Below are 144,179 nucleotides of genomic sequence, written 5' to 3' on the forward strand. Positions count from 1 at the left end.
TATAAAGTGCCCCAATATCTTTTTTTCTATACATATACCTGCACATAGACCTATATTCACGCCTCTTTTAACTCTTGAAGTGTTTGGTTGATGGGTTTGTTATTAACTAGATGGAATTTAATTTCAGAATTGGCATATGAATTGTTTTAGGGATAGAAATTCGTGTGCGTGTCTTAAATTCTTGAATTTTTAAGTTTTAGCCCTTTTGTAAGATCCTTTTTGTAGTGTCATTGTCTGAGAAGTGAAAGGTGTGGAGTTTGTGTCTGAAACATTGGTCATTTCGACTATACAAGTTTTGGATTTTCCTTTCTCAAGATTCTATTTTTGTCTGAAGGTCAGGCAGCTATTGAACTAGTATTTGGGGCTTTTAGCATCTGAACCTTTTTCTTTTCTTCTAATAAATCAATTTAAATGTTTAGAGCAAACAGAAATGGTGTTATATCCTTGGGTTTTGTCAAGTTTATATCATTTCATGTAAACAAGATTAATTCAGTGTTTTTTTTTTTTTTTGGGTACAAATAGTCATAGTATCTTATATTGTGTATTTTTTTTAATCCACAGCAGGGAACTCCTACATCCCTGAGCATGTCAAGACTCCGGTGTATCCTGCGAGGGTTGGATTTGAGGACATATCTGCTCTTGTTTGTGTTTGTCCCATTATTCATTGTTGGCATATATGTACATGGGCAGAAGGTCACTTATTTCCTAAGGCCACTATGGGAATCACCTCCAAAGCCATTTCATGAGATCCCTCACTATTATAATGAGAATGTATCGATGGAGACCCAATGCAAACTTCATGGGTGGGGAATTCGTGAATCACCAAGACGAGTCTTTGATGCAGTTCTGTTCAGTAATGAGCTTGACATCCTTACAATTCGGTGGAATGAATTGTATCCATATGTGACACAGTTTGTTCTTCTTGAATCAAACTCAACATTCACAGGTGTGCCTAAACCATTGATTTTTGCAAGGAACCGTGATCGGTTCAAGTTTGCTGATCCTCGGCTGACTTATGGGAGGGTTGGAGGAAGATTCAAGAAAGGCGAAAATCCATTTATTGAAGAGGCATATCAGAGACTAGCACTTGACCAGCTTTTGAAAATTGCAGGCATAGAAGATGATGACTTGTTGATAATGTCTGATGTTGATGAGATTCCAAGTGCCCATACAATTAATCTCTTGAGGTGGTGTGATAACATCCCGCCTATTCTTCACCTTCAGCTTAGAGACTACTTGTATTCATATGAGTTTTATATTGATAACAAAAGCTGGAGAGCTTCGGTCCACAGGTACCAGTCTGGCAAGACTAGATATGCACATTATCGACAAACTGATGACCTCTTTTCAGATGCGGGGTGGCATTGTAGCTTTTGCTTCCGCCGTATCAGTGAGTTCGTTTTTAAGATGAAGGCTTACAGCCATAATGATCGGGTCAAGTTTTCTCATTACCTGAACCCCGATAGGATTCAGGATATTATATGCAAAGGGGCTGACCTCTTTGACATGATGCCTGAGGAGTACACATTTAAGGAGATCATTGGGAAGTTGGGACCTATTCCTCATTCTTATTCAGCAGTACATCTTCCAGCATATTTGTTGAACAATGCTGAGAAGTACAAATATCTGTTGCCTGGTAACTGCAAAAGAGAAAGTGGCTGAGTCTTGAAATAGAGGTTCTTTTGTATAGATTGGAGATGCAGATTCTGCATTGCACTGAACAGGGCTCAATTGGATGATTAATGGTTTTGGTGAAGCAGCAATACAAGTATACCTTATATCTAATGAAGTTAGGTCACTCCCTAGAGAGATTTTTGGAGGAACTTGTCAGGGCCTTGGAATTTGACAGAAAACTCTCTATATCCTCCTTTTGGTGAGTTGGTGTTTCTTCCGGTATGGAGGCATGCCAATTTTCTGAGTAGGGAGCTCACTGTGAGAGAATAGTCTATGGCTGTGACTAGTTTATGTATCGTTTCTTGCCGGTGTAGCATGATCCCATATTGCATAAATGTATAATGACATTTTCCAGCTTTTCTGTGCTGGAAATTTGGCTTTCTTAAACTAATTTATTCATATAATCTTATCACAACTTGGGTTGTCTATCATTTTGAATTGTACCATCTGATTGCTTTTGGATCTTCAATTGATCATATTGCTGTCCATATGGTTGCTGATCATTAAGTTATAGTGTATAGTTTGTCTTCTTCTCTTTCTCTCTATACCTTTCAATATATTTTGCATTGAAGTGAACCTCCACAATGGAAATTAGATGGCTTTTCGTCTCTGAGGCAGAGTGTTTATGCCTAGCACTTGTTATTGCTAAAACTTAGACACCAGAATTAGGTTGTATATATTCTAACAGTGTAATTTTCAGATTGTCAACATTTTTCAGGGTTCAGAATCATTTTTTTTTTTTCTCTGGGAAGCTGGCATGATGAGGTAGTTCCTTCTATTGTGAAATGAGTGGACCATTTGAACTGACCTTGGAATCTAATCTGTGAATTTTGGCCACGCACCACTAATCTGACTCTGTTTACTTTTAAATTCACTGAATGAGATGTGAGTTTTAGTTTTAGCTTTGCCTACAGCTATTGATGGGGATTTATTGTTTGTGTGTGGTTCTCTTAAATTTTGGGTCTTTGCTTGGTTGACTTGTCTGTTTACCTTTTCAAGCATTGTAATTGGAGGGGAGTTCATAAATTGATGGCTCTTTTAGTGATTGTATCCCAAGGTGCGCTTTGAAATTTATTGTAAAGATCCATCAAAGTGACCCACTTTGTTCACAAAGACTAAGAGATAAGGAATGGCCATATTAGATTCTCCACTAATAAGTGTGTGATTTTCAAATTTTGGATTATTGTCTGGTTTAAAATTTTCTTTTTTTGCATATGTGTTTTAATTTGCTTGTGTTGATCCATTAAGTTCTTGTTCTCTCATTGCCTTCAAAAAAAAAATCCAAAAAAAGCTGATACCACATGCTGTTTCTTAGAAATTACATTTGGTCTTGTTTGGTTTTGGGTTTTGTCTGATACTGCTGTTGAATAAGTCAATTTTGCTGTATCTGATGTTGCTTCTTGGAACTTTCTTGGCTTTCCATCAAGCGATGAGTCAAGATTTCATGTTCCCTCTTCTTCCATATTAGGATTAATATTGATCTTCTGCTTTGCCATTACATTTTCACAGATCTTATATATTCTGTGAACTAATATTGTGCATGACTATATGAAAGGGCTGAGAATGAATTTTTGAGCAGCAACAATAGGATGAAACGGATTAGGATTCTCTATAGATCTTAGTTAATTCAATCGTGAAGTTTCTAAAATCGTAGAAACCAAAATTGTGACAGTTTGGTAATTAGCCTCTCAAAAAGAAAAGGAAAATTTTTTTTTTTCAGGGAGTAAGGCTATGAGTGAATTGCCTCTTCCAAATCCCACAAAAGTTAAGAGTGTTATGCATTTGATAAGATGAAATGGTGATTGTGAACTTTTATTTAAATGGTGATGACATGGTAAAACCTAATTTATTCGGTTTAAAATGGATGAAAAGTATTTTAGGAATTCCATGATAAAAGTATTTTTAAAATTATAAAATATTATACCATGAAACTTGTAACTCAATTGACACTTATTTGTGTTTTCAATCGAGCTGTCCACGATTCAAGTTCCCCATTTTATCGAATTATAAAATATATATCCTACTATGGATAAAACATCGACCAATTGCTCTAGCATTTAGTGTTTCAAGGTTTGGTGAAGTAGGGCAGTAGAAGCATTCAAGAAATAATGGCCTAGACTTTGGCAACCAATCAAATTATAGTCTAATAATATCTTGTTGGCCTGTAGCTTAATTGTTGAGTTGGACATGGACGAATGGCTTCTATTGAGCATTGACTCCTAAGTTTTATAAGTCGTTTTGTAATTGATCAATTAATAATTCAATTCTAGTCTTAGTCATAAAAGAAAGAACACAGACAATTAACAGGAAACTTTGCCTATTGTATTTGTAACATCCTTAGTGGCCATTGTGAAGAATAATTTTCATTGCATTAAGACTAAGAGTTGCCCCATTTTCATTATTTTATCTCACAAAGTCGCTCTACATTAATGAAATTGGAGAGCTGGTTTCCACGGCAAGGTTGCCATTTGGTCCTACTACTTCCAAATTCAACACACCAAAGTTGACGACTTGACGTGACCCAAAAAAGTGTAAAATATCTTAATTTTATTTATTTATTTAATAATTTAATAATTGAAGAGAAAAATTTAAATCTTAAACGTTTTTCTTGAAAAAGCTCTATAATACCTATGAGAGCAATTAATTTTATTAATTACTAAATTTGAGATACGTGATCATTCTCAACTAACCTCAATTCCCCTTTTCTTCTTCAAACCATTTAAATTTTAAAAATTAAAAAGCTGATTACATACTATTCAATTTATTTTATATCTGAGTATATATTTTCTAAAGGATTAATATCTTCTTCTTCTTCTTCTTCTTTTTTGATAAGAAGGATTAATATCTTCTAATTAGTCAATTAAGTACGCAATTAGGTTATATTTTTTTACTCGAAAGTCGAAACAGCCATCCAATGCAGACAACACCAATTGGCACGTTAAACCCAGAATTCCATTACTAAAACAACCAGGTCCCTTCTCTCTCTCATGGACAACAACGTACACCAAGTCAAGCCAACTTTTGCTTTGTAGCTTCGTAGAAATTCATGGGTCCAGCATTTAAACTGCAATGGTAGGAAAAACACTTGGAATTTTTGGTAGTCCATTTCCAATCAGTTGCTACCTATCATTATTTTTGGTATCCAAGAACATGTTCCACTGTATGCTATTTATGTTAAATAAGACCAAAACAAAAGAGTATTTTGAGAGGTGGTAATAAAGTTCGTATAAACAATTATATATATATATAATCTTCTAATCTATGTGTTTCTTAACCGGCAATTAACATGCAAGGAGGGAGGGAAAAAAAAGGCATCAATTGTCAATTCACTATACTAATTTTTTTTGGTCTGAATATTCAGTCTATTGATTAAAAAAAAAAAAACAGATGTACAGCTTTATTCTTTTGAGAAAGGGAAATGTATAGACATAAATAGATTTGTAACAAATAGTAGTTGGACCTTATCAAGATCAATAGAGTTTTCCACCATAGGTAGTGGCCAAGTTATCATAACAACAAAATTATAAGATTGTTTGAGCCCTAATTTAGTCAAAATATTCGAACATTAATTAGTTGCACCATAAAATGTTTTCGAAAATATATTGATTTATTGACATAAATAAACCCTTCCCCAGAAGTGAACCCCCTTTTGTTCCAACCTTCCAACAACTTTATTAAAAAAAAAAAAAAAAAAACTTTGAATTATGTATTGGGCAAATAATCAAACCTACAATTCTTTAATCGATCACATGGTAGTTGAACTCATGTATTTTCTTCCCAAGAATTATCAATTATGCTATTTCGTTATACATTTCTCTTGCACCAAAATTTAGTAGGACAAATGGGATGAGATATTAAATTAAGCCAACCCATTTTAATTTTAAACACACCCACATGAAGTTCCAAGCCCGGATAGCACGTCAATCCAAATTCAGCCTAAAAGCCAATCATGCTTTCCTACAATATGCTTTTTAAACAAACCCATATCTTACTCTTTCCCAGGAGCATGAATATTGATTAATTTGATTTATATATTTATTTATTATTTATTAGAGTTTCAACTTGTGGCGTCCGCTTTTTATGATTGTGTTATTTATTCAACTATCGAAAACTTTACCAGTTGAACCCACACCTCACCTAGTTACCTAGTTAATAAGTAGTATTTCTTATATACAAGTTACTACAAGGCTCTTCTCAAAAAAAAAAAAAAAAAAAGAAGAAGAAGTTACTACAAGGAAACTTCAAAGGAAGAATCAAATGGTAGTAGATTCATGCAAATTGAATATATATTAAAAAAAGAGAGGGAAAGAAATCATAGACTGGGCATGGTATCAACCCATGAAGGCATGCCCTACTACTTTCATTGATAATAACATGTACACTTATTTATTTATTTGACTTTTCCTAAATTGATGAGCAATACTTCATGTGAATTTTTCCTTCCAGGCAGACTATATTTTTATATTGGTTTATAACACACAACCTTAGACTTGTCGATTATACAAGAAGTTTTTGCAGGTAGGTGATAACTGATAATGGAATTAATAACGTTTTTTCATTCACTACCTGTGGGACTTAATAGTACTTATAACATAGTATAAAACCTAAAGGAGTATAAAACCTAAAGCAAAAAAAACACTTCAACTGGGGAGTGGGGACGGTACAAACCCACCAGGTCTTTTTTTGTGAAATGTTGACCACAAATGATAATTGATAAGATCATCATCAGTTCTAATTTCTATATTATTTTATTGGAGTATGAGTATCCTTGCCATAATGCCATTTGTATAATTTTGTACAATATAGCACGGAAAGTTGACTAATTAATTTTTTTTGATAGAGACTAATTAAAATTAAAACAATGTAATTGTACCGTTTCCTTTTTTAGAAGTTGAAAAGGTGATTTTTTTTAAATATATTAATCAGCAGTAGTATGTTTGTGTGATGTATTGATTAATTAAAAAAAAAAAAAAATTACGTATGTTACGTGGTAAAAACATCTAGTACAAAACCAATTTTTTACAAAAAAAAAAAAAAAAAAAAAAAAAAAAAAATACTTTGATGATTAAAAAAAGTATGATAAATGATGAATTTCTTTTAATTTCTTGAAGTTTTAGTAATAGAGTTTTAATGAATAATTGTTTTTAAATTTCTTGAAACCTGGGTAATAGAATTTCAAATTATCTTCATAATTTGAAGGTATTTATAGAATTATAGTGATTCACACAATATAAATATCTTGTGTAAGATTGAATTTTTATTATCTTAATCTTGTAGTATGCTTGTGTAATAAATGGGTTAATTAAAAATGATACGAAAAAAAAAAGATTTTATCAATATCATTAAAACTAAACTTGATTAGCATGTTGAGAATCTATATATAGCTGACTCAAAAATTTTAAGAGTAGGGTTTGTTTATTATCATTGTAATATTATTGAACAATAAAACAACTAGAACAAAAGGGGAAAATTTCAACTAACATGGTGGAAGAATATCATATAAGATCAATTTTTTTATAAAAAAAAAAACTAAAATCATTGTATATTTTTAAAATATATCTATAATAAATAAATAATCTCTTTTATATTTTTATAAATTTTTGGTAATATATAATTTAACTTAAAATAAATTATTTTAATAATTTAAATATACTAATAATGAGCTATATAATATAAACACGTCATACAACATGTAACCTTATATTTAATCACATAGCATTAATATGGAATGTGTAAGGACTAGAAGTATGGCCCAAGCCCACTTAAAACAGTGTGACTTAGTACAATAAGCTCAATACAATAGATTTGTAAGAGAATGGGTTCTATGAGCCAACCACAACACAGAGCAATTTTAGACTTGAGAATAACTGGCCTAACACAATTAATATGAACATAAGAGACACAAATTTAGCATAAAGTCTTCCTTGGGCAGGTCCAAAGATGGGTTGTTCATTAAAAGTCAATGATAATCCTTTTACAATGAGTTTCAGTTTTCTCTCGCTCACTTTTTTTTGTGTGTTAAATGTGCATCCACCTTTTTAGAGGATTTCCTTGCCTTATATAGCTCCTCCCATTGCATCTCAACCCTTCATTTGTACCTTTCAGGAGGAATGGTTTGGATGCTTGTCCCATCAAGACCCTTCTGGAGGTGGTAAAGAGATTTGTGAGCTGTTAAGTCACTGTTCAGGTGTCTTTTCCTTGTAAATGTGGCCAGCTCAGTTGGTGTAGAGTATTGAATGTGGAGGTAATGGCCACCTCCCCAAATATTTCCTTTTTCCGTTGCTTGCATGACTTTGGTGTCTTCCGTATTGCTTCACTTTTTGGTGTAGGAAGCCAAATAAGGTTCTCCCGAGGTGCATTTGCTCCTCGGGCTCCTCGGATGACGGGCCATTTAGTCTTTTTTCCTTAGACCCCTTACCCTAAGTTTTAGCCCGGTTTCGCGTGGTCTTGACACTTTCTCTCCTCGGTCCTAGCCCACGTGTCACACTTGGGTTAACACATGTGTGGGCCTTTGATTATCCTCGGGTCAAGGCCTATGGGCCTTAGAGTGTTCTTGGATCATTTGCTCCCACAAAATATAAGGTCCAAATTTTAATATAATTTTAAACCATATAAAAACTATTAATGCTACATAGCAAAAGCATATAGTATAAAACCAGATTTTTATAAAAATAAAAAATTGTGGTTTATGATTAAAAAGTTTAAGATAAATGATAAAAAATTTTAATATCTTAAAATATTTTGGCCGTAGAGTTTTATGTATTGATATTTTCAAATGTCTTGAAACTCCCACAATAGAATTTTCCCTATACAATTGTTTTCATAATTTTAATGAATTTATAGTGAACCACATGGTACCAGGCTAGTGTCATATAACATGTGTAGGGGTAAAGTCCCTAGATCAAAAAAGGGTCCTGGACCCCATATGGAATTCGACCACGTCCGAGGAGAAGGTGTGGGCGCCAAAAGGCTCCTAGCCAAATTCTTATGAGCCCAAACTTGTTTAAAAGGCGGTTTGAGGAGAGATGTCTCCTCGGACGTACCAAGTATGGCTCAAATATTCACCCTACCAACAATAAAGAATCACTCCAACGAGAATTAGTGGCAGGGATGAGTCTCACATGCCTGTGAGAGGGAAGAGAGTATAGGATGTCAAGGGAAAGACTACAGCTGCCACATTAAATGCATGACAGCTACTTTTCTGGCCGCATTTATGTGGAGAGGACTGGCGAACAATGTTACCTTGGCTACTACAACTCACAGAAAGATGGGGGAGATGTCTGATGGGACGAGCACTCAATTGAAGGTCCAGATGATCAACAAGTGTAAGGTTCTGATGATTTCAAGGGGCCTATATAAGAGAGGGGACTCCCTATGAATAGGGGGACCGGAAAAAAGAAGAACTTAGAACAGAAGAATGAGAGAAAGACCACAGCCTTTGATCAGGAATAGAGGTGCACTCCATACATATCCTCGGACTGAATATCCAATGGACATGAAGGAGATTTTCTTATGTTCAATTGCTGCATGGCCCAAAGTTAACTAACACTCACTTTGTTAGGGCCTAGTTCTGTAACCCGCTCTCTACAAATTCATTGTCTTGGGCTCCTTGGGCCAGAACCCCATACCTATTGGGTCTGGGCCCCAAAATGCGACCCTACAACATGTAACATGTATATAAATTTAGAAGTAGGGCATGTAAGACCTTAACTTTGATTATATTACTTTAGTATTATGCTTGTGTAATAGATAGCTTAATTAAAATCATATGAGATTAAAGAAAATATTTTATTAATCTCATAAAAATTGAAAAATAAAATAAAGGGGAAGATATTAAGTTACTTGGTGGAAGAATATCATGTAATATTATATTTTGTATAAAAAAAATCTAAAAGTTATTTTAGATTATTAGAATAATTTAAAAATAAAACTATGGTCGGTTGTTAAAATAATGCAAAATAAACAATGAATTTTTTAATTTAATTTAATCTAAAATAAATTATTCTAATAATTTTAATATATTTAACAAAAATACGTCATATAACACTTATATTGAGTTGCATAGCATGATCATGAAATGCATGTAAACCCCACTCTTAATATATTACATGGGAATGTTTTGCCAAAAAAATATATATAATTAATTTTTATTTGAAAAATAGTAAAGTAAATCATAGAATTTGTACAAGAAAGACCAAAGACAATGTAATTATAATTTATTTAAAGAAGAACAAATGTTATTCAAAATGAATGTGTTTAGTGTTGTTTCTTCTAACCTAATAGAACTTTTTACTAGGGTGTGTATGGGTTGGGTTGGAGGATTTTTTAAACCTAACCCAATAATGTCAGGTTAAGATATTTCCAATCCAACCCAATTCATGTGGGTTAGATTGGGTTGAGTTAGGTTAGTAGGTTGTACTTACATGTTTTATGACATGTAAATAATTAGAATTTTGTTAACTATTTAATTTATTTTTTCAAGAAATCATTACAATTCGTAGAATATGTCTAAATTATAATATTGCAAATTTCCAAGTTCCTCAAAATTAATTTATGAAAAACCAAAATAAATTAAACTAAAAAAATTTAATAAAACAAACTTATATATGTGATGTGTTGGCTCAAATAGGTTAAAAAAAAAAAAAAAAATCAACCCAAAATTATAAGGCTCAAAATTAAATTCTAATCCAACCCAATTCACCAATTCACAAAACCCAATCCTAGATGTCGAGTTGGGATTGAGTTGGGTCAATTTGGTCATATTAGCGGGTTGGATGCATACTTGGGTAAGTTTTAATGGAATCCAATTATTATGAAATAGATTAACCTTCTTTATACCTCTTTTTTTTTTTGGGGGCTCAAAACCTTCTTTATACCTTTATATATAAATATAATATTTAGTGCTTTTGTTTTAAGGATTTTTGTTAACAGATGCTCTAATTTTTTTGACAATTTTTTCTTTCTTTCTATTTTTCCATAAAAATGGTATTATAATTTTTTTTAAATGGTTTGCTAATAAATAGTTTATTGACACCCAATAACCAAACTCATTAATATTAGCCAAAGATAAATAGTAGTAAGGAAAAAAAAAAGTATTTATTTGAGGGACCCACGAAAACTCAATTATGCAATGATAACAGCTAGTATGCTTGGTTGACTTGGCGTATCATCTACTGTCCACTTTGAGAATTGACCCGTTTGATTTGGGCAAGTCAAGTCGGTTGTTCGAATAAAATCAGAGATTAGTCGACATTAGTACAATCTAACCCGGCAAGTATTCTTTCTTCCAATCCCCAAGTTCCACCATTCCAACGTTGTGGCTTTGTGTATGTGGTTGTGGACCATTTCTTAAATCTCAATGAAGATGACAATGACGCACAATCTATGTATGTATCGTGTACCATTATTGTTTCATAATCTTTAACATCTTCTGTGTGAGACTCACATGTTATGAAAGACGAGAAATATATTAATACTTGATAATTTTAGATAATTAATTTGTCATGTACGATGGGGGCTTATAGTATTCGAAACGAGTTTAAAGTAAACATGATTTGATCCCTTAGACGTTGATGTTGGAGATAGATTTATCCCGTACAACAAATCAAATTGCCAAGCACAAAGCCTAATTAGCCTTTAGATGTTGATGTAGGAGAAAGACTTGTTACATATAATAAATCAATTGTGACATAATGATATGATACTCCATGTTCTGCAAGAAACTTATAAGGTACGTTTAGTACTGTAAACATTAAATTGATTCGTACTTATACAATTAAAATAGGAATTGGGAGGTTCACTTTATTCTTTTTAATATATAGATGGAGTTCAAGATAGTTATACTTGTAGAGAGGATAACGACTAAAGACTAAGCAAGAAAGAATAGTCCACGGAAGAGAGGGACAAAAATTTATCCCTTATATTGATTGGTTATCACGGAAAAAATGGGGGAAAATAGTTTATATTAATAGTTTATTTTTAATTAAAAAATTAAAAATTAAAACATTCTTTAATTAAATTGCAAAATTATTCATAATATTGTATGTATTTTTCCTATTTTCTTATAATTTCTTTAAAGTAAACCAATATATTTTTTTAATTAAAGAAAAAGATTAAATACATTATTATGAATTTTAAAGATATATACTCATTTATATTATTTAAAATTTGTTATTGAAATAAAGTAATAAAGTTCATTTTGCCTTAAAACGTAGAGAATCAATTTTTTTTTTTTTTTTTTTTGAGGACAAGCTAATAGGTAGTCCCTCTCCATGGGCCCAAACCCATCTCTTCCATTTCAGAGTGGGTCTTCTCCTTGTCCAGGAAATATGGGTTGGCCCAAAATCTATTTTGAAATCTCTATTTGGTCTTTGCATTTGTTTTGCCTTTAATGTGAGGGAGGGACTGTCTTTATCTAGGGGTTGAAGGGCCTTTAAGTGGGAGTTGTATATGGTTGGGGTTAGGTTGGATATTAAGTATTTTTTACGGCCATACTTCTCTGTCATATAACACTTATTGTAGGGTCACGTTTTTCAGGCCCGGCTCAAGATGCTTGGGACCTTAGACCTGTGAGCCCGATACAATAAATTTGTAGAGAGTGGACCAAAGAGCTAGACTTTTGGTTTATGAACAACAATAATCGAGGCATTCTTCATGGATCGAGTCTACCAGAGAGGATTGCTCCTCGGCACGGTCCAGGGAACTTTTTTCGATGCTTCTGGTGGGATGGGGGGTCTCAGCCCCACCCCCTCTGTCCCTCTCTCTTCCCTTTTTATAGTAGTTTCCTTCTTCTTGAATAGGATCCCTGGGGTAGGTGCTTGTCCCATCAGCCCTTCCTTCCAGTTGTTGAGAGTGGTTATAAGGACAGAGAAGTATGACCGTGTCAGGCACAAGGCACTGAATGTAATAATGACAGCCTTTCCCTTAGACACTTCCGTTTTCTCCGTTGTCCTTTTCTGCTTTAGTGCTTTTCTTGCTCTGTGGAATGATATGGAGTGTTATTACCAATGGCAGGTTGCCTCTCTCATCCTCGGCTATATCCATGCTGAGGAGGATTTTCCCTATGGCTGAGGAGGGATTTTTTCTTGGGCTGGACCCCTGGCTCAGTGTAGACATCGATGTGGGCCTATTGGTCTTTTACCCCCCCACACTTATATTGAGTTGCATAGCATGATCATGAAATGCATGTAAACCCCACTCTTAATATATTACATGGGAATGTTTTGCCAAAAAAAAAAAAATATATATATATATATATATAATTAATTTTTATTTGGAAAATAGTAAAGCAAATCATAGAATTTGTACAAGAAAGACCAAAGACAATGTAATTATAATTTATTTAAAGAAGAACATATGTTATTCAAAATGAATTTGTTTAGTGTTGTTTCTTCTAACCTAATAGAATTTTTACTAGGATGTGTATGGGTTGGGTTGGGTTAGTTGGAGGATTTTTTAAACCTAACCCAATAATTTCAGGTTGAGATATTTCCAATCCAACCCAATTCATGTGGGTTAGATTGGGTTGAGTTAGGTCAGTAGGTTGTACTTACATGTTTTATGACATGTAAATAATTAGAATTTTGTTAACTATTTAATTTATTTTTTCAATAAATCATTACAATTCGTATAATATGTCTAAATTATAATATTGCAAATTTCCAAGTTCCTCAAAATTAATTTTTGAAAAACCAAAATAAATTAAACTAAAAAAATTTAATAAAACAGACTTATATATGTGATGTGTTGGCTCAAATAGGTTTTTAAAAAAAAAAAAAAAAAATCAACCCAAAATTATGAGGCTCAAAATTAAATTCTAATCCAACCCAATTCACCAATTCACAAAACCCAATCCTAGATGTCGAGTTGGGATTGAGTTGGGTCAATTTGGTCATATTAGCGGGTTGGATGCATACTTGGGTAAGTTTTAATGGAATCCAATTATTATGAAATAGATTAACCTTCTTTATACCTCTTTTTTTTTTTGGGGGCTCAAAACCTTCTTTATACCTTTATATATAAATATAATATTTAGTGCTTTTGTTTTAAGGATTTTTGTTAACAGATGCTCTAATTTTTTTGACAATTTTTTCTTTCTTTCTATTTTTCCATAAAAATGGTATTATAATTTTTTTTAAATGGTTTGCTAATAAATAGTTTATTGACACCCAATAACCAAACTCATTAATATTAGCCAAAGATAAATAGTAGTAAGGAAAAAAAAAAGTATTTATTTGAGGGACCCACGAAAACTCAATTATGCAATGATAACAGCTAGTATGCTTGGTTGACTTGGTGTATCATCTACTGTCCACTTTGAGAATTGACCCGTTTGATTTGGGCAAGTCAAGTCGGTCGTTCGAATAAAATCAGATATTAGTCGACATTAGTATAATCTAACCCGGCAAGTATTCTTTCTTCCAATCCCCAAGTTCCACCATTCCAACGTTGTGGCTTTGTGTATGTGGTTGTGGACCATTTCTTAAATCTCAATGAAGATGACAATGACACACAATCTATGTATATATCGTGTACCATTATCGTTTCATAATCTTTAACATCTTCTGTGTAAGACTCACATGCTATGAAAGACAATAAATATATTAATACTTGATAATTTTAAATAATTAATTTGTCATGTACGATGGGAGCTTATAGTATTCAAAACGAGTTTGAAAGCTTATAGTATTCGAAACGAGTTTGAAAGTAAACATGATTTGATCCCTTAGATGTTGATGTTGGAGATAGATTTATCCCATACAACAAATCAAATTGCCAAGCACAAAGCTTAATTAGCCTTTAGATGTTGATGTAGGAGAAAGACTTGTTACATATAATAAATCAATTGTGACATAATGATATGATACTCCATATTCTACAAGAAACTTATAAAGTACGTTTAGTACTGTAAACATTAAATTGATTCGTACTTATACAATTAAAATAGGAATTGGGAGGTTCACTTTATTCTTTTTAATATATAGATGGAGTTCAAGATAGTTATACTTGTAGAGAGGATAAAGACTAAAGACTAAGCAAGAAAGAATAGTCCACGGAAGAGAGGGACAAAAATTTATCCCTTATATTGATTGGTTATCACGGAAAAAATGGGGGAAAATAGTTTATATTAATAGTTTATTTTTAATTAAAAAATTAAAAATTAAAACATTCTTTAATTAAATTGCAAAATTATTCATAATATTGTATGTATTTTTCCTATTTTCTCATAATTTCTTTAAAGTAAACCAATATATTTTTTTTAATTAAATAAAAAGATTAAATACATTATTATGAATTTTAAAGATATATATACTCATTTATATTATTTAAAATTTGTTATTGAAATAAAGTAATAAAGTTCATTTTGCTTTAAAACGTAGAGAAGCATTTTTTTTTTTTTTTTTTTTTTTGAGGACAAGCTAATAGGTAGTCCCTTTCCATGGGCCCAAACCCATCTCTTCCATTTCAGAGTGGGTCTTCTCCTTGTCCAGGAAATATGGGTTGGGCCCAAAATCTATTTTGAAATCTCTATTTGGTCTTTGCATTTGTTTTGCCTTTAATGTGAGGGAGGGACTGTCTTTATCTAGGGGTTGAGGGGCCTTTAAGTGGGAGTTGTATATGGTTGGGATTAGGTTGGATATTAAGTATTTTTTTCATCTAAACCCATCTCTTTTAGATTGAGAAATCCCCAGTCCAACCAATTTCATAGTAGTTCTAAAAACCAACCAAACCCAACCCAACTCATAAGGGTCAAGTTGGATTAGATTTAAGTCATCAAGTTGGGATAATTTTGTTAGGTATAATTTAAAAGAGGTTTTATTCAATTATGTAAGCCCATTAATTATTCAATAAATAATTGTCATTTACACAGTTGAGCATAACATTCCAAGTTCATCCAAATTGAGTCTCAAAATACCAAAATAAATTAAATTAACAAAGTTAAGGGTAAGTCTTAAAATTCAAATAAATAAATAAAATACATAATTTTAAAAATGTAGCTGTGTTAGGTTGGTTGTGGGTTGAAACTTTTGCCAACTTGAACTGACCCATCCTAAGCTTAAAAAAGGAGCCCAACCCAATTTGTGAACCAACGAATAATCAACTTGAGACTTTAGGTTGGATTACGTATGGTCATTGGTGAACACACCCCTTTCCCCTCACCCTGCCAAAAAAGAAGCCATCAATGCTTGATTGGAATAGTTTTGGAAGTTTTTGCTGAGATATAGTTGCAGATAGACTCCTAATCATTACTTCCTAGATAAGAGTATGTTAAAACTATGTAGTTTCCAATTAAATTCCAACACCTAATTGCCTTAATTAATAAAATACAAACAGTGTTATCTTTTTGAAGGACAATTAAATTCGATGCATCTATGGATTTGAATTTAATTGGGAATCTTAACTTATTACTCCTAAGTTATTGTGCCTAAGACCCATAAGAATATTTCTTATTATCTTGGTAAATTTTGTCTAGGACTATAAATAAACTGAACTATCAATGCTCAATTCGAGCTTAACTTGGGGGGAAAAATATATTTGTTCTTTTATTCAACAAATGACCCAAACTCAAGGCTAAATTTGGATTTGAGTACTAAACAAAGTGAGGTTAAACATAATTATGTGTTTATAATATTTGCTCATAAGAATAAGACTATATTTATATACAATATTATATGTACCTATAAAAATAAAAATAAAAAACTTATATAGACTTAGTAAGTGTTTGGTTTGCGCATCTCTCCTCTTGAGTCTGCGTTTTTTTTTTTTTTTTTGTTTAAACTAGCGCCCATTGCACTGTTCATGGGACATGAACATTGCATTTAGGCTAATGAACAATAATCGTAGTATGAACAATAACTTTTTTTATTGTTTTCAGCAAAATAAGCGGTATCTAAACAGACACCGCTTATTTTGTTGAAAACTGAAAACTTATTGTTGAAAATACTATAGAAAAATATTTTTTTTATTGCTGCAAATTACTATTCACGCGTTTTTATCACTTGGCTGGTCCATGAACAGTGCCACGAACCAGTAAAAAAAAAATGCAATCTACACAAACGCAGCCGCAGACGCTACACAAATGCACCCTTAAGATTAGATTGTGTAACTTAGTAAACAAGTTCATAAAATATCAAATTATCATTTATTACTTATTCATAATACAAATAGTCAATTTCGTAGTAAAAATTGTGTATAATTTCTTAACAATGTAAAGTTGGTGAATGTGATTTTTATAAATTTATAAACGAAATTTATTCTATCTAATTAACTCAAATAATATAATTTCAACTCTAATTTAGCTATGTGTTATTAGCATAGATTTGTAAAGTAAAAAAAAAATTAAATTAATCAAGTAGCTTGTAAAAAAAAGTTTGAGCTTGTTTGACAAAAAAAAAAAGAAAAAAGAAAAAAGAACCAAATATTAACATGTAATCTAATCTAGTTTAGTTACAAGCTTTTCAAAATAAAATTAGATGAACAGTCCAAAACTTTTAATACTCAGTTCAATTAGACTCAACTCGTTTCCACTACTCTCCCTAATAACAACAGTGAAGTGAGTTTCATTCTGACATTGAATCAATGTACAGCAAACAAGTAAACAATGCGCATGTCATCTAGCAAAATCCTAGAAAACTACAGTTACTCTTGCTCTTGAGCTTCCAAATCCTTAGATTTCAGGGGGTTAAGGTAGTTTGTCCTTGGGGAAATGAATTATGGAAGAGCGTGGGAGTGGTTTTACCTGCTGCTTCTCATAGTAAGGGTCCGTTTGAATACATCTGAAAACTGAAAACTGAAAAACACTGTAGCGAAATAATTTTTAAATATGTAAATAGTACCGCGGGACCCATTTGTAATAAAAAAAATTGCTAAAAAGTGAAATTTGTGGATCCGTAAACAGTACACGATGTGCACTGATTGGTCAAAAAAAGTTTGAAAAGTCAAAGTTTGCAGCTACTGTTCATTGAACAGTGCATGAACAGTAGCCGCAATTTGAAAAACGTGTGAAAAAAAAAAAAACAAACAAACAAAACGCAAACGCAAACGCAATCAACCCAATCCAAACGTAGCTTTAAGGCTGGGTTTGGATTCAGCTTTTGCGTTTTACGTTTGCGTTTTCAGCAGTTTTTTTTTTTTTTTGAGCCGGTTTTGTTGACCTTTTCACGGTGAACAGTACATCCGTACACTGTTCACGGACTCATAAATTCCACTTTTCAGCAATTTTTTCATTAAAAATAAATCCCACGGCACTATTCACACGTTTAAAAATTATTTTGCTATAGTGTTTTCAGTTTTTAATTTTCAGTTTCAGCAAAATAAATTCTATCCAAACAAACTCTAAATGTTAAGTAAAATACATCAATTATTTTCATTTCCCTGGGATGTTTAAGAAGAAAATTTTACGAGGGTCCAGCTAGCATGCAGTGCATTTGCTCATGAACACACCAAGTATGCATCTTGCAGCCAATGTGCAAAGTCATGGATGCAAGCCAAATCCATGTTACAAACAATAACTCTAGAGCCACAACTATTTTTTCTTTTACAAAATGCTGCACTTTAGTATTGATTTCTTTAACAAAGAACAAAGTACAAAACACACCAAAAGAATAAAAATTCACAGCACCATCATATTATCTGGGTTCTTTTTATCATCAAAACAATCTCCGAGGGACAGTGCTCAGCAATGAGAGATTTAATCACTATCCCAAGCCTCATCCAATTCTTTTTGCGTCCTCGACTTTTTATTATCAACCCCATAATCCTTAGCCTTCATCGGATGATGATCTTCCTCATCACCACTGCTCCTGTAATCATGTCTTCCAGCTGTTGATGCACTTGAGTTGCCCTCAGCATCCGACTCCCACATTGCATTTTCCAAATCACTAAACATTTCTTCTGATCCAGAATCTTCCTCAGCCATATTTCCACTGAACTTAACTTCAGCTTTTGTCTCAAAATATGAATCATTATTGGATCTGCCAATCCTATTATGCTTCCGCTGCGCAACTCTTGATCCCTTGAATCTAACGTGAGTTTCATCTGAATCATCAGCGTCACTCTCCTGTTGATTCACCCCATTCTTCTCATCTCCCTTAACGTGATATAAATTGTCTTCCTCATCACTGCTGCTTCTGTAATTATAAGTTGCTGCTCTTGATGCTTCTGAGTTGGGTTCTTCCTCCGCATCTGATTGCCACATTGCATTTTCAGTATCACTCGACGTGTTTACTGAATCAGAATCTTCCTCAGTAGCCTGTCTTCTAAAATTAGCTATAGGATTTCTCTTAGAATTGTCATTATTTTTTGCCCTGAGAATCTTATCCTCCTTCCACCTGTTTGCTCTAGAAGGCTTGAACTTTTTATGAACTTCATCAGAATCATCAGCATCACTCTCAAGATCACTAGCAGTCCTCACATCATTAGAATCCCATTCATCATCACCACCGGAAATATCATTGTCTTCACCATCTCTATCATTAGTCCTCTGCTTGTCACGTGCATCTCTCCACCCCCTTGCCTGTTTGACCTCATAATCATCATCATAAGAGTTGCGATCCCTACGTGTTTCAGATCCCCTGAACCTCCCTTCAAAGTCTGCTCTGTTCCAATACCTAATTTTGCTAAGCTCTTCTTTCTCTGCTTCTTCTTCAGCAACCCATTCTTCATCTGCTGCATCCTCTATCTCAGCTATGAATCTGTCTAACTCCTCCTGGTCACTGTCATCAGGGGGTTCTGACTCTTCAAAGTTTTTAATAGGTTCCATTACTTGCTGTTTATCTTCCCGGAAGACATAAGGACTTCCTTCCTGCCTGTCAATTGCATTGAAGAATGTAGAAGCAACTCTCTGAATGCTGGCCATGGCAACTGGATCCTCAGGATTTACCCCCATTCGCCGGAGCTGCTGTTCTAACTTCTTTATGTTTAGCTTCTGAGATTCAAGAGCTTGTTCAAATCTTGCCTTGAATAATGCCTGCATTTAAAGACAAGCAAGTTATTTTGCAGAACAAACTCTTTTTTTTTTACCAACAATAGTAGTACAAAAGATGCCATCCCATCCTAATTCAATGTATGATTGGCACTGATGCACTTTACCCAGTAAATTTTTGGCTGGAGGTCATATGCATTACAAAGAGTGAGCTTTTCACAATGTAGAACATGAAAAGCGTCACTCAGTTGGTTTCTTTATTTGTATTCTTCTACTGAATTGGGAGCTTAAGGCAGGTTCATCAAACCAAGGCTGCGGTTGGGGCCTTGGTGAAAATGATAATAGTTTTTTAGGGCTTAGTTGTTATTTACATTTTCAAAGTCTCAAAAGGTACATGTTTCAGGTACCTCAAATGCTACCCCTCATGCAAACTGAAAAGCAGTGCAAACAGACATTTGCCCTGTAGGCTACCTGGTTTTGCCCCAAAATTACAAATAAGGGCATTCTACTTTATTCTACTAGACTCATGCCCAAAAATGAAGGGGGAAAAGATAAGCATAATATGATTTGAAATTAAAAAGATTACAGAATAGAACATGAATACGGTACCCACCTTCCTCTTTGTAAGGGTGTTGATAGGTATCAAAATTTTGGGTTGGCGATAGTTTCTGCCACGAAACATGATGATTGTTTTCACATTATGAATATTTACGACAATACCACCACTCAGTCTTGCAATCATGGTTGCCATTTCTTTTATTTTTTCTTTGGGGAAGTTGTCACAGCAAACTTGCACAGTTTCATGAAACTTCCAGTGGAGATGCATATTTTGGACAACTCCACCAAAAACTCCACGAACACCAACAGGTACATAATTTTTATTTCTGAAGCCAATTTTTTTAAATGCCTGAAGCTGTTCAGGAGTCAATAGCTCAGGGTCATGACGAGGGGGTGGCAACTCTGGCAGCTCGTATTTCTTGAGCTTCTGAAGGAGCAATGCCACTTTTTTCTTGGCCTGCATTAGTTAGATAGTGGAGGATTGTCAATCTGATGATTACAATAAGCCAATAAGATGTTATAAGCTGAGAAAATAGGGAAAAAATGATTAAAAACTGCAATGATATTACCCTAAAATCGGAAGGTGGCACAGGACAAAACCAAAACTAACGCAACACTGAAATTAAAGAACAAAAAAATTAAATAACCTTGGACTCAGCACCAAGAAAAGAAAGCAAAACCTAGGAATCAGCACCAAACCATTGAGAAGTGAGAATTTCATTAAAATTGAATGAATTATGAATTTGCATCCATTGGAGTACAATAGTGTGCTTATGTATGCATATGACTTAACCCTAGTTTAATTGACTTAAGAAAGCCAAATTATTGAATTACAAAAATATCCTTGACTCTAGGAAATTAACTAAAATACTATATAACCAAATTAACTAATAAGACCTAAAATAAAATCCAATTGACCAATAAAAATACAATTGATTTTCAAAAATTAAATAAAATTGTCTTCATGCTTTCTGCATCATTCTCCCCTGATTGGAAGCATCTTAACCTGTGACTTTTAAAATGTTTAAGTATAAGCACTCTTGCATTTGATACTTGCTTCAACTTTTAGATACCTTCAATTGTACTTAGAACAAGAAATTTTCTGTTCCAGCATATCATTAAATTTGTTTGAGATGAAAAAACTAAGGGGTGAAATAGCATTGCAAAGGTTACAGCCGTATCTTGATCCTCATAAAACACCAATATATCAAACCTTTTCAATTCATCAAGCTTTGTCATTTCATGCACCATAAGGGCATGATTTTCAAAAATTAAATAAAACTAAATTGAAATAAAAATGTCTTTGCACTTCCTGCATCAGAAGCCATTCTCCCAAAATGACATTTTCATAGTAATTATAGACAAGCTAAACAGTTGACAACACCTTAATGGCAATGACAAGTCACAACAGTTGATCTACAAGTCCCAAGCATTTGTATCCTTTATTACATATATGCTAATAAAAAATTCCTGTCAATACCAACAGATAACTCCCCAGTATCTCATACGACATTGATTGATAAAAGGGCAATCCAATACACCAAGTAAAACAATTAAGAGAAATCTAAAAGCCAGTTGTTGCAATCAAAATTTAGAGAAAGAAAAAAAAAAAAAGGATAGACATTGTTACAATTCCATATCTCATCATTGATCATAAGGGCTAGATAACATACTCTTTTGAGGTTGTAAACAAGCCTTTCCTCCTCAGTCATTAGCTTCTTCTTTAATTTTTGTGCTCGCCGCTTCTCCCTTAGGGTTTTACCTGACTCTCTTTGCATCCGCTTCTCCACCTTGCTTCGCATGCTCCTCCCTTTCGAAGTTGACATAGACCGGAACCACCCCTTGAAGGGATCCAATGATGCATGTGAAGAAAATAAAAGACTATCTTCACTTGGAATACTAGGCTGAGTCACATTGCTTGAGATGGTATGTGGCAAAACATCTCTTAAAAACACAAGATTTCTGAATATAAAGTACAATTTATATCAGAATAAATCTTATGCAAAAACCAGAAGTATCAAATTAGACTTGCTCATAAATTGAACAATAAACTCTTGAGTTCAAATTCTTCATTCACCCACCAACTGAGCCTAATCATCTCATTTAAAACCAGATCATAAAAAATAATAAAAACCCAAGAAACCAAACAGAGTGAAACTAGACTCTCTTTGCTTTCTGTAACAATGTAGGAAAGAAAAGGGGATTGAACAATTGGTTTTTACATTTTTCATTATCCGAGGCATGAGAAAACCAAAACATATAAGCAAGAAAGCAGAGCTGTCCAAAATTAAACCACATTAAAGCAGTACCCTATAGATGAATGAAAGAGAAAAAAATTAAAAAAATTAAACAAATGATTAAAGAGAAATTAAATTACATCTCATTATCATTCTATTTGGTTAGTGGGAGCTCTAGAGAGCCAAAAAAAAAAAAAAAAGACATAACATTTTTGCTACTTCGAATCAGATTGAAGCAAATGGATGAAAACCCAGAAAAATAAGGAGGAAAATAATCTAAATTTGAACCCAAAACAGCAAAAATCCTCACTATATAGCTTAGCCTAGAACACCCCATTTGGCACGGTGGAGGTGAAAACCATAAAATCCACTTATCCTTTTCATTTCTCATTTATTTTCCTTCATTTTTTCTCATCAAACAAACGGAGAGTAATTGAGAGAGAGAGAGAGAGAGAGAGAGAGAGAGAGAGGCAGAGAGAGCATACTTGGAGGGATTGGATTGGAGAAGAGAGAAGAGGGTCTTGAAGGAATGCCTCTGAAGATTCCTCGCAGCAAACATTGGCGTCAATCAATCTATCTATCTCATCCACCTTGTTTTCTTTTGCTTGCCTTCATTCCATTGTTTCTTCTCTCCAAAGTTCAAACACAAAGAAAAATGGCAATGGGGTTTTTCACTGTTCAGGGTTTTAGGTTTGGGTTTTGGGGCAATTTGTGGTTTTCAACAATATGGGTTTCTTAAAAAATTATTTACCAATCTACTCCTGCGCTCAAAATTATTTGCACAAACAGTCTTATCTATCTGGTTAGTATTTATTTGGTTAAATTCCAATTAATATAGCCTGAGGTTTGAGCTAATACCAACCAAATTCAAGCTTTTTAAAACTAACTAATTTGGTTTCTAAAGCCAATTTAGTCACTAAAAGGCTAAAACATTTGAGAAAAAATAATTAATCGTTTAGGGACTAAGTTTGGCTTTAAGGACCAAATTAGCTAGTTTTGAAAAGTCCTAAACCTGGTTGACATTAACCCAAATCTCGGGGTATATTAGTGGAATTTACCCTATTTATTTTGTGGAGAGAAGGGGAGAGAAGGGGAAATAAGGGACATTAATTCGTTTGAGTCTAACTTATTTAACTGAAACTGAAAACTTTTTGCTGAAAATACTATAAATAAAGCTAAAAGGTAACTAAAATAGTACGTTGGAACCTATGAATAGTATCAAAAAATGCAATAGGTCTCCCCATGAATAGTAACAAAAATAAGCTAAATAATAAAAAAAATATTAGCCACAACAAAATTTTATCAAGATAGAGTTTGGAAAACATTTTTTTGTCCACCATATAAAGTAAGTTGCTCAAGTGTGAATATATTAACCATTGAGTCTGTAGTAGGATGAATTCTTTAGGATAAAAAAAAAAAAAAAAGGATATGCAATTTTATACTCGGCATTCAATTTAGGGTTATAGACATACTCGGCATTCAATTTTATGATTGAAATTTGCAAGTCACTTTTGCATTTCTAATTCTTCCATAGAAAATAAATAAATATATTTAGATGAAATGCATGGCTTGTAGAGCTTGTATGATATGATCCAAAATGATATGCAATTTGAACATAATCACTAGTGTTACTTTGAGTATTATCAAACATATTTTTCCTTCTAAAATATAATGTCTTGTTATGAGCTGTGTTTAACAACGAAACATGAGAGTCTATCACTTGGCCTTATTATAGGGTCTTTTAGTATCACAGGCATGTGTATGTCCTGAGATTTGAATAAAATGATCACACAGTTCTTTGTAGTAAAAAAAATGCAAACAAATGGATATTAGTTAACAATTTAATCTACAATCTTCATATGAAATAAAATTTTAATTTTTTGAATCATACATATAGGGAAGCAATTTTTTGTGCAACTACAAAACACCTTCAAAACTTACTACAAAATCATATATCCATATCTATATATGTTTAGTACTTGGATTATGAAACTATAATAACTCTTAAACTACATTGGAAACTAACTAAACCAAATACACAATATAATACAATAACATCAGAAAAAACTAAATAGAAGAGCAAAACGCAAAATATTTCAGATTGAACTTTCAAACTCAAAATAAACCGTATAATGCAACTCTAATAGAGCAATAAATTTATACTAATTAACTGAAAATCAACAATTTTTTTAAACAGTTCATTTTGTGTATTGCAAACTCATTTATTATTTCAACAATTTCTATTATACCTATATCTAAAGTTAGTCCAATAGGTCCAAAAATTGCTCAATACATTTTGATATTATGCTTTCTATATCTATTAAGTTTGGATATTACATTTTCATTTGGCGAGGATTTTCGACAGCTAAAAGGTTGTATTTGGAACAACTTCATATTAGTATCCAACTCATCAAAAAATTGATACTTCTTAATGTCATAAATCCTCAAATTTCTTATACCCATATAAGGAAAAAAAAAATCCTCAACTGATCTTCAAATTGAAATTATATCATATCAAAACACTAAAATTGCATGACCAAAAAAAAACACTAAAATACTAATATCAATTAAGGGGAAAAAGTAATATAAAGAAAAATAATATCACAAATTATTAAATTAAACAATTAAAAATAAAAACATTACTTTTTGTCATCTTGGACCGAAAAGGTCCGAAGTGGACTGGAATGGACCAAAGTGGACCAAAATAGGCCGAATGGACCAAATGGATCAAATTAGAACGAATGACTAAAGTGGACCGAATTGGAGCAAATAGACCGAAATAGACTGAAGTGATTTGAATTGGACCGAAATGGACTAAAGTGAACCAAAGTGGACCCAATGGTCCGGAATGGACCGAATTGGATCCAAGTAGACTAAAATGGACCGAAGTGAACCAAAATAGACCGAATTGAACCTAATTTGAAAGCACATATCAGTACAAATCCTAGATATTAATTTAGTTACAGGCAAATTTACTTGTGTGCATACTATTTTCTTTGTTTGGGAAGTGAGAGAAATTTATTGATTTATTATAAAAAGGATTGGAAAAAAAAAAAGCGTAAAGATTTTTTTTTTTTTTTTTTACTTTCCTTTTTTAAGAATATGGTATGCAATTTTTCATATTTTTTTAGTAGTCTTATTAGGGGGGAAAATCATCCAAAATGAATATATAAAGTCAATCAGTTAATATATTTAATATTATCAAAAAATTGGAGGAACAAATCAATAAAAAAATTGTGACATGACTAATGATGTGGCTCAACAAGAGTGTAGCAATATTAAATATTAACTTTTAGATATTATATATAGATATAGATGAGACAAACGTGAATGTAGTTCCCATTAAGTAGAATGAGTCGGTAAGAAAAACTTCCGTGTTAGCTCCACCCTCTTACCAAATGGATCAAAAGTATTCAAGCCTCTTGAGCAGTTGAGTTAATTACCAAGAAAAATCTTCAGTAATGACTTTAAAACATTGGCTAAATACCAATACAAACTCTTTGAGCACTTGAGTTCATTACCAAGATAAATCTTCAGTAATGGCTTCAAAACATTGGCTAGACACCTGACACTACACTTAACTACTAACATCACACCTCTATAGTAAGACCACCATTCTGTTTTTCTCGCTTTATCTCTGCGACAATGTTCTGATAACTTTTGATTGATAACCTATGGATCTTAATATTTGTTTCATGGCATCGGTTACTATTTTCTATTTTAGATTCTTGGATTGATCATTTGATCAACTATAGCAAATTGAAGCAGAGACACCACTCCCCAACGTAACATATTGCCTTCCCTAGCCTCTAGTTCTCTCATGAGTGTTTGGCTATGTGTTTTGAGGACTCTTGAATGGTGGAAAGCTTCTACTAACATGAGAATGAAGTAGAATAAACAAGATGGCCACTAAATAATACAATTATATTTTTCTTTATAACAACAGAAAATCAAGAAAAGAGCATGCAACAGACAACAAAGCCAATTCTTATAAATGCAATAAGCTTTCTTACAATACACTAACAAATGTCAATGTTTCAAATGTTTCTATTTGGTTGCTGCTTCCATGCTTTCCACGTGTGTATCCAATGAGATGCTTTAACTACCACAGAAGCAACAAATATCTAAATGACAAGCCGCTTAATATTTCAAACCTAAGAGCACCAACAGCATTTAAATACAGGATTCACCAGATCCAGGCACCTACATGGTGCATTGATACTAAGACAAAGAAGCCGAGATTGAGCGAGAACACGAAAAGTCATTGCCATTTCAGCTTGACCATGGTATCAGCTCCAGGTCCAGATCTCTGGTACTAGACAGCCGAAAGGTTTGGCCAACTCCATGGTCTTGTGTATCTTAAAGCCTTGCAGAGTTAACAAAAAACCCTTGCCCCAGCAGAGATGGGCAAACTCCGATGTCCCTAAAACAACGAAATCAAGTCATTGCCGTTGAAGAAAATGCTGGAAAGAGAAGAGGGTAGCAACATCCGGACTTTGGATGGAACAAAATTGGGAATTCAATTTAATTCCCGGGTTAGCTACATAATGTCATCTCATAACCGGTCCAACCAGCTGAGAACACTATCTTGAGAACCAAACTGCAAATCCTATAAGCATAAATGACAAAGATCAGCAATATGTTAGAAAGCTTCTCATTTGCGTTCTCAAGCTGGAAATCATATGGAAATCAGTTGCATAAAAGTAGAGAAAGAAGAGAAGAAAGTGAAACTTACAGCAAGCAGGAAATCAGGTGGAGTATCCAGATATATGTTCTCAAGGTCAGGAATTCCAGAAGATGCACTATTGTTCAAGGTCATCTCATTTGTGTTGCTAGAAGAGCCAGTATAAGAGATGTGATTCAGTCCTGAATTATTTAGAGGAGCATAATTATCAAAAATCTCCCTGCAGAGTAATGAATCATTCATGCAGTTTAAATCAGAGTTCTCAACAGCCTGAGATTCCCCTGCCAGCCATGCAGGGTAGTCCATGTTGTCCTCAGCCTTAATATCTGGTGGAGGGGCATGAGATGCTTCTGAGACAAATTCTACTTCCTAATCCACAAACATTGATTTCCGTTAAGATGAGGCATCTTAGAAATTAATATATATATATATATATATATTCTACTGGTTTTTCATAATATGGTCATTTTATGTTCCCTCAACCACCTTCTTTGGACTATACAAGTTTAAAATTGAGAAACCACTCAAAAATTAATTTCGTTAACAGTTACCACATCTTGCTTTTCTTTTCTCTTATTTCTACAAAATGTTCTTTTCCTTATATCCCCTTGCTCATAACTTAAATACCACCAATAGTTCACCCCGGGTGTATATTGACTGCTTCACGCAAAAATATATTAAAGAAATTGCCACATACCTGGAGAGATGACAGGTCATTATTTTCACCAACATCATCACTCTGAACAGATATTCCTGGACGTGGTGGATTAGGAGGATTTGCTTTTGGGGTCCTTGGACTAGTTCTCAGCGTCATAATGTCAGAATCCTCAACCACCAGATTGCCATCGTTATTTTCAGTCTGCTTCTGCTGTTGATAAAAAATTTTTGAAACCACAAATTCACCTTCCTTCTCATTTTCTTCAGTTCCTAGATGATATTGATGCATCACCCAATTGGACTTATCAGGCTTGGAGCCCTTCTTTGAACTTTTATACAGTACCATTATCTTCTTACAGCCTTTCTGCAATCCATTTTCCATCAAAGGTTTTGTCTTACCTGTCTTGTGCCAGCGGACAGGCCCCTCAGTCGAACTATGTTCACTTTGAATCTTGCGGCGTTTCCGTTGACCAGAAGCATATGCATTAGTGGTTCTGTGAAAGAAATGGACACTGCTTCCATCTTTCTTAGCACCTGGAAATTTAGAAGGGGAAAAAAAAAACAGCAATTTAGATCAAAGTTTGATTGACTCAGCTCTACGAGGTTGCATTAGTTGGTCCAATTTTGGTCAAATTACATACACATTTACATATAGATTGCGAACGTATGAGAATAGGGGCACAATGATTCCAAAATCAGTTCAAATTGAGCAACCACATTATGATTACATTTGACCATTCAACACAGAATAATAAAAGAAAAAAAGGAATTGAGGAAGTGATTTATGTAGGAACTAAATAAAAAAAATTAGAACGAACTCAATGATTGAATAACCATATTTTATTATTTGAGCCCAGTAATTCAGCAACCACATCAAATTATTTGAAATAGAGAAAAATTTTAGCAAGATCAAGTTTTCTATTGGCTGCTAATTTCAATTTCACACACCCCAGTTATGATGGGGTGCTTTCTTTCTATCTTTTTCCCTCTTTTTTGGGGAGGAAACCAAGGCATGTGCTACGATTCAAAAACTGCTCAGCCAGGTTTCACTTTTGTACATTTCTTTTCTTTCTTCTCCCTTTTACAAACTCTTGGATTGCCCTTTCTCCTTTTAAAAACAGAAGCATCAAAATCAGCAGCCTTCCAGATTTTAAAAAATAAATAAATTTCAGATAGTAATCTGATCCCTTTTTTTTGTGCTAACACATATTAATCTGATTTGGTCCTCAATTTATATTGCAGATTCTGTAGTCCATACACTACCATGGATACCAATGATAGTATGGAATTGCAGATTCTTTATATATTCCCTCACCTGGAAGGTCTTCCGGATGGCTGTAGCAAATTCCTTTGTCCCCCTCAAGTGTTGGGATGAACTCATCAATAAACAAGTGTGGATTTGAGTTTCCAACACCACATTTTGCTGCTAAATGTTCTAAGAGCTCTGCATCGGAAGGCTCAAACTTCACACCAACAGGCAGGCCAGGCCATTCAGGAGAAACCTTCACAGGAGAAGCAGCGATGTTAGCAACAAAAGTCTACAACTAGTCAAGGTCAAGGATATCCATGTCAAACGATTTTGCAAAAATGGTTTTACAAGCTTTCCTTGATAAAGATGGTGAATACCTTCTACTCATAAGAAAAAGAAAAAAGTAATAGCATGACATGCATTTAGTTATAGGTGCAAAGAGAATAGATAAAAATTAAATAATGTTGAGGTATCTTATAGTCAATTTGCTAGGCATATTTAGTGTACAAGTTAACAGCAAGGAATGGTATAAAAGCTGAGTAAATGTTCAAGTTCCAACTTACATCACTATTGTCTATACGACAATGGCAATTTGGGCATTCACGATTTGCCCCACAGTCTTTGATTTGATGAGCAGCAGAACACGTAACATTTCTCACTTTCCTTGCCAATGCCCTGCTATTGATTAGCCAAGCCCTGCAAGAATGATTTACTATAAGCTTATAATTCCAGTAATAAGACACCCTATATCTATAAGCAGAAATATGCTATAAGTCCAACGTTTAAAAAGGTTTGCAAAGAACAAGACTACAAGAACCAGAAGGAAAAAAAAAAGAGTTTGCATGAAGGAAAAAGCAAGAGTCAACCATTAGGGTAGAACATCATTGCTGAAATACATAAAGTATCAGCAAATCATATGATATGACTCAACACTGAGGTCCAAGACATCATGTATGGTACGATTATATTTGATAAACATGTGTATGGGACAATGTTGCAAGGAATGCTAAGAGTAAGTTTGTATAGCTACCCACTTAAAATCAATTTGGGCAAATCTAGTGGTGGCAAAGCCCCTTTAAGACTTTGACAATGATCAAGCAAACACAAAACCCAAAATTGTAGTATACATATTTTGCAGTCAAAAACATTGGGCCAACCTAGTAGAGCAAAAAGATAATAAAGTCAGAGTATGGCAAAAATGAAAGAGAGAAAGGCACTCAAGATGAGACACGCAACAAATTGAACATTAATAGATTGAAACACATTCAAGTAGTTTTTCTAAGCCTGTTGCTTCCTAAAGATTTGTAATTGAAACTATATTAACTTATTAAGAGACTAGACTAGATATCTGAGTAATTTATAAATATCCTAACTTGCAGATCACTACTTATTAAGATAATAATGTATACAGAAGGGAATGACCTGCCCAATCAATAAGTTCAAACGATAGAAGATTCACTACCATCTACAACTGACTCCAATCTGTACAATGAAGTCTTACAAAGTCTCATTTTATTAATCTTTCAAAGATATAATATTATATATGAAACTCATTAAGGATTTATTTACCACAGATGGATATCTAAAAGGAAGCTAAAAAAATATGTGCATTTTCAATTTCCTCCAACAAAAGATAATATTTTTAAGCTTGATTTTCTTTTCCTTGAGAAGATTTATGATTGAAATACTTCTTCAAATAGACAAGCATAAGGAATACAGTATAATTAAAGAATGGGATATCAGTACTCTGTACCCTATCAACTGGCTGTTATGTGCCATATAAACTAACTCCAATCTTCACTTTTTCCCCCCTTTTGAATGATATTGATTAATTTTTAATTTAACAATTATTCCAACAAGAAGTGATCATCATCGAGAACACTCCTCACATTGCTGCATTGTGGAGTAGGAAGAAAGTTTAGGTTTCAGCACCAAACCAAACCCAGCTACAGGGGTATGGAACAAAGTTGATATGACCTGAAATGGGTGTCTCAAAAATACATCCAAATATCTGTTTCCTCATCAAAATATTGAATAAAAGAAAGGGACTTTAATATTTGCTTCCAATAGAAAGACACGAACTTTTTTCTTATCACACCCTTCAACATCAGCTTTTAACCAAATAAGGTAGCTACCAATAAAGTATAAAATCTAGCAAGAGAATTTTCCTCTGACAAATGGGTTTCCAAAACTAGTGACAAGTTAGGTTACCTATAAATTTCATAACCCAATCCAGTAGTACAAAAAAAGAAGAAGCATTTTTTAACTATAAAATCAACTAATATATAATACCCAATTAATCAAAGGAACATCCAAATAAATCCCAGAAACTTAAACAAACAAACAAATAAAAGAGGAAGAAAAAGAACAGAAAATTTGATTAGTATTCTGGGCATCATAGACTCCTAATACCATAACAAAAATGTAAAAACGAGACACCCAAAAGAAAAAGATAAAAACTTTATCTATATATTTACTTGTTGATAATCTTAGGCTTACCTTGCCATGTTCTTAAGAGCTAGATAGACGATGCTGAAGCTAAACACAAACTATACAGAGAGAGAGAGAGAGAGAGAGAGAGCTCAGTTAGTGTGTGTTAAGCTTTGCCTTTTGTACACTGGACTAAGTTAAGTGAACTGTGAGAGAGAGAGTTATATAAAGAGAGAGAGAGAGAGAGTATGTGTGAGAGCGGGAAAACACAGCTTTGGTATCGTTATGAGAGGCTTGTAAACCGAGGCTAAGGTTTGGAATAGAAATGCTTTCGTTGGACTGGGTCAATGGCCAATGGGGGTTTTGGAGTTTGGTTTGAGTGTGGCCCACCGTTGACTAAACCTGGGTCCAAGGCAGTTGGTTCGGACACGAAGCTCGAAGGGTGTCGGGAAGCTTGGAACTTCGAAATCCGAGAAAAAGTGTCATTATAGTGAATTTTTGTGGGGACTCAGTGCTTAGCTTCCTTGCTCCCCAAGCCTATACATAGAAACGTTTCGAACACTTTTCCGGATTTCCCCTTCTGCCCCTGCGTCTTCTACAAAATGACTCAGGTCTATGTTTGATTTGACTTCCTCCCAACCTTTTGCTTTCTTGGTTGGCCTTTGAACCTCAGCAAAATAGAATCTTACTGTAAATTACGCGGTTCCACGACTTGCACATTTCTCAAATTGTGGTTGAGTAATTTCAGTAACATATAAAAAGCCATCATTATCCATGTATCAGATTTTGATCTACAGGTTATTACTTTCATATAGACTCGTTATTTTGTTTCCGCCACTCATAATCTACCGTGTTGACAGTTATGGTAAAAGCTGTAGTTTTTTATGTCATTTTAGAATTTTTGTTTGTGGTTAGATTACGTTCCTTACATATGGGACCACTATTAGACTTTTTGTATTGTGTGTAACAGTGACTCTTTGAAAATTTAGAAAAACTGTGTCACGGGTTTAGTTTGGATCCAGTGTCCTGTGCATTAGACCCAATAAGATATTGTCATGTGTCCATAAATTGTCACATGGCAGCATCCCATCGGATCCAAAGCATTAGACACACTAAATTTAAAGCCCGGTTTGGATAACACGTTCACGTTTGTAAGGTTTGTGCGTTTTCAATTTTTTTTTTTTTTTTTTTAATAGACCAGCGCCCGGTGCATTGTTCATGCCTATGAACAGTGCAACAAGACATATGAACAGTAAAAAAAGAGTGAACAGTAATTTTTCACACATTTAAAATTATTTTGTTACAGTGTTTTCAACAAAATAAGCTGTATCCAAACGAATCCTAAGTCTCTTCTAGCTAACTTTTGGGACAATTCTATTTGGTAGAGAAAAAATTAATAAAAAATAATGAGTTCACACAATTGGTGACAATTCTATTATGTAAAAAAAAAAAAAAAAAAAAAAAAGTAAAGTGGTGAGTTCACACAATCAATTACTTCAACAAATTGTGTCAATGGTATGGTTCTTGAAGGGCCAAAATGGCCAACTGGCCCTAAAATCGTAAGTATATAGTTAGTAAGTTCCGTTTACAAACATTTTAACTTACTAGCATCTCGAGTCTTAAAGACTCGATTTTGGCGGCCAAAATCGAGTCTTTGAGACTCGGTTTGTAGTTTGGATCAGCTTTGATGTGGCAATTTTTCCACATGGGTGTCCACCTGGAAATCGAGTCTCTAAGACTCGATTTCAAACCCAAAATTTTTTTAAAAAATTCTAAGTCTGTACGTGTCGAAATACCCAAAACAAATTTAAGAAATTTCACTACGCAGATCAGAGGGAGAGAAAGAGAAACACACAGCTACTCAGATCAGATCAGAGGGAGAGAAACAGAGAACCTCACCGCTAAACCTCACCAGCGCGGCCTGGGGCTTGCGCCGGCCAGCGTCGCTTGCGGCCAGGGGCTCGCACGAGCCTCAGGCCGTGCGCGACCCAGGGTCGCGCGAGCCCCAGGCCACGTGCAACCCAGGGTCGCGCGAGCCCCTGGCAGCGCTCGAGGCCCAGGTCGCGCGAGCCCCTGGCAGCGCTCGAGGCCCAGGCCGGCGCGAGCCCCTGGCAACGATCGAGCCCCTGGCCGCGCGCAACATTGGCCGACGCGAGCCCTAAGCCGCCTGGGTCTCGCGCAAGCCTGGGTCGCTAGTCAGTTTCTAGTCATGCCACGCGCGCCTGGGTCTCCGATCTCGATCTTCTCTCTCTTTCTGTTTCTGGTTTTCTTTTCTTTTTTTCTCTGGGCTTTTCCTTTGATGCTCTGGTGTTTGGTTTGAGTGCTATTAATAAGGGTTAGAAATCGGGTCTTAGAGACTCGATTTCCATGTGAATGCCAAGTGGCAACTCTGCCACATCAGAGCTGATCCAAACTACAAACCGAGTCTTAAAGACGCGATTTTGAAGGCCAAAATCGATTCTTTGAGACTCGAGATGCTAGTAAGTTATAATGTTTGTAAACGGAACCTACTAACTATATACTTACGATTTTAGGGCCAGTTGGCCATTTTGGCCTTCTAGAAGACTTTGGTGGATTTTATAAAATATAATTTTATCATCCATTTGGTTAGAGCATTAGTACTGGGGATTGTAAACCCCCCAAAATGGTATTTTATTCCATCGATCAACAAAAATTGAGTATTATCTGAAGTGGTAGTTGTAAAATATTTTTTAATTCTGTCACAGTACCATCTTATAAATAAGATGGTATTGTAGCAAGATGGTATATTTTTAAAATAATATTTTATTGGGCTTTAGGTTTTACTTGGGTATTGAGTCATATTATTTTATTATGTAGATATATTATTTTAATGTGTTGTATGGTAAAATAAAAGTTGGAATGTTGGTTGTATTGTAAAATGATATGATATAATAGATAAAGTAGTTTTTGAGATGATAAAATGAAATATTTGTTGAGGTTCAAAATATCACAATATTGTACCAAAACCCAAAAACAATAAAAAAATATTGAAATCCAAGAGCTACTTGGGCTTTTAATGAAAAGGCAAGACCTAAATCCATTAAAAGTCAATAGGAAGGGGCCTAATCCCTTGAATGGGCAAACATTGGACCTTACGAAACAAAGAAAGAAGAAGTTCAGCCTAGCCCTTAAGGGAGGAAATCGCGAAGGGAACCCAAAGAGAAAACTGAACTAGGATACCTGGGGATTTTCAGAAGCCTGGAATCCTTGGAATATGCAATAAGGCCAGGTTAGGATTGAGACAACTCAAGGAAGCATGCCTAGGAGCACAAAGAACGAGAGCAAATGTGTCCCATAAGAACGAGAGCAAATGTGTCCCATTAGCCACCCAATGATGCAGAAAAGGGGCAGAAGGCTTGGGGGACAAGCAATTCATAAATAAGGGTCCGGTACCTCAGGGAACCTAGAAAGATGGACCATGAAGGAAGGTGGTTGGGGATTTTTCAGTCTGATGGAAGGGAATCCGCTCATTTAGTAAAAATGACAAAAAGGAAAGTAGTCAAAAGGTAAGTCTAAAAAGGTGGTGTCTAGAAGTTTTGGAAAAGAAAGATCAAAGGTCAGCCCTTTAGGACCCCCTAGAACAGGAAAGTCAGTTGGGGGCTTTTGAAGAAGGAACCTCAAAAGAAGGAAATAGTGAGAAAATAAGGAAGGGGCCAGTCATCAATGTTGTTGACACAACATTGGTTCTGGTACCTAGGGTAGCAAATGGAGGGAATCAATGGTACACTAGAAACCCTAGGATGACACCTTAAAAGGAAGGGCAACCAACAGTGAAAAGCATTTAGCAACAGTGAATCAGAGGAAAAGATCCTTGAGAAAAGTCTATTAGAATTCAAAAAGAGAAAAGAGAGGGAAAACACCGTCCGGGATCCTGAAACAGCCACTAAAGAATACACTTGAATTTAAAGGGATTCAAACTTCGTAAGTCTTAGAGGCCTGAGGAGTCATCTAAGTTTGCAATTTTTGAACTTATTTGGACCTTGTAACATATCCTAGTGAGTGTGATGTATTAAAAACTTAAGAAAATAATGAAACATTCCATCCTAAGGATCCCTAACGTTTATTTCATTTTTTCTCTTATATCACTTCTTTACTGTTCCTTGTTGTACAATACGTATATGTTTTCTGTGTGTTAGTATGTACGTGTTGTAGGATCCGCGATTTGTGCACAACTTAGTTTGAAATCAACCCAACTTAGCTGCGGTGAACCAAGCCCAGTCCCTTAAACATAAAGCATTGGGCCCAGGATCCTTACTTTCTACTTGGGCTTGTGTGCTGTTTTCCAAAAAAAAAGAACCCACACAATATTTTTTTAGAAACTAGATGCTAATAATGATATATATAAATGAAATTACTTTTATCCATTTATTTATTTATTATGTAAAAGTTTGATGGTAATTGAAAAAAAATGATAGTGTTGAAAAGTTTTATGTTCTCTTTTTAGCAAAAAATCATTCCTAGAAAACCTTGATTGTAATCTAAATTAGTATTCCATTTATTATATTTTTATAGCGATGATAAGAGCATCCACAGCATATGTGCCAAATGCCAAATATTTGGCACATTTGGCACAACAAACATCAAAAAACCCCCTTTATGAGATGTTCCAAATCTCATAATTTTTGCCACATGTGAACAATACCGTTCCATTTTGGAATGATACGGACAAGAATGCTAAAAAAAATAGTTTTTTATTCATTTCTCTCTCATCATTTTTGACTTTCTCTCTTCTCTCTTTTTCTTGGTGTTTGGTGGGAGGAGTTAATATATTGTTTTAATATGTAGTAAATATTATTTTAATGTATATAATTGAATGATAAAACATCTGATAAATAAGATATTGTAAAATGATGTGGTAAAATAATAAAGTAGGCTTTTGGTGTGTCAAAATGACATTTTTTTATAGAACATCTGCTGTGGATGCTCTAATAGTATAATACAAGACTGTAGATTCAATTATTTTACATAATATATAAGAGGAGATTGGTTAAGGTGGAAAGAATACTTCAACAACAGTAAGTTTTGTTGAAAATTTAAAACTTTTAAAGTATTTTTCTAGTGAAATATTTTCTTAAGTAATTAAAAAAAATTAATATTATGTATTTATTTTTACTCCAGTAAGGTAAAAACTAAAAACTAAGTTTAAAAAGTTGTCACAAACTCATAGTGAGTGTTTGGATTCGGCGTCTGCGTTTTCCTCTTTTGCATTTTCCTTTTTTTTTTTTTTTTGCACTCGTAATGGGAGACAAAGGCTACTGTTCATGTACCGTGCATGAATAGTAGCCGAAAATTTTGACTTTTCAGCCATTTTCAGCACATCAGTGGGTCCCACGGGACCCACAAATTTCACTTTTTAGCAATTTTTTCATTAAAAATGGGTCCCATGACACTATTCACTTATTTAAAAATTATTTCGTTACAGTATTTTCAGTTTTAGTTTTCAGTTTCAACAAAAATAAGCTCAATCCAAACAGATCCATAATTGTGTTTCTTGATTTCTTATAACGGCTATATATTTGGATGTTCCAAATGAAAGAAAAGAACTAATATTAATCGATAATTTTAGAGTCATCAACAAGTCGTTGTAGTATAGTGGTAAGTATTCCCGCCTGTCACGCGGGTGACCCGGGTTCGATCCCCGGCAACGGCGATATTTGTTTTCGTTTTTTGTATCCGGACCGGGTCATTTTGGCCCAAACCCATTTCTTGTCTAACAAAACTAGTCCAGCCCATTAATTAAAAAAGGTTCTTCTGCCAAAGTACAAGAATGAAGAACCCAACCCCCCTCGATTTTAAAACACACACATAAAAAAAGGTAGCTCAGGCATGTGTCAGTACTCAGTTGGAGGATGTTAATTTATGTCATTGCTGCTAAGAACTATGTTCTACATTTTTAGATATTAATGGTTTCTGGTGCTTCAATTAAAAGTTGAATATCTTAGATAAGATCAAACCTACATTATTAACTTCTTTCTAGATGAAAGAACTGTTTTCCTTTTTCCTTTTCACATCAAACCTACCTTCTCATATGTCATAGTCACCTTCTTTACCTTTTGTTTTTGTTTTCTTTTTTCTTTTTTTTTTTTAACACAAAACTAAGTTGAAGCTTAAATTACTCATTTACGTCGACTAATACAACACAAACAATGTATTATTTTTAAAGACAACTAAATTTGTTTAAAAAAAAAGGACAATTAAATTCGATTCAATCATATATTTGAATTTAATAAGAAAACTTAGGATTTATTTGGATACTGCTTATTTTGTTAAAAACTGAAAACACTGTAGCAAAATAATTTTTAGATGTGTAAATAGTGCAGTGAAATCCATTTTTAATGAAAAAGTTATTGAAAAAAGAGGTTTGTAGGTTTCGTGAACACTGCACAGGACCCACTGGTGTGACACATTCCTGTGAAATATTTGTTGGTCAAAGAGGTAGTGAGTGAACACTGCACAGGACCCACTGACAGTATTGTATCTCACGTGAAACACAGGTCCCAATAAAAAAATAAAGGAAAACGCAAACACAGCATGGAGAAACGCAATCCAAACGCATATTTAAGGTACATTCTTTGTCTCTCTCTCTCTAGAAGTTTGATTTTAACTTATGACTGTTTTGCAATGCCTCTCTCTCTCTCTCTCTCACAGAGGTCAGCATTATTGACCATTAATTTTATATCAAGTTCTAAATCAATCAAGAATTAACAAGAACACGTTTTGGGAGTGTATGGTCATATTACTAAATCTGATACAATTCATTAGCACTAGAATGTTAACAGTCGTTACATAATCTGGAAGATTTCTTGCATACATGTAATAGGAGTGAAGGCCTTTGGACGGACCTTATTTTACAATGAAACAAGTCAAACAACATCTCAGCAACCCCAACTCCAGAACTCAGTGAAGGCTTCTTGACCATAACATCAGCTCCAACATAATTTCCTATGTCAACTTACTAAACTAACTAAGTTTGAGCAAATTTACTATTTTTTTTTTTTGAAGTAAGATGTAGTATTTTTGCAATATCTGAGACTTTAGTTTATTGAACTTGACTAATAATTATTATATGGGATCAGTAGCAATGTCTAAAGCAACTGAAAAAACCTACAGAGTTGTCTTCTATGTTGGATGTTGGGGTTTCCCCTGAGTCATGTCTTGCAGCCATTAAGGAACTTGTACCAGGAGATTCTGGCGGAAACACAGTATTCTCTGAAGCATATATCCGAGGAGGGATAATGGGCTCTGGTGGTGAAATAGTAGACAGATAATGCAAGAGCATCTGTATAATTTGGCTGAAGTTTGGTCGAGTGTTTGGGTCCTCTCTCCAACATGAAGTCACAATCAAACCCAAATCCTCAGGGAGGTTTTCAGCATTGGGCCTCACATTCTGAAACAATAAATATTTGGATGATGTTAAAAGCTCCAAGAAATAAATGAGATTTAATCTAGCAATGGGACAATGTGAATCCTTGTGGCACACATTGCAAAATAAATTACCTGATGGCCTAATCATTGAGATTCATACAAAAACAAATAAGGATGTTAGACCCCTTTCTAGAATAAATTATGCTTATTGTACATTCCATTCCATTCAATGTCAAAGTTTGAAACTAATGGATAGATATAAATTAGGACTACAAGAGCAATTTTAGAAAATCTTTGGTTGCAGGTTTTTCACAATGTTCTACTTTCAGCAATTTAGCCATGCAATCATTTATTATTTTTTCTGCTGAGTCACCACACAGCAGCTGCTGAATCTTTCTAAACCTACATGTGATCTTCACCAAGATGGTCTGGCTGCATTGTTCAAGTGCACTATCCTAAGAAAAATTTCAAGTCCATCTGATTGAATTTGAGAATTTTCCCTGGTAGTTTTTTAATGAGGTGTGTAACATGTTGCCTATCAAACCTAACAAAACTGCTGGGGAGGGGTGTCAGCTAGTTCTCCTAAATTACTCAAAGTTTCCTGCACTATAGATTAAGTTGAAAAAGAAATGCTCCCAAATCTAGCATATTTTTTGTTACCTTTGACATCTTATAGTCCTAGAAGAGATCATATGAGACTGTAAACGCCATTAAAGTTGCTATTTTAAAGTCCTACCCTAAGATCACACACATGCAAGAAATCATCCCATCTTAGATATATCATAAGACAAGATCAAAATATATAGCTACCTTAAAAGCAGCTGCATATGCTGCCTGTAGATTTGACATGCCTTCAAAAGGCAATTTATTGTGGATGAGCTCCCACAGCACAATTGCAAAGCTGTAGGCATCCACCTTGTGATTGTAATGCTTCTTTTCCCCATGCCTCAGCGTGACTGTGCTGTAAAGCTATCTCCAAATAGGGAAAGAACCATTAGTAAATACAAAACACCAATTGCCTGAACAATATAAACCTAAAACCTTCAAGCAATTGAGTACCTCTGGAGCCATCCAACGATATGTTCCTGTTTCAGCCGTCATCATCTCTGTTAATGACTCTTCTCTAGCTAAACCAAAATCTGCAAGTTTAACTGTTTTATGGTCTGCGGTCAAGATCAAATTCTCTGTCAAAAGAAAAGGAAACAAAGTCATCAAACTTTTGCTCAAACCTAGGTTCCTCAAGAAGTGGCTACACCTGATTTATGTGGATATCACTTTGGAGATAGTGATCAAAATTACTTCAGCTAAGATGTTAGCTAGAATCTAAAATATAAGATATTCATCTTTTGAAACCATCTCATGTTCACCTTGTCTATAATGAGCAAAAGTTAAACTAGGAATGGCCAAACACTATTTGCTCATTTGTTATGATTATCAGATTTTGACATAAAACAAAAACAATAAGTCAAGAAACTACTATAAATTGAATTTGACAGAAGCAATGTGATCCTAAATCAACAGGTAGACAGTAGATCTTCTCTTAAGACAGCACGCCAGAGAAGCTAAGAGATGCAGTACAGGGACAGCCAAGGAAACATAAATCTGGGACAAACCAAAGCAATGCCATCAATGATGCTAAATCTAGTTCTACCACACAATGGAAAGCCTCCCATCAGATTTCAAAATCCAAATTAAATTCTGCGGCTACCTTCTGATGCTAATTGTAGGTATGCATTTTCATATGTCATTGGACATGCTCACAATTAAAGTCAACCTATTTCTTCATGTACTCCCATGTCTGTAGCAGAACAGTTAATGCCACATGGATCTCCAAGAATAACATTGGCTTAACTACTTTAGAATTTTAGTGCAAACTTATACTAATTTGAAACCTACAGACATCAAAAGCATATTTGCGTTACTGTTTTGAAAGCTGGACCTCATGATGAGTACCGCTAAAATACTATCTTAAGCTTTCTTGTTTTCTGTGTTTTTTCTTCTTCTTCACCCCCCCCCCCCTTTCCCCCTTTTTACAGCCACTCAAGTTGATTAGTCGACACCCACAAGTCAAGTTGTTTACTAAAATGTCAACGACCAGTCACCATACAGGATTTCATAATCATGATTGACAAGTATCCCAGGACTAAATACTCTTCTTCATATGTCAGTTACTTGCAAGAACAAAATTCAATTGCAATTATCAACCAACTGAAAAATGGAGATACAAATGGTATATGCAAGTAACACATTCACCATGTTATGCAACACCGTTGTGAATCCTTCTAATAGAAGTTAGAATTGAACTACAAATGACTTAGTACAGACATGACACGCTTCCAGCTAATAAAATATTCTGTTCTTTTCTTTTGTGAGTTAACAACAACTGTACAAACAACAGAAACTCCAACCAAAACAGCAAAATAACCGTACCAGGTTTCAGATCCCGGTGAATGATCCCATGGGAGTGTAAGCATTCCATAGCGCGAGCAATATCAAGTGCAAACCCGACTGCCACATGCATATCCAAGCAGCTTGGCCGCAAATTCAACAAGTATCTACGCAACGTCCCACCCATTAGAAGTTCAGTTACTATCACCATAACAGGTTCCTTGCAAGCACCAATAAACTGGTAATACACAAGTAGACACAGTCGTGTCAGATATTGATTAAATGCTCAATTCAATGGTTTCTTCTAATCACTAACAATTCACTGACTATCCTTAAATTTCAGATCCTGATATAGATAGAATCATATGCTTAAAAAATTGAAATATCATTTCCTATATATGCTTATCAAACAACCTTCACTAGATTCTTGTGTTGGACTCTGGATAACATTGCAACCTCTCTGGCAAACCGCGCTTCTCTCTTGGCAATTTCTTCTGGGGTCTCTCCCCTATGAACAACTTTAATAGCAACAGTTTGATTTTTATATCTGAAAAAAACAGAAATTCCAGCAAATTGAAGATTAAGACAACTGCACCATAACAATATACCACTGATTAAATTATCTAAAACAGTAAGCCAATAACTAAAGCCTCAGAAATATGAGATACAAGAATTCAGGCCCCAAAAAGGAAAAGAGAACCCAGGTTAACTTACTGCCCCTTGTAAACTTTGGCATGTGCACCCTCTCCAATCTCTGGCCCAACAAGAAGTTTCTTAGGATCAACCAGCCACTTTGCATCCAAACTGAACTCTCCCTCTGAATAAATCCCATTACCAGATCCCATTTTCTTCTTCTTCTTCTTATTCTTCTAAAACTCTCTCTCTCTCTCTCTCTAAAATAGGAACAGAACTAGCATAAACTGACTAACCAAAGTAGACCCTTTTGTGCATCACACAATTAAAGTACACCGAATAAAAGAGATGCTATAATAAAAACATAAAAAGAGAGAAGTAGAGCTTAGTACAAAAGGACATGCTTGGTTCTGCACCAATGGCAGGTCACTCAGCACAGACCCGTCCCCAAGATCACGCTTGCAGATCCAAAAGAATTCAACATGTACTTTTGCTTGGGAGACAAAGAATAAAGCCCCACATGTTCTTCTATGGCACCCACCCACCCAACTAAAACTATTATTAAGGATTTTAAAACTGAACTAATAAAACCAAATAAACTCAAAGAACCCCAACAAGCTCTGTCTCTCAGAAACAGAGTAGATGAAGAAAAAAAAGTTGCTCTTAATGGCAGAGTAGTAGACAAAGAAAAGCCTTTAATGGAGGATTGGAGCTAAGCTAAGAACGAATCGCAAACGAAAACAAAAACAAAGGACCCAGATAGAAAATTTGGGCTGCACTTGAAATGGTGGTTGTGGGGTAGGATTTGTGATTGATATTATTATATTCTCCGCGTATTGTATTGTTGAATTTAACTCTGTTTCTTGATCTATAATGATAAAGCCGCGGAAGGAGTTCTGTCCGTGTCAGAAACAGTGGACTTTTAATTTTAGTAAAAGATTATATAAATATAAACAAACATATATGGGAGAGAGATTTTTTTTTTCAAGGGGGAAATACGAGAGAGATTGTGTGTGTAAAAGGAAATATAGATGACACCATATATATATATATATATATATATTATTTATGAGATGTGTTAATGAGTGTCCTTAGAGTACTGGTTAAGAATTTAATTAAAAAAAGTTTTGACATCACTTTTATGGAAAATGAAAAAAAGCTATCAAAACATTAATTGATTTTTTTTCTTTTCCTATAAAAAATTTCTTTAATTGGATTCTTAACTAGTGCCCTAAAAACACTTATTAACATTTTCCTATATTTATATATATATATATGGTAACATCATATATCATCTTTTTTTTACCCAAAAAATAAAATATATCATCTATATTATATATTATATTATTATATAATAAAAGTTGGAGCTTATAAATCACGATTTTAACAAGTATATATCATAAAAAAATAAAAAAGTTAGCTCAATCAGAAAAATATTTTGTCATAAAACCTAAACCATAAACCAAGTGTCTTAACCTAATAATAAAAGTAATTATTCTAAAATAGACGTTTCTACTATTTTATTTTATTTTATGTATTAATAGTTGGAGGTGGAAGTTTTGAACTTTTGATATTTTTGTTGAAAATATCATAATATGCAAATCAGTTGAGTTACAAAATTCTTGTTATCTTCTAGATTCGTATGACTTAAAGAAACTTCTAAAAAAGACTTCTTATAAAACCTTTTATATGTGTGTGTATATATATATATATATATATATATATAAAATGCATTCCGGTCATTTATTGTCGAAACATTTTTTAATTAAAAAATATTCGTTGATTTATACTAAACATAATCCTAATCAATACTTATTGAATTAGTTTTGGGATTGTATAATATATGTACGGTGTTTATAATAATTTACAATAAAATTTAAATTCTAATGCATAACAATCAATTTTAAATTATTTATAATTTCTTCATTTTTATCCAATTCATTTCAATGCTTCTTACAAATAAGTTTTTAATTTAGTTTTAATTTCATAAAGGGTGCATTTACATCACTTTTTTTTTAACGAGAATAACAGACGTGCTTATGTTTTGGCGAAGCTGGAGAAGAGATCACTAAGACCGTCTAAAGATATAATGGCAATGTCCATTTTTTTGTGATACCTACTTTTGTTAATGATTAAAAGGGACGTAGTTACTTTTAAAATCTAGAAAATTATTAATTACTCTTGTATTATCATAAATGTGTACTCTCTTATTTCACATAAATAGTGAGTTTCACCATGAATTTAATTAGTGGGACTCACCATTCATGTAAGAGAAAGAAGTACATATTTATAGTACTTCGAGAGTACAAAATAATTTTCCCTAAAAGCTGCCTTTATTATAATGTAAATGGTCTGTCAACTCTATCATATACAAATAAATGAATTGCTAGTTTATCCAAAATAAATAAATAAGAATTGAAAACAGCAAATTAAAGTTCAGCTACCACATTTTCCTCAAAAAAAGTTCAGCTACCACATTAATACAGATTCTATCATAATAATGATCGATGAGGTCTAGATTTAGAAATAACTACATATCCGTTGAAAGGATTTCAAAGAATTCAAAATAAATAACTACATATCCGTTGAAACTTTTATTTATTTAAAAGGATTATTTATTTATTTATTTATTTATAATTCAGCTGTGATAATAAATGGAAAATGGGATTTAAAAAAGAAGAAGAAAGGAATATATGAATATCAGTTTTCTTTGTAAAAAAGATTAAGTAATAATATCACTGAACGACAAGGGTGTAGACTCTAGACTGATAAGAAATTTTTATTGTTTCCATTAGTTAAAATTATTGTTGCATTATACTAACTAGACTAGTAGTTACTCTTCTTAAAAAAAAAGAAAACTAGTAGTTATAAATTACTAGAGTACTAGCCTAAACAAGAAATTGAAATAAAAATAAAAATACCAGAGTATATCATGTACTATTTTAATACCAATTACAAAGCTATTATTGCACTCCCATTAGTTATACTCCTAAATAAGAAAGAAAAAATAAAAAGGTTGTATTAGAGTATATTATTATTTATGTCGCTAATTAATAGTGTGTTTGGATGGAGGGAACTATAAGAGATAGGATGGGAAGTGTTTAATTAATTTTGTTTGAATTTTTTTTAAAGGGAGGGTGATTGGTGAAGGAGGTTGGGCTGGTGTTTTACTCCTCCAATTTTTTTTATAATTCAATAGTTACAACAATTTAGATGTTATGAGTGTGTTATGCATTTATGTCAATAACTAAGATATTATTGCAGCTTTATATTCATTTAGGTTACTCAAGCTAAATTGGTAAAATTTCTGATGGTTGAATAAGAGATCTAAGATTCAATCTTTGTCTACACCAAAAACCGATTGGTATCTTAATTTGATGATAAAGAAGACAAACATCACAAGTAGACGCCATAGATTGAAACTATATATATATATATATATATAATTAGTATTTTCTTTTTAATAATTTGATAGTTACAATAATGAGGGAATGAAGATTTGAATCTTGATTTTTTTTTAACAAAGAAACACGTGTTATTTCCAAAAGGAACTCTTACTCTTACTCTTTGTTGGGATAATGGCCATCCTTACTCTTTTTTATTCCCAAAAAAAAAAGGGGAGGTTACAGGGGAGGTAACAAGGGTAAAAATGATCTAATTAGATTATTGTAAAGCAAGAGAGCCAAAGAGCACTAATCAATTGCATGTGGACATGGATTTTGGGCATGAAAACAAGCACTACTCAACACATTTGCAAGTATAATTGGGATTAGTTCATTTTCTTTTGTTTATTTTGCTTAAATAATAAATTTGATATAATTACAATTAATTTAAAAAAAAATTGTATTCCATCATACCTTAAAATTTTGCCAAATGAAAATGATTATTAGATCATGTGTTACTTAGAAAATGATTATATAGTGCATCAATTAGAGATTTAGAAATACTGTAAGAAACATGGATTATTCCTTTCAGGCATTTGGTAAGGGAGAATGGCTCAATGATCTAACTTTATACCCTTGATTCTTTTGAAAGCAAAAGATACTATTTTGTTTTTTGATTGGAAAAGCAAAAGATACTAGAATTTTGGAGTATTCATATGTCAAATCTCAATAATGCAGTTTTTAGCATTTTAGTCTTTAATCCTTTGATGAAATTGTTAAAGGCATATAATGTTGGATTAAGACAGATGAATGTGGCTACCAAAAGAACTAATCTGAGTTCACACGAGTGATGGGATATATGGTTGAATACATTGAAACTTGAAGGTAAAAAGAGTCTTTCCTCACAAGCCGAATTCTTCTGGTTTTTATAGCCTTTCAACTCAAGAAAATGGTGTAAGAAACTCTTTTAAGCAATGGCCCATGTAATAATCCATTAATAGATTATGCCAAAGAACGTTCTTCATTGCTCTGTTTGTATTTATCAAAGTGCCTTTCAATTCCATTCTAAAAGAAAAAGTAGGTTCACTTTTGAAAATGGCAATCGAATACTTACGGCTGCCATTTTTACTATTGGGTGCTCACTAGCTGAGGCAATTATACCCTTTTCTCTTTTTCATAAATCATTTCCTTTTATTTTATTTTATTTGTTCCTTTGGTGCTGAGTATAAGCCATAGATCTTATTTGTTGCTAGAAGTTTATTTGCTGTCAAAGTATTTGCAGTCAAAATAAGCCATATATTCAGTTAGCTCAATTGATAAAAATTTTTATAATCAAATAAGAAATTTAGGGTTCGAAATCTTTGACTACATGAAAAATAAATTAATATCTTAACTTAATGATTAAAGTAATCATAATAATGAACATCGCAGATTGAAAATTTACCTCATATATAAAAAAGTATATGTCAATTCAAGGCCAAGCTAGGTTCTAGAAGACCATTTTTTTGACCTTATAATCTTTTGAGGTGGTAACTAATATAAGAGCATTCATAGTAGTGGAGCTAAATTTTTAGCAATTTAGCTCTACTAAAAGTTATTTTATCTATTTTACCTACACACATGCCGTAATAGTGGATCTATTTTAGCTTTCAACATAATAAAATAATATATTCATCACAATAAAATAATAATATTTCTACTACAATAAAATAATAATATTTCTACTACAATAAAATAATATATCACCACCACCACCACAGTACAAACATCCTCCACCACCCCCACACAGCACAAACATCCTCCACCACCACCACCGGCCACCAATCCACAGCAGGAAAGAAAAAAAAAAAAAAAAAAACACCAACCCAAATCGAACCCACAAATCCACAACCACCACTGGCCACCAGTCCACAGCAGGAAAAAAAAAAAAAAAAAAACCCAAATCTCCAATTTTTTTTTCCCTTAGCCACGACCACAACCATAGCCACCACCACCACCAACAGTCCATAGCAAAAAAAAAAAAAAACCACGACGAGCAAGCATCGATCATGTCGGCGAGCTGGGTCGGCAGAAGTGGTGGATCGACGGCTTCGGAGTTGAGAGAGTGAGAGATCGGAGTGACAGAGCGGCGGCTTGGCTGATCGGAGTTGAGAGAGTGAGAGATCGGAGTGAGAGTGAGAGGCCGGCCGGAGTGAGGGAGTGAGAGGCCGGCCGGAGTGCGAGAGTGAGAGACCGGAGTGAGGGAGTGAGACCGAAGAGGGACTGAGAGACCGGATTAAGGGAGAGTGATGTTCAGACTTCAGAGAGAGAGAGAGAGAGAGAGAGAGAGAGAGAGAGAATGTGAGAGAGAGGGAGAGGCATTATTTTAATCATTCGGGTGATTAAAATAATAATATTTTTTTTTTGCTCCTTATGAACAGTGCACATCTATTTTTAGATGTGCACTGTAGCAGTGGAGCTAAATTTTTTAGATTTAGCTCCATTGCTGCAACAAGGTTTTTGTGTTTGTGGAGCTAAATTTTAGCATTATAGCATTATAGCTACACTGCTGCAAATGCTCTAAGCAATCACTTTTACATAGAATGGTGCTAATTTAATTTATCCCAATAGATTGAAAAAAATGTGGATTCTAGTTAGCTCAACTAGTAAAATCTCTCATAATTGTACAAGAGATTTGTGGTTCAATTTTTACCTACACCAAAAACTTATTAGTGTCTTAGTCTGATCATCAAGATCGGACGCTATAAGTTGAAACTCTTTCTTAATAATAAAAAAAAAAAAAAAACTAATTGGAAAAAGAGATTAAATAACAAATTACATTATATAATTTTGACATATTTTCAATCTAATAATTTGAATTATATTTTTGTTCATTTCAATTATTTAATTTTAAAACGGTTTCAAATTAGTTACCTTGTATAATAGTAATACATCTAATCTTGTTGTTAATTTTAGTATTTTTTTTTTCACTTTTCAAAACAATATCATTTTGATGAACTTAACGGTACGGATTGAATGGAAATAGACATTCTACAACCTACCTTGCAAATTAATCAAGATAGGAGTTAGGAAGTAATTTATATAATTAAAAAAGAAATTATTGAATTAAGTAATGCCATTATACCTAAAGATTGGTAAATCATCACAATGGTGGATAATCTCAAGTTTGACTAATTAGCAACACCGACAGACAGGTTGAAATTAACTTTGAGTGTGTGTGTACTGTCAATTAGATAATTACTGTGGGACATGACGGTGCCATGTACTTGTGTAGCAACTCAATAATTGTGAGGTTTTCTATTTTTCTCATTTTATTAGGCTGAATCTGATGTGTCTAGATTTTGGTGGCTCGAGGGATTTGAATAAATCCACATTCCACTGCATTAGCTCTATTATATTTAGATAAAAAAAAATGGTAGATTAAAAAAAAAAAAAGAGTGACCGGGTATTAATTATTATATTTGTTTTGTTAGAAAGGGGAAAAAAAAAATTGTTTGTTTTCTTGTGGGTTTGGTAGACTATTTGGAATTGGACATTTTTCGTGAAGGTAGTCGGTGGGGTTGGCCTCCCTATTTGACTTTAATGCTAAGTTCCTAACAGCCATGATCATTATGTTTGTTAAGTATTGTTGATTTGAAGGTCAGAAGTCTACTTATTATAAGGATTACTTGGTATTATGATAATCTATTCTTATTATCAAGTTAAGATATCAATTAATTTTTAGTTTAAACGAAGTTTAAATTTCAAATTTTTTATTTGATTACAAGAGACTTTAACAATTAAACTATTTAGAGCCTGTAAATTCATTTTTTTTTAACTTATATATTTTTAAATGTATAATTTTTTTTTTTTTTTGAAGAGTTCATTTTTAAATGATTGAGAAAATTAAACCACCAAATAGGCATTTAGTCTTAGACTTTCTTATTATATGCAGTTTGCTATGACATAAACATTGACTTGTCCCTGAGTCAATGAATTCAAGCATTTGTGCCTTCCATTGGTTCTTGTATTAGAAAGGGGAGCTACATTGAGACTTCTAAATATAGCCTACTGGCTCTTGTTTATTTATGTCTTATTTTTATGTTTCCCCTACCCAATTTCGAGAAAAAATATTGTTGGATATTTATTACACAATATAATAGTGGCTGTGGATGCGTGTTACCGACATAGGGTCGTGACCTATAATGGTTGAGGTTTTGATATGACTTATGAGATAGGTAATGAGTTTGAAGTTTGATCTTTTATAGTCTTTTATTAGGGACAACGACTCTGCCTATACCTATATATTATATGATAGAGCACCTGTTGCCTCTCATTCCCCGTCTAAGCTTTTCAACCATTAATAAAGTGTGTTTGTAAAAACATAGTTTTGTTATAGCTTTTTATAATTATACAAAAAATAGAAAGTTATTAATTTGTCTTGGTGTGGTGTAACAAAAGTTTATCTTTGAAAATTTGTTTTCACTATTTGCCATTGATTTTTTTTTGGTTGAAATTATGTTAAAAAAAAAAAAAAACTTTCATTAGAAATAATACCCACATTTTTTCTTTCTTTAAGAATTCCACCTAACAGATGAATCTTCAATCCATACGTACTCATCATCAAAATATTAAACCAAAAGAAACTATTATTATTATTAGTATTATTAAATGGGAAAAAGAAGCTAGTTTATCAACTATCTTATTCCTATTCCTTATCAATCCATATCAGTTTATTTGTAATCCTTTTCCATGGAAGCTGAATTTGAGGAATTGTCTTATTTATTCAAGTACTTTCTAGGACCTAATTTTCTTCCATGACTTGTTGCTTTCGTAAATTACCTATTTGACACGCCATTGACTAGGGCGCATATTCCTCCAAAAATCCACAGTAGCTATTATTTTATAACATGCGCGAGTTGGGTTAAAATAAATCAATAGTCATTGGTGTGAAAATGACATTTACAATTTGATACTTTTACTTACAAAAATGGTGGTAGTTACGTGTGTGCGATCCCTATTCCCTAAGGTCAAAAAAAGTGTTCCCACAACAAACAAATCTGGGCACCTGTTTAGGTGTGTTTTCAAAAACACTACTGCCTGAAACGTTTATGAGAGAGGAAGAAGCAAAAAAACTTGTTAGCATCCGCACCTGGCATTGTAAATGCCATATGTAAGAGCATTCATATTCGTGAATGCTATTCTATTCTATTCTATTTTACCATTCCAAAAAGTCACTTTTATCAATTATACAATACTCCCAACATCCCAACTTTTATTTTCCTATTCTACTCATTAAAATAATATTTTTACACAATAAAATAATATATCTCACAATTACCATCATTTACAATACAAAACCACCATCACCACAAGCCCACCATTGAACTACACACACCTGACACCACCAGCAGCAGCAGCAACCCATAATCTACCGTCAACACCACCAAAAAATAATAAAACCCAGACCATCAACACTAGCCTCTCCAACCATCAACACCACAAGAAAAAAAAAAAAAAAGCAACCCACAGTCAACCCCATTAAAAAAAAATCACTATCGGAGCTCTGATTCAAACCTTTGTCAAACCCATTCAAACCCATCGGAGCCACCACCAGCAAACCCATTCAAAAAAAATGTTTGAGCCCAGTAAGACCCATTCATTGGAGCCATCACTAGCAAATCCAGCCTGCTGATCCACGCCGAACCCAAACCCACAACCACATTGATCCATGTTGCTGCCATCAACCAGAGAGAGAGAACGCAAGCCACATCACCGCCGTCAACCAGGCCGATCTGCAATGGGAGTGGTGGCTCGTCGTGGTGTGGCGGCTATGGGTTTGGGTTTGAAAAGAGAAGGAAGAGAGCAGAGCTACAGGGAAATAATGCGAGAGAGAGAGAGAGAGAGAGAGAGAACTAATTTGGAATAGTTTAATAAAAGTTAGAAGAGAGAGGGAATTAAATAATAATATTTACGTTTAGAATTGTGCTGTAGCACAATTCCAAAATTTTTTGTAATACTTGGTATATAGCATTCTGGATGTTGGAGGTTTTTGAGGGAAAAATGCTAAATACCCTTTACATATGGCATTTACAATGCTAGGTGTGGATGCTCTAAAGGGTATTTAGCATTTTTCCCTTAAAAACCTTCAACATCTAGAATGCTATATATCAAATATTGCAAAATTTTTTGGAATTGTGCCATGTAGAATTGCACTCCAGCACAATTCTAAACATAAATATTATTATTTAATTTCCTCTCTCTCCTACTTTTTATTAAACTATTCCGAATTAGTTCTCTCTCTCTCTTGTTATTACTCTGTAGCTTTGCTTTCTTCCTTTTCTCTTCAGACCCAAAACCTATAGCCACCACAACATGGCAAGCCACCACTTTCGTTGCAGATTGGCCTGGTTAACGGCGGCAATGTGACTTGTGTTCTCTCTTTCTTGTTGACGACGACAATCGGTGCGATTATGGGTTTGGGTTCGACATGGATCAACAGGCTGGATTTGCTGGTGATGGCTTCGATGAATGGGTTTGTTGGGTTTTGAATGGGTTTTGTTGGGTTTAAACATATTTTTTGAATGTGTTTGCTGGTGATGGCTCCGATGGATTTGACAAAGGTTTGAATCGGAGCTCTAATGACTCCATGAGTGATTTTTTTTTAATAGGTTTGACTGTGGGTTGCTGTTTTTTTTTTTTTTTGGGTGTTGACAATAGATTATGGGTTGCTAGTGGTGGTGGTGTCAAGTGTGTGTAGTGTAGTGGTGGGCTTGTGGTGATGGTGGTTTTGTATTGTAAATGATGGTGATTGTGGGATATATTATTTTATTGTATAGAAATATTATTTTAATAAGTAAAATAGGAAAATAAAAGTTGGGATGTTGGACGTATTGTAAAATAGTATTGTATAATTAATAAAGTGGCATTTTGAGATGATGAAATGGGATAGAGTAGCATTCACGGATGTGAATGCTATTGAGAGGGGAAAAGTGCTTTATTGCACCAAAGTTTCATAAATGATAAAAACTACAAAAATGTATCTGACCTGAATAAAAATTTCATCTATAAACTTTGTTAAACTTGGCAACTGAGCTAATATATTACACTTGGGCACCCTCATTTATATCCAGGATGGTGATAAAAGGGAAAAAATGAAAAATTCCCTTGGCGTCAGCGGCGCTTGTACAAACAAGGTTTTAGCTCAGGCCATTCAATTTCCTTCATCTCTGATTTTTGCTTATCCTACAACAAAATAAGATAAATAAAACACTGCTCCTTGTTTGTATGTATGTTATTCAAGCCACAAAAGGCCATGTATGTACCTTTTTCTTGAAGTATAACAAAACAAACATCTTATTTGAGTAGTCCTGCAAATATACTTATCTGTTAGGACAAAGAATTGGTTTTTATCAGTCAGAAAAACATATGGGAGGAGAACATGAATAGACCTTTAACACAGAGGAATAGCCTAGGTCACAGACAGCTTTTGAGAACTTTTTTGGGTCTGCTCCTCCAGTATTTGGATCAAACCTGCTTTTTACTTCAGCTATCAAAAGCCAACCACTGTAAAGAGCCAGCACAAGTGAGATAACTAACTGAAAAAACGAATTACCTAATGTGAAAGTGTTTGACAAAATGGGGTGCAAACCATGGCTTAAGGACTCTGTGTGCTTCCTTAAGGTAATTTTGGTAGTTAGTTCCCATAAGCGAAAGGCAGAAAACAGCAACATCAATGACTGAAGAATCGAGGGGTGTCTGCCAATTAGCACAAATATTTCATTCAAAAGTGAGGGACTCTTTAAAATTGTTTATAAACATTCTGAAAACCTTTCAGTTCTAAATAATCCTCTTGAATTGAACCCTACTTCAAATGAAAGCACATACCTTGGACATGTCACAAGCAATTACTGAGGGATCATTTGAGACAAGATCAAAGGAGAATACTTTATTCTTCACATTTTTAGCAAGGCGTCCATCCCCTGATACAATGTAACAAAAGAACATATTAGCAAGCACTAGATACTTTGATTACACTCTAAATGTTCAGTAAATTATCATAGCAACAGTTAGCATTAGAAAAAGAGTTCAATAACTCTCACCACAGCCAAAATCAGCTACAACCAAAGAAGGGTTGTGATTCTTTAGCCATTTCATGATTATATTAACCGGTTGTTCAGGCCAGTGAGACATTTGCTCCTGGTACCCTGTATGATACTGCCAGGTGAGTAAAACATAAGTTTAGATACATCTTCACAAGATAAAAGAATAAGTCATCCAAATGGTCTTTTACTCAGAATTTTTTTATGCTCAAGTATTTTGTGGAACAAACAAGACAATAAAAAGGTAATATACAGGCTTTGTGAGAGATTTACAGATAAAGGATTAGAATGCATGTGTGATATTCTATGACCTTAGCCCTACAAGGAAAGCGAATGGTCTTATACCAGCCATTGACCTCAAGACTTTGGGAACCCTTTCACCATTATAGGCAAGCAAATTATTACACACTTAACATTTTGTTCTGCATCCAGATAGAAACTAAATTTCGAAGACCGAATCCAGATTCAATTTCAATACTCATTATCTTAGAGTCATAGCTTCATCCAGATAGAATTTAAATTTCCAAGACCGAATATAGATTCAATTTGGATACTCATTATCTTAGAGTCATAGTTTCATCTAGATAGAATTTAAATTCCAAGACCAAATCCAGATTCAATTTCAATGCTCATTATCTTAGAAGTCATAGCTTCTTTATCCAGATAAATTCCAAGACCAAATCTAGATTCAGTTTTGATGCTCATTATCTTAGACTCATAGGTTACACATTTGAGCTACAGCCTACATCTCTAATTGTTTAAGTAGAAACCATAATCTCCAATATGTATAATGCATTCACAAACCATACCCAAATTATAAAAGAGCAGTGCCTAAAGTCCAAGGAACAATTGTATTGTATCATATGACATTGAGAAAAATGCACGTGATGCTTAAAAGGGTCTGCAAATCAATTACTTTCCAATCCATAACATGAATCATATAAGCACAAAGACTACACTTTTGGACACAATTTGCAAACCAATAGTCTTAATTCTTTGCAAACATATCACCCATCAAAATCAATAATTCATTGAATGAAAAAAAGATTTCGTTATTTGTTGGGTACAAAACTTACCATATCAAATAATGCAGGGTCATCTTTGAAATAGTCAAGTGCCTCTTTCCCACTGAGAAAAACACATACCACAAAATGAATATATATGAAAAAAAATCAAATGGGCTTTCAACAAAAATTGAAGTTAGTGAGTGTTAACACATACCCAAAAAAAATATACATGAAAAAATCAAATGGGCTTCAACAAAAATTGAAATTTGTGAGTACTAACAAAATAAAAAAATAAAAAATTACCAGCAAGTGTAAAGCTTTTCGTTTATCATCCTGAAATGCCCTCCTGATAATCTCGCTCTCATCTTCAAAATTCCAAAAAAAAAAAAAAAAAAAAACCAAAACAATTAAAACAAAAAACATAAAAATTTGAGAAGTACTTTCAATTGAAAAAAAAAGGAAAAGAGAAGAAAGATTCATACTTTGTCAAGAAAGGTGGAGGATTTTGTGGGGTGGGCAAGACCAGAAGAAGATTGGTTGGGGTCATGGGTTACTTTATTTTTTTGATGTGAAGGGTTGTTGTTGTTCTGAGATTTGCGAGGTTTGTTCCTCTTCCGCTTTTTGCTCTGCGTTCTCTCCTCCTCCATTGCTTCGCAAGCTCAGTGACAGAGATGGACCCACGATTTCAAGCTTGGAGGGGCTGAAATATAAGAAATTATATTAATTATTTGTCTTTTTTATCTTTGTTACTCACCCACGCCCCAAACACACCCTTACTTAGCCACTACCGACATTATGAATTTTTTCGAGCGTTCTAAACTCACACTACCATACCTGATAATATCAAAAACACATTAAAACCATCCATATTTCAAAAGACAAAATTAACCAGCAAATGCAATACCCAAACTTGTTAAATCCTAAATGGACCTAATCCAAAAGCTGAGCAAACGACAATACAAAATCGATAAAACGAACTACTAAAACACTTTTCCTAACTATAGGACAGGGCCGGCCCTTCCCTTAGGCGAGTTAGGCAATTGCCTAAGGCCCCCAAGTGGAAGGGGGCCCCGAAATTTTAGAAAAGAACCAACCGGGTAGTAGAGGAAAAAAAAAAAAATATATATATATATATATTTAGTTTCAAATGAATTACAAAAATAATCTGGCACATCCTTTTAACCAAAAAAATACAAAAATTTTGGTAAATCCTATTAAACATTGGTTCTAAACAAAATCATTGACCAAAAATCAACCAGATAAACTACAAATCCGATCTAAGAGATTAACCACAAAACAATCACAAATCAAAACAAATAAATCCACTCAAAACCCTAAAAATTTTACCTTTCTCTCTAGTCTCTGCTCTCCGCCTCTCTCTAGTCTCCAGTCTCCACTGTTCAGTCTCCAGCTGAACCGCCTCAGCCTCTCTCTGATTCTCTGCTCTCCGCCTCTCTCAAGTCTCAACTGCTCACCTCACCGTATCAGGTTCTGAGGTTCAGGAATCAGGTATAAAATTATAAATATTTGGGCCATTTTATTTGTTAAGAACTTAAGATAACTTTGTTTGTTTGGGCCCTCCCTGGCTGGTTTTGTAACTTTGTTTATCACTTATCAGTTTATCATTATGGCTGCCTGGACCCTCCCTGGACTGGGCGTTAAGTTTGGGCCTTCAAGGTTTTTTTTTTTTTTTTTTTTTTTTTTTTTTTAAAAATTTTTGTTATTTTTATATTATTATTATTTTTTAAAGTCTGCATTTTTTTTTTAGTTATAGATAGGATTTGTTTACCTCTCAAAAAAAAAAAAAAAAAAGATAGGATTTTTTTTTTGTTTGTTTGTTTGTTTTTTTTTTTTTTTTTTTTTATTATTTTTTTTTTAGTGGTGGGCCTTATTAAAAAGTCTTGTGTCAGTGTTATGGCTGTGCTTAAATTTTTGTTATGCTTGTGCTTAATTTTTTTTTTTCAATTTATATAGGTTGAGATTGCTAAAAACTTGTTATTATTCAGTGAAACTACAACAATACTTTTTATATAAATCAAGTTCTATTTCTCATTTGCTCTACACTTGAAAGTTATTTTTTTTTTTTATTTTAGTCTTTATAAATATATTGTTTGATTAGAAATGTTTACTAGAAAATATATATTTGGATATGAAAAACTTAAAAAAAGAATAAAAATTAATTGAGTCTCAAAAAGGATCAATGGATAAATTTGTTATTAATAATAAACAAAATATAACACAAAATTTAGATGAAAATATCACAAATGAGCAAGAAATTCACCAAAATAATTTAGAAGAAGATGATGTTCAATTTTGCAATACAACAAATCTTGATAATGAACTTCAAAATAATTTAGAAGAAAATGAAAATAATTATGAAAAATATAATATAAAAATATTAAATAAACATTAATTTAATTAACATATAAGTATAAAAAAATGCTCAATTTTTAGTTCTCACCTTAGGACCCAAAATGTCTAGGGCCACCCCTATTTCCCTCTCATCCTCTCTCTGCCTCAACCCACGTCACACCGTGCTCCATGGCTGATCACCAAGCTCTCCTTCTAAACCTCCATGGCCGGAGCTTTTTAAGCTCATCACCTCTAATCATGCATCACTACTGAAACCCAGCCAAAATCAAATCATGACCACCACCACGGCCAAAACCCAGCCAAAATCAAATTGCAACAAAAACCCAGAAGCCTACCAAATCACAAATCAAATCACACCCACCGAAATCAAAACACAAAATCCACAAAACAACCAAAATCACAAAATGAAAACACTGAAAGTGAACCTACTATTAAAAAAACATATATTGGTTTTGTTATTATATTTTAGAAGAAAATTCATCTTATTGAACTAATTTTAAATCCAAATTAATCAAACAAATAAATAAATAAACAAAAATCACACACCATAATCTGGTGAAGTCTCCTGAGCCACAATTTCACCTAAATGGATCGTCTGAGTTGAGAAGAAGAGATTTTCATAGTTTTTGGCTCGACAGCACAATCTTCGATTTCCTTTCTTGACGTGGCTTTCGCTCGTTCCTCTCTTGTCAGCCTAGGCGACGTGTAAAGAGAAATAAAAGGAAGAAGAACAAAGCACCGCATAAAAAAGAAGAAAAGAAAAATAGTGAGAGAAGAAAGACGAACTGAGATCAAGTGCATTGTCGCAGGTATTTTTTTATATATTTTTTACTCTTTTTTTAAAAAAACTTTTTAACTCTTAATGGTTGAGATTGAAAGTTGTTTTTTCAACTTTTAATCTTAGCCATTAATTATAATTGCATCAGGGTGTTGCACCTGAATCTGAAAAAGATAAAAAAATCTACAAATATATATACACATACACATACACATACACAAGCATGCATAAACACATACACATACACATAAACATACATAAATATAAGCACGCATAAACACATACACATACACATACATAAGCACACATACACACACATACATAAACATACACATACACATATATATACACATACAAATACACATAAACATATACACACATACACATAAATATACATATACATAAACATAAACACACATACACAAAAACACGTATAAACTCAAAGCACCGCATAAAAAAGAAGAAAAGAAAAATAGTGAGAGAACAAAGACGAACTGAGATTAGGTGCACTGTCACAGGTATTTTTTTATACATTTTTTACTTTTTTTTAAAAAAAACTTTTTAACTCTTCTTTAATATATTTTATTTAATGGTTGAGATTGAAAGTTGTTTTTTCAACTTTTAATCTTAGCCATTAATTATAATTGCATCAGGGTATTGCAGCTGAATCTGAAAAAGATAAAAAAATCTACAAATACATATACACATACACATACATATACATAAGTACGCATAAACACATACACATACACATAAACATACATAAATATAAGTACGCATAAACACATACACATACACATACATAAGCACACATACACACACATACATAAACATACACATACACATATATATACACATACAAATACACATAAACATATATACACATACACATAAATATACATATACATAAACATAAACACACATACACAAAAACACGTATAAACTCAAATAAACGTAAACATACACACATATAAACTTATATATAAATATAAACACACATAAAGGCTCAATTTAGCACACTAAAATAACTAACGAAATTGTTTGAGGATTGGTGTTAATTTGCAATTTTTTCTAGTCTATATGAAGGTTTTATTTTTTTCAGTCTGTATGTGTGTTTATGTCTATGTATGTTTATGTTTATGTGTGTGTGCTTATGTGTATGTGTGTTTATATTTGTTTGTTTTTGTTTATGTTTGTTTATGCGTGTTTATGTGTATGTGTGTTTATGTTTGTTTGTTTTTGTGTATGTTTGTTTGTGTTTGTGTTTGTGTTCATATATGTTTATGTAAATATGTGTTTATGTTTATATTTATGTTTATAAATATAAATATATATAAACATAAACACATACATAAACATACACACATACATACACACTCATACACATACACATACATAAACATACACACATATATAAACATACATAAATATAAATGAATATAAACATAAACACACATACACATAAACATAAACATAAACATACACATAAACATACACATACACATACACACTCATACACATACATATACATAAATACACATACACATACACATATATTTCTAATTCTCGCCTTAGGCCCCCAAAATGTCTAGGGCCGCCCCTGCTATAGGATTTTGTTTTCCTGAATCATTACCCTCTGTTTGTGCATGTTGCTAATCCTATTGTTGCAGTCAAACAAATAAACATTATTTTTTACAGCCCCTACTCTCTCTGCATATAATATAACTTTACTCACACACAGCAAATATAATTTTCAGTCTCTGAAAGACAGACTCACAAACACAAACACAATCACAGATCAGTTATTCATATATTCAACTCACAATCATCCTCAACCAAAAAAAAAAAAAAAACACCCACCCACCACAATAACATATGCGCACAAACTATATGGTGTGGAGAAAGAGCATCAGAGAATATATGTATAATATCAGTATTAGGTTTTAAAAGAGATAATAATAAATACTTGAAATTTCAGGTTGGAAAGGCCGGCGGCGTGGTCGGTGGCTCAGTGGCCGGTGGTTGTGGTGGTGGTTGATGCTTGATTATCCGTCCCTGCTCAGTGAGGGGCTGGCCTAGGGCTCATTTCTAATAGAAAACGAGAAAGGGGTGTCGTGTGTGTGTGTGTGTGTGTGTTTTTATTCAAATATACAATACAACAAATTTAGTTTTATTATGACCAACATACAATTTTTTTAGAGAGATAGTTTGAAATTTATATAAACATAAACACACATACACATAAATATAAACATAAACATACACATACACATACACATACACATACACATACACACTCATACACATACACATACATATACATAAATACACATACACATACACATATATTTCTAATTCTCGCCTTAGGCCCCCAAAATGTCTAGGGCCGCCCCTGCTATAGGATTTTGTTTTCCTGAATCATTACCCTCTGTTTGTGCATGTACAGCAAATATAATTTTCAGTCTCTGAAGACAGACTCACAAACACAAACACAATCACAGATCAGTTATTCATATATTCAACTCACAATCATCCTCAACCAAAAAAAAAAAAAAAACACCCACCCACCACAATAACATATGCGCACAAACTATATGGTGTGGAGAAAGAGCATCAGAGAATATATGTATAATATCAGTATTAGGTTTTAAAAGAGATAATAATAAATACTTGAAATTTCAGGTTGGAGAGGCCGGCGGCGTGGTCGGTGGCTCAGTGGCCGGTGGTTGTGGTGGTGGTTGATGCTTGATTGTCCGTCCCTACTCAGTGAGGGGCTGGCCTAGGGCTCCTTTCTAATAGAAAACGAGAAAGGGGTGTCGTGTGTGTGTGTGTGTGTGTGTTTTTATTCAAATATACAATACAACAAATTTAGTTTTATTATGACCAACATACAATTTTTTTAGAGAGATAGTTTGAAATTTATATAAACATAAACACACATACACATAAACATAAACATAAACATACACATAAACATACACATACACATACACATACACATACACACTCATACACATACATATACATAAATACACATACACATACACATATATTTCTAATTCTCGCCTTAGGCCCCCAAAATGTCTAGGGCCGCCCTTGCTATAGGATTTTGTTTTCCTGAATCATTACCCTCTGTTTGTGCATGTTGCTAATCCTATTGTTGCAGTCAAACAAATAAACATTATTTTTTACAGCCCCTACTCTCTCTGCATATAATATAACTTTACTCACACACAGCAAATATAATTTTCAGTCTCTGAAAGACAGACTCACAAACACAAACACAATCACAGATCAGTTATTCATATATTCAACTCACAATCATCCTCAACCAAAAAAAAAAAAAAAACACCCACCCACCACAATAACATATGCGCACAAACTATATGGTGTGGAGAAAGAGCATCAGAGAATATATGTATAATATCAGTATTAGGTTTTAAAAGAGATAATAATAAATACTTGAAATTTCAGGTTGGAGAGGCCGGCGGCGTGGTCGGTGGCTCAGTGGCCGGTGGTTGTGGTGGTGGTTGATGCTTGATTGTCCGTCCCTGCTCAGTGAGGGGCTGGCCTAGGGCTCCTTTCTAATAGAAAACGAGAAAGGGGTGTCGTGTGTGTGTGTGTGTGTTTTTATTCAAATATACAATACAACAAATTTAGTTTTATTATGACCAACATACAATTTTTTTAGAGAGATAGTTTGAAATTTATATTTTCAGCTTTTATTGTCCTAATTCTTTTTATCAATTTTAGTTATTAGCGTAAGTTTTTGAATGAGAATTACGATAGAAATTGTAATCTTTATTACTAAGAATAAAATATGTTGTAATGTAATAACTAAACCTATTTATTAATTTGGTTGTGAGTTATAACATTAGAATGGAACTTAACATTTATTTTAGGAAATATTTTACTTATACAATTATATTTCTTTAAAAATTGTTATTTTTAAATTTAAGAGAGATATGTGTTATTTTTATGATTTTTTATTTTCATAATTGTTAGATGTATATGAAAAGTTTGTTTATTTGGAAATATATTAAGTTTTGACATTATTACACTTACTAAGGAATAACTAATACAATATTTTAAAGAGGAATAACATTTTGAAGAATAGCTATTCATAAGGAATGATTATTTCTTATAATAAAAATATAACCAAGCTAAAGAATAACTAAACCATAAGAATAATTATTACATTACAGCATCTATTACATTCTACCAAACATGGCCTTAAGGTTTCTCAAAAAAAAAAAAAAAAAAAAATTTAATTATTAAGGGTTCGCTTAGATACCGCTTACACCCTGTTTGTTTCAGCATTAACATTTTCTAGAAAATGATTCATTTTTCAGAGAGTATTTTCTGGAAAATTATCTTATTTTCCTGTGTTTGGTAACAATCTTGAAAATGAGTTTGAGAATGTTTTCTAGTGTTTGGTATTCACAGTTTTTATAACATTTCTTGTATAATTTAAAATATGTATAATATGTGTATTGTGTAAACCCACCTAATGTAATCAATATAAATAAATGTTAATAATAAAAACCAAGAATGAATTTGATTTTCAAACTAAAATTTTTACAACAGATACAATCAAAATTAGCTATCCAATTTTCATATCTTAAATACTCATCTTGCTTATGTATATAAACAGTAACGTTCATAATATATATAAAAACCATACTTCTCATAATTCAAAATAACCATTATAACCTTAAGTTTCATTTTAAATAGTTCAAAATGCCACATAGGCCAAATAGTTTTACTGGCAAACTATTTCAATACAAATAGTTTGATATATATACCAAAAATTGTTATATATAGAATCGTTGACCGATTTGTGAGGAGAAAAAAAAATACAAAACTTATTGAAGAACGGTGTTGAAGGGCCAGAGAATTTATGATTCCAGCCCACTTTATATTAGGGCCCAAGGCCCGCGGGGAGGAGAGACGTTGCCGAGAATGCGCAACGAAAGTCTAAATGGCCTAGAGTTGCCGCCGAGGAAGATCCTGTCCTCGGCATCCCAAAACTTAGAAGGAAAGAATGGCACGCCATCAAAGGCAGCCCCCAGAGTGCTTCCAGAAGAAAGGGCGAGCACAGTGTAGGAGAGGTTCAAGGAAAAGCTGTCACCTCCGCATTGAATGCGCTAACAAACTTCCTGGTCGTATTAATGGGGAAGGGACCCCTGAATAATGTGGCGACAAAGAACAAGGGAAAGACTGTCATTACTGCAATGAAGTACTCTGCGTCTGACAGGGCCATGCTCTTCAGCTTTTACAACCACCCCCAACCACTTTGGGTATAGGCTGACAAGACAAGTATCAGCCCTAAAAAGCTAAATCTACATATGGATGTTTGAAAGAGGGGAAAAGCTAGTATAAAAGGAGGAGGAAGCAGCCAGAAAAGGAGGGGGCATGATGTATCGTCTCTAGGACCATTGAAACCTAGCAGAAAAGGAACAATAAGAACATTAAGCTTCTCGGACGAGGTCCAAGGTCTGGAGTCACCCAGGCCGGGCTGAGGAGAAAGTCTTCTTGGATACGCTTAGTTCACCTCTGTGCGATTATCATGAACACCATGACTAACGACTGTCAGTTCATCAAGGCCTAGCCTTTTAGCCCACGCTCTACAAATTTATTGTTTGAGCCTTTAACGTTCGAACCCAATACTGCTTGGGGATCGTTATAAATTGAGTCCTTACAATTGGCGCTGTCTGTGGGGAGGCTTGTGCGGTGGCGCAGGTGGCGGTTAGTCATGGAAGGATCAAGCCCCTGCCAATAAGGGCCCCTCGAAAGAAATAATTTTGGTAGTGGCGCAAGCTATGCGAAAGCCACTTCATCATTTCCAGCAACACGTGGTTGTTGCCGTAACTCAGCTCCCACTCAGGGCTACACTTCGAAGTGTCAGTGGCACGGGCAGTTCTAGGGGCTTCTGACATCAAGTCTATGCCCCATACATTCGCCAAGGGGCTAATCCTCGTAGGTCCAGTAGCCCGATTCACCGAATTTCTACAAATGTTGGACAGAACTAAGGTCTTGCATGGTCCTCGGACCCAAACTTATGGGGAAACCAGCTACTTCAAGAAAATATAAGTGCTAGACAGAACCAAAGTCTTGCATGGTCCTCGGATTCAAACCTATGGAGAAACTAGTCACTAGAAAATATAAGTGTTGGATAGAACTAAGGTCTTGCATGGTCTTCGGACTCAAACTTATGGGGAAACTAACTATTTCAAGAAAATATAAGTGCTAGACAGAACCAAGGTCTTGCATGGTCCTCGAACTCAAACCTATAGGAAAACTAGTCACTAGAAAATATAAGTGTTGGACAGAACCAAGGTCTTGCATGGTCCTCGGACTCAAACCTATGGGGAAACCAGTTACTTCAAGAAAATATAAGTGCTAGATAGAACCAAGGTCTTGCATGGTCCTCGGACTCAAACCTATGGGGAAACTAGTCACTAGAAAATATAAGTGTTGGACAGAACCAGGGTCTTGCATGGTTCTCGGACTCAAACTTATGGGGAAACCAGCTACTTCAAGAAAATATAAGTGCTAGACAGAACCAAGGTCTTGCATGGTCCTTGGACTTAAACCTATGGGGAAACTAGTCACTAGAAAATATAAGTGTTGGACAGAACCAAGGTCTTGCATAGTCCTCAGACTTAAACCTACGGGTAACTAACTACATCGAGAAAGGCTTAAGTCCTAGACAGAATGGAAATCCCACGTAGTCCTCGGACCCCCAGCTCTAAAGAAACTAACACAACCAAGTGTTAGACCCAGTACAGTCATGCCTTGGTCCTTGGACCGGATGCCCAAAACAAGTTAAGGCCATGAATATCACCTGAAACGTGGCAAAGCACCCTAGTGCCCGGTGACCCCCTCGGACAGTTCATTTTAGATCACCCCATGTGCAATACAGAACATTCAGCTGTTATCCCGGTTAGTCTCATATGGTTAACCTACTTGAAGTCGGCATTATTGTGCCCGTTAGTTTTGATAAGTTCAAAGTGATAATTCTTTGCTAACAAGAGCATCGGCCTTAAGTACTGTTCGAAAGAAAAGGACACCAGTACATCCATTCACAAAATAATTATTGCAGACAAGAAAGAACATGTAAAATAGGATAAAGTCATCTTTTATTAGACAAAGAAGTAATACAACATACAAAAAAGGGGCTTAAACAAGCCTATACTAGAAGCTAACTACAAAAAAAAAAAAAAAAAAAAGAAAAAAAAGAAAAAAAGAAAAAAAAAAAAGGAATACACAGGAATGGTAAATCCTTCAATTTTGCTCTAGCAGCGACTAAGCAAGTCTGGATGGCACCAGTGATGGAAGAGAAGAAGAAGCGCAGACATCTGGGCGGCACCAGTGATGGAAGAGAGGAAGAAGCGGAAATGCCAAATCCCCATACCAGCTCTAACAGCAATCGAGCGAGAACGGATTGTATCGGCGATGGGAAATCTCAGTGCTGTCGCACCAAAAATCTGATGCGACCTCCACCTACTTCGGATTTTGGCTGAAGGAAGAAGAGACTCTTTTCTTGCCTTGTCGAGGGGAAGAAATGTCTTGAGTCTATGTCTCTCTTGCCCAGACCAGGCCATCTTGAGTCTCGAAGATACCCAAGGCTTCTGAAGAGGGTGTGGTTCCTTCACCCTCATCCTGGCCTTGGCCATGTCACCCCTGAGGGCTCAGTCACACTGGCAACGGGGACTTTGGGGCACAACTGGAGGGTTAGGGATTTGAAAAGCTTAAAGGGTCTGCAAATAAAGGAAATGACCTCCCACTGTGCTTCTTATATAGGGGGCAAGCCTAGCGGCATTTAAGCTGTACAAATCTCCAAGAAAAACTACAAATGAGATAAGTCTTGCTCAATTCCCAAAACAGTTTTCAGCCGTTGGATTTGTGTTGCCTTGTAAGGAGACCTTATTAAAGGCGCGCCTCGTGTACCAAAACGGCTGGAATGCGGCGTGGGTAAACTAAAAGAATGTCTCACAATCAGGAGCGTGTCTCAGGCCAACGAAGAGGCCCTGACAGTGATGAAATACAAGACTTGGCAAACCATGACATAGGCTCGACGTTACCAAAACCCTCCTTTCCGTCTGAGGAGCCGAATAGTAGGATTTTGAGGGGCTATTGTGGGGCCAGAGAATTTGTAATTCCAGCCCACTTTACATTAGGGGCCAAGGCCCGCGTCGAGGAGAGACGTTGCTGAAGATGTGCAACGAAAGTCCAAATGGCCTAGAGTTGCAGCCGAGGACGATCTTGTCCTCGGCATCCCAAAACTTAGAAGTAAAGAATGGCACGCCATCAAAGGCAGAAGAAAGGGCGAGCACAGTGTAGGAGAGGTTCAAGGAAAAACTGTAACCTCTGCATTGAACGCGCTAACAAACGTCCTGGTCGCATTAATGGGGAAAGGACCCCTGAATAATGTGGCAACAAAGAACAAGGGAAAGACTACTATTACTGCAATTAAGTACTCTGCGCCTGACAGGGCCATGTTCTTCAGCTTTTATAACCACCCCCAACTACTTTGGGTAAGGGCTGACAAGATAAGTATCAACCCTAAAAAACTGAACCTACACGTGGACGTTTGAGAGAGGGGAAAAACTAGTATAAAAGGAGGAGGAAGCAGCTAGAAAAGGAGGGGGCATGATGTATTGTCTCTAGGGCCATTGAAACCTAGCAGAAAAGGAACAATAAGAACATTAAGCTCCTCGGATGAGGTCCAAGGTCTAGAGCCACCCAGGCCGGGCCAAGGAGAAAGTCTTCTTGGATACGCTCAGTTCACCTCTGTGCGATTATCATGAATACCATAACTAACGACTGTTAGTTCATCAAGGCCTAGCCTTTTAGCCCACGCTTTACAAATTTATTGTTTGGGCCTTTAACGTTCGAACCCAGTACTCCTTAGGGATTGTTACAAATTGAGTCCTTACAGGTGTTATAGAGGAAAGAACAAATATGGAGAAAAAAGAGAAGAAAGGCAAATAGAGAGAGAAGTCTATAGGAAGAGAAGATGCCAGAGGGGGTGATAGTGAGGGTGTAAGAAGAGAGAAAAAACAAAGGGAGGAGAAGAAGTGAGAGAGTTCCTTGTGAGAAAGGTTGAATGAGTGAAAGAAAATATTTTTTTCTAGGTCAGAAGAAGATAATATTTATAAGAGTTATGCACTGTGTAAAAGAAAGATTATTTTCCATTTTTTTTTTTTTTGAAAAACAACCTATAGAAAATGAGCCTTATTTTTATAAGAGTTTTCCATTGACCAAATTTTTTTTATTTTTTTATTTTATACTACTAAACATTGGAAAATGTGGAAAACTATCTTTATAGAAGGTTTTGTAGCGAAACAAACAGAGCGTTATTTTACTAAAAACTGAAAACACTATAGTAAAATAATTTTTAAATGTGTGAATAGTGTCATAAGATTCCTTTTTAATATAAAAGTTGCTGAAAAAAGAGGTTTATGGGTCCCGTGCATTGATAGTATCGTGTCCCATGTGAAACACGGGTCTCAATAAAAAAGAAAAAAAAAGGAAAGTGCAAATGCAACATGGAGAAACGCAATCCAAACGCATATTAAGTGTTCGTTTGGCAAAGATTATTTTTGCTAAATTTTTTACTATTTAGCTTATTTTTGCTAAATTTTTTACTATTTAGCTTATTTTTGCTACTATTCATGGGTCTTATTATACTTTTTGGTACTATTCATGGGTTCCACTATACTATTTCAGCTAACTTTTACCTTTATTTACAGTACTTTCAACAAAAAATTTCCAGTTTCAGCAAAATAAGTGGATCCCAAATAGATCCTAAATGAATTCTTTTGATTCTTTCATGATTCCATCATGTTCCGTTATTTTTATGACTAAGAAGAAATAAGATGACTTGTTTTTAATGATGTGTCATTTGATTATTTGCCACTCAAACTAATGAGTACTCCATTAAACTTACATGAATTCACTTTAAACGAGTTCTTTTTTCTCAAGTAAAATCCATACCTAAATTACCTGATATTAGGAGTGTCCATGAGTCAAATTGAGTTGGGTTTGTGCTTAACTTGTACTTGATCCGATCACATTAAGTGGAGGAGAATGAAACCTGCTATCAACCATTAAGGAACGACAATTCGGACGAATCAAGTTTTTCACGGGTGGCAGTCAAATTCGAACACCAGCTAATGATGAGAAGAGGCAGATAAGTTAAGATCTTGAGGATATCTCACTAAATCAACAAAGATCAGGCAAAGAACTTGTCAGATCTAGTAGATCTCCAACGGATTTGGTGATTTCGTTGGTTGGATTAGGCTTGTCAAATTTTGAAGGAGGAAACTCGTAGTTGATCGTCGCGATCATTGGATTGGTTGATTTTTGGTTTGGGTTTGATTGGATTTGTCACGTGGGTTGGTTTGCCTGGGTCTGTGGACAGCCCTAATTGGTACACATCCACCAATTTCGATTGAACCCTAAAACCCCACTACATGTGAATTAGTTTAGGCTCAATTATTAAGCAAGCAAAGCTCAATCATAATAATACCCTCTTCAATAAATTTGTGATTATGAAGATTGATAAAACTATATATAATATTATATGTTCATATATATTGATGTTTAAAATATACTTATATAGACTTCAGAGATAAGATTGTGTAAATTTGTAAAATATGTTCGTAACCTATCAAATTGTTATTTGTGATATATTAATATAAATAGTTCACTTTGTAGTATATATAATTTTTAGCAATACAAGGTTGGTAAATCTAATTTTTATAAATTCATCTACTAATTATTATTATTGTTTTTTATAATTAACTCAAACAATATACTTTCAAGTATAATCTAGTTAGCAATTATTATTAGTCATATTGTTTATTATATATAGGAAAAAAAAAGTTAGTCAAATAATTCGTAAAAAAGTTTGAGCTTGTTTCGTAAGAAAATGAACTAAGCTTGAATATGTAATCTAGTATGGTGATGAGATTATACCCAGTTTTTGTTTGAAATTAAATAAAATGTACAATCTTAAAGATATGGCAAATGGTTGAGTCGGGCCAATCGGGTTGCAAGTAAAATAATGAGTTTGGTAAAAAAAGGTCATTTTAAATAGGCTAGTTTATCGGGTTGTAGGTCGAACTTTCTTTCCTTGGCTGGCTATTCAGTCACCTCCTTAAAGAGAAGTTCCAATTTCATATTACATTGGAAATTTCAAGTAGAAAAATAGCAAGTATACCATTGGAATACTGAATTTAATATGTAAAAAAGCTAGTGTTCATTGATCTTTAAAATTAGAACTAAAATAGCTTATGTGAAAAATGTATTAGTCCAACAATGAATAACAATGCACACTTCGATGCAGTGTGCATTTCTCATATGGCCAAAATAAAATAAACGAATAGCTACTCAAAAACCAAAGCAAGATTGCAAGAGCATATTTGTACATTTTCTGAAAACATTACACTTTTTGTCCACAAAGCCATAAATGAGATATGTTTTTTTGTTTGTTTGTTTGTTTGTTCAGAGAATGTTGCCCACCTATAATTTAAATACATACAAGTATCATAAGTTCTCTGTTTGTGCTTTGTATAATACTTTAATTATTAAAATAAATACATAAGTTTTCGTTGGAGTAAGTTGGAGAATTAAATATGTAAAATTTGAGAGCTGCACTACCTACAAAGTAACAACTACTCCCATAACAAAGTGTTAAATAATTAGAAACACACACATAAGCTCCAACTCACATCTAACATGTCAAACCTTAAAAACATTCTTGACCCATTCATCTTCAACAACCAAACAACTTCAACTCTCCATAATCATGACCAGCCACTGCCTACCAAATTTGGAAAAAAAAAAAACATTTTCCTATATACTTTTTATGAGAAGCATAGAAAAGAAAAATTGTGATGCCTCTCCCCATAATTTGCTCTTTGATTTGTTATAGCAATGGTATATATTCAAGCAAAGACAACATCTTGAGGACCAAATAGGATCCGTGACACCAAGTTGGTAGAGATTGCTTATGGCCTCATCATGCATTTACAAATTGTTAAAGCTCTTTTTTGACAATGACAACGTTTTGGAGGTTGAAGCATTTGATTTTAAAAGCTTTTGGTTCATTTTATTTTATTTTTTTGGTTTGTTTTGAGAACCCCATGGCAAATACATATCCATGGCTGAAAAGAAAAGAGAAGAAAGATTCATACTTTGTCGAGAAAGGTGGAGGATTAGTGGGGTGGGCAAGAGCAGAAGAAGATTGGTTGAGTTCATCGTGGGTTACTTTGTTTTGTTTTTTTTTTTTTTTATGAGAAGGGTTATTGTTGTTCTGAGATTTGCGAGGTTTGTTCCTCTTTTGCTTTTTGCTCTGCGTTCTCTCCCCCTCCATTGCTTTGTAGCTCAATGAGTTCGAACCAAATCTCTGGTTTTGGCCCTTTTATCAAGATTGCAGCCCACATCAAAAAGACAGAAAAGAAATGAAGCAAAAGAAGAAAGCAACGAAGAAATGAATTTTCTGTCTAAACGACATTAGTGTAGTATAGTTGTTGTAGTTTTGTATTTTCTGTATGTAAGCTACTTGTAGTTTTTAATGTATTTAAGTTGAAGGAGTCACACATGTGGAATAACAGAAAGTCACACGTGCTGTAATTGATTTGGGATGTAACTGATTTTCCAAGCCTCTGTTTTTGGTATTTAGACGCAGAGCTTGTACAGATTCATTATTAAATTGAAATTAAGATTTTTCATTCTCTCTCTCGCATATTGTTTCTCTATTTCTTCTTCAAAGTTTCTGTACTTTCTTATATGGTATCAGAGCTTGAGCCTTTATCAATGGCGTCAAACACAGAAATTGTCTCATCTACTTCTTCGCATCGTGAGCTTTCTCCAATGGAAGATCCTCGCAGTCCATTCTTTATGCCCCATGGTGAATCTCTTGGTGCGATCCTCGTTGCTCCACACCTGACTGAGGATAATTATCCAACGTGGGCTAGAGCAATGATAATGGCTTTAGATGCTAAGAGCAAACTTGGTTTTGTTGATGGTTCTATCACTGTTGCAATGGCGATTACACCATTTGAGAAGCAACCTTGGTCAAAATGCAACTCGATGATCTCATCTTGGATCTTAAATTCTGTTTCACCTCACATTAAAGCTAGTGTTATTTACAGAGACACAGCTCGTGCAGTGTGGAATGCACTAAGGATCCGTTTCCAACAAGCAAACGGACCAAGAATCTCTCAGCTCCAGAAGCAGATTTCCTCTATAATGAAAGGAGATTCTATAGTAACAACATTTTTCACTGATCTTCAAGCTACTTGGGATCAACTGTTGAATCTCAGGCCTTTGCCAAGCTGTTCATGTGGCAAATGCACTTGTGGAGTAAATGATAAGATTACGCAGCTTTATCATCAAGATTCAATAATGCAGTTTCTCAACAGATTGAGTGATTGTTATTCACAAGTCAAGACTCAAATCCTTATGATGGAGCCTGTTCCATCAATAGATAAGGCTTTCTCATTAGTAATTCAGGAAGAAAGGCAAAGGTTCTCAACCTCTAATAGTGCTCCTTCTATTGAATCAACTACACTTGCTGTTAAGAACCAAGTCTTCAATCAAGGTTCTCATTCAAACAACAGCAATGGTAGAAATTTCAAGGGCAATGCTACCAAAGGAAGACTTGTATGCAGCCACTGTGGAAAACTTGGTCACATTATGGAAAAATGCTATAAACTTGTTGGATTTCCTCCAGGTTACAAGCAAAATGGACAGGTGGCCAAGGCTAATCAGGTTATGGTAGATGATAACCAAGGTCAATCTGAATTTGTGCAGCAGAATAATCCCCAGCAGAATAATCCCTTTCCTTTCACTTCAGAGCAGTATCAACAGTTGCTCTCTCTACTGAATTCTCATGCATCTACCTCTGATAATTCCAATGATGCTATAGCCACAGCCAATTTTGCCATTTCAGGTAATCTTTGTGACTCTTTTCATGATTCTTTCTGCCTAAGTATGCAACATTCTATTTTTGCCAATAATCCAGCTAGTAAAACAACATTTGATAGACAAACTTGGGTCCTTGACATTGGGGCAACAGACCACATTGTTCATTCTGTCAATTTGTTCACTAAAATCACCAAATCTGTCTCATCTTTTGTCCAATTACCTAATGGTGAAAGAGTTCTTGTCACACACATTGGCACCATTCAAGTGACAGCCAGCCTTATACTTGAAAATGTATTATGTGTACCTGCCTTCACCTTCAATCTGATCTCTGTGAGTCAATTGACAAAAAGATTATCTTGTTGTTTCATCTTCTTGTCCAATTTGTGTTTTATACAGGACCTTTCTTGTTGGAAAACGATTGGAGTGGGTAAACTACATAACAACCTCTACTTGCTATCTACAACTCCTTGCAAATCTGATTCTGCAGCTTCTTCCATTTTGGATTCTGTTTTTGGTACTTTTGTCAATAATATTTCTAATGTTCCTGTCATAACCAAGCCATTTCTTTGGCATCTTAGACTAGGACATGCTTCAGATGCTAAACTTCATGCCTTACATGATTGTATTCCTGATGTAAGCAATGTTCATAGCAATAAAACTTGTACTCTTTGCCCCATTGCTAAACAGAAACGTTTTCCTTTTCCTTTCTTTAATCATTTGTCTGCAACTCCTTTTGATCTTATTCACTGTGATGTATGGGGCCCCTTTGCTAAATCCACACATGATGGTTTTAGATATTTCCTTACCATTGTTGATGATGCCACTAGATCCACATGGGTATACCTTATGAAAACCAAATCTGAAAACAGACCATTGTTGATTTCATTCTTCAATATGATCTTCACACAGTTTAGCACTAAAATCAAGGCCATTAGGACTGATAATGCTCAGGAATTCACTCTAAAAGAGTTTTATGCTAAGCATGTAATTTTGCATCAGCATTCTTGTGTAGCCACTCCACAACAAAATTCAGTTGTGGAGAGGAAACACCAACATATATTGAGCATTGCAAGGGCCTTAAAGTTTCAGTCCAATGTGCCTCTTACCTTTTGGGGTGAGTGTGTCTTAACTGCTGTGTACATTATAAATAGGCTGCCTTCTTCTACTCTTGGCAACAAAACCCCTTTTGAGAAACTATACAACACAATCCCTTCCTATGATCATCTAAAGGTGTTTGGCTGCCTTTGTTTTGCATCTACTTTGTCTCACAATAGGTCCAAATTTGATCCTAGAGCCTTACCATGTGTTTTTCTGGGTTATCCTTATGAGGTTAAAGGTTTCAAGGTGCTTGATCTAGCCACCAAGAAAATTTTTGTCCCTAGGGATGTTCTTTTCCATGAGACTGTCTTTCCCTTTATCTCTTCCACATACTCTTCTTCCCCTCATTCCACAATTACCTTACCTCATATTTTTCCTTCCCCAGACCCTTACCTTGACCCCTTACCCTTTGTTGCTACTCCTATTGTTGATCCACATACCTCAACAGCTCCCATTACAGATTTTACATCTGTTTTATCCAATCCTATCTCACCTTCCCCTACTTCACCTTTAACCATTCCAGATACTACCTCTGCCCCTTCTTTTGATTCTGTTCTTCCTCCTTCTGTAGACCCCATATCTGATCCTATATCCCATTCTATTCCTGCTTCAGTACCTACTTCTATTCCTACTTCCATTCCACCCTTAAGGAAGTCTACAAGAATCAGTAAAGCTCCTGCTTATCTGTAAGATTTTAAATGCAGTACTGTTGTTCATGCTAAGTTTGATCACTCCAATTCCACCATCAAGTCTGGTTCCAGCTCCTCTATGTCATTGTATGGACTTAAGCAGGCCTCAAGACAATGGTACTCTAAGTTCTCAGCTACCATTTTGAAATGTGGTTTCAAACAATCTAAATCAGATTACTCTCTATTCACTAAGAAGTTTAATCAGTCTTTTATAGCTCTCTTGGTGTATGTTGATGACATCCTTATTGCCAGTAATGATGCTCATGCTATTGAAGAACTTAAGGTGTTTCTGGATCAAGAATTCAAGTTGAATGACCTTGGAAACCTGAAATTTTTCTTTGGTCTTGAAGTGGCCAGATCAGAACAAGGCATTTGTTTATGCCAAAGGAAATACACCTTGGAGATACTTAAAGATGCTGGGATGTCAGGTTGCAAACCAAGTAAGGTTCCTATGGAACAAAATTTGAAGTTAAGCAAGTTTTGTGGTGAGTTACTGCCTGACCCTAGTGTTTACAAAAGATTGGTAGGGAGATTGTTGTATCTCACCATCACTAGACCAGACATTGCTTACTCAGTACAAAAATTGAGCCAATTTATGTCCAAGCCACGCAAACCTCATCTGGATGCAGCTTATAAAGTGCTGCAATATCTTAAAGGAACTCCTGGTCAGGGCATCCTTTTCTCATCCAAATCAGATTTACAGTTAAAAGCATATACAGATGCAGACTGGGCTTCCTGCATTGACACTAGAAGATCCACTACTGGATTTTGCATTTTCTTAGGTGATTCACTCATTTCATGGAAGACCAAAAAGCAATCTATAGTCTCTCGTTCCTCTACTGAAGTAGAATATAGAGCCATGGCAGTTACTACATGTGAAATAACTTGGCTTCTGGCCTTGTTAAAGGATTTGGAGGTTTTTCATCCCAAACCTGCCATGCTTTTCTGTGACAATCAAGCAGCCATATACATAGGTGAGAATCCTGTGTTTCATGAAAGAACCAAGCACATAGAAATAGATTGCCACTTGGTCAGGGACAAAGTTGAAGATAAGGTCATTCGTTTATTTTTTACTCCCACTCATTCTCAGCTAGTTGATCTCCTCACAAAGGCTCTTAGTGGCCAGCAGTTGCAAGCCTTACTATCCAAGATGTGCATTGTGGATATCCATAATCCCAATTCTCATCTTGAGGGGGAGTATCAAGATTGCAGCCCACATCAGAAAGACAGAAAAGAAATGAAGCAAAAGAAGAAAGTAACGAAGAAATGAATTTTCTGTCTAAACGACATTAGTGTAGTATAGTTGTTGTAGTTTTGTATTTTCTGTATGTAAGCTACTTGTAGTTTTCAATGTATTTAAGTTGAAGGAGTCACACACGTGGAATAACAGAAAGTCACACGTGCTGTAACTGATTTGGGATGTAACTGATTTTCCAGGCCTCTGTTTTTGGTATTTAGACGCAGAGCTTGTACAGATTCATTATTAAATTGAAATCAAGATTTTTCATTCTCTCTCTCGCATATTGTTTCTCTATTTCTTCTTCAAAGTTTCTGTACTTTCTTATACCTTTTGGGCTAGCCTAGGGCTCTTTTCTAATGGTAAACGGTAGTTTTTTTTTTTTGGTAGGAATAGACAACAAATTTAGTATTATATTATGACTAATATACATTGTTGAAATTTATATTTTGAGCTTCTATATTGTCCCTATTCTTTTGATCAATTTTAATTAGTAATATACAATGAATTCTTTTGATTCTTCTATCATGTTCTATTACTTTTATTTTATTTTTATGACTAACGAAAAAATAAGGTGACTTCTTTTTAATGATGTGTCATTTGATTATTCCTGAATTGAAGTCACACGTATTTATTAACATAAATTTGCTTTAAATGAGTTCCTTTTTTTCCCAAGTAAAACTCTTACCTAAATTTCTTGACACTAGGAGTGTCCATGGGTTTGATCAAGTTGGGTTTGTGCTTAACCCGTACTTGACATGATCACATCAAATGAAGGAGAATGAATCTTGAACTTTCACATGTGCTCCTCACATGGTCTTTTGTGGGTGCTGAGTCTTGAGGTAGTACTGAGCTAAGTTGCAAGATCAACGGTTTTGAGCAATCTTCACCAATTTAATACTAAATCCATTACATGCAATTAAATCCCATAGAATACAAGGAAATAAATTAATGAAATAACAACACTTTTTATTATGGAATAAAGCCAATATAAATGAGGGAAAAAGGGTGCAATTACATATGTAGCTGCATGATTTTCCTTCACCCTACTAGCGGAGCAAAATTGGTTATGAAGAAGTGGATTGAGGAACTTCATTTGCAGCCATGGTCCAAAGCAAAGAAATCAAACGATCAGCCTGCCTTTAATTGGGCATTGAATAAAATTGCTGGAGAGGTTTGTTCTATTTGCCTTTCTAGTTTATTTCATAGCCTAAACTTCCCTAGTAATTTTTTTTTAAAGGTAAGCTTGGTCATCTTAGTACTTCCATTAAAGCAAATTCACAAACGGCCTGTGCCTATATTATTCTTCAAAGGAAAGTATTGCCATTTGGTACTGAAAATAAATAATCTGGAAATCTTGATATATTGGAGTTCTCTGCATAATCTGGTTGATTTAATTGTACAGAATATGTTCTAGGTGACATTCATTTTCGGTGTTCCAGAGCTGTTTCTTATAGATCTTGCTTCTAACTCTCATGTAATATACACTTCAATAGTATGAATGCGAATCTATGCAGCCTACAGTGAGAACTAGTGGAATTTTGTGACTGAACATTGTCTTCACAATTATTTATCACATATCAAAAAAAAAAAAAAAAAAAAAGTATCACTTGGAATCTTCATATATTTTGATGTCAAAGTATTTTTTTTTCTGATATCTACCTGCTTCCCAACAGGAGGATTATACTTCAAGAACCTGACATGGGACCATGGGATTGCATGTTATTGTCCATTAACAATAATAGAAAAATATAATTGACTAACCAGTGTCATGGGCTAAATGCATTTTGCCCCATTGAGCGGCGGTCGCGCTGCTCATTCACATGTCCCGTGCTATCAGGTGTGGTGGAGCCAGGCAGCTCATCCCCTTGCAGCCCCATCCCAACATACTGTTGCAGCACCAAAACAGAAACAGTGGCTGCAAAATCAGATGAAGCTAGCATATCCCCTATTGCACCCAGCTCCGGGCACTCACTCCAGTCAGTTAGTCCTGCTGTAAGTGGTGATATCATTCCTTGACCTCTCCCAACAATGAACAGGTCATGAATGCTTTCCATCGACCTTATCACCGCCACGGTCTCCTCCCCATTATTCACCACTTCCTTGGTATACACGATTGATTCATTGTTCGAGGTGTTCCTCCTAAACTCATTTATAAGCTCTTCATCAAGTCTCTTTTCTCTTTCATTGTCTGTTTCAATTGTTAACGTCCTTGGGTCGTTATGATTGCTTCTGGACTGAACTGCAGGCTCATTTGCATCCTCACCAGGAATGAACCGCAGTACTGTTAGGCTTATTCCAGGATGTTGGGACATTCTCCATGCATAGCATAGTGCTTCTCTATCATCTGGTCCGCCAAAGAATAGCACAGCTATGTGGTGAGATACCTGGTTTGCAGCCAAACGTACAGTCGAGCCATTTAGGCCTCTGTCAACAAGAATTCCAACTGAGCAAGGTGCATTTGCTAGTACATTCTGGTTCACAGTTCGAAAGGCCGGGTTTGTAGCTTCCATCCCACCATCAACAGTTTGTTGTTTATGGAAAGGGATGATTATGAGGCCGACTCGTTTGTCTTCTGCTAAATCGCAGATGTCTTCGTGCATGGTAGAGTAAGGGGAAATTGCAGTGAGGGGCTGAATAGAGACACAACCAGAAGCATGCTGCTCATAGTTCTCGAATGCATTGATGATGTGATCAGACTGAGCTTGGGTCCGGTTGAGGGCTGGTTTGCCTGATGTCCGGGTGTTATGGACTATAAGCATAGCAGATGCACGCCCCGTGAGTTCCACTAAGTGGAGCACATAGACGCATATTGGAGATTTTTTGGTGGGGTGAGAGGCTTCAAGGAGGTTGATGATTGTTGGGACATTTCTAGGAGTGTGAATGCAAGTAAGTACCCTTAATTCTGCATCTTCTTTTGAACTTTGGATAGTTCGCCTTTTGTATGATGTGAAACTCCTTGCTGGCCTGTAAATTGATGTTACAAAGGGCATGACGACTCCAGTCATAATTACAGTTGCTATCACCAGTTGTGCAAATAACCTGTCATCTAACACCTGAAAGTAATTAATTAGTTGTGTTAATTTTCATCAAATTTGTGCTCCACTGTTTATACACTGTTCAATGAACAGTAGCCGCAAACTTTGACTTTTCAAATTTTTTTGGATCAATCACAGCACATCGTGTACTGTTCACGGACCCACAAATTTCACTTTTCAGCAACTTTTTCATTAAAAATAGGTCCCACGATACTATTCACACATTTAAAAATTATTTCGCTACAGTGTTTTTCAGTTTTCAGTTTCAGTTTTTAGTTTTCAGCTGTATCCAAACGGACCCTAAGTGTAACAAATTTATATACTCAAATTTATATATATATATATATATATATTTTTTTTTTTTCATTTTAAATTTTGGTTGGAATACTTAGTGTAACACAGTTTTTTATTATGACACCAGTTACTAGTTGTAGCAATAGAGGAAGAGTACATACCTTCTGTTCCCTCCCAACATTCAGCACAATCATTTCAATAAGGCCTTTTGTGTTCATGAGCAAACCAAGAGTAATGCCTTCACGTGCCGGCATCTGGTAAAAGAATGACATGAGTAGAGTTCCTGCGATTTTGCCGACACAGGAAAGAAAAATGATAAGCATTAGAAAGACCCAGTATCTGAGACCCCCTATAGCTCCTATATTAGTCTTCAGCCCGCTAATGGCAAAGAAGAGAGGGAGCAGAAGGCCCGAAACAAAGTCCTCAAGCTTTTCTATGAGAGTAACTCCAAGTTGTCCATTTGGAATTATCAAGCCAAACACAAAAGCTCCAAACACAGAATGTGTTCCAATGGCGTCTGTAATAAAGCCTGAGATCATAACCCCAGTAATAATGAGACATATATGGAAGTCACTGAAGCTTTCGCCTTCTGGGGTTCTGTTGATCATCCATATGATTGCTGGACGGACAACAAAAATGAAGAAGGCAACAAATGATATGCATGACAGTATCACCCATAAGGAAGCTAAAGGAGTTACATTTTGGTTCTCAGACAAGGCAAGGGCTAAAGCTAATAGAATCCAAGCACACACATCACTAACTAGAGCTGATGATAAGGCCATCTTGCCAAGCTCTGTATTTATGAGTTTAAGCTCAGCAAGAATTCGAGCAAGCACTGGGAATGAGGTGACAGAGACGGAAACACCAAGGAAGAGGATGTATGTCCCTTGTGACATGCCTGTATCGTTTCTGTGCAGAATGAAGGAGAAGATGATAGCTATGGTGAATGGCAAAACCATACCAGCAAGTGCAATAGTCAATGCCCTTTTTCCGGTACGCCGGATTACTGTAATGTCCATCTCCACTCCAACCAGGAAGAGGAAGTAAAGTAGACCCACATTTGCCATTGTCTCAATCACCATTACACTTCTTAGAGGAAATATTGTGTTGGCAAAGGTTACGCTGTTTCCAAGCACTGATGGCCCCAATAGCACTCCACCCTGTAGACCTTGTACATATCAAATCAATGTTACAACAATAATAATATACAGAACAGTAGGCTTCAAGGTTTCCATTGATCCATTGCGATAAGCATTGAACTAGAACTTGAAAATATGCAATCTTTGCACATTGACCAATATTATATAATCCTACTTTTTCAAAAATTATGATCATGCAGATGAAATAGCAGCTATCTACTAGGATCTTGGACCATGGTCCCCATTTTGTTTTTTTGAAAAACTTAAATAGTATATAGAAATACTCATATTTTAGAGTGTGGGTGTAAGATTGTTATAATTGGCCCCTCAAAAATTTTGGATTAGTCTAAAAAAATCAAAAAGAAATTAATCACCACCCTTTACTGTCTAGATACACTACAACAAAAACAACCAACCCCAGAGATCACTTTGGGTGTCAATAGACTCAATATACTAACTAATTTTTTTAAAAAAAAAAATTAATGTGACGTCAAAAATATTTTCACAATAAATCCTAAATTACAAACTATTAGCGATGGATAAAAAAAGTGATATAAGTGGTGGATCCATATTTACCGTCTAAAATTTATTGTGAAATTGTTGTGAAAAATGAAAATTTGTAAATGTAACATTACTTTAATTTTTTGGTTAGAGAATAAAAGATGAGATAATTTATATGCCTTTTAATTGATTTATAAATTATGAGAAAGTCAATTACAATATTTGACTCTTTTTCAAAAAGAAATAATAATTCAAATTCTTTAGGGTTTGATTGGTAGGAGGATTTTTGTTTTTGTTTTCATAACAATATAAAAACAATTTTCAAAAAATTGAACTTGAAACTAGTTTTCAGATAATAATTTTTATATTTTACGTATTTGGCTCCCACCTTTAAGAACAATTTGCAAAATACTATAAATAAAAATAATTGTTTGGGAGACTATTTTTATTTTTGAGACTTAAAAAAATATTACTAAAAGTAACGTGTACAATCTGTAGATTACTTTTTTGTGTGGATAATAATAAGTGAATAGACTTTATCAATTTTTTTTTTTAATGATAAGTTTCAAATTTGAAGCTTGAGAATTCTTTTAGTGATAAAGATAAACTCCTAAATTTAAGAAATAAAAGAGTTTGGACAAATATGTAAGATCCACTGTTTTCAATTTATTTACAACTATGTCATTAAAAACATTTTCTGTATCTTGAGAATACCCCTTAAGCCGTTTTCAAAATCCTGTTTTAAATCAGGAAAATAGGATATAGTTTTTTGAAAACTGTATTTAGAAAATATTAGTTAAACAACAAGTTCAAGTATGGAACCCACTATTTTATGGATTGTAAAACAAAAAACTATATTTAAATATTCTTACCAAACAGCCCCTTATAAACCAATATTAATGATATGGCATTGCCAACCCTTAATATTATTATCCCAATTTTTGAAAATCCTCAAACAAATTTTGAAAAACTTCATTAGTGTAATCCGACTTGCATCCGGAAGTATGAGATTATCATGTTAGTCAATGTGATAAAATCAATACTCTTTCAAATTACCCAAAATCTGGAACCAAGTCTTCCATATTTATTTTATTTTATTTTAAATAAGGGTTAAAATACCATGTCGTAACTTTAATTTGTTTGGTTCATGTTATTTCCTTTGTGATTTAAACATTTATCTAACAAAGTGCAATTTTTTGTTTACCATGATTTTTCTTTCTTTAATAAACCATGATACCTGAAATTTTTTTGGTTCATGCTTTGTCCCCCTCAATTCAAATCCTAGTTCCATCCTCAATGGTTTGTATGTTCTAGTTTGTCCTTTGGTACAATATCAGACAACAAATTAATTAAATATGATGCCAAAGTTTATGATTATTTATATATGATGCTGCCAAAAGTCTTATGTTTCTATTGGAGATGTCCAAAATTTAAATCCCCACTCATCCATTATTAACTATTGAATTATCCTATCAAAAAAAAAAAAAAAAAACTATTGAATTATCAAAAACAAAAAAAGAATTATATATACGAGGCTAATCATATGTATTAATAAACACATTTTTTTGATAGGAAAGTTCTTAAATTTGCAAAAGGATCAAGAAATTGCATGTAGAAACTTGAAACTTTATACATAACATTAATGATGGGAAACTGAGAAAAAAAGCAGGAATGGCAATTCATATATATGTTAGATATATATGATAAGAGATATAAGATGTACCAAAATTTCTGCGATAACACGAGGTTGGCGAAAGGGTTTGAGGAGGAAAACCAGAGCCCGAGTGGTCACGACGATCAATGTCAATTGCAGTATGAAGAGTGGGAGAGAATAATCTAGAGGGTTATCTCCTTGCCATATACCATTTGTTGTTATCATGGTAGGTGCATAGCAGACTAATGAGTCGTTTGTTGTGTTCGGTGGTGCCACTACCTGCGCCATTTTTTCCCACTGCTTTAATCTTCAAAGCCACTCAACACCACCACCACTGCTGCTGCCACAAACACCTTTTGAATATGTGTATTACTCAACAATTTTTTGTCACCACTGCTACCATTAACATAACCAGTGTCCTCACGTTCAACTTTTTCACAAGCAAAACTGGAAAGTTAAAAACAAAAAAAAAAAAACGAAAACAAAAACTTGGTCTTTCTTTCTTTGGAAACAAAGAGATAGATAAAGAAGAATATGTATATATTCTTTGTTTGTTTTTTGTTTTTTTAGTTATATAAGAAATGAGAGGAACGTGGAAGAAAGGAAGAGAAATTCAGTTAGTTCTAGTGGTTGCCCGCCCCATTTTTTAAGGCTATAACTTCGGAGGTCATATGGTTAACAATAAAGAGCTCTATTTTAAGAATGTTTATGCCAACTCACAACTTTTACCTTTACTGAAAACGGAAAGACCAGTTCAAATTTGTCTCAAATTCAAACACAAATTTTCGAACCTCCAAACACAGAAAGTTCTAATGATATAGTGCATATCATAAAATAGCTAAAGTAATTTTTTAAGATATAAAATGAGAATTTTTTTAGAAATCCTGATAATAATGCTCTTATAAAAATATAAACAGTTCAAGTTTAGCTCAAGGAAACATTTATTTATTTATGTTTATTTATTTAGCAAATGAGCAAACTCCATATCTAAGTTTATGCTTGACTATTAAATGAACAAAGTTCAAATAAAATAACGTGCTCACGAACAAGTTCGTGCATATAAGGCTTGATTTAAGTATATTTAATATTAGTCTCTGATCCACGTGTTGAACATGATAATTTTTTTAGAGTTATCTCATAAATGTATTATTATTGTTGTTGTTTTACTATTGTCTGTGTAACTTATATAAAATTCTTGTATGATAAAATTATTCAAATCATGCTATATAATAGAATAATATTGATATTCTTTATAATGCAATAGGATAAACAATCAAAGAGAACAAAAAAGAAAAAAACTTAAAACACAAAACTAAATTACATCTACTCAAAGTAGAGTTCTTAAAAATACAAAAAAATTAATAACATAAAGCAGAGATGCAAGAAAAATAAAAAAAATCCACCAAAAATTTGAGAAAGAAAGAAATAACATTTTTTGTGAAGGAAAATTATGCATAGAAATATAGGATAGAAAAGATAATGAAAAATTTATAATGGAAGAAGAAGAAGAAGAAGAAGAAGAAGAAGAAACAAAATAGATGAAAATAAAGAGAAAGATGAAGAGTGATATTAAGGTAGAGGCTAGTGGGAAAATAAAAAGTGAAAGGAATGAGAAATGTTGGAGAAAGTGTAAATGTTAAAAAAAATGAGTACGATTTTATAAGGAAATTTTTATTTATTTGTATTTAATTAAAACACTATATGTTTAATTTTTAAAATTAAAAAAATGAGAGAAAATATTAATAATTTAATGATATGGAGGATATGGCTGAATTTAAATGGTCATTTGTAGTAGTGCTATTGATGTTAGTTTCAATATATATATATATATATATATTTTTTTTTTTTTGCAACATAAAAAATAATAAACCCTAATCCATATGACTAAATTAAAGTTACTTTATGATGTTGAGTTAACAAAAAAAATTTGTGGTTACCAGAAAGTTAAGCATTTTTAAATTTTTTTTTTTTTATAAAAAGAATAAACTTGAAAGCTGAACATAAATTGTCTTGTTTTATTGCTTGTCATTTGGGTGAGATTGAAGCTTCGCATAAATTAATGGAGCCCGATTAGTCCCATCAACCATTATAGCTCTAAAGAATACTAATAACAAAAACTTAGCATAAATCAGTACTTACCTTTTGCAAGTCAAGAGGCTACAAATACAATCTAATGTACATCATTACTCAGCAATGTTTCAACTCACCACACAGCAAAGTAATCATGCAAATGAATTTTGAAGTATCCATTTGGTGTTACAATCGATGGTAGCTTTTAGGAAAAAATATGTAGTGGTAAATTAAATAACAATACTATTCAACTACTCAGATTTATCATGATATGAGGAGAACATAAATTCATTATGGACCCCTTTGTTCCTTATGGCCCCATACAAAATTTAAATTGTTGGAATTAAGAAGAAATAGATTTCTAAATATATAAATAGAATAGTTTTTGTTAGAAGTCAATCACTGCACATGAGGAGAGAAAAAAAAAAAAAAAGATAACGTATCAAGTCTAAAAGGAATTTCATAGAACAAATGTCATGTTGTACAAAAATAACGTATATAGAATAACTAAATAGGTGAATTCAAAGCAACCCAAACTAAGAATTTAAAGAAAGACACATCTTAAATCACAAAACTAAATTGCATCAGCTCAATATAAAGTTCTAAAGAACACAACAATTTATCAACCTAAAACAGAGATGCAAAAAAAATAAAAAATCCACCAAAAAATTGAGAGAGAGAGAGAGAGAGAGAGAGAGAGAGAGAGAGAGAACCTTTTTTTGTGAGGGAAAAGTATGTAAAGAATGGAAGAGAGAATGACAAATTTATAGTAAGAGGGTGTGAATAAGAAAGGAAAAAAAAAAAAATGAAGATGAAGGGAAAGATGAAGAGTGATATTAAGGTAGAAGGTAGTGGGAAGATGAAAAGATAAGATAGAGGGTGGTGGGGAGGGTAGTGGAGAGATGAAAAGTGATATTAAGGTAGAGGATAATAGGGAGATGAAAAGGTAAGGTATAGAGAAAGGTTAGAAAAAGTGTAAATATTTAAAAAAAATGAGTAAATGTTAAAAAAAATTATAGGAAAATAGGAAAGAAAAATGATAATGACGTGGACATTGATGTGGTTCAATTGGAACGTAGCAACAATAAATGCTACGCTTCAACTTTTAGATATATATAGATATAGATTATATGTTTATATATTCACATGTATTGAATTATACTTATATAAACATGATATTGGAGTGTGTAACTGTAAATGAGTTCACAACATATCAAATTATTATTTAAATTACTGATAATATAAATAGTCCACTTCATAGTAAAAGTTATACATAATTTTTAACAATACAAGAGGTTGGTGATTCTAATTTAATAAGTTTATAAAAAAAAATCATTTTATCTAATTTAATCCAATAATATAATTTTAACTTTAATTAATTAATTGTTAGTATAGATTTGTGAAGTGATTAAATTTTTCATTGTGGTGATTATATATATATAACAACTAACTCACAAATATGTTCGTTATATTGTTTAATGGACAAGAAAATAAATAAAACTTGAACATCAAACATAGTTTGAGGGGTGATGTTATTATATGCACATGCTTTGTATGACATAATATATATGACTATATGCCATCTAGATAAATTATTTTGTAATTATGGAATAATGTATAATTTTTTCTCTAAAATTTGTTGAAGATAATTTGTGTAGGGGGACAATTTTTGGAGCCCAAACCCTAATCGTGTGAAGTTTTGATCCAAAAAGCCCAACACAATCAATATAGTAGAGTATGGGTTTAAGAACTAAGGTTAAATAAGTTAGACAAAGACTTGCATGGGACATAGGTACACATGAGCAAGAACATAAACCATTACGTTGAAAAATCTTCTAGTCCGAGGAGGTTCAAAGTTATATTTATGTATACATACCAGTACATTAGAATTTCTTTTCATGCCCCAGTCTTCTTGCCCCTCTTTTTCTATCTCCCTTTCTTTTGGAGGTTTCTATACATTATATAGACCCTTCTTTGCTATCTGGGCTTTACACTTGTTGATCATCCAAGCCTCCACTTGAGCACTCATCCCATCAGACACCTCTTTCAGTCCTTTGTGAGTTGCGGTGGCCAAGGCAACACTGTTCAGGGGCCTTCTCCACATTAATGCGGCCAGAAAGGTGATTGTAGTGCATTCAATGTGGTGGTGACAACTTTTGCTGAGATATTTTGTATTTCCACCCATTTCATGTATTTGGGGGATGGGTTTCAGTGGTTTGGATGTACCTTTGCTCCGGGTTTCAGTGTCCGAGGAGGAATTCCTCCTCGGACCTTTTTTCTTTGTCTCCCGTGATAAGGCTTAAAACGTGGATCGTTGAGCCACGTTGCCTCCTCGGACAGACCCAAGGCCCAACTCGTTATTTTGGGCCGTAGCCCCCACAATTTGTTTTCCCTAAAATTAAACAAATTTTAAAATTATTTTCCATCTTTTTATCTCTACCAACATATCATTCTATTATTTGGGTGTGTTTAATTGATATAATTCCTTTATGAGATGGTCCATATTCTTTGAAATTATGTTATAGTAATATATGTTCTTCTAATTTTTTTTTCTTTTTGTATAGCTAAACATTTTAATTAAATATGAAATAAATTATTCAAACATTTTCTTAAAAGAGGTTGTGGGGGGACACGCCTGGGCACACCCTGGAGACATTGGCCTTAAGAGGTCAAGTTATGGCACTCCTTCCATGGTAGGACACCTGCCTTAAAGCCCAGGGGAAATTAAAGGAACTTGAGGTCCAACATGATCGAGTTGAGGACCGAGCTTGGGATGCACATGGAGCCCGTGTTCCCGAGAGGCATAACTCTACTAAGGAACACCCTGATATCTGACCAAAGTAGCTTCGCTTCATCGGATTACCGCAGGAATGTGTCAGGAAAAACACAGAGTCCAATGTAGCCATCACCTCCATATTTAAGACCCTCCTCACCTAATGTCAACTGCATTAATTGCTGATTGACTGGCCTGAGCAGGGAGGACAGCCCTAAAACCTGCCCTAATGATCACAAAATGGCTGAAAGGTGTGCTGATGGAACATTCCACACCCCAAAAATCCAACTAGAGAATAGGATAGCTAGAGGAGGAGAGGGGCTATAAAAGGGGGAAGAGGATCAACGGGAAAAGGGGATCTAGGAATATTGAGAGAAAAACTAGGAGAAAGAAAGTGAGAGGAGCTTTTTAGGAGAGTTCAACTTTGTTTTATTCTTGTAACTCCCTCAGGAGCACCATTCTTTTTAGTTGTTAGTAGTAGTAGCTTAGCTCTTTTGTCCTTAGTCATTTATCTGATTCCCCCATTATGGATTTCTGTCTCGTATTCTTCATCAATTAGTTGTGCAGATCAAGAACCCTACTAGTTCTTTTTGGCTTTTGTGTTCTTGAGCCCCCATAGAGATAATTATTATGAAGATAAAAACTTATTACAAAATTACACTTGATATTACTCAAATATTTGATATGCACATTCAAATGGATAGCCAAAATTGTGTTATTATATAAATTCAAATTCTCACTTCCAAAATAACTAAATATATTAACTCAAATGAAAATCAAACCAAAATTTTAAGAGGGAGAGAGGTTACTTGCGACGGGGAGCTCAAAAATACAACACCAAAATGTATTAACCCAAAATACAGTTATTACAAACTCAATGGTTCATCAATCAACCTAAAGTAGAGTTAAAAGAAAAATAAAAAAAATTGAGAGAGAGAGAGAGAGATCACTTTTTTTTCTTTTTTTCAAGAGAATGTGAAAGAGAATAGCAAATTTATAAAAAAAATAAGATGAGAAAAAAAAGATTAAAAATTAAAGACACAGTAATAAATACCAAATTATCAAAGTCCTGCTATGTAAATTTATAGTCTTATATAATATCTTTATAATGTAATAGGATAACATCTAACAATCAAAGAACAATAAAAAAGATACAATTTAAAAACATAAAATTAAACCGCATCAACCCAAAGTAGACTTCTAGAGAACACAAAAATTCATTAATTTAGGGTCCGTTTGGATACCGCTGAAAACTGAAAACTGAAACTGAAAACTGAAAAACACTGTAGCAAAATAATTTTTAAATGTGTAAATAGTACTGTGGGTCCCATTTTTAATATTTTTTTCTGAATAAAGTGATTGTGGGTCCCATGAACAGTGTACAAACAATATATAAACAGTAAAATTTGTCTCTGCACAGTAAAATTTGTCTCCCGCACAGTACATAAACAGTACTTTTACTGTTCATTTGCTGAAAAAAAAAAAAAAAAAAATCTTGAAACGCAAACGTGCGTTTGGGAAGCGCAAAACGTGCTTCCCAAACGCACTCTTAGTGTCCGTTTGGGAACAACTTATTTAGATGAAACTGATAACTTTTAGCTGAAAGTACTGTAGATAAAGAGTTATCTGAATAGTACAGTAAGACTTATGGATGGTACCAAAAAGTGTAGTGGGACCCATGAATAGTAACAAAAATAAGCTGAAATTTTTAGCTTGTCCCAAATGGACACTTAAAGTAGAGATGCAAGAAAAAAAATCCACCAGAAAATGAGAGAGAGAGAGAGAGAGAGAACTATTTTTGTGTGGGAAAACTATGTAGAAAAGAGAATGGAAATTTATACTAAGAGGATGTGAAAAAGAAGAGCCAAAATGTAGAAAGATAAAGGGATAGAGGGAAAATGACACTAAGTAGAGAGCGGTGGGGGAGATGACAAGGTATAAGAGAGGGGGAAATGTTGAAGAAAGTGTAACAATAAATTAGGAAATTAATAAGAAGAAGAATTATAAATAAGAGAGAGAATGTTAGAAATAAGTGGGTGATGTAGCACAATGAAAGAGTAGCAGAATTAATGGCTATGCTTCATATTAGGAACCCTATAGATGGAAAATTATTGAATATTCTGGGAGTACCATAAATATGTACTCTCTTATTTCATATGAATTATGGGTCCCATCATGAATTTAATTAGTGGGACTCACAATTATGTGAGAGGGGAGAGTATGCATTTAGGTACTCTAAGAATATTCTTTAATGGGTTTGGCTTGCCTCCAGTATTTTTTAAAAATGAATCTCCTTTGATTTTAATGAGAGAATGTCATATCATTCACTAACTAAATAAAATGTGAGGATTAAAACCCATTACCACTTGTCATTGTATATTTAAAACAAAAAGACATGTCCAGTTAAAAAAATACTGGAAGTAAGTCAAACCTTTCTATAATTACCCCTATAGATATATAGATAATAATTATTATAATGTTGCATTTAGTTAGCTAGGCATTTAATTATTTAGTTGGTTAGTTAGTTACAGTTCCCATCAACATGTGTTAAACGTGATTAACATACTCGAAATTGTAACTAACTAACTAACCAACTAACTAACGATACCTATATGGATTCCTAACATTTCAACTTTTAGATATAATTATACATAGATAGATATAAATAGATAGATATAGATATAAATAGATAGATAGAATAGGTATTGGTGTACCTTTTTCTCAAAAAAAGAAAAAGAAAAAAAGATAGAGATGTAACTTGATAATGACCCCTTCTCCTGCTTTGAATCAAGACATATCAATTATATATATCCTTTATTAATGCATAATTAATAGCTCATATATATATGCCCTATATTGGGTTGTTGTAATACACAATTTAGAATATTAAAAATGGACAAAGTTTAGCTAAAAAATTAGTTGTAGCCTTATGCTACAACCAATATTAGATTACATCTTTTTATTGGAGGTGAATTTTAGGCTACAACCAATATTAGATTACATCTTATTCAATATCTTTTTAGTGGAAGTGAATTTTGACAAATCCGCTATTAGATTACATCTTCTTCTTATTTCCTTCATGCTTGCAAAATTTCTAAAAAAATTAAAAATCAATAGCTATGTCATTAATAAATTGTTTAAATTGCAAGTTTTTGTAGTTTAAAATTATGTATAAAATATAAGCTTATAGATGATATAGTAAATAATATCCGATTGACACAAAATTTGACATATGTACTAAGAGTGTAAAGAATATGCCTATTTGGTAGGAGGATTTTTGTTTTTGTTTTCAAAACAATATGAAAACAATTTTCAAAAAATTGAAATTGAAACTAGTTTTCAGATAATAATTTTTACATTATATGTGTTTGGCTCCCACTTTTAAAAACAATTTTCAAAATACTAAAAACAAAAAATGATGTTTGGGAGAAAATTTCTATTTTTGATATATTTTTTTAAAAAAAGTTTACAAAAAGTAAAGTATAAAATTTATAGATTACCTTTCTCTCTCTCTCTCTCTCTTTCTTTTTTTTTTTTTTTTTTTTTTTTTAATGATAAGGGGATAGAGCTCATGTATTTTTTATTTTTATTTTTATTTTTGGATAATGATAAGTTTCAAATTTGGAGCATGAGATTTTTTTTTTTTTTTTGGTGATAAAGATAAGTGCCTTAATTGAAGAGATAGAAGAGTTTGGAAAAATCTATGGGATCCACTGTTTTTGTTTTATTTACAATTATGCCATTAAAAACGTTTTTTTGTATCTTGAAAACACATTCTCAGTTGCTTTCAAAATCCTGGTCTAAATAAGAAAAATAGGATATAATTTTCTGAAAATTGTATTTAGAGAACATTGGCCAAACAATATATTCAAGTGTAAGACCCACCATTTTATAATTTGCAAAACAAAAAAAACTATATTTATATCCTCTTACCAAATAGGCTCTAAGGTTTTCCACCCATTAGGAAATCCCTTGCTTTTGCTCTCTCATTCACACTTTAAACCTTCTATTTTAACGATAACAAATTAATGAAAACTCATGGACCCTTTTATCAGTGAATGTAATCACCATAATTATGTTCCTATGTGAGTTACATTTATTTATTTATTTATTTCTTCTGATCTTTGTGTGTTCTAATTTTCTTTAGTTATATCGAATTTTTTCCAAATGTGTTGCCAATGATGTTAAGGGCCTGATTGGTAAGAGGATTTTTGTTTTTGTTTTCAAAACAATTTTAAAAAAATTGAACTTGAAACTAGTTTTCAGATAATAATTTTATATTTTACATGTTTGGCTCCCACTCTTAAGAACAATTTTCAAAAGACTAAAAATAAATAATAATTGTTTGGGAGACCATTTCTATTTTGAGAATTCTTTTTGTGATAAAAATAAGCTTCTTAATTTAAGAGATAAAAGAGTTTGGACAAATATGTAGGGTCCACTGTTTTTAATTTATTTACAACTATATCATTAAAAACATTTTCTGTATCTTGAAAACACCCCCTTAGTCGTTTTCAAAATCTTGTTCTAAATCAAGAAAATAGGATACGAGTTTTTGAAAACTGTATTTAGAAAATATTAACCAAACAATAAATTCTAGTGTGGGACTCACTATTTTATGAATTGCAAAACAAAAAACTATATTTAGATACTCTAAAAATGAATGATTTTACTGGATACAGTTTTGTGCAGGAACCTTTCAAGTCAGTACCTCTTATACGGACCATCCATGAAAGATCACTAGCTATTCGCTCAAGAAAATATATTTTAAGTGGACAGATTGATCTTAATGTTTGGAAAAGAGTCTTCAACCATTCTACTGTTGTCTTTCCAAACTATATCCTGCTGTTAATATTTAACACTTAACAGACAGTTCTTTTCTTGTAGACAGTCATTAAAAACTTACTAATAATTTGTTTACAATCAGTACAAATGGAATGGGTGATTTACACTATCCAGTAATAGAAATCTTTCATGGAACATAATCCACACCATTCTTGCTTCTTGGTTATAAAATTCCTATCTTTGTCAAGCAGGTGAGAGAATATGTGATTCACGAGATCTAAAGTAATGTGCAGATTGAAAACCATTTGCCAATAAAACTCGTGTGACAATGGGAAAGCATCCTAGTGGATAAATAAAGTGAGCCAATGATAGATTGTTCATTGTCTAATTAATAAAGCTTTAAAATTTATGCGCATCAAGTTGGGACTTGATTTTTTATTTATTTATTAGTGAGCTTTTGGTCCCAAGAAAACTTGGCACTTATGTTTAGTGGTCTTTATTTTTAACTTTTTCCCTTGCCACTTATCTATCAACATCCTCATTTGAGGTCTGGCAATTTCATGGACAAATATTCTTTTAATCACCTGTGGCTGGCCTCACAGTATATGAAACTTTATTCTCTATATGATGAAAAGTACTAAAAGAAGTTTTGACATGTCCACCTTGAGTTGGCTTGGAGACCCTTAAGGAATGGTCCTGTCCTGTCAGATGTTATGTTTATTTTAAGTATTTAAACTCACCTTGAGTTGTTGATCTTAAAATCATGTGGGTGATCTTATGTAGCGACTGTAGAATTTCTTGACATAAAAAATCTTATAGGCAGGACCTCACAAAATTGTGGGTATTCATTTCCAATTTTTCAATATGTTGCCTATGCTAGAGTGATTTCTTATAAGACATCTTAAATATCATGCTTGCCAATTGTTTCCTCATTTTGAATTATCAGTTTGCTGCAGCTTTTTTTTTCTAGGCAATAACGACTATACTAACTGCATTGGCAATAACGACTAGGTCGATGACAGGATGGGTGAATGACTATCTTTTCCCTAAGGAGAATCCTAGGTTTCTAACACAACTTATAAGGAAAAAGTTCTTAAAAGGAACACTATCACCACTAGCTTGCAATATCGACTCAATAGGAAGAAATACTGCAAAAAGCCATATGGTTTCAGAAACTGTTGGGGGATAAGCATTGCCCCTTGCAAATGTTCTCAAGGTCTCGTCAAAAGTTGAGCCTCCTAAGGAAATTGTAGAAATGCATTCTCAATTTTTCTTTTAAAAAAAAAATTGCATTGGCAGGCAGTATCAAAAACCACATATATGAAAAGCACTTTTGAGACTTGGTGCTATAAGTGCTGCCAATTGATTTTTTTGAATATAGCATATGGGACAAAGAGAAAAACATTAAGATGGCAATGCCAGAAGATTCTATCCCCTAGAGATTAGGAAACTGCTAAATAAGAATTATGATAAGGAGAATGTGTTCTGCTTTCTACTGTAGAATCCAACTGTCACAAATGGAACTTGCTCATGCATTAGAAACATTATTAGGATTGCAAACAGCCAAAAGTTTACATTAACTTGCGTGGTTCCTTCAAAAGAATGAACCAATAGACAAATAAATAAAATAGTTACAACATCATGTAAGTAAGTTCTTTACACTTTCATACGAAAGGGCATTTCTCACCATTTCAAAGTGGCAATATACAAAATGGTAATGGAAACCAGTTGTCTACACTTCCATTCCTGGAAATATACAAATGGTCCTATTGCTTAAACTTGAATCTGACCTGGACATGTATACTTTCATGTTTTACATGCAGTTAATTTAGTCCCTGCTGGGAAGCCCAAGTGCCGCCACAATGATAATATACGGACAAGCAAGGGAGTTTTTATTGTACAGTAAATAATAAAGCTGACATAAAAACCTTTAATGATTGACTGGATGAGGTGAGTGATAGCCATGAAGAACCTTCCAAGGGTCTAACTGTCCACTGCAATAGCTTGATGACACAGTTGAGAGTTCTTGATAGCCCTTCCACTCTTCAAAGGGTTTTAAGACAATTGGGGTTTCAATAGCTGCAGAGTCCACACATAACATGGTTTTGTAGTCTACATCCCCCAAATCAGGAAGAGCCTTGGCCTTTTTGTCCCAAGGATTCCAAACAACTGCAAAGCACAAAAGTTTATAGCTTTAAAGTGACTTCTGGGAAAAAAAAAGATAAGGAAATCATATAAATCACAAACTCTTGATTTTCAAGATCGTGCAAGGAAAGCATTTTGATATATTGAAGAATGATGAGATAGAACGCTAACATGGAATTTTAACATTAATTATAAAAACCTGCATCTGGCATGCTCTCTTTTCGTAGTACAAAGGTTCTTTTCTTCTCATGGTCAATGATAGCAATCTTTGTTGGGGTTGTCAAATAAACTCTGTCAATCTACAGGGGAATAACGATTTATCCTTAGAGAGTTCACATGAGAGACTATAATTGGCAGGTTAAATTTAGTTTATGTACTTCAAATTCACACCCAGAGTGAAAGGCAAAGTGGAATAGAAAATTTTAGTACCTTGCCATCGAAGGTAACAGCATCTGCCTGCTCTGTGAACCTTTTTCTGCGCTCCAGATTATCTAAGTAATCAAGTGTCTCCAAGCCCTCAACGCGCACTTCACTGCAAATCAAACAGCATCATGCAACCCTCTGAAAAAGGATAACAATGAAGTATGCTTCCAAACTCGGCTATTAGTAGGGGACATGCAATTACTAGTGCACTATAAAACAAGTCATAGTTTCGACTGTAAAACTGAGCTTCTGCAAAAGTTCCTACAGGTTTGAATCTCTTGTAACAAACATCTGGCCATGATCATTGCATTCAAATCACAACTGCAAACCCTCCCGCCCCTCACCTCCCCACCCCCCCCAACACACACACACACAAAATAAATAAATAATGTATTCAAAACATATAGCTTCTACATTTACTAGACTCACCTGATATCTGATACAGATAAGTAGTTGCGCAGTGCAAACGTAAATGAGAAGGGCTTATTGTCTGTGTTTCTAACGCGGGGGATTAAGGTTAGCTTTCCCGCACTAAGAGAAATACGAAGCCTCAGCTCAAAGCTGCAGAAAAACCAACATTCAAATATTTAAATCAGTCCATAACATATGACAATGTCATATAATTTATCTACCCAAAATAAGTTGTCTCATAATTCAAGGGCATACCTACGTGGCCACATCTTTAGATCTTCTTCTGTGGATTTCAGTATCAGATCCACTGATGATTGATTGTTAGCGGGAGGCAAAGACGAAGTGTCACCATCAAATGACCACATTCTGTTCCTTGCAAACCCATGTTGCTCCAGTGAACCAAGATTTCCAAACTACAATAGGCAATAGCAGCTAAGAATGCCTAATTTCCAACAAGTAGAAAAAAGGTAAATGAGTTTCTGCTAGTTTCCTACTGACAGACCTGTGGAAAGCAGACAGGTATACCTCCCCTAATGGCTTTAGGTGGCTTCCATATAGCCTGCAGAATAGGGAAAGCCCCGATATAAATGTGGAAAAAAAAGACTGGTTCAAACGGTTGCTTCAGTAAAAGTAAACAACTCAAACAAGGGCAATTATATTTGAAGCACAAGTGCATGATCTTTATGACAAGTCCAGTATTGTATTGAGCAAGAGTAAAGAAAAGCATGAATTGTGTCTGCAGCGGAGCTGATATTAATTGAATAAAGATGAGATAGTATGAAAAATGAAAAAAAAAAAAAAAAAAAAACTTTTCTAAGTAGAAGTTTCTTTTTATGAAACACTTTGCTGCATGCTTACACAATTAGGATCATTGGCATTGCAGTTGTTTGTGCTCATGTTGACACAGTTGCCTTGTGCATATAAGTTTCTTTTAGTATCATTTTGTTGATTATTTAGTGAAAACAAAAGCTTGGTTAATCAAGTAGCCATGGTTTATGACCTTTAACCATTTTGCTAGTAAGCATTGGATTCTGAACTTCAGGAAATTACAATTTGGTTGATTTGTTATTATTAAAAATGCAAGCTTTTTGAATCAATTAGCCATATTTTATGTCCCCTTTGCTAGTAAGCATTGGATTCTAAACAGCGGCAAATTGTGAAGAAAGAACTACTTGAGGCCATCTGGCCATGTGTAAGATGAAATATAGAAGAGAAGGTGAACATCGGAAAAGCTAAGCTTTACCCCTAACAGATTATTCTAGAGGATTGTCCATTGAAAGCAATTTCATATTTGCAGAATGCAAAAAATTGCATTTGAGCATCAAATACAACCATGTTCAGTAATCCAACTAGGCATATCTAAAATCAAACATAAAAATAAATTTTCTTTACCTTCCTGCTCATAAAAAGCAGTTCTTCTTTTCGGTCATTCTTCCAAGAAACAACCTGTCCTCCATAAAGAAGCACCTGAAACCATCCTATGTCAAACCATTGATAACTAAAGCTGAGATCACCATATTATATTCATTTTATAAACATGGCTAAATTGTAAAGGATGGGACAAATTAAAAGAAAAAAAAAAAACTAAGTGCTTTATAGATGTTAAACAATATCAAGTAACTCTTAATTTTCTTGATCATTCAAGTGATTTAGATTGAACCATCAGTTCCACCTTTCGAATTCACAGAGTTCACCATGGTGAGGACTGACTCTATATAATAAACTACATAGGCATCTCCAAGTATATTTCTCCAAAAATGGCCTTGTTTCCCCTACTTCAAAAGAATTTGGAAGGGTTCTAATCATCACTGTAACAATATGCCTATAATTTAAGTGTAAATTACCATTTATTCTTCATTTATGCTTTAATTACTATTCATTCCACCACAAATTTTTTTTTTTTCCATACAATCAATCAATTTGAACAACAATATAATACACACAAATAACATAACCACTACTCATGATCCAATTATATCACTCAAAATTTTGCATCCCATATGTTATATCATTCATCATCTTCTAAGTTTCACAGCATTAAATCAATCAAACATACAGTAAAAAACCAACCTCTGCCGAGGACCCATTTGGCTCAGTCAGAATAGTCCGGGGCAACCCATTTGCATCATGAATTATATTGAGTGGCATCGGCCTTGGCTTCAACCTCGCCCTTATGCTACTCACAAATGGGTTCACTTTTCCTTTCCTCCGCTCCAGCTGCACACAAACCAAACCAACACAACCCCAACAACATAGCAAACATGTACTTCAGTACCACAAACATCCATGTATATATATGTACTAAACCAAAAGAGTCACATAAAAACATAATCTCTAAACACCCTTTTGTCAGAAAATAAGAACCATCAAGTTTGAGAACCAATTAAACCCAAAAAAAAAAAAAAAAACCAACTATATTAACTAGAAACAAACACATAGTAATAAGATTACTACGTAAAAGAAGGAGATGGGATAGCTACCTTTTAATGCTATTATTATTATATTTTATAAAATGATTGTATATAATTATAAGATTGTGTATATCGGCCGGCTTCGAGTTTAAAGAAGAACCATTCAACAACTCTGAGTTTGTGACAAGTCCATGATACACATATATAGATTATATAAATATATATATTGGAGAGAGAGATAGAGACATGGGTTACAGATATAAGGATACCAAAGGAAAAGAAATCCAACTATGATGTACTTTTAATTGTGTCATTGGATGCTCTGGTCGTTGTGTCCCTTTCAGTTAAAGATCTCAATCACCTATGGTTGTGTCCACCTTGTTCACGTGGAACCTCATCAATTTTCCACGTCAGTTTTGTGAATTTGGGACCTTCTTGTGATGGGTCCTACTTGGTATATCTAATTATATTAGGAATCATTTTGATATGACAAATTTTAGCCGTGTGATTGTTTCACTTTGGTATTTTGCTTTGGTAATTTGCTTGTAGTGCATGTAATTAGTGAGTGCAGGTAATCAAAACTCCCAAGTTGACGCATATCTCATTCCATGCTACAAAGGTAGTGCATTTTTGAAAGGACACAACAAATCAACGGTTCTCATCAATTGAACTCAAAATAAAAAATTAATTTTTTTTTTTGTTTTGTTTTGTTTTGTTTTCCATTATGCAGAGAAATTCTGGTCTAATGACGTATAGAGTTAGACCTACACATGGAATCTTTTGACACGGGTCTAATCCATTGTTTTTGTTTAAATTAACTTTAGTTTTTCTTACAATAAAGTAGCCAGAGGAAGATTTTAACCTCCTTCTTCCTTTTCAACTTATTAGCATTTTTCATCATAAACTATTGTGTAATTTATCGCAATGTCATCCTAACCCACAAGAAATCTTTATCATCATCTATTAGTAATAACTAATATGTACTTTCCTCCTTGATGAGGTTGATACCTTTCCAAAGAACACTATTGTATTGCCCTTAACCTTCCTGTTTCTAGACAAAAAGTCCTCACTAATGTGATTTGGAGATCTCCTCAGCAACATTGGCATGAATTAAATACTATGGATCAGCTCGTGGCTGCCTTGGTTTTGTAGGTGGATGTGGTCTCATTAGGAACCACCAAGGAAGATGGGTGAAACTTGAAAGGCTTCACTAGAGCTATAGGCTAGTCAAATAACTTAGAAGCTGAGCTTTGCGGGCCGTGAGGGATGGCTTTACTTTATGTATTCTCCTTCAAATTCAAGCAATTGAATTTGAAATTGATGCTAATTTTGTTATTGTCTTTCTCACCGATTATGAGGCCTCATATGCACCAATTGTTGATGATTACAAAAACTTGATGAACCGAATCCCCCTTGGAAGTTTAACCACTATTATAGGGAAGCAAACTCTTGCACTGATGCCTTTGCGAAGATGGCAATTCACCTGCAACAAGACTTTGTTATTTTGGACACTCCGCCTGTGGAGTTGTTTCCCCATTTGTTATATGGCAGTATAGTTTTTTCCCTTTTAACCCAAAAAAAAAAAAAAAACTAATAAAGGAATAAGTGCCTTGTTCCATGTCATTAGGAGTTCCATCAATTATAACAGAAACTTCAAATTTCTATTAGACAAGCTTTCGAGGGGAATTTACTTTTGGAGAAAAAGGGCTTATTAACAATGGACAAGGGCAATAATGCTCCATTTTGAAGTTTATGACGACATTGTTTAGTTTTGAAGTTTAGGAGAAGATTGTAATTGCACCATAATTACAAGATATAGTGCAATTAAAAAAAGAAAAAAGAGAGACAAAAACTACTTGTTATTACAAGACCGTGAATTGATTGGCCTAATTGGAAGGTCAAGATCTTATGTAATTTCCTGTTATTATGGTATGTGGATTGTGTGCAAGACAGTTCACATATAGTTTGTATATTTGCCATGAAACTACTAGACTGTATATACAAATACAACTACAAGTTCAGGTTGGTAGTGACTAGTAAGCTTATGTAGGCTTATTATAAGTGGCTTTTGCTGGACGCTGGTTAGAGTGGGCATCAAGGAAAAACGACATAACGTGATTCTCTAGTGTTCCACTTTCGGTTCTGTAACCTTATATGGAAAATGGAGAAACAGAAAATGACGTTGTATATAGTAGAGTAATAATAGGCAATCAGCTATTATCATGATAAGAGAAAAGGTGGTGGTGAGTGGTGACTGCTAAAATTTCAATGACCATGACTAAGTGCTCTTGTAATCAAGCACCTAACTTATTTACTTTCGGTCTGTTTACGTCTGTATGCTCTGTATTAAGTAAACAAATCGCCAAATCAACTCAATTGCATGACTAAAAATGAGCTCTTTCTTCTGTTTGGTTTTATATGACCCAACCCGTAAAATATCTTTTTTGTCAAATAAAAGATTAGGAGTTAAATTCCTATCTACACGAAAAATTAATGTGTCCGGGTATAATGATAAATGATAATTATTATAAAATAAACACAATAAATTTGAAATACTATAGTATTTATCAGTAGTGAAGTCAGGTTGGGGCCATGGGCACCTCAAATTTTAGAACTAGTCTTCTTGAATTAGTCTAATAAAAATAAGAGAAAGGACTATTGCACACAGTGTGTTAATATACTAAAAATGTGACTTAAAATTACGTTTTTAGTGTATTTAGGTAGTGTGTATTTTTAATGTGTAGTAAAAACTAATATAAAAGTAAAGCCCAACAAAATTAAATTAGTACAAAAAACTAAAATAATAATAATAAAAAATTTGGTACCAAAAAACCCAAAAAATAAATCCCCATTTCCCGTTCCTTAGCCCATGCCTCTCCAAATATTAGCAAACAAACCCAACACACCCCACCCCCCACAAAAAAAAAAAAAAAAAAAAAAAAAAAAGGGTATCTTTGTTTCTCTCCCTTTCTTGCTATCTCTCAGTTTTGTGTTGTTTTGTACTGTTATTGTTTTTTATAATAAAAGCTATTGGGTGAATGTGCGGTTAAAAAGCAAGTTACTTTTTTTAGTGCTGTTCAACACTTCAGGTGAATGGATATTTATGTAATTGTCTATGACTTTAATTATATAATATGTAATATATTATATATAATATTAATAATAGTGTGGTTGAGTTTATTTAATAAGAATAATATATAATATAAGATACAGGGCGACTTGATGCATTCCGGAGCCTAAAGTTTAAAATAAATTGAGGCCTTTTATATATTTAAAAATGAGTTTTTTTTTTTTATGTTTTTTTATTTTTTTTAATATTGCTTAAACTCTATTATCTTGTTTTAGATGCAAAATTACTAATTAACATGAACTACTTAGATTTTTTTTTTTATAAAGTCTATAGACACAAAAAATTTGACAAAACTTTTCACACCTGTTGATGTGGTAGATTAATAGTGGTAATTAAAAAAGTGATATTAGTGGTGGATTTAAATGAGAACTAGTAAAAGTTTGCCAACTCAATTGTTATGAAAAATATTGTAAAATTTTTTGTGTATTGCTATTTTTTTTAGAAGTGTTACTATTATATTCATAATATTTTCATAACAAATTCTATACGTTAAGTTGTTATTAGTTCTAATTTGAATCTACTACTGAAATTACTTTTTTAACTACCAATAATAGCTAGTAACAACCTGCCACTTAGAATTTATAGTGAAAGTATTGAAAAAAATGTTGTGAACGTAGAATTTCCCTTTTGATAAAAAATATTATTTTATTTATTGGCTAATATTTGGGCTTAATTAATACTATTAAAATAAAAGAAATAGATTTATTGGTTAAAATTAGAGGGCGTTTTATTTTTTATTTTTTATTTGGGGCCTTAGGCGACTGCCTCTCTTGCTTGTGCAGTAGAGCCAGCTGTGATAAGATATAATAGATAGTGTTGTAAACTGTAATATATTGTGTGATGTATTGAATATTTAAGTTATAAAATGTGGATAATTTATGGGAATATAATCCATAATTGATGAATATTTTAAGAGAAAAAAAATATTCAAAACTTAGAAGCTACTACCCAATGTGATCCTAAATTATGGGTGCGTTTGGATACTGCTTATTTTGTTGAAAATTGAAAACTAAAAACTGAAAACAATAAAAAAATAATAAAAAAAGTTATTATTCATGCGTGGGTTACTGTTCATATACCTTGATGCACTGATTATAGACATGAACAGTGCACTAGGCGTTGGTCCCAAAAAGAAGAAGAGTGAAACGCAAAACGTCCAAACGTGGACGTGATCCAAACGCTCATTATGACTACCAATTAACGTGATGAAATCCGTTGAAAACTAGGCCATATAAATATAGAATTCAAGATTATTAAATAAGTTTTTGAGTGATAGTTTAACTGTGTACTTTAAGAGATGGTTAAAAAATTTGATTTAGATTCAATTATAAATTATTTTAGTACAATGAAAGAGCGTAAGATTCATTATCAAAGGGTCCATTTGGCAACGGGAATGAATACCTTAAATTTGTGATGGGGGCGAAAAATGAAAATGGTGTGAAAATGACTGTTGTTTGGTGGTTTCAAACATTGTTTCCTGAAATTTATCTTAGTTGCCCTTTTCCTTTCGCAATCAGAAGTGAGAACTCATACAATCAGACTCCACTTTGTGAAAAAGTAGACCCACTCTAACCTATGAAAATTGGTGGTTTTATTTTTTTATTTGTTTATGTTTTAAAAAAAACTTAATTCTGAATATTGAAATAGTATCTGAAGGGTCCACTTATCCAAAAGGATATTAATATTAAAGGAAAAAAAAGAAAAAGGAATCTGTAGGGTCCAGATTATATTCACTAATACACCTGGTATTATGACATTTGTTGGGGGCCATTAATTTTTTCTTTATATGAGCCATATGCTCCATATATTTTTTTTTTGAGAATCATATGCTCCATATCTCATCTATTTACTTATGAGTCACATTTAAATTGTATAATATTAGTTAAAAGTTTTGTAATTCAATTAATATATTTTCATACATAAAATATTTGGGCCTAAGAGTGAGGGAGAGATGAATTCAAATCATAAGGTTAACAGTATGTTAGTTTATGTTTTTTTAACTATATATATATATATATATATAATATTTGAAGGTTGGGTTGGATGACTTTATTTTGTTTGGATTTTTTTTCTGGAAAATTTGTTGAAATATAGGATGTAGATGTTCGGATTTTTTTTTTTTTTTTTTTTTGGTGTTGGATAAAGCATAAAACGAACTTTCATTTACTCAGCAAAAGGGGCAACACTGTTTGCACTCAGAAATTTTATGGGAGGCCTCTTTTTACCCCCCCACAATTTGTTTTGGTCAAATGATAGAAGAACTTCAATTTCCACTTATTCCATTCGTTGTATCTCAATCCCATTTAAAAAGAACAAGCACCAGAATTGAAATGTAAAAACATGTCAACCATAGCAATAAACAAGACTCCAGCTTGAGTTGAGAAAGATTAAAGAGATAGGATAGTGCCTGCAAATTGCTATGACGTGCTCATAACATCCTGAAATGGGCACCACTTATGTTCTAAATAATTCTCAATTTGATGGCTGCGATCTCTTCAAAGTTTCAAACAATAAAACAAAGAGTGTCCCTCAATGGCCATTGAGGTTGCCAAAAACATTAATGACACCAGAGAGAAAAAGAGGACATTACTACACATTGTGAGTGTGAGAGTGAGAGAGAGAGAGAGAGAGAGACAGGTCTCTGAGAAACAAAGGCAAATTCCTACATTTGAAAATAATCAAAACTTGAACGATTGATGACAGTCACAAATTTTGCCATCATATTCCTAACCTGATTTGCATTAAATTTCATTTTTTTTTTTAAGTTCCTAGTATTCGTGATCATAGTGATTTCTTATTTCACTAGGTATATGCTCAAAGCTGCGTCTCTGACAAGTCTCAATGATTGGGAGTTTTGCGAGCACAAAACCCAAATGCAGATCTTATGGAAGTACGTAGGGGGGGAATGTGGAACACTTCTCCGTTTACCTCTGAGAAAACACTTCAGTTCAGCTGCTATTAGCATGAAACCATCCTTGAGATAATGGTTTCCGTTTAAATATGATTTATCTCCCTCCAATCAACTGGCGGACGAGATCAGCAGGAACAGGCTGGCTTATTGAGATCAATAAAGGAGCACATAAAGAAAGAGCTTTTTCTGCCTTCCAAATATTCTTCAGAAAGTAGACTCCATTTGCAAAAGTATGCTTCAGCGATGGAACTTCGATATTGATCTCATCTGAAGGACAGACAATAAGCTAATCAAATCTTTAACTAGAAAAAATAAAATAGTAGAAAAGAGCTAAAACCTTAGATTCAACAAAATTTACAGCACCGAGTGCTCAAATGATCTGGAGGCTGCCACAGGTTCATGTAGGCAAAGCAATTAAAACAGACTTTGCAAAGATGAACTTAGCCATTCCAAGATTACAGGTTTCCAAGGTCAATGGAATGGCACAAATATGAAGATTTTGTTAGATGCTAGAACCAGAGCTAATAGAGCAACTAAAAAATAATTTCATTTGCAGCCACCTGGGCATGATGTCCAAGTCTATTCCACTGTCCATTGCAGTAAGATTAGGAGATATCCAGTAAGAGCCAATGGTCAAGGGAGATAAAAGTCCTTCCATGGTTCTGACTTTGAATGCTGAGAACCATCCAACAGATACCTAGGAACATACCCAGCTCCTTAGCATCCAAATCCAAGAATCAGATAATTCTGAAAGTAATGAAGCTCAATTCGTATATTTCCTACCAGTGTGAGATATTTTCAAGCTAATCTGACAAATAGCCATATATCTGATTATTAACTTAAGTCCTTAAACACTAGATGGATTCAGCTCCCTGAGTAAAATTGAGATGTCATACATTGATTCATCAACACTATAAATCTTCCTTCATTTCATGTAACAGAAATTCTATAATAGGAACGTAGCCTTCCTCTCTTATTTTCAACTCCAAATTTCTTAGAAAACCATAAATCTGCTCAGAGGCTGGGTAGAAACTGTCATCAGCTAAAAAACTATTGACCTCATTCCTTATCTCAACTACACTGAGCCAAAAGTCTTCTTCAACCCCTTCTCATTTATTTGAGGCCTAAGTTTAGCCACATTGTCCCATTTCTTCTCCACGGCATAAATATGTGATAGCAGTACATAATACCCCATGTGATTGGGATCTAACTGGAAAAAGATTCTTTGCAGCAATCTCTCCCATCTCCATATTATTATGGATTCTACAAGCACCTAGTAGAGCTTCCCAAACAGGGGGCTCAGCTGGATTTGACATCTGGTTAATAATGTCGATGGCCTTATCAAGCTATCCTGTCCTGCCAAATCCCATAATGTTCCGACTCAGGCCTTGGTATTCATGTGACATCATATTAAATATCTTTATCCCTTCTTCAACCAAACCTGCATGGCTACAAGCAGAAAGGATTGAGAGAAATGTTACATTATTCGGTATAACTATTGCAATCTTAACCATCTGATCAAATATTTAAAAAAAAAAATTTTCCCCTTGCCCATGAATTCCATATCCTGCAATCATTGCACTCCAAATAACATCTTTGTGTATGATCCCTTCAAATACTTTTGTAGCATTATCTATGCTACAACATTTTGAATACAACTCTATGAGTGGAGCACCAACAAAAATGTTGTTGTTGAAGCCGCTTATAATTATATATCCATGAAGGCAAACATCTTGTTGAAGAATCCCTGATTCTGAACAAGCTGCAAGAATCTTCACCATAGCAACAGCATCAGGTTGCATTTCATTTGATAGCATGTTACGAAAGACTTCCATTGACTTATGTGCCATCCCATTTTGTGTATTCCCACGTAACAAAGCAGCCCACAAAACGACATCTTTCCTGGGCATTCTTTCAAAGAGATCAATTGCTTTGTCAGGCAAGAAGCACTTCATATGCATATCAATTAAAGCAGTGGCAACTGAGACATCTAACTTGAAACCTTTCCAAACAGCAAATACATGGATCATCTTACACTCTTCTAGACTACAAGCAACTGCACACACTTGTAATGCACTAACCACAGTAACTGAATTTGGCTCAACTCCCCCATCAATCATCTCATTGAATCGATCTAAGGCCTCAACAGCAGCCTCATTATGAGTATAACAAGCAACCATTGAGCTTTAACATCTTTTTCTGGCATCCTCCTATACAATTTAGCTGCAATTTTGACAGGTCCTGTCTTTGCATATAGATTCAACAATGAGTTCACCAAAGATAAGTCAATATCAAACCCCCTTCTAATCACAAAACCATGTACACAGCTTCCAAGCTTACAATTAAGCAATTGTGCACAAGCAGAAACAACACCAACAAGCATCACCAGATCAGGATTAAAGTGCTCCGCCATCTCCATTGGAGAGAAAAATGCAATGGCTTCTTCAGGACAACCATTCTGCTCATGCCCAGCCATTAAAGTCCACATAATGACACATCCGGTCCAGAAAATTCCTCAAACACTCTTAAAGCTTCACCCATTTGTCCACACTTCAAATAAAACTCAATCAACACAGAACCCACAAACATGTTCATTCCAATCCTATGTTAATTCTTCACAAACCCATGAATCACCTTGCCATGCTCTAGCGCCGGCAACCTGGTGCAAGCCTTAAGAGCAATGGGTGTTGTAGGATGATCAGGTTTGTCCTCAGTGGAAATTCCACAAGATACAATGCGAAAGTCTCTTCCCATTGTTTCTCTTTCAAATAGCTCCCAAGTATAGCGTTCCAGAGATAAACAGTTCTGTGAGGCGTTTCGTCGAACAGTTGGCGCGCATGCTGAAGAGAAGTATATTTAGCAAAATGAGAGATGAGTTTGGTGGCAAAAAAACTGTCGTGTGAAAAAGGCAAAGCTTTGAGGGTCTGAGAGTGCAATTGTGCCACTGAGTTCAGTGTTATCACATGTTTGAAACAGCTTCACAAGTATAAACAAAAATAACAGAAATAAATTACAATGACAAAACTTAACGAAATGGTTTCAGGAAAAAGCAACGAATCACTTCTCTCTCTCTCTCTCTCTCTCTCTCTCTCTCTCTATAAGGAATTAAGGATTAGCTCCTCTTTTCATTCAGGCAAAACTCCAAAACAGATCCTTTAACTTTCAGCGTTTGTCATTTCAATCCCTTAATTTTCAATTTTTTTCATTTTAATCCTCTAAGTTCCAATTTTTGTCAATGTAGTATTTTATTAGACATCTGTTAATTTATGCCATTAAGTCTTTTTTTTTTTTCTTTTCCTTTTTTGATTTTCGTAATTAACTAAAAGAAAATAAAATCTGTTTTTTTTTAAATTAAAAAAAAAAAAAAAACGTTGGAAGGGGAACGAGGAACGTGCTTTCCGGCACTAGTTTCACTGAAGAAGGTGTTGAAGGCATCATATCCTCCGCCGACAGTCTTATCACTCGGCATCTGGCCATCAAGTTGAAATAGAAAAAAAAAATGCGAAAATATTCTTGAGCGGGCCTGAAGCTAAATGCGAAAATATCAGGCTAAAGAAGTGTAATACTATGAAAAAGTTGACTAGAAACCATGTAACACAAGCTCCAATGTCCATGGGACAAGAAAACCATACCCAGAGACAGATATGATTAAACAATCCAGTTGTCAAACTCATATATAAGAAGTTAAAGGAAAACCCAAGGATATAATCAGTAGAGGAAAAGATAGGCGTATTTAGGACTATTTCACCATATAGTCACCTATCTTACCCTGGGCGCTAAGCAAATCCACATCAGTAAAGTTCCCAAGAATTACCTCTACCATGTGAGCAGTGGCTACACGCAACTCAGAACCATCTTTTGAGTTGAGAATCAGCTTGAATGCCATGCTTGAGGCAGTAAAGTTCCTAGGAATCATTGCCGACCTGAATTCCGGCCTGACCGATGTGGATCGAAATGCACTCTCTCATTTTAGGGAAGGGGAGGACGACGTCGTTCCCTTCAATGTTTTCCCTTTTTATTTTTTTATTTTTTATTTTTTTACCAACAGATTTTTATTTTCTTTTAATTATGATTAAAAAAAAAAAAAGACTTAATGGTACCACTTAACAGATATCTAACGGAATACTACATTGATAAAAATTAAAACTTAGAGGACTAAAATGACAAAACTAAAAGTTAAAGGACTCAAATGACAAAAGCTAAAAGTTACAAGGTCAATTTTGGATTTTTGCCTTTCATTTAACTAGAAAATAATAAGGCCAAAATGCAAAAAGACTTAAAGACCGCATTAGATATATATATATATATATATATATATATATATATATATATATATAAAACAAACAACTTTAAACTTTTTAGTGGTTTCATAACATTGTGCCATATCCTTTTTGTATTTTCAATAATTTTTTTTTTAAGGGGGTGTTTAGTAGAGTAATTTGAGAATTGTTGTTTGGAATTTTTTAAAATACGTGTGGGTGAAAAAGTATGTGAAAATGTGTGTAATATTATTTAAAATGTGAGTTTGAACTCGCTCACCAAACAGGCTAGAGTTTAAATAACTCTTTCCCAACTATCATATATCAAAAAAAGAAATAATATATATATGTATATATATATATATATATATATATATTGTGGGGTCAGAGAACTTATGACTCGACCCACTTTCCATTAGGACCTAGGGCCCGTGCCGAGGAGAGTAGTTGCCGAGGACAAGTGGTGAAAGACCAAACCGCCTAGAGATGCAGCCGAGGATGACCCTGTCCTCGGCATCCCGAGGCTTCAAAGGGAAGAGAGACATGTCGTCCAAGGCAGCCTCCGAAGCGCCCCAGAAGAAAAGGCGAGTAGAATAGGACTCACATGGGGGTGCGGAGTGGGAGTGGTTCAAGGAAAAGATGTCACCTCCGCATTGAATGCGCCTACAAACGTCCTGGTCATATTAATGGGAAAAGACTCCTGAACAGTGTGACTTCGGTTATTGCAATTAACAGCAAGTAGGGGGAGGCGGCTGATGGGACATGTACTCGAGTAGGTACCTGCCTGATCAACAGATGAAGGATTAGGATCAACCGTGAAGGGCTATATAATGTAAAGGCTTAGGCGCCAAAGAGGGGACCAAGAGAGAGAAAAAGGAAGAATATGGACATTAAGCTTGATTGGCAAGATCCACGGACAACCATGGCTCGTCCCTGCGTGTCCACCACGAGTACCATGACTAACCATCGTCCGATGACCAAGACCTACTCTTTCAAGCCCACGCTCTACAAATTATATTGTTTGGGCCCTTAACGTGCGAACCCAACATCATTTTGGGGTCGTTACAAATTGAGTCCTTACATGTATATATATATATATATATATATATATATATATAAACGACATTAAACTTTTAAGTGACCTCATAATATTGTGCCATATCCTTTTGATATTTTCAATAAAAAAAATCTAAGGTTTAAAATACTTTTTCTCAACTATCAGATATTAAAAAAAGAAATAATAATAATAATAATAATAATAATAATAATAATAATAATAATAATAATAATAATAATAATAATAATAATTGTAAGGACACGATTTGTAACGAACCGTAGCAGTGTTGGGTTCGCACGTAAAAAGACTCAAACAATATCATTTGTAGAGCATGGGTTTGAAAGGCTAGGCCTTGGTCACCAGGCAGTGGGTTTTTCGTGATATCCATACATGGTTAAGTCGTCTTCGCCCTAGGAGTCTTTCTCCTGAAGGCGGGCTGGGAGGCTCTGGTTTTTGGCCATTTTTCCCAGCCTCTTCTATGAATTGCTTACTTTTCCTTTTATACTAGCCTGTGTTTTTTATCTTTCGTCCACGTGTAGGATCGACATTCCAAGATTGATACTTGTCCCATCAGCCCATACCTAGAGTGGTTGGGGGTGGTTGTAAAAGCTGGAGAGTATGGCTTTGTTAGGTGCAGAGTATTGAATGGCAGTAAGGGCAACTTTCCCTGGTCGTTACACTTTCCAGCATACTCCTTTCTATTGGCACAGATATTTTAGATTTTTTTTCCCAAGTTGTTTCTATACCATTTTTGTCATTTCTTCCTGTGAGATCTCGGACATGCCGAGGACTGAATCGTCATCGGCTGTGTCCCAAGGCTATTTCGTACTTGCATTGCCGAGCCTGGGCCATCACCTTCCTCGGCTTGGGCCTTTGGACCCCAACGAATAAATGGGCCTGGCTCACGAATTATTGGGCCCCACAATAGCCCCTCAAAACCTTGCTGTCCAACCTCTTGGTTGGAGAGGAGGGTTTTGGTAATACCAAGCCTTTATTATAGCTCGTTTAACTCAGCCCTTTATTAATGTTGGCGTCTCTTCATCTGCTCAGGAAATGTACCGGTCTACGAGACATTCCTCTGAATTCATTCACAACGCGTTCATGCCGTTTGGCTATCCAAAACGTGCCTTTAATAGTTTCCCTTTACGAGACCATTCAAATTTAATGGTTATTGATGGTGTGGGGAAGTGGAGCGGGCATATTCTCGTTTACAGATTTTCTTGGAGATCTGGACATATTAAATACCTTTCGTTTCGCCCCTCATATAAAAAGAAAAAGCAAGAGGTTATTTTCTCCTGTACATGAACCCTTTTAATCCCCCTGAAATCTGAAACCCTTAGACTCCTCCAGAGTCTACTTTTATCCGCTGGTTATACTTTAATTTGTAATTCGTTCAAAATAGGAGCAAGTAATGAAGGAGCCATTCCCTTCTCAGAAATTCCGTGTTCTTATGAAGTTAAAGATGGCTCGGTCGGGGCAGGGATGACAGAGACTCAAGATACTTCTCACCCTCCTTTCAGCCAAAATCCGAAGCAAGGGCTCATCGCGTCAGGCTTTTGGCGCGACTGAGCTGGGGTCACCCATTATCAGTACCAGCCGCTCTCTTATGAGCATAGCTAACATGGCACCAGCGTGTTAGGGGTCAGGACTGATGCAGGGACAATGCGTCCCTGCTTCTTCCTCTCTTCTTCCACTGGTGCCTTCTTTTACCTCTCTTTCTTCTTCTTTCCACCCCCAGATCCATCCTGGCGCTTTTCCTTCTTCCTCTTCTTCTTCTCCTTCTTTCTCTTCTTCTCCTCCTTCTTTCTCTTCATCTCCTCCATCTTCTTCTGAAGAAGGTCCTCCTCTCAATATGGGCGCTACTGGGGCAGAGTTTGGAAGGACTTTGAAGACGAGTTTAAGAAGACATTTGACCGTTTATTTGTTATATTGTTGTTGTTTTCCTTTTATTATTTTTGTAATCCACTTTCTGTATAGGCTTGTTTAAGCCCTTCTTTGTACGTTGTAATACCTCTTTATATTAATAAAAGTTGTTATTGTTTTATTTCACACATTCTATCTCTTTATTTCTGAAATGGTTACGCCGTGAATAGACATACTATCTTGTGAATTCTTTTTATTTTTACACTTTGACCAATGTTTAAGACCGAAATCCTAGTTAATAAAAAGATCTTACTCTGTGTTTATAGACACTATCCGACTTAATACTACTAAATCGAATTAATGATACTTAGGGTTGAAACCCCTATTAAGAAGAAAAAGAAAGGAACATTATGGTGAGCTTATTGAGGCGGCCTGGCACAATACCGCCGACCTTAGAGCACAATACTTAAGGCCGGAATCCCTTATCAAAGAAAAAGGCGCTATTATGAACTTACGAGTGCTGTTCGACACAATAATACAGACTTGAACTAATGACACTTAGGGTCAAAATTCTTGCTAAGGAAAAGATATTATCACGACTTTAATAGAATTGTTTGGCACAATAATGCCGACCTGCGAAAACAACACTTACCCCAAAATAGCCGAGATGACAACTGAATGTTCGGTGCGGTGTAGGAAGTAATCATCCAAAGACATACAACCCACAAAGTGAACAGCCCCTCCAGGTTGCTGAGTAGTAGGGCGTTTCACCATCTTCTTAACAACTTTAATAGCTTTAACCTTTTATGGTATTTGAGCCGAGGATTGAGTAACTTAGAATTTTTATTAGGTAGCCGACCTTATGAAACTCAGTTTTTCTTCCAAAACTCAGTTTTCTCATCTAAGTAGTTGGTTTCCCCATAGGTTTGAGTCCGAGGACCATACAATACCTTGGTTTTGTCCAAAACTCAGTTTTCTCATCTAAGTAGTTGGTTTCCCCATAAGTTTGAGTCCGAGGACTATACAATACCTTGGTTCTATCAAAAACTCAGTTTTCTCATCTAAGTAGTTGGTTTCCCCATAGGTTTGAGTCCGAGGACCATACAATACCTTGGTTCTGTCCAAAACTCAGTTTTCTCCATCTAAGTAGTTGGTTTCCCCATAGGTTTGAGTCCGAGGACCATACAATACCTTGGTTTTGTCCAAAACTCAGTTTTCTCATCCAAGTAGTTGGTTTCCCCATAGGTTTGAGTCTGAAGACCATACAATACCTTGGTTCTGTCCAAAACTCAGTTTTCCCATCCAAGTAGTTGGTTTCCCCATAGGTTTGAGTCCGAGGACCATACAATACCTTGGTTCTGTCCAAAACTCAGTTTTCTCATCCAAGTAGTTGGTTTCCCCATAGGTTTGAGTCCGAGGACCATACAATACCTTGGTTTGTCCAAAACTCAGTTTTCTCATCTAAGTAGTTGGTTTCCCCATAGGTTTGAGTCCGAGGACCATACAATACCTTGGTTCTGTCCAAAACTCAGTTTTCCCATCTAAGTAGTTGGTTTCCCCATAGGTTTGAGTCCGAAGACCATACAATACCTTGGTTCTGTCCAAAACTTAGTTTTCCCATCCAAGTAGTTGGTTTCTCCATAGGTTTGAGTCCGAGGACCATACAATACCTTGGTTCTGTCCAAAACTCAGTTTTCTCATCCAAGTAGTTAGTTTCCCCATAGGTTTGAGTCTGAGGACCATACAATACCTTGGTTCTGTCCAAAACTCAGTTTTCTCATCCAAGTAGTTGGTTTCCCCACAGGTTTGAGTCCGAGAACCATACAATACCTTGGTTCTGTCCAAAACTCAGCTTTCTCATCTAAGTAGTTGGTTTCCCCATAGGTTTGAGTCCGAGGACCATACAATACCTTGGTTCTGTCCAAAACTCAGTTTTTGGCGTAGGACCTTGGTTTTGGGGGAATTAGCCCCTCGGCCAAGCCCCTAGAACCATCTATGTGATTGACGCTACCAAGCGTAGCCCCTAGTCAAGAATCATAGCCCCTAGCGGAACTTTACACTAGAACTCTATAACCAGCTGTTAGAAATGACAAGGGAACTCTCTCGACCTACCGCCTATGCCAACACACAAGCCTCCCTACAGACGGCGCCAATTGTAAGGACACGATTTGTAACGAACCGTAGCAGTGTTGGGTTCGCACGTAAAAAGGCCCAAACAATATCATTTGTAGAGCATGGGTTTGAAAGGCTAGGCTTTGGTTACCAGGCAGTGGGTTTTTCGTGATATCCATACATGGTTAAGTCGTCTTCGCCCTAGGAGTCTTTCTCCTAGAGGCGAGCTGGGAGGCTCTGGTTTTTGGCCATTTTTCCCAGCCTCTTCTATGAATTGCTTACTTTTCCTTTTATACTAGCCTGTGTTTTTTATCCTTCGTCCACGTGTAGGATCGACATTCCAAGACTGATACTTGTCCCATCAGCCCATACCCAGAGTGGTTGGGGGTGGTTGTAAAAGCTGGAGAGTATGGCTCTGTTAGGTGCAGAGTATTGAATGGCAGTAAGGGCAGCTTTCCCTGGTCGTTGCACTTTCCAGCATACCCCTTTCTATTGGCACAGATATTTTAGATTTTTTTTCCCAAGTTGCTTCTATACCATTTTTGCCCTTTCTTCCTGTGAGATCTCGGACATGTCGAGGACTGAATCGTCCTCGGCTGTGTCCCAAGGCTACTTCGTACTTGCATTACCGAGCCTAGGCCATCACCTTCCTCGGCTTGGGCCTTTGGACCCCAACGAATAAATAGGCCTGGCCCACGAATTATTGGGCCCCACAATAATAATAATAATAATAATAATAATAATAATATTATTATTATTATTATTATTATTATTATTATTTGTAGGGACACGTTTTGCAGCCTAAGTTCAAAGTGTATGAGATTTTGGCCCAATGAACCCAGTACAATAAATTTGTAGAGAGTGGGTCGAAGAATTAGGCCCTAATAAATTTGACAATGGCTAATATGGATTTAAAAGATGATCAAGCAAGAGCAAAGAAAATAAAGCTGAATGAATTCACTATCCGATGAGGTATTTTGTCATACAAATCAATAACAGTTGGGTACAAGTATAACTTTGATTGCTATAGTATTCTTTCTCTATTTTTCCAATCCCTTCCTCATGGAAGGTCCCTTACATTATATAGTTCCCTTTGGATCATTTTGATCCTCCACTTGTTGGTTATCTGAGCCCTTACTTGAGTACCTGTTCCCTCAGATACCTTCTTTGGCTTTCTGTGAGTCGTAGTGGCCAAGGCAGCATTGTTTAGAGGTTTTCTCCACATAAATACAGCTATAAAAGTAGCTGTAGTGCTTTTAATGCGGTGGTAGAAGCTTTTCCTTAGATATTTTTGGGTTCCCCTTTTTTTTGTATGTTCATGATGCACGTCCCTATCAATGGAGCTTCTTGGAAGGTCACCCTCATTGTTGGAATACATATTTGAGTTGTACTTATCGTATCCGAGGAGTTACTCCTTCTCGGACCGACTTCCCATTCGTATCTTGCTCATTAAATCCTGAGCCTGAATCATTCATTACTATTTTTTCCTCCTCGGACAGCTCATACTCTCGGTCAAGGCCTAAAGCCTAATATATAATTTGGGCCCTTAACCCTACATTGTTATTATTATTATTATTATTATTATTGTGCCATATAAGCTTTTGAGAACTCACAATTTCACACATAACTTTATATATATATATATATATATATAAAATTTCATTATATATATAAACTTTCCATTAGAATTTAGTCACATTTTATTTTCTTTAAATAATGAAATATATAGTTTCGTATACAAAAATAATTATAATAAATTCCCAATCATAATAATGTCTATTAATAACTACCATAACTTCAAATTTATATTTAGACAAAAAAAGAGAGTGAAAAAAAAAAATCATATTATATTAAACTTTCCCATGCATTGCAAGGGTTACCAACTACTAAATATAAAGTCGAAGACGCTTGACTTTTGGCTGATTTTATAATATTTTGTTACCTAAGTTTTTGACACTCACAATATTTTACATGTCATTATTCTAATTTATATTTTTTAAAAATAAATTTAGATTTTATTTTGTATTTATACCCTTCATTAGAATATTGCCACATCATATAAAAGGTTTTATCCATTGCACAAAACTCCAACTTTTGCGTAATTTAAAAGAGGTCATGGTAGGCAACTTTACCTCTAATTTATTGGAGATGATCATTCTCGAACTTAAATTTGTGACTGGTCGCTTTTAGTGGACAACACTTGTCATCACACCAATGCTTGACCTCTAATATTGCTGTATCATATGTTCTTTAAATGGTATAATCAATTAATAGTTTCATATACAAATCAATCATAATAATTGTCTTGCCACCTAAGTTTGTAAGGCTTCACAATTTTGCAAATAATTATTCTAATTTAGTATTATTTAATTGAATTTAGATTCTATTCTTTTTATACCCTCTATGAGACTGTTGTCACTTGTCACATTATATGCTTGTAGAATCAATAGTTCTATATACATAATAAATGTCTTCCACCTAAGTTAGTAAAACTTCACAATTTTACATATCATTCTTCTAATTTATATTTTTTTAATTGAATTTTGATTTTATTCTATATTTATCCTCCCTCTAGAATATTGCTACATCATATGTTCTTTAAATGGTAGAATCAATAGTTCCACAAACAAATTGATCATAATAAATGCCTATTAATAACTACCATAATTATTAAATTAATATTTAAGAAAAAAAATAAAAGAGAGAAAATTTTTATATTTTGTTAAAATTTCTCATAAATTGCATGAGTTACTGACTAGTATATATCTATGAGTTATGATCAAGTATAGATGGTGTAACTTAATGTTACACTATTTAATAAATTTTGATTGGAAAAATATTTGAAAATCTCACTTTTAGATTACATGTTCTCTATGTGAGTAACACATACTCCAAATTTCACGTCAATAAGATTTTATTTACTATTTGATCCATAAACTCATTTTTATACATAATTTTAATATATAAAAAATTTTAAATTAAATTTTTTTATAGATAAGATATCTATTGATCTTAGATTATCTTCAAATTTTAGAAGCAAGAAAGGTTTTAAATGAATATATAGTTTAATGGTGGATTTGTCCAAAATCAAAATACAGATCTAATAAAAAATTATTAAGAGGTGTACTTTATTACAAATTACAAGATGTGTAATTTGAACCAGAGTAATGTTACAGTCACAAACTATTTTATAACATTTTTACAAAATATTGACGTGGTCAACCTCTTGATGGTTTTTATCTAAACTCACCATTAATATCACTTTTTTATTTACCAATAATCACTTAACATATTAGCAGTTTGTAAATTTTTTTGTAAAATAGTTTACATTTCTAGCATTATTTTTTGAACCATGACTATAGTACCCTAAATTTGTGCTATGTCATTAAGAAGTGTTTACTGGGGTGAATGTTTGTTTGTTTGTTTGTTTTTTTTTTTTCCTGATTAATTATGTATAGTTGGTACATTAATTATTTACATAAAAGAAATTTCTATATTTATGTTTTCTTAAATTTCTAAGGGAAACTATTGATTAGGATTATGATATTCTTGTTTGAGTTAAGTTACCTTGACAACGATGGAAACAAAATCAAACCCGAAGGAGAAAAGCATTTTTAAAAGCATATGAAATTAATAATTTCAAAAATTGTGTGCTCAAATTAGTGGAAATAATTAAATATTTGACAATTCACTTAAGAAATACTATTATTCTCTTAACTAAATTATTCTTAGTAATTTACATTATTCTATTTCAATTATGTGTGATTTAATTGAAATTAATTCCTAAAATATTATAACACATAATGAGTATCGTTCATGTGCCATATCAATAAGTACCTATTAAAATTTTCAAAATGAACTTAAGGTGTAAATGCGTATTGAGTGGGATATTGGTTAGCATATAAAAAGGTAAAAACATCAACCATCCAAGTTTCTGCCAAGTGACGCATATCTTAAAATTTTCTTTATTTAGCCTTCCAACTCATCAAAATTTATGTCAATGGATATATTAATTATCACGGTCAAATGGGTAATTTCATTTATTTTCATGTAATTATCTATAGATGGTCATGAACTCTTTATACGTAAGGAATTTTATATGAAAAAAAGAGAGTATTATGGAAAGTACATTTATTTTTATATCACTAAATATACTTACCATACATCCCTATAAAAGTCATCCAAATCTGCGACTTTGTGGAAATCTCAAAGGTTCTACCAACTCCAATGGCCATAGTTCTTTTGTACCCTGTAGCAATATTTTTAAGCTTCCTTTTTCTTTACCATTGGAGATGGAACAAAACCTCATTCATCACAAATTGGCCAATCGTCGGAATGCTCCCGGGCTTTCTTCTCAATGCATCGCATGTGCATGAGTACCTAACTTCCCTTCTCAAATTTTATGGGGGCACTTTCGAGTTTCAGGGTGGTTGGTTAACTGGCATTAAACTTTTGATCACTAGTGATCACATGAACATCCACCACATTTGTAGCACAAATTTTCCAAACTACGGAAAGGGGAGGAAATTTCGAGAGATTTTTGATGTTCTGGGAGATGGGATTTTTAGTTCTGATCATGACTCGTGGAAATATCAAAGGAAGCTACTTCAGACATTGTTAAAGGACAACAAGTTCAAGTTGTTCTTTGAGGAAGTTGTCAAGGGAAAGGTTGAAAAGGGCCTTATTCCAGTTCTTGATGACATCTCAAGTTTGGGAATTGAGGTTGATTTACAAGACGTTTTTCAACGATTCACCTTTGATAGTGTTTGCTTAATGGTTTTAGGTCATGATCCAAATTGCCTCTCCATTGAATTACCTAAAGTTGCACATTCAAATGCGTTTGATGAAGTGGAGGAAAGTCTGTTATATCGACACCTTGTGCCAGAAAGATGGTGGAAGTTACAAAGAAGGCTGCAGATTGGATCAGAGAAGAAGCTATTACATGCATGGAAAGTTTTTGATGAATTTGTATATGAATGCATCTCAACCAAGCGAGAAGAACAGAACCTCGTGAAGAAGGAGGAATTAAAATTCAACTTGTTTACAGCTATAGTTATGGAGGAACAAGAAGGAGAAATGAGTAGTAATATTACCCAATCCAACAAGTTTCTAAGGGACACTACGACAAATCTCTTGGCCGCAGGGAGAGATACCATAAGTTCTGGACTAACTTGGTTTTTTTGGCTTGTTGCAACCCACCCATCAGTTGAAGCTAAAATTCTAGAAGAGATCAAAAAGCATCTGGTGGACAATGACAAATGGAGGGTTTCAAACATAGATGAGCTAAGTAAGCTAGTTTATCTACATGGAGCAATATGTGAGACCTTGCGGCTTTTCCCACCCGTACCTTTTGAACACAAAAGTTCAGCTAAATCTGATATTCTTCCTAGCGGCCACTATATCAAACCAAAAACGAGAATTATATACTCTTTATACTCAATGGGAAGGATGGAAAGCATATGGGGCACAGATTGCTTAGAGTTCAAGCCAGAGAGATGGATTTCTGAGCATGGAGGAATAATGCATGTACCATCTTTCAAATTCATAGCATTTAATGCTGGTGCAAGGACTTGTTTAGGTAAGGATATAACCTTTGTTCAAATGAAAATAATTGCAAGTGCCATCCTTTGGAATTATCGTGTTCATGTGGTAGAGGGCCATCCTGTTTCACCTAGTATCTCCGTTATACTTCACATGAAACATGGTTTGAAGGTGAGGATCGGTAAAAGATTTTTCTGATAGAGAAAAATTACAGTATTAGCTAGACCACATTGGTGGTAAAGTAATTGTCCTTGTCATCATCGGAATAAAATATGGTTGAAAGTATTGTTTCCGAATAAATATAGTTGTGTGTGATGCTTGGATTGCGCACTTGCAATATTTCATGTAAGGATTAAATTAGTTATTAGTTGAATATATATCAAATTTATAATGAATATAAACTTTATATATTTATATCCAAATTTTTTTATTATTTTATTAAATGTTTGTGTTTCTTACTATACAAAAAAAAGAAAAAAGAAAAAATTGATTTACAAAACGATTCAATATTAACAATTACGGACCAACCTATCAACATTTGATACTGGCAACCTAATATTTCATGTAAGGATTAAATTAGTTATTAGTTGAATATATGCCAAATTTATAATGAATATAAACTTTATATATTTATATCCACAATTTTTTATTATTTTATTAAATGTTTGTGTTTCTTACTATACAAAAAAAGAAAAAGAAAAAATTGATTCACAAAACGATTTAATATTGACAATTATGGACCAACCTATCAACATTTGATACTGGCAACCTAATAATTTCCTTTTTCTTTTATTCCTTCTTTGTTTGACTTCTAAACGTGGTGGTGGATTTCAATTCCGTTACTCTAGATTGTTTTCAAACTTAAATTAATGTTAGGATGTACTTCAAAATTCAAAGTACCAAGTTCTACCCATAAAATACGCGGTAAGTAAATATAGACGAAACTATATTATTAGTTTTTAAAGTTTGTCCTGAAAGTGTAATTGGTTTTTCAAGTTTTAAGTGAGCATTATTAGTTCCTTAAATTTTAAAAAATAAGTGTTGATAGTCTTTTTGTTAACTATTGTTACTATTATTGCTTATGTGGCAAACAAAACAATGATGTGACATTTTTTTTTTTTAGTGAGGTGACATTTCTTTTTGTTAAAAAGAAGAAAATTATATTTTACATGTATTATGCCACATAATTAATTTTAAAATATACGTACACATGCTTTAATGAAATTAATTAATTAATACATCATTCCATTAAAAACTTAAAAATAAAAATTGGTTAAGTCCCCATTTTCTCTCTCACTTTCTTCCTTTGCAATCTGTTGGCAATACCCAAAATCAAACTCAAACCTGGTTGGTTCATTTGCACAATACCAGAGTTCCTTTTGAGTAAGTAGTGAATACAATTGTTTCAATTTTAAAATATCTTCTTCTCAAATCTAAATCTAATCTAAATCACCCTTTTAGTTTCAATTTCACTGGGTTTCTAATCTAAATCTAACCTTAATCTTCTTCCCAAATCCAAATGTAAGTGTTCACAAGGCATGATGAAGTCATATGGGAAAAAGAAGGAGCAAAGCATATATACATCCAAATTTAGATCCTATTTGAACTAAAGGACCAAAATTGTTTCAGATACAATTGCTTCAACAAAAAAGAAAAAGAAATAGAAAGAAGATTTAATGATAGTTAAGGACTAAAACAGAAAACTAGAAATGATGTTTGAAAGTTCAAATACTAACATTATCAATAAATCCACTCTCGCCCCCCTTCATCCTCAAACAAAAAACCAGGGAAAAAAAACATTATCAATAAGATCTCAAATAAAGCAAATGCAACTCATGGTAGAATGGATGATCTATGATGAGGCATAAAAGGCAGAATGGAGATGAACAATTTGCTTACATTTGAGAATTTTGATGTTTTGGCGTTTTTATTTTAAATCTATTTTAAAAAGAAATCTGATATGTTATTATTATTATTATTATTTTTTTGGTTCTTAAAAAAGCTAATGTGATATAGTGCCACGTCAGTTTTGTAAAACAGTTGTAGTAAAAAGAGGTGAAGTCATTGTTCCATTAGTCACATAGATAATAACACTAATGATAGTTAACAAAAAGACTACCAACACTAATGGCCTGTTTGGAAGTTTAAAAAAGGAGGGAGAGTAGAGTAGAGGGAGGGAGAGTAATTCAATTACCTTGTTTGGAAGTTTTTTAAGAAATGAGGGAGAGTAGAGTAGATAAATTATTGACTAGATAAATTTCCCAATTTACCATTTCTAAATTAATAATAGACCAATGTTGCAAGTCTATTTTCAAATAGGAGTAAATTTGTCTATTTTAATTATTTCCTCTCCTTTCCAATTCTTAGGCATGACATCCACAATCAAAAACCCACATACCATCTCATAGCCACCAATTTTTGAGCATGAGATCCTCTGCCAAAAACCAAATCACAAACACAAATTCATAGGATACAAAATCACAAACACAAATTCAGACCGACCAAGATCCATAAACAAAATCCCCACTTTCTGATTAGCGCATTCAAAATTTCAGATCACAAACACAAATCTCTAACCGATCCATCACCAAGATTTGTCATGAAAGTGAGAGAGAGGAGATGAATTGTACCCAATCGATTTTGAGATCATGGATGCCACTGTGAGCTCTTGGAGTTGACCATACTAATTCTGAGTCATGACCAAAACAAAACCTAAATCGGACCCAGCCACCATCGACACCAACTTTATCTCTACCGATCTGCGTGGATCGGTGCATGGAAAGACCCAAAACACCAAATTCTGAGTGAGAGAGAACGACTGAGACTAAGGATCTGTGTAACGCCTTTTGGGTCTTTGGAATTGGAAGAGGGCATTTGGGTCTTTTGACTAGGTGACACTTAAGCAATGGTCATGTGGGAGTCCGTCCATAGTGCACTTAATGTTAGGGTGCATAAAAAATGTCTTAGTTTAAGGTGTAAAACATTCATTCGAAAAGTTTAGGGTATATAGTTTAAGGTGGTAAAGTGTAATTTTCTCAATTCTTTTTCTATGCTATGAATAATGTATTAAAAGAAAATATAATTATTTTTATTTTGTTATTATTTTATAAGTCTAAGAAGCTAGAATGCCAAGAAGAAATATGAAGGAAAAATTATTAAAATAAAAGAACAAGAAAAGAGATATTAAATGTTGATGATGATGAAAAAAATATCAAAGAAAAAATAATTTTACAAGATGATGAACATAATAATAACATTGACTTAAATAAGGTTGATTAGGTAAGATGATAAAATGAAATTACTATTTTGGCTCATATATTATGTGTAAGGACGCGCTTTGTAACGACCTATGAATAACGTTGGGCTCGTATGCAAAGGGCCCCAACAATATGATTTGTAGAGAGTGGGTTTGAAAGGCATGACCTTGGGCATAGGTGGGCGGTTTTATCATGGCTTGTATGGAAGCTCTTATATAGGCGGGCTTGGCTTATCTAGCCGAGCCCTCCATTAGTACGGGTTATAGGACCTGAGTCCTCAAACGGCGTCCGAGGAACCTTGTGTCCTCCATTTTCTCCCTTTCGCAGGGGCCCAGTGAGAGCCCCCCCTCTTCTGAGGGGGGGGGGTTCTTCCTTTTATATTAGTGTTCATTTTCCTTTTAGAGTCCACGTGTAAGTTTTACTTTTTGGGGTGCAGACCTGTCTTGTCAACCCATACTTAGAGTGGTCTATGGTCGTTGGGGAGGTTAAAGGGCATGGTTTAGAGCATGGGCTTGTCAGGTACAGGGTTTTATATTATGATGCTGGCAGCTTTTCCGCTTGCCCTGCCCCTATACTCAGTTTGCTCATTTCTTTAGGCATTTAGTGAAGTGCCGAGCAGGAGGTCGTCCTCGGCAATGGCTCTCCTCGGCTTGGGCCCTGGGCCCTAATGTAGAGTGGGATTGGGCCGTGAATTCTTTGGCCCCCACAATAGCCCCTCAAAAGCCTGCTTCCCGACTTTTAATTGGGGAGGAGGGTTTTGATAATGTTGGGCTTACATCCTCGCTTGCTCGGATTCTACACTCCATTAATATTTGTGTTTTTCTATTTATATGGGAGACGTGCCAAATTAAGGGGCATTCCTTTACCCACTCACGCGGAGTCCTTTGACGCTTCTATACTCGAGGCGTGCCTTCATGAGGATCTTCAGATCCTACGATCACGAATGGCGTTGGAACTTGAGCCAACTATTCCTTGTCCATAGCATTCCTTGGAAAGTTGCATGAATTGAATGTCACCACCTTACCCTTTATATGAGTAGGATAGGAGGTTGTTCTCCTTACATACAAACCCTTCGGCTCTCTTCAAAATCCTAATCCTTTAGCCATAATCACAATTTGCCCACTTAGTGTTATCCACCCCTTGTGCAATATGTTTGAGACACGGACTGGGGTATTGGAACTACATCCTCCATAGAGGCGCCGGGTCCTTCCGAGACTCAAGGTGGCACGGTCTGGACAGGGAAGGCACAGATTCAAGTTAGTCTTCCGTATTGACAAAGGGGGAAATGGTATTTCTTCCTCTTTCAGTCAAAATCCGAAGCAGGTACTGGTCGCACCAGATTCTTGGTGCGTCGGAAGTAAAGTTTTCCGCCATCAGCGTCGTCTGCTATATCGCAGGCGTGGTTACATGGAGGCCTATCAACTTCCGACTGCCTGCACCTTTTCTTCAACGGTGCTGGCCTCAAGTTGGGTTCCCTGCACCTTTTCTTCAGCTACGCTAGCCCGAAGTCGGGCTCTCTGCACCTTTTCTTCAACGGTGCAAGCCCTGAGTCGGGCTCTTTGGCTGCCTGAGTTATAGGCATGTAAAAGTATTGAGGAATGGCTTCCTTAGACGAAATCTTGAAGCTGCAGCACGTCTCTTCTCTGCACCTCTTCCTCGGCTTTTCTTCATTCCCTTGTATCTTTTCTTTTTGCTTGTATAGTCAGTTTCAGTATGAGCTTACTCAAGCTCTTTCATTGTACGCTGTACTGTTTCTTTGTCTTAATAAAAGATGAATTTATTTCTTTTTTAAACATTTTTCCTTTCTGCAACTATTATTTTGTGAATGGGTGTGCTATATGTGTGTTTTCATTCAATGATACTTAGAGCAGGAAACCTTGAAACAGAACCCTACCAGTTCTAATTTATCGACATTACCAGGCATAATAATGATAATTCCCAGTAGATTAAACTCATGAAACTAACCGAGATAACAGCTGAGTACTCCGTAATGCATGCGAGGCGACCGTCCGAGAACAATAAACTCTAAATAATTCATCCGAGAGGGTAGCCGAGCAGTGAGGGACTTTAACTGTGCTTTGACAACTCATGGCCCCATATTGCAGTTGCACCAATTCCCTTGGTACTGAGGATCTGAGGGTAGGCTGGGGAATCCACGCAGTTTTGGGATTAACCCAACTATCAATGGGGAACTCTTTCCCAGAGGCTTGAGTCCGAGGACCATACAAGGCCTTGGTTCTGTCCAAAACTTGTAGTTTTTCTTCTAAGTAGTTGGTTTCCCCAGAGGCTTGATTTCGAGGACCATACAAGGCCTTGGTTCTGTCCAAAACTTGTAGTTTTTCTTCTAAGTAGTTGGTTTCCCCAGAGGCTTGAGTCCGAGGACCATACAAGGCCTTGGTTCTATCCAAAACTTGTAGTTTTTCTTCTAAGTAGTTGGTTTCCCCAGAGGCTTGAGTCCGAGGACCATACAAGGCCTTGATTCTGTCCAAAACTTGTAGTCTTTCTTCTAAGTAGTTGGTTTCCCCAGAGGCTTGAGTCCGAGGACCATACAAGGCCTTGGTTCTGTCCAAAACTTATAGTCTTTCTTCTAAGTAGTTGGTTTCCTCAGAGGCTTGAGTCCGAGGACCATACAAGGCCTTGGTTCTGTCCAAAACTTGTAGTCTTTCTTTTAAGTAGTTGGTTTCCCCAGAGGCTTGAGTCCGAGGACCATACAAGGCCTTGGTTCTGTCCAAAACTTGTAGTCTTTTTTTTATTGATTTAATTTCTAAAGGTTAGCCCCTTGACCAAAGTGGGGAGGGGTTAGCTTGATGTTGGAAGCCCCTAGAATTGCCCGCGCCCTTGGCACTGCCAGGCATAGCTCCTAGTGGAAACTTATGTTGGAACAACGACATGTCGCTGGAAATGAAGGCACCTTCGCAGACCTTTGCTTGACAAAGGCTCAACTCCACCGCCACCTGAGCCAACGCGTAAGCCTTCCCACAGACGGTGCCAATTGTAAGGACGCGCTTTGTAATGACCCATGAATAACGTTGGGCTCGTATGCAAAGGGCCCCAACAATATGATTTGTAGAGAGTGGGCTTGAAAGGCATGACCTTGGGCATAGGCGGGCGGTTTTATCATGGCTTGTATGGAAGCTCTTATATAGGCGGGCTTGGCTTATCTAGCCGAGCCCTTCATTAGTACGGGTTATAGGACCTGAGTCCTCAAACGGCGTCCGAGGAACCTTGTGTCCTCCATTTTCTCCCTTTCGCAGGGGTCCAGTGAGAGCCCCCCCTCTTCTGAGGGGGGGGGGGTTCTTCCTTTTATATTAGTGTTCCTTTTCCTTTTAGAGTCCACGTGTAAGTTTTATTTTTTGGGGTGCAGACCTGTCTTGTCAACCCATACCTAGAGTAGTCTGTGGTCGTTGGGGAGGTTAAAAGGCATGGTTTAGAGCATGGGCTTGTCAGGTACAGGGTTTTATATTATGATGCTGGCAGTTTTTCCGCTTGCCCTGCCCCTACACTCAGTTTGCTCATTTCTTTAGGCATTTAGTGAAGTGCCGAGCAGAAGGTCGTCCTCGGCAATGACTCTCCTCGGCTTGGGCCCTAGGCCCTAATGTAGAGTGGGACTGGGCCGCGAATTCTTTGGCCCCCACATTATGTATTATCACTTTCAAGTTTAATAAACTTGAATATGTATTTTATAAACAAATGTTAATTTGATTTATTTATTTAACTTTGTTAAATATTATTACATAAGTATGATTAAATTAATTATTCGTTGAATATATTCCAAATTTATAATGAATATACATGTATATTTTATATATGTATATCAAAATTTTTTATTTTATTAAATTTTTGTGTTTCTTACGATACACAAAAAAAAAAAAAAAAAAATCGATTCATGATACGATTTACGTTTTAACAACTATGGACTAACCTATCAACTTTTGACACTAGCAACGTAATAATTTCCTCCTTTTTTATTTTTATTTTTTTGCCTTCTTTGCTTGACTTCTAAACATGGTGGTGGATTTCAATTCTGTTTCACTAGATTGTTTTCAAACTTAAATTAATGTTAGTACGTACTTCAAAATTCAAATAGTATAAAGTTCTACCTATGAAATAGGTGTGCTTTGAAACCAAACCACAAGCCTAACCCTCCTACGCTTGGTGGTAAATAAATATACCCAATTTAAGAGCATTTATATCAACTCATGCAAAAATTTTGTTTACTTTACAGTAAAAACATACTTTTATTTTTATTTTTTATTTTACATACTCACTTTTTAAAACACTTTAAATTAGATTATCTATTTTACACTACATTTTATTAAAATATCAAATTTTCTTTATTTTTTTAATTGTTTTTCTTTCTTCACACACAACAACCACCACCCAGTTTCTTTTACATCTTTAGAATACATAAAAAAAATAATGAAAAAATTAAATACAAAATGAAGAATATTAATGTTAAGCAAATACTGTAATAACTTTGCAAATTTACACAACTTTAACTTGATTAACGTGGATGATTTTCTGATATAAATGCTCTTGGTATGCCTATTATAAAACCCATCCACCTCTGCGACTCATTATGAAACCACAAAGCTTCTATTAACTCCAATGGCCATACTACTTTTGTACCCAGAGATACTTGTAGCAATATTTCTATGCTTCTTTTTTCTTTGTCAATGGAGATGGAGCAAAACCCGAAGCGCCATCACAAATTGGCCTGTTGTCGGAATGCTCACGGGCCTACTTCAAAATGCATACAATCTGCACGAGTATGCTACTTGGGTCCTGAAACAAAATGGGGGCACTTTTGAGTTTAAGGGCCCTTGGTTCACTAACATGAACTTCACGGTCACGAGTGATCCCATGAACATCCACCACATGTTGAGCAAAAACTTCTCTAACTACATAAAAGGGCAGAAGTTCCATGAAAATTTTGATGTTCTGGGAGATGGGATTTTCAATTCTGAGTCAGACTCGTGGGGATATCAGAGGAAGCTACTTCAGTCATTGATAAAGCACAGAAAGTTTGAGCTGTTCTTTCAGGAAGTTGTCAAGGGAATTGTGGACAAGAGCCTCATTCCAGTCCTTGATCATGTCTCAAGTTTCGGAATTGAGGTGGATTTACAAGACATTTTTCAACGGTTCACCTTCGATAGTGTTTGCTTAGTGGCTTTGGGTTTTGATCCAAAATGCCTCTCCATTGAATTCCCCCATGTTTCCCATGCAAAAGCGTTTGATCAATTAGAGGAAAGTGTGTTCTACCGACACATTGTGCCAGAAAGCTATTGGAAGCTACAAAGATGGCTTCAAATCGGAAGTGAGAAGAAGTTCAGCATTGCTGGGAAAATTTTAGATCAATTTATATACAAATGCATCTCATCCAGGCAAGAAAAACTAAGCCAAAGTAGAGCCCCAAAGACTGAGGAAGAAAAGTTCGACTTGTTGACAGCCATTGGGGAACAAGTAGAAGAAATTGGAGGTCTTATAAAATCTGACAAGTTTCTAAGGGACAATGCATTTAATCTCATGGCAGCTGGGAGAGATTCTGTAAGTGCAGGCCTCACTTGGCTTTTTTGGATTGTTGCAACACACCCATATGTGGAAGCTAAAATTCTAGGAGAGATCAAGGAGCATTTGTTGGACAAAGGAAAGTTGAAAGATTTTAACATAGATGAGCTAAGTAAGCTAGTTTATCTCCATGGAGCGATATGTGAATCCTTACGCCTTTATCCACCCGTACCTTTCGAGCACAAATGTTCAGTTCAATCTGATATTCTTCCTAGTGGTCACTCTATCAGGCCAAATACAACAATGATATACTCTTTATACTCAATGGGAAGGATGGAGAGCATATGGGGTCAAGATTGCTTGGACTTCAAGCCAGAGAGATGGATTTCAGAGCGTGGAGGAATAGTGCATGTACCATCTTTCAAGTTCATAACATTTAATGCAGGGCCAAGGACTTGTCTAGGTAAGGATATAACCTTCATTCAAATGAAAATAATCGCAAGTGCCATCCTTTGGAATTACAGTGTTCAAGTGGTTGAAGGTCATCCTGTATCACCTAGCATCTCGGTTATACTTCACATGAAGCATGGTTTGAAGGTGAGAATCCGCAAAAGATTTGTTTGACAAAGAAATTGTACTACCTGCTAAAGCTCATTGGTGGCAAGGGAGTTTTCCTTGTCACCCAATAAATATAGTTGAAAGTATTGTTTCAGAATAAATATAGTTGTGTGATTTACTTGGATTGTGCACTTGCAATTCTTCATGTAAGCATTTAGTATATATATAGGAGCCACATGATTTGGGTTGGATGTAATTTCGATAAATGAAAAGGGCTTTGATTGTTTTACATTACTCTTTCACAACATTTCAACATTCTTTTAAATTATGTTTAAATTCTAGGTACTTGTTGAGAAAGTATGAACATTGTGCGAGACTTTTACCTATGAAAGGGTGAAACAATCACTTAAGACTGTTATGTTCAAATGGTCGAAGCCAAACAAAATCCTCTCTATTTTGTTAGAATTGAAGAAAGTATATTTCAGATTTAATTTGAAATTATGAAATAGATCCATTTCAAATGGATCGGAGTTGATTCTTTTTTAGTTGAAACAATGTTGTTAATACCATATCAAAGTTGGTTTTGAATTGGTAACTAAAATAAAATATGTGGATATTGGTGAATACAGTTGGTATATTACCATTAATTTAGTAAGTATTTGTCCAAGCCAATATAATTTTTTAATAGTGTTTAAAATTGGAAGTCTATGCCTCAACCAGAATGCGAACCCCTAGCCTAAGATACCTATCCATTAACTTAGGCTAGAAAAAGGGGAAAATATTAAAATTTAAAGGAGATAAGTAGAGGAAAATTAAGAATATCTCACTTATAGTCTGTTTGGATATCGCTTATCTTACTGAAATTGAAAACTTATTGCTAAAAGTACTGTAAATAAAGGTAAAAGTGAGTTGGAATAGTACAATGAGGCTCATAAATAGTACCAAAAAGTGCAGTGGGATCCATAAATAGTAGCAAAAATAAGCTGAATAGTGAAATAATTTTCATTTTTAAGTGGTATCCAAATGAAGGCTTAGCTGATTTTCCTTGGAAGATAAAATATTTTGATCTGATGTGAAGTACGACGTCTATATCATTAAATCTAGCTATCGTTTTCTCACCATGGTAGAAGAGTAGCAACAATTGAATACAACAGTAACTAATCCAAACCAAAGCCTGTTGGAAAAAGTTAAGCCAAAGCTTGTCTCAGAATGTAGCTTTTTCGCATTCAGTTGCAAAAATTGAAGCTGTGGTAGTAGTTAAAGCTCTTGAGTTTGCATTGGAGATAGGAATTACTAAGGCTATTTTGGAGGGATCATAGTTTGTAGTCCATTGTGAATTCTTTGAAAGCGGATCGGAGGCATCCCTAGCCTCTTTTGGTCACTTGATTTCAGATGCTATGTTGTTTGTAGATTCCTTTAGGCATATTAGCTTCTCTTGTGTTTGTTGCCAAGGAAAGAGGTGATCGTTCTACTAATAGAACGGAATTGGTCATCAATGCTAAATGTTAGAACATGTGATGTAGATAGTTTTTTTTGGTGTTTGGTGTGTTAAATGCTAAAATTTTAGCATTTAGCACACCCGATCTTAGTGCTCTTATATACATTGTTTTGACATCTTTAATATAATTCATTTTAATTATAACATTATTTTCCCTGTTTTTCACTTTTTAATGAAGAAAAAAAGTGCATTATACTTTTAGTTAGTAAGCTTCTTTTTAGATATAAAATGAGTGAGTTGGGAAAGAAGTTAAAATTATATAATAATTGTGGTGTGCCACTTTAACAAATTTAGTTAATCACATTTTTTTTCCTTACATTTAAATTGAATGATAAATAAAAATAAAATAATATAATACGGTGATTTGCTACTTTTATAAGACGTTATCTTTACTAATTTAAGTGTTAAAATTTTTTCCCATATATAATAAAGAAAGATTTTAAATCTTATATACCATTAAAAAATTAGTTTATATATAATAATGCATTAATAGTGAAGTTAGAAAAGCAAACTTTTTTCTCATCTAGTTTTTCTTTCCAAAAAAAAAAAACCAATTAAATACACGTAATGAAACAAACTCTTTGTATAAGATTAAAAGCAATTATTTCATTTTTTTTAATGAATAATTAAGAAAATGAATTCATAAAAGTAGAGCAAAAAGTCTTTTACCTAAGTACTACCCTAGACTAACCTATAAGTGCCTCACACCTAAGAAAAGTCTTCTTGAAATCAATGACACTAATTAATGTGGCTTTCATTTTTTCTTTGGCAACTTAATTAGCAGTACACTTCCAACTTCAAGTAGTTTCTCTGTAGTATCGTGCCGTAGAGGGATACCCCATTAATAATTGTGACATGTGACTTTGATTAATTCGATAAATCACATTATTATTATTTTTTACATTTAATTTGACTTCTACAAGTGATGGAAGATTTTCATTCCGTTATGGTGGGATGAAATTGTTTACTTTCTTAAATTAATGTTAGTACCACAAGCCTTAGCAATTAGTAACCTAACTAGTATGTAACTCGTGCTTACGTACGAAAGTGATGCATTGTAGTTGTTAGGACATATGTGAATCATGTTAGGAACATATGTCAATATAGAATTGACTAATCCTTTGATAAATTGCACTTTATTTGTAATTTGGTAGATCTAGGATGTGTTTAATACTTCAAGAGGAACAAGGTTTCAAGATCAAGTGTTAAAGTCATGCAAGTCTATCAAAGAAACAAGTAAAGAAGTGCTGGATTTTAAAATTCGATAGCTAGTATCTATTGGGGTTTAAAAAGAAGGTTTCAAGATCAAGTGTTAAAGTCATGCAAGTCTATCAAAGAAACAAGTAAAGAAGTGCTGGATTTTAAAATTCGATAGCTAGTATCTATTGGGGTTTAAAAAGATACTAAAGCCCGATGCTCGACAGCTATTTCGACAAATAAGCTATCTATCGAGGTTTATGAAAATCAGTTTTTCAAGAGTTGATTTCAATCCAATCCGTGAATAGATGTTTGGGTTTTCTTTTCTCATAACCCTAAACATATATAAGGATTGTTTTAAGGGCCGTCATAGCTGATACACCTCAGTGCAAAAGTTTTTCACGAGCATATTGTGAATTAGAGACATATGCCTTAGTTCATCTTCCTATTCAAGAAGCTGTTGTGTTTTTACACTATAAGGTTTTATAACTAAGGAGTTTTGTGATCTTCATCGTGTGGATGAACTGAAGAACTTTGCAACCAACTTCTTTCTCAAGTTGGTGAGTAAGTCACGTAATGGGATCTGCGCATCGAATTGGTTAGTCACGTATTGAGAGCCATGCATTACAAGGAGAGATTGTCACTACAGAACAAGTCCAATTGGGTATTGGGGTAAGGGTTCAACTGTGGGTTGGTATAAGGTACTGGAATTCCTTTACTTGTAATCGCTTGTTGTGATAATAGTGAATTCTCGGGAGTAGTGATTTTAAAATCACCCGGTAGGGTTTTTGTCGTGTAGGTTCTCCCCATTTGTAAACAAATCACCGTGTCAATTTAATTCCACTACATTTAGTTATTTGGTGATTTGTTTGTACAATCATGTTTATTGCATGCAAATTGAATTAATTAATTAACTTGGCTAATTAATTGGTTAATTCATCACAAAGGGTTAATACATTCTTGGCCTATCAGTAGTTGTGTTATTGATGTTAGTTTGAGTTACTAAACATATAGGACATAATTCGACTAGGACATTTAGAGGTACTAAAATAGTTTTTCCTTGCAATTTTCATTTACGCCAAGTTTCTCATTACATTGCTATTACGTATATAATTTTAAAAATCACTATTGGATACTACGTATACAATATCTGATGGTGTTTGTCCATAAAGTCGTCCAGGACCAGAAGGGTCATCCAAGACCAGAAGTGTCATCCAAGAATAAAAGGGTTGTCTAAGACTAGAAGGCTCGTCCAAGACCCGAAGGGTAGTCCAAGACCAGAAAGGTTGTCCCAGTCTAAAAGGGTCGTCCAAGACTCGAAAGGTCGCCCAAGACCAAAAAGGTTGTCCAAAACCAGAAGGGTCGTCTAAGACCAGAAAGGTCGTCCAAGACTAGAAGGGTTGTCCAAGACCCGAAAGGTCGTCCAAGACCAAAAAGGTCGTCCAAGACCAGAAGGATCGTCTAAGACCAGAAAGGTCGTTTAAGACCAGAAAGGTCGTCCAACATTAGAAAGGTCGTCCAAGACTAGAAGGGTCTTCCAAGACCAGAAAGGTTGTCCAAGACCAGAAGGGTTGTCCAAGACCAGAATGGTCGTCCAAGACCAAAAGGGTCATCCAAGACCAGAAGGGTCATCCAATACCGGAAAGGTTATCCAAGACTAGAAGGGTCGTCCAGGACCAGAAAGGTCATCCAAGACAAGAAGGGTCATCCAGCTCACAAAGTGACCTGGACGATCCCCCAACACTTTGGAAATTTCCAAAATTGGATTTACGTACGTAAGTTTGAGATTCGGACCACGTTGTACTATTTTGTAATGCGAACAAGATCCTTATTTATCGCCCTAACTTCTTAATAAGTACTAACTTCCAGTGGCAGTTATAGAAGATAAGATTGAACATTCTAACTTCTATAACAGTTGTGAAAGTTAAGCCTAAACCTTCTAACTTCCACAAATATTGGGGAAGTTACTAAACAAGTAACTGCTCCAAAGCTTTCTATATAAGGACTCATCTACATCAAATTGAAGTAAGTTTCCACTACTCCTAAAGTTGGAATTCTTGAGTTCTAGAGGGAAAACTAACTTAAGCATCGGAGAGTTCTTGGCCGATTCACCCCGATCACCTTTGATCTCGTGTTTCTTTCTTTTCAGGCCTTCTAAGCAACCATTAGCCCATTGAAGCCCGGAGCATTCAGCCTACTGATTTTCTATGCATCATTAATATCAATTCATAATTATTGTCAATGTATGAAGTCTCCTAGTCCCACATGCACCAGGTTAGAAAAGCAAACTATTTTCTAACCTAATTTTTCTTTCCAACAAAAAAAAAAAAAAATCAATTAAATACACGTGATGAACAACTAAAATCTTCTTCATTCTCCCATTTTTTATAATTCCCTAATTTTCTAATTTTCTCAAATTCATTCAATTAAGTACATGTAACGAAACAAAATCTTTGTATAAGATTAAGAAAAGAAGTTCTTTCATTTTTTTTAATGACTAGTTAAGAAAATCAATTCATAAAAGTAGAGCAAAAAGTCTTCTACCTAAGTACTACCCTAGACTAACCTATAAGTGCATCACACCTAAGAAAAGTCTTCTTGAAATTAATGACACTAATGTGGCTTTCATTTTTTCTTTGGCAACCTAAGAGCATCAACATTCCAAAATTCCAATTCTACTCTATTTTAACATTTCAAAAAGTCATTTTATCATTATACCATGCCATTTTACAATACCTCCAGCATCTCAAACTTTTATTTTCCTATTCTACTCATTAAAATAATATATCTACACAATAAAATATATTTTTTCTTTTTTATTTTTTTCCAATATTCTCCTCCACCTTACCTCAACCTCTATCACCGCGCCTCCACTACCCAGTCTCCACCACCGCGCCTCCACCATGCCCACCACGCCACCACTACCCACTGCCCACCAAAATCCTACCGGAACAAAAACCTTAAAAAAAATAAAAAAAGAAAACCCACTCCGTGACCTACATTGACCAAAACACAGAACCTAGACCTCGCCAACCAAGCACGAACCATAAGGCGTCTTCTGAAGTCCCCTCCAGCTTCGTCGTCCACTCCATTTTTTCTTGTTTAAACTCAACCTGATTTGGTTGCATCCCACTACACCCATCCCTGAAACCCAGAAAACCCATTCCTCAAACCCACTCCGACGAACCCACCACTCCAACGAACCCATTCGTCAAATCCACCACTCTAACGATACCATTCCGCAAACCCATTTCTCAAACCCACCACTCTGCAAACCCATTCCTCAAACCCACTCCGACAAACCCATCAACCGATCCCAACCCACCACCATGCCCAGATCAAACCACGAACCCAACCCAGCTCCAGTACAAGCCTTGAACGAGAAAGAGAGATGTGAGATGAGAGAAAGAGGGACTTTGCATGGAGTGGGAGACGGGGACATAGAGTGGGAGTGAGAGAGAGAGAGAGAGGACTGAAGGAGAGAGAACTGATGGAATAAAAAATTAATATTTAGTTTAGAATTGTGCTACAGTGCAATTCTACCTTTAGAATTGCACTGTAGCAGTATTGTAAAATTTTTTGCAATACTTGGGTTTAGCATTCCCTGATGTAGAGCATTTTGAGGCTTAAAAATGCCAAATTCCCCTTACATTTGGCATTAGCATTCCCCAATGCTAATGCTAAGTAGTAGTACACTTCCAACTCCAAATAGTTTCTCTGTAGTATCGTGCTGTAGAGGGATAGCCCATTAATAATTGTGACATGTGACTTTCTGAGGCCGCTCTAAGATTTTTGTTTAGGGTGGCCAATAATAAAAAACATAAATTATACAAAATTTAAAACAAAAGAGAATTTAAATATATTGATAGCACAACAAAAAACAAAAACTGAAATACATAAATTTTTAAAATTGTTTTCTATGATGTTTCATATTTTGTACTATCAATCCTAAAAGCTACATATCTTTCAATGTACATCGCCAAACAATCATTCATCCATTGATCTCCCATTTAATTGATTTATTTCAAATTTGCTAAGATCTAAATGAGCATTTTCTAAAGTTTAAAATTAACAAATTTCTACTTTTGTTGTTGGGCTTATTAATTTTTTTTTTCCAGATTTTAGATCAAATTGGTTTGTTATTGAGCGCTTTTTTTTTTTTTTTTGTATGATTAAAAAGTCTAAGATATTATTCAAATGATCATATTCAAACTTATTTCAGTAGACCTTAAAAAAAATCTAGAGTTACTGTGTTCAAATATTTATTTTATTTTAGGGGGGGTCTAAACATTTTTTTTAAAATTTTTTTATATAATTTATGTATAATATATTTTTTTTTGGGCCAACTCAGAGGAGTTCATTTGAAGAAGAAGTCTACAATGATGGCAAGCTCAATATAGTGGATTTGGCTTATGTCTAGTACTTTTCTAATCAAAGGTTTCCTTTTATTTTAAATATACAATGACAAATTTACTCAAAAAAAAAAAAAAAAAAAAAAAAACAATGACAAATGGTAGTGAGTTTTAATCTCTACCTTTTATTTAGTTGATAGGTGATATAACAGTTTCTCGTTAAACAAAATAAGATTCCAGTTAAAAAATACTGGAGGCAAGCCAAACTCCAACCTAGTATTGGTCGAATCTTTTGGTATGCACGAAGCATAATACAGTCTGAATGATATTGACCAATATTTAAAATGATACGTTTCATTGGATGATTTTGTACCTGTTCATCCTTCATTACAATATATATATATATTTTGGTAACTCATTACAATAAATTTCAATCCTAACAGCCTATACGTTGCAATATATATATATATATATATATATTTATATGTGGGGACAATTTTTGCCTAGACTAAGTGTTGCACTTGTAGTCATTTTTGGCTTTGGAGAGTCCCACATTGGAAGGAAAGCCTTCCTCTTCATGCCATATAAGGCATGAACCAATGGTTGAAGAGTACCACTAGTTTGGTTAAGGTACTCTTCAACCATTAGTTCATGTATTGTGGGGACAATTTTTGCCTAGACCAAGTGTTGCACTTGTAGTCATTTTTGGCTTTGGAGAGTCCCACATTGGAAGGAAAGCCTTCCTCTTCATGCCTTGGTCTAGGCAAAAATTGTCCTCACAATAAAAGGATAACAATTTTTGCCTAGACCAAGTGTTGCAACCAAAATGACTACAAGTGCAACACTTGGTCTAGGCAAAAATTGTCCCCACAATATATATATATTTTTTGAGAATGATATACATTACATTATTGACTACTAATTGCACCTTCCATCTATTCTATGTTGTACTTGATGTGAAACGTGGTTCAAGGTGGGATCAGCAAAATGGGCGATGAAGATTTTTTTTTTAATTTTTTTGAGAAGGAATTAACTTCAGTAATGGCCTTCCTAAAAAGAAAAACTTCAGTAATGGCAAAAAGTAAAGTAGTGCTAGCAATATAGTTGTCTACCCATATATTAAAATGTAGCATGAGATGCATAAATTTCTTTATGATTTGTGAGACCTTATTTATGGGCCTTTTTATTATATTTATAATACCGCTTATTTTATTAACCAACAATTTTGTTAATAATTTAGTTAATGTTATATATATATATATATATATTATAATTTTTTAAAATTTAAAATCCATTTTTTTTACTTGTTAATATGACTAATTCACTTGAGTGATGCTAGGGATATTAAACATTCTACTACATAGCCCTTATGTATTGATGTGTCACTCATCAGAAAACATTAATTGAAAGTTTTTTTTTTTGGTAGTAGTTTTAGCATTTTCATTCACTTAATGGTGATTTTGGTTGGATTCTTATCAATATATATATTTATATATATATTGGCTAAAATGCAAATTACACCATTAAAGTTTTGGGGGTCTTTGAATTCATATCTCCTGAAATTTCAAAATTTAAATTTTACTTTATGAAATTATTGTAATTATTGAATATATCAAAACAAAGTTGTCAAGTATCTCTTCTTCATACTCCCCAATATGAGTAAAGTATCTTACAATTTTGTCATCAAGATCATTAGCATCAATTGTTCGATCTCAAATGCCATTTTAATGCACCACTTTATAATATAGTCTGCATCACATCTTCTATTTTAAACTTCAGTACCTTAAAATAGTAATATTTAATCAACTTAAAGAATTTATTTTACTAGCTACAACCCATAAACCCGATAAAAAATTATATCACAACCTACCCACAACCATTGGTCACCATGACGACAACCCAAATCCACCAAAAACCAAACAAATTTGCAACAAAAATCATCTCAAAAACCAACCCAAATAAATTAAAAAAAAAAAAAAAAAAATCCTCGCCATCTGAAACTCACCACAATCGGAAGGAAAAATAAAATCAGCACAACCCACCAACAAGCAGTCAAAATCAACTCAAGACCCAGATAATAAACCCAAGCCAAAAATCAGTTAGCCCACGACCCAAGCCCAAATCAGCAGGTTTGTTTGAGATAGAGAGATAGCTGAAAAAGAGAGAGCGAGGAGGATATTGAGAGAGTGGAAGATGGCTTCAATTAAATACACGTGATGAAACAAACTCTTTGTATAAGAAAATCAATTCATAAAAGTAGAGCAAAAAGTCTTCTACCTAAGTACTACCCTAGACTAACCTATAAGTGCCACACACCTAAGAAAAGTCTTCTTGAAATCAATGACACTAATGTGGCAGCCTTCATTTTTTCTTTGGAAACCCAATTAGTAGTACACTTCCAACTCCAAGTAGTTTTTTTCTGTAGTATCGTGCCGTAGAGGGATACCCCATTAATAATTGTGATGTGTGACTTTGATTAATTCGATAAATCACATTATTATTATTTTTTACATTTAATTTTTTGAGAAAGTTTCAATTTGACTTCTACAAGTGATGGGGGATTTTCATTCCGTTATGGTGCGACGAAATTGTTTTCTTTCTTAAATTAATGTTAGTGCCACAAGCCTAACATCCTACAGTTGGCGGGTGAATAAATACATCCAGCCTTAGCAATTAGTAACCTAATAATTAGTGCACAGTACACTTCCAAGTTCCAAGTAGTATGTAGTTCCAATTAACACTGCTTTGTTATTTCTTTAATAATTCATTTTAATTATTATCCGATTTTCTTTGTTTTTCAGTTTCTTTTTATCTAAGATAGAATCATACTTTAAACAAATCTATGTGTATATGTGTAAAACTAGCTTCCTTATGCAGACTTTAACCCTGGCCTTTGTCGTACTCAACTCCATGAGAATTTGTACTTATAGTTCTTGTGAAGTCGTCATCATACCAATAATGCGTGATGATATTCATTTTTCACTTTCTAATGATGGAAAAAAGTGAACTTCACTTTTAGTTAGTCACATTTTTATTTGTAATATAAAATGAGTAAATAGGAAAAGGATTTAAAATTTGTATAATCATTGGGATGCGGTACTCTAACTAATTCAATTAACCACATATTTTTTTTTTCCTTACATATAAAATTGATGATGAATAATTAATAACAAAATAATATAATAAGTGTGACAAATTCACTTTTAATTGATGTTATCTTTACTAATTTAATTGATAAAGTAAAGTAAGACAAAATAATTTTTCTATCATCTTATTTTTTTCTCAACCAAGAAAAATAAATTCATATTAGACATATATACTAAAAAACTGAAATCTTTTTCATCCTTCAATTTTTCTATCTTTTTTTATTTTTTATTTTTTTATTTTTTTATTTTTTATTTTTATAAATTTTTAAATCTTGCCATCCATGCAAATCCTAAACATTTATCTATTAAAACAATAAATATATGCGTTAAAGAAACTCTTTGTATAGGATCATTCCCATTGGTTTAAAATCCATATAAATGTATTTAAGATGATATTGTTGTAAAAAATCACCAAAAACACACCTACATCCGGTGCTTTATTATTGTTCAAATTTATATATGACATTGTAGCAAAATCTAAAAATTAAAAGCTTATATTCTTTTCCATCTCAGGTCTCTCTTTGTGGCAAATGAAGAAATCTCTCTCTATTGCACTTATCAAGACTTGAAATCTCTCTCTCTCTCTCTCTCATTGTTGTTGGAGGAGGATGAAATCAATGGCTCCAATTCTAGGCACTTTCTACCTCCGTTGGGTTTGGGTTTGATCTCAACAACATTTATCTCAAATCGGTTAGGGTTTGGGTCTTGAAGACTAGTAGGATGTTGTGGTGATGACCGGGTTTGTGTTGATGGGTTTGAAAATCAGGGTTTCTGCTAATGAATTTTTCGTGCCGCCAACCGGGTTTGATTTTGCCTTTATTTTTTATTTCCATTAATGGATTTTCCATGCTTCCGTCATGTTGACTAGGTTTGATATTAGGTTTAGGTAGTAGTTGAAATTGTACAAATTCCATGTTTGAGGAGTACTTTAATACCCATTTATAAGAACAAGGGGGATATTCAAAACTGTACAAATTATCATGGAATTAAACTTGTTAGTCATACTATGAAGCTTTGGAAAAGAGTGGTTAAACAGAGTTTAAAACATGAAACAACATCTAAGAATCACTTTTTTTTTTATTCCATGATCTACCACGGAAGCTATTTTCTTACTGTCAAATGAAAAAATATAGATAGGCCTATAAAGTTCTCCAAATGGTGTTATTGATCTAGGGAAAGTATATGATAGGGTCCCTAGAGAGGTTATGTTGTGAGTTTTGGAAAAGAAATGAGTTCCTATAAAGTATATTAAGTTCTGAATAGTCTTTTGCCAGTATTTTACGAGTCACTTCGCGACTTGGCCAACTCGTGAGTGAATTGCAAAACTCTCTGCCTGGAGGATTTTAAAGAGTGCTTTCCTCATTTCTTTACACATACTATATAAGCCCACTTTACCCACGAAATTGTAAGGAGACTTTCAGAGAGAAAACCCTAACAATACACTTGAGAGTTAGAGATTGTAAACCCACAATCATCTACACAATTTCTCTTAGTTTTCCTCTACTCCTACCTCTCCAATTACATACCTTGAGAGGTTCTTAGCCCAAACACTTACCTCACTCAATCTAAGTGTTGAGAGAAGTTTTGGTACATGTGGGAACATTGGAAGAAGCCATTGATTGGCATATGCAATTTGGAGCTAATTGCTAGATCCAGATAACTAGTAAAGACATTGCTCGGTGAAGTCCATTGGTAGCTGGAACTTGGAGGGTTCAAGTACATTGAATAGATTAGGCTTGGAGGGTCTTTTTGATATCCTTGTACTCCAACTTTATCCACTAGTGGATCGATTTGGCTTGGAGGGCCGCAGAGAGGTTTTTTGCTGAGTGTTTTGGTTTCCTCTTCGATAACACATCTCGATATTATCTTGTGTTTGCATTTCTCTTCCCTTACTCTTTATGCTTTACATTTATTGTTTATTGTATTTGCATATGCTATAGAGTAGTTTCGGCCTTATTGCGTTACACTTACTCGTATTCTGCACTTAGTTAAGTAGGGTAAAAGCAATTTAGCCATTTGTTTAAAATTGGGGGTCTAAACAAGCGATAGTGTTTCACACTATTTGAGCTTTCACTATCATTATAGGTTTGTATCAAGCATCAGAATTAAGTCCATCTTTCTTTACACTAGTGATGGATGAGACCACTAATTTGATTCAAGAGGAAATCATTAATTGTATTCTTTTTGTACATGATACAATTTTTTGTGGATGAAACTAGATATGAAGTTAATTTACAATTAAAAATTTGGTGAAATGCTCTAGAATCTAAAGGTTTTCGATTAAGTAGGATTCAAATAGAGGGAGAGTCGCTTGTGATGGTTTGGTCATGTTTAGAGGAGAGTGATTAATACATTGATGAGAAAGAGTGAGTTTATTCATGTTGAGAGAACCAAAAAAAAAAAAAAAAAATGTAGAGGAAGATAAAAGTTAACATCAGTAGAATAGTAAAAAATGACATGTCAATTAGGAAAGTAACAGAGAGTATGACTTTTGTTATAATAAAATTATACAAAAGAATACATGTGATCAGCTGTAACTAGTTTGTTAAGGATTGACAGCCAACTCCAAAAATTTGGGACTAAGGTTTGTTTTGTTGTTGTTGTTGCATGCATGTATGTATGTATGAATTAAAACATACTTATAAGATTTGAGATTGGATTGTGAAAGTTTGTAATTAATAAGTTCATAAGATATGAAATTGTTATTTGTAATTTATTGATAATAGAAACAATCAATTTCGTATTAAAATTATTAACAATACAAGTTTGCTGAATCTTATTTTTATAATTTATTATTAAAAATCATGTTATTTAATTAATTAAATCAAACTTATTAATTAAATCAAACTTCTTAATCAAAAAAATGAATCATGCATGGTTTAACATATAATCTAATTTGGTGATGATCTTGAGTCTAGCTCTTATTCGAATAAAAATAAATGAACAAATTCTAAAATTTTAATGCTTAGCTGGAATCGACTCATTTTCATTTCTCATGAGAGCATGGACCCTAGAGATCCAATGGTGGTGCAGTTTTTGTCCACAGTGAGATCAATAGTTGGAATGAGTTTTGCAAAGACAACACATGGAAAAGGTCAGTAGCAAAAGATACTAATGAATTTCATTTAAGGCTGTATTCTAGCATTAACGCCAAAAAAAAGTGGGTGTCCTTCCAGGACTGCCCATTGGTCTACTGACTGCCTAGCCACCATCACTACACTGTGTTGGCTGTGCCATGTCACATTCCCAGACAAAAGCGGTTTTTGTTTTATTTTTTACTTCCCTTGGCATTCCCATTCAGATAAGGGTTAGGCTTCTCACTTAGCAACCTCTATAGCATGCACCTAGTGATTCCAGCTCATGTTTATCTCTTTTGGGAGGGATGTCATCTCAGCAGGACATTTGTCCCCAAAGAACTTGAGCAGGAACCCCAAAATAGGCTCCCCCTTCTCCCCACCGCCAGACCACACCCTCTCTTACCTCTGACCCGTGGCCCATCTCTCTTGTATTGGCTGGGTACAGGTAGTTTGTGCCTGAGCCTTGTGTACGTGCCCCACTTCCATATGTGTCCATTGATTTTCTGGCGTTCATGCGTTTGCTATTGCCTACAGGTTTGCTTGACTCTGCTGCACGCTCTGGTGCTTGTTTAACTCTTATGGCATGAATGAGTTCTTGGGTCTTCATTCTTTGCATCTCATTTCTTCTTTGGGTTGAGCATTGCTTGGGTGTGGGCTTTCTCTTCTTTAATTTGGCCCATGTCTCCTTTCATCCCTTGTCCGTGGGCTGGTTGGTGCTCCTACCACACCACTACATTGTTCCTATTATGATATCATTTACCCCTTGTTTACCTTATTACTTCTGGGCTTGCGGGCTGAAGTGCCTGCCATGCCAATTTCATACACTATTCATTCCTTTAGTTTCTACTGCCCAACATTCCTGCTGGGCCAGTTCATATAACATCTCGGGCTTCCCTGGCTCATTTTTATTCCTTAGGCATCCTCGGCCCGTTTCATTCCTTGGGCCAAGGGCAGCGCCACGTTAAGGCCAAGGTGGTCCTAGGACCACCCTGACCTGAAAAAAAAAAAATTTTATATATAATAATTAAAATTTTTTATTTTGTCTACCATTTAAAAAAAATTAGGAACCCCATAGTTTTTTTTTATGCCAATAGAATTAAATTTTGCTTCATTATTTATTCTACTTTCAAGCAAAAAGAAAAAGACAAAAAAAAAAAAAATTTTGAACTAAAATCTAAAAAAAAAAAAATTTTGTAACATAGCAAGCCCACTACCCACCCCAGGGAAAAAAAAGCCCAACATCAATCCTAAACAAAACTAACCCAAATAGATTTTTAAATCAAAATAATTAAATTTTTGTTAACTAAATACCCAATCGGGCCAACCCAAACGGATTCTCAAAAAAAAAAAAAAAAAAACCCAACCAAAACCTAGTACGTGTCTCCCGATTGATCAAAATCATCAAATGGTAATGCAAAACTGAAATCAGAAATCTTAACCTAAAGGAAAAAAATCTCATCAATGACCAAGCTCCAAGCACATAGGCGCGACGGCACCTCCACCTCAAACTCGAGCAATGGCGACGGCAAGATTGGAGATCGGCTCAGAGATTGCTTGGCTTGGCCTCATCGCCTCGAGTCTTCGCCTTGACGTGCTGTCGTGGCGTCGTCCCTCAGGCCTTAAGGTATTTTAGTTCTTTACATCTCTCTCTTTTTCTCTATCTCATCTTACATCTTTAGCTTTGCTGTGCTCTAAGAGTGAGAGCGAAGCTCTCTTTCTCTTTCTCTTTGAACTGAAATGAGATTCTCTCTCTGTTTCTCTGTTTCTCTATGTCTAATTGCCTTTACTTTAAAACTTTATTTGACATTTTGACTTTATTGGTTCATGAGTTTGTCGTTTTGTGCATTATGAATTTTGTGTGTTGTGAATGTTTTATAAGTTTAATGTTTTGGGGAATCTTGATTGGCTTTGGCTCTTGTGACTCGTCTGTTAAGTGGGGGGTGGATGGGGGCCATGGGGCCGTGGGGTGGGATATTTGAATTGGGGAAGTGGACAGGTAGAGGTAGTAAAGGCATGTAGAGGTAGTAAAGGCTAACTGACCAATACATTATAAAAGACAAAAAATTAAATTATGTTAGGCACTAGGCAGTGGGTTTAGCTGTGGATAATGCACATGGGGTGTGTGCTAATGCACAGTAGGGTGTGTGCTAGACTGCTAGTAGTCAGTAAAGAAAAATAATGAAGTAACTAAACAACAATAATTAATAATTTAATTAACCAATACATTATAAAAGACAAACAAATTAAATTGTGTAATTTATGTTTCTTAAGGAACACCCTGAGAAAAATTCCTAGAATTGCCACTGCCTTGGGTGTCCTTGGCCCATTTCATTTTTTCCTACTTCTTACATTCTCATGGGCTTTTACTAAATCTATTGGGCTTCCCAGGCCTAATTACCACATCCTTTACCTTTGGGTTTATTGGCCTTCAAACCAATCATATTTACTAATTCCTTTCTTTGGGCTTCTCTGGCCTGTTTTTGCTTTCTCTTTATTTCTTATGATTCCCATGGGCTTATTACTTCATTCTTTGGGGCTTTCTTGGTCCGTTTGCTTTTTATGCGGCTATTTTACTATTTTGTAGGCCTGTGGACCATTATTCCTGCCATTCTGGCCCAATGGTCTTTACTTTGCTATTTTCTTTCTCCACCTTTATCATATTGTTGGGTTTTTTCTGCCATTGGGCCCTTTTGCCAAAAATGGGCATCAACAATCTTCAATCTCACTTTTTTTACTTTTTATGTTTCATTTATGTTTTCAATAACAACTTACTATGTGTTTGATTTAATTTTCTTTTATTTCTACTACATTAATTATTTTATAAGGAAAGAAAAAATAATGTTGCAAATTATGATTAGTAGAATATAAAATATAACACATAAAATAGGTCAAATGAATTTTTTCCATCCCAAGCTTGGGGTGGCTCCACATTATGTCCAGGTGGTCATAGGACCACCCTAACTTGGAAAAAAAATTATTATATATAAATTTTAAAAATTTTATGAATTTTTTATCCTTAAAAAAATTTTGTGATCATCCTCAATTTTTTTTTGGCGCAAGATAATAAAACTTTGGACAAAATTTAGCAACAAACTTGTGGACTTGTAGTATTGTAGACTAAGGTTACAACTCCACCTATTTTTATTGAACGTAAATTTTAACAAATCCAATATTGGATTATATATATTTTTTCTTATATCCTCTATACTTGCAAAATAAGATAAAAAATTGATAGTTTTTAGACCCCTTAAAACAAATGATTTAACCTAGGTAATTAGTCAAGTTGTTACTTAGTCCAATTAAACAAGTCTAGGTTATCACAATAACAAAGATCAAATCATGCAAAGCAGCGAAAAATAAATAATACAAGATATGATCACCTAGGAAACCAAACCGGTAAAAACCTGAGGATGATTTGACCTAACTATCCTCAAGGTAAACTTGAATCCACTATCTTGAAAGAATCGAAGTTCATACAATAAGACTTACAAGGCTCCACGCTCGACTTCTTATTGCTATCAACCAGTAGAACTTACTGACACGACCACGTGTAAGCTCCGAATCCACGGACTCCTTCTTTCTTGGATTCACCACCAGATACAAGCACACCTGCTTGTGTTTTCTTTAAGCTTCAATGGCAGCAACTGAATTGATCACCAAGGTGTAGATAAATCTTCTCCTTGAAAACCCTAAGTTTGTGTAAAGGAAAGCTCCTCTAGATCTCACAAGAGATTTACACAAACCGCAATATGAGCAACGCTAAAACATGGCTAGGGTTTGCCTTTTATACTTAAGACAAATAAGAAACCTTAAAAACGTTTTAAAACACCTAGGGCTGAGTTGGAAAATTCTGCAGAAAAAACATTCTGCCCGAGCTTCGATCGATCGAATCAAGCTAGGCCGAAAGACATAATGCTTTCCTGCATTAACTCGATTCCAACTTTACATAAATGCACAACTTTGAGTTAGATTAAAACACTTCTAAACACATTGTTTTGATCATGGTTTGCCAACAATACAAATTAGAGTTCTAAATACATAAAAACCTAAGTCTTTAGAACCTAACAAAAATTAATAATTATGTCATCAATCAGATGTTTAAATTTCGAGTTTTTGAGTCTAAAATTAGACATAAAAAATATGTTTATGGATCGAATAGTAAATAACATTCGATTAATTGGCATGAAATTTGACATGTGTTTTAAGAACATAAAGAACATGCAATTCAATGATTATATTTTCAAAATATGTAACCATATTAATTTGTTTAATAAGAGTTGTAGCCTTAGGCTACAACTAAGTTTGTAACCAAACTTTGGTCCCCTTACTAATATATTAAGTCTTGACAAAAAAAAAAAAAAAAGGCCCAAGAAAAATGTTATTTTAACTAAAATTTTGAAAGAGACATAATTTGTAGCATTAATAATGACACTATCATGCAACGATTTCAAAATAAGAAAATTCGTAGAAGGAAATTGTAAGACTTTATGTATTTGCATTTTTTTTTTTTTTGGGTCAATATATGAAATTCATTTTTTTTGGTAGTTTAAAAAACTGGTTCCCAGTTACCGTGGTTCGACTGGCCAGTTCGGTTTGAATTTCAAAACCAAGAACTACCCAAATACAAGTAAAGTGCATTTTGTCAAAGAATATATCAACACAT

At 34.4% G+C, this 144,179-nt stretch overlaps 10 protein-coding genes, 1 non-coding gene and 1 pseudogene across 14 annotated transcripts in view; 5 read left to right on the forward strand and 7 right to left on the reverse strand.

The window, feature by feature from the left end:
- Nucleotides 1–2,160, forward strand: part of LOC115976569 — a 2,945-nt gene extending 785 nt beyond the window's left edge. Inside the window, exon 2 of one of the 2 annotated variants that reach the window (XM_031097918.1) lies at nt 562–2,160. In XM_031097918.1, the coding sequence (XP_030953778.1) occupies nt 562–1,662 (1,101 nt within the window). In that variant the 3' untranslated portion in view covers nt 1,663–2,160. The remainder of the gene's footprint in view (nt 1–561) is intronic. The other variant, XM_031097919.1, reaches the window with a different exon arrangement.
- Nucleotides 2,161–18,010: 15,850 nt separating this feature from the next.
- On the reverse strand, nt 18,011–23,156 carry LOC115976570. Its single transcript, XM_031097920.1, has 4 exons — nt 22,878–23,156; nt 21,829–22,117; nt 20,211–20,612; nt 18,011–19,642 (listed from the first exon to the last, which is right to left on the reverse strand). Exons 1-4 carry the CDS (start codon nt 22,949–22,951, stop codon nt 18,365–18,367), a joined length of 2,043 nt encoding a protein of 680 aa, XP_030953780.1. The 5' UTR covers nt 22,952–23,156; the 3' UTR covers nt 18,011–18,364.
- Nucleotides 23,157–26,364: 3,208 nt separating this feature from the next.
- LOC115976571 (SUPPRESSOR OF GAMMA RESPONSE 1-like) lies at nt 26,365–31,766 on the reverse strand. 2 transcript variants are annotated; one of them, XM_031097922.1, is made up of 6 exons: nt 31,482–31,766; nt 29,546–29,678; nt 29,049–29,235; nt 27,774–28,267; nt 27,128–27,445; nt 26,365–26,815 (listed from the first exon to the last, which is right to left on the reverse strand). In XM_031097922.1, the coding sequence occupies exons 1-6, from the start codon at nt 31,487–31,489 to the stop codon at nt 26,768–26,770; spliced, it is 1,188 nt and encodes a 395-aa protein (XP_030953782.1). In that variant the 5' UTR covers nt 31,490–31,766; the 3' UTR covers nt 26,365–26,767. The 2 variants fall into 2 exon arrangements, with proteins under 2 accessions (XP_030953782.1, XP_030953781.1); XM_031097921.1 differs by having other exon boundaries at nt 26,365–27,001; nt 31,482–31,764.
- Nucleotides 31,767–37,011: 5,245 nt separating this feature from the next.
- Nucleotides 37,012–37,083, forward strand: TRNAD-GUC. Its single transcript has one exon. It is a non-coding gene; the product is annotated as a tRNA-Asp (tRNA).
- Nucleotides 37,084–38,167: 1,084 nt separating this feature from the next.
- On the reverse strand, nt 38,168–42,706 carry LOC115976572 (serine/threonine-protein kinase STY13-like). The gene is made up of 6 exons (XM_031097923.1): nt 41,901–42,706; nt 41,601–41,733; nt 41,229–41,424; nt 39,858–39,982; nt 39,609–39,767; nt 38,168–38,820 (listed from the first exon to the last, which is right to left on the reverse strand). Exons 1-6 carry the CDS (start codon nt 42,029–42,031, stop codon nt 38,506–38,508), a joined length of 1,059 nt encoding a protein of 352 aa, XP_030953783.1. The 5' UTR covers nt 42,032–42,706; the 3' UTR covers nt 38,168–38,505.
- Nucleotides 42,707–52,164: 9,458 nt separating this feature from the next.
- LOC115976573 (ribosomal RNA-processing protein 8) lies at nt 52,165–55,888 on the reverse strand. 2 transcript variants are annotated; one of them, XM_031097924.1, is made up of 10 exons: nt 55,638–55,888; nt 54,773–54,990; nt 54,594–54,655; nt 54,360–54,411; nt 53,284–53,398; nt 53,069–53,163; nt 52,797–52,939; nt 52,633–52,714; nt 52,507–52,551; nt 52,165–52,426 (listed from the first exon to the last, which is right to left on the reverse strand). In XM_031097924.1, the coding sequence occupies exons 2-10, from the start codon at nt 54,935–54,937 to the stop codon at nt 52,355–52,357; spliced, it is 831 nt and encodes a 276-aa protein (XP_030953784.1). In that variant the 5' UTR covers nt 54,938–54,990; nt 55,638–55,888; the 3' UTR covers nt 52,165–52,354. The 2 variants fall into 2 exon arrangements, with proteins under 2 accessions (XP_030953784.1, XP_030953785.1); XM_031097925.1 differs by having other exon boundaries at nt 52,633–52,747; nt 52,833–52,939; nt 55,638–55,885.
- Nucleotides 55,889–73,248: 17,360 nt separating this feature from the next.
- Nucleotides 73,249–74,439, forward strand: LOC115970458 (uncharacterized mitochondrial protein AtMg00810-like). The gene has a single exon (XM_031090093.1). The coding sequence runs from the start codon at nt 73,249–73,251 to the stop codon at nt 74,437–74,439; it is 1,191 nt and encodes a 396-aa protein (XP_030945953.1).
- Nucleotides 74,440–76,013: 1,574 nt separating this feature from the next.
- Nucleotides 76,014–81,517, reverse strand: LOC115978257 (cation/H(+) antiporter 15-like). The gene is made up of 3 exons (XM_031100281.1): nt 81,102–81,517; nt 77,900–78,898; nt 76,014–77,462 (listed from the first exon to the last, which is right to left on the reverse strand). The coding sequence occupies exons 1-3, from the start codon at nt 81,318–81,320 to the stop codon at nt 76,176–76,178; spliced, it is 2,505 nt and encodes an 834-aa protein (XP_030956141.1). The 5' UTR covers nt 81,321–81,517; the 3' UTR covers nt 76,014–76,175.
- Nucleotides 81,518–92,200: 10,683 nt separating this feature from the next.
- Nucleotides 92,201–96,260, reverse strand: LOC115978258 (putative glucose-6-phosphate 1-epimerase). Its single transcript, XM_031100282.1, has 9 exons — nt 96,120–96,260; nt 95,710–95,856; nt 95,032–95,106; nt 94,142–94,198; nt 93,895–94,052; nt 93,658–93,789; nt 93,235–93,337; nt 93,005–93,104; nt 92,201–92,829 (listed from the first exon to the last, which is right to left on the reverse strand). The coding sequence occupies exons 2-9, from the start codon at nt 95,785–95,787 to the stop codon at nt 92,591–92,593; spliced, it is 942 nt and encodes a 313-aa protein (XP_030956142.1). The 5' UTR covers nt 95,788–95,856; nt 96,120–96,260; the 3' UTR covers nt 92,201–92,590.
- Nucleotides 96,261–101,670: 5,410 nt separating this feature from the next.
- LOC115970467 lies at nt 101,671–105,977 on the reverse strand (annotated as a pseudogene).
- A 9,632-nt stretch (nt 105,978–115,609) lies between these two features.
- LOC115970475 (alkane hydroxylase MAH1-like) lies at nt 115,610–117,121 on the forward strand. Its single transcript, XM_031090106.1, has one exon. The coding sequence runs from the start codon at nt 115,610–115,612 to the stop codon at nt 117,119–117,121; it is 1,512 nt and encodes a 503-aa protein (XP_030945966.1).
- A 7,643-nt stretch (nt 117,122–124,764) lies between these two features.
- On the forward strand, nt 124,765–126,516 carry LOC115978259 (alkane hydroxylase MAH1-like). Its single transcript, XM_031100284.1, has one exon. The coding sequence runs from the start codon at nt 124,789–124,791 to the stop codon at nt 126,310–126,312; it is 1,524 nt and encodes a 507-aa protein (XP_030956144.1). The 5' UTR covers nt 124,765–124,788; the 3' UTR covers nt 126,313–126,516.
- Nucleotides 126,517–144,179: the final 17,663 nt, after the last annotated feature.

Source organism: Quercus lobata, chromosome 2 (assembly GCF_001633185.2).
Source record: "Quercus lobata isolate SW786 chromosome 2, ValleyOak3.0 Primary Assembly, whole genome shotgun sequence".
NCBI classification, from domain to species: domain Eukaryota; kingdom Viridiplantae; phylum Streptophyta; class Magnoliopsida; order Fagales; family Fagaceae; genus Quercus; species Quercus lobata.

Excerpts from the sequence above, each read along its gene's own strand:
- LOC115970475 (XM_031090106.1), top strand. The coding sequence starts at position 115,610 with ATGGCCATAGTTCTTTTGTACCCTGTAGCAATATTTTTAAGCTTCCTT.
- LOC115970458 (XM_031090093.1), top strand. The coding sequence starts at position 73,249 with ATGTCATTGTATGGACTTAAGCAGGCCTCAAGACAATGGTACTCTAAG.
- LOC115976572 (XM_031097923.1), bottom strand. The coding sequence starts at position 42,031 with ATGGGATCTGGTAATGGGATTTATTCAGAGGGAGAGTTCAGTTTGGAT. Across the intron at positions 41,734-41,900 it reads GCCAAAGTTTACAAGGGGCA|ATATAAAAATCAAACTGTTG; the intron begins GTAAGTTAACCT and ends TGTTTTTTTCAG. Across the intron at positions 39,768-39,857 it reads ATCGTTGGATGGCTCCAGAG|CTTTACAGCACAGTCACGCT; the intron begins GTACTCAATTGC and ends ATTTGGAGATAG.
- LOC115976573 (XM_031097924.1), bottom strand. The coding sequence starts at position 54,937 with ATGGAGGAGGAGAGAACGCAGAGCAAAAAGCGGAAGAGGAACAAACCT. Across the intron at positions 53,399-54,359 it reads ACCCTGCATTATTTGATATG|TATCATACAGGGTACCAGGA; the intron begins GTAAGTTTTGTA and ends CTCACCTGGCAG. Across the intron at positions 53,164-53,283 it reads TGTAGCTGATTTTGGCTGTG|GGGATGGACGCCTTGCTAAA; the intron begins GTGAGAGTTATT and ends ACATTGTATCAG.
- LOC115978259 (XM_031100284.1), top strand. The coding sequence starts at position 124,789 with ATGGCCATACTACTTTTGTACCCAGAGATACTTGTAGCAATATTTCTA.
- LOC115978258 (XM_031100282.1), bottom strand. The coding sequence starts at position 95,787 with ATGCCACTCAATATAATTCATGATGCAAATGGGTTGCCCCGGACTATT. Across the intron at positions 94,199-95,031 it reads TGCTTTTTATGAGCAGGAAG|GCTATATGGAAGCCACCTAA; the intron begins GTAAAGAAAATT and ends CCTATTCTGCAG. Across the intron at positions 93,105-93,234 it reads CTGTTACCTTCGATGGCAAG|ATTGACAGAGTTTATTTGAC; the intron begins GTACTAAAATTT and ends ATTCCCCTGTAG.
- LOC115976570 (XM_031097920.1), bottom strand. The coding sequence starts at position 22,951 with ATGTTTGCTGCGAGGAATCTTCAGAGGCATTCCTTCAAGACCCTCTTC. Across the intron at positions 22,118-22,877 it reads CTCCAATCCAATCCCTCCAA|AAATCTTGTGTTTTTAAGAG; the intron begins GTATGCTCTCTC and ends CTTTATATTCAG. Across the intron at positions 19,643-20,210 it reads ACACCCTTACAAAGAGGAAG|GCATTATTCAAGGCAAGATT; the intron begins GTGGGTACCGTA and ends CTTTAAATGCAG.
- LOC115978257 (XM_031100281.1), bottom strand. The coding sequence starts at position 81,320 with ATGGCGCAGGTAGTGGCACCACCGAACACAACAAACGACTCATTAGTC. Across the intron at positions 78,899-81,101 it reads GTGTTATCGCAGAAATTTTG|GGTGGAGTGCTATTGGGGCC; the intron begins GTACATCTTATA and ends CAAGGTCTACAG. Across the intron at positions 77,463-77,899 it reads ATGTTGGGAGGGAACAGAAG|GTGTTAGATGACAGGTTATT; the intron begins GTATGTACTCTT and ends AATTACTTTCAG.
- LOC115976571 (XM_031097921.1), bottom strand. Across the intron at positions 28,268-29,048 it reads CCATCCGGAAGACCTTCCAG|GTGCTAAGAAAGATGGAAGC; the intron begins GTGAGGGAATAT and ends CTAAATTTCCAG. Across the intron at positions 27,002-27,127 it reads CACCTGATTTCCTGCTTGCT|GATTTGCAGTTTGGTTCTCA; the intron begins GTAAGTTTCACT and ends TTATGCTTATAG.